General features: G+C 36.7%; 4 protein-coding genes across 5 annotated transcripts; 1 reads left to right on the top strand and 3 right to left on the bottom strand.

Moving 5' to 3' along the window:
• Positions 1 to 24,043: 24,043 nt before the first annotated feature.
• On the top strand, positions 24,044 to 73,495 carry LOC131070788 (transcription factor bHLH140). Of its 2 annotated transcripts, none has more exons than XM_058006445.2 (4): positions 24,044 to 24,326; positions 72,133 to 72,338; positions 72,513 to 72,683; positions 72,951 to 73,495. In XM_058006445.2, exons 2-4 carry the CDS (start codon positions 72,162 to 72,164, stop codon positions 73,269 to 73,271), a joined length of 669 nt encoding a protein of 222 aa, XP_057862428.2. In that variant the 5' UTR covers positions 24,044 to 24,326; positions 72,133 to 72,161; the 3' UTR covers positions 73,272 to 73,495. The 2 variants fall into 2 exon arrangements, with proteins under 2 accessions (XP_057862428.2, XP_057862427.2); XM_058006444.2 differs by lacking the exon at positions 24,044 to 24,326 and adding an exon at positions 28,334 to 28,788.
• A 3,499-nt stretch (positions 73,496 to 76,994) lies between these two features.
• On the bottom strand, positions 76,995 to 78,199 carry LOC131070789 (dirigent protein 23). Its single transcript, XM_058006446.2, has one exon. The coding sequence runs from the start codon at positions 77,803 to 77,805 to the stop codon at positions 77,245 to 77,247; it is 561 nt and encodes a 186-aa protein (XP_057862429.1). The 5' UTR covers positions 77,806 to 78,199; the 3' UTR covers positions 76,995 to 77,244.
• Positions 78,200 to 91,434: 13,235 nt separating this feature from the next.
• Positions 91,435 to 92,367, bottom strand: LOC131070790 (dirigent protein 23). Its single transcript, XM_058006447.2, has one exon. The coding sequence runs from the start codon at positions 92,139 to 92,141 to the stop codon at positions 91,590 to 91,592; it is 552 nt and encodes a 183-aa protein (XP_057862430.2). The 5' UTR covers positions 92,142 to 92,367; the 3' UTR covers positions 91,435 to 91,589.
• A 13,236-nt stretch (positions 92,368 to 105,603) lies between these two features.
• Positions 105,604 to 106,649, bottom strand: LOC131070791 (dirigent protein 23). The gene has a single exon (XM_058006448.1). It carries the CDS (start codon positions 106,530 to 106,532, stop codon positions 105,981 to 105,983), a length of 552 nt encoding a protein of 183 aa, XP_057862431.1. The 5' UTR covers positions 106,533 to 106,649; the 3' UTR covers positions 105,604 to 105,980.
• Between the last annotated feature and the right edge of the window lie 37,530 nt (positions 106,650 to 144,179).

The raw sequence follows: 144,179 nt of genomic DNA on the forward strand, positions 1-144,179 counted from the left end.
ATGAAGTGTTTAGCAAAATCATAGGGGCTAAGTCGGCTAAATAAATTTGGGACAAGTTGGAGAACGTATTTGAAGGAGATGAGAAGACACGACAAGCCAAGATTACAAATCTAAAGCACAAGTTCAAGATTGTGAGAATGTCTGATGATGAAAATATTGAAGGCTACATTCATCGAGTAAATAAAATAGTAAATGATCTTAGAAGTGTTAGTGGATTGGTAGAAGAAAGTGAGGTTGTAAGGAAGATAATGACAATATTACCCAAAATCTATAAATCAAAGAAGTATGCCATTGAGGAAAGGCGTGACATGAATAAATACACTGTGGATCAACTTCTCAGGTCACTTGCTGCCTTTGAGATTGTAGAACTAGATGACATCAAAAAGGAAAGGAAGGGGACAATATTCAAATCCACAAAGAAGCCTAAAGATTAACCAAAAAAAATGAAGATCTGGATGAGATTGAAGCATACTTTGTAAGAAGACTGGGTAGAGGAACTAGCAAGTACAGAGGTAAGGTACCCCTAAAATATTTCAATTGTGGAAGAATATGACATTATGCTTCTAGATGTATACATAAGGAAGATTGTGGTAGAATACCTAATGATGATTATAAATTAAAGGAAAACTATAGAGGGATTAATAAAGATATCAAAGATATGATAGAGACACGTAGAAGAGATTTTATGTTCAATAAAGGCCTAGTCATCTGAAGAAGACGACACAAATGAAGAATACTTGTTCCTAGATTTAGAAGAAGAGAATGATGGACAATCCAAAAATTTAGAAGACAAATATGATCTACATGCTAAAGTGGAACCAAAGGCATGGATCATGAATTGGATGTTCAAATCATATGATCAACAATAGAGACAAGTTTATTAACCTTGAAAAGTATGATGGTGGATCAGTCAAGTTTGCAGGAGAGGAAGCTACACCAATTTGTGGAAAATGAGCATCTCTATTGATGGTAAGCATAAAAATGATGGTGTTTACTATGTTAAAGGTATGAGACATAACCTATTAAGTGTAATTCAAAAGTGTAGCAAAGGGTATAAGGTCATATTTCATGGGACTGGATGTGAAATTAGAAAGGGAAGTTTTGAAAGATTGGTTGGAGAAGATGCAAGAACTAATGACAATGTTTACTATGTAAAGGACAATAATGGAGGTAATTGTTTACTTGCACAAGTTTGTAATCAAACTGAGGATGTAGCTATGATTGTGGATACTCCTACTACTATAATAAAGATGAATATCTCATAAGATAAAAGTTGGACAAAGATGGTAGAAGAAGAACTGAATCAAATATAGGAAAGTAGGACAACAAAACCAGTGCCTAATCCCGTTGACAAGAATCTAGTAGAAGACAACCAAAATGAATTTGGTAGAGAAAAGGTCATGAATGAAGCAAGGAATCCAAGTCAAAATGTTTTCCCTCAGATCCAGGACAAATATGTGTGTACGAGGTGTAATGTCCGCACAATTTTTTTTCAATTTATTTCCAGTTACAACACAACAAGAACCCGTTAAGGTTAGGAAATCAAAGTAGAATAATGCTGAAATTGTAACCCTTCCACTTTCTGACCACCAAGTGCCCAATATGGGAAGGTGATAGCATACAATGTTGAGGGGATCATTAGCTTCAAATAACTAGAAATATTACAATGCTTGGGCGGCAAGCCAACCCCTTCCGCTTATACAACGGGTGACAATAAAACTAAAGAAATCACCTGGTGGTAAACCAACCAAGAAACATAAATAACAATCACTCAACCGCTTATCCAGCGGGAGGACTGGAAATGAAATTAACAATCAACTCTACCGCTTATGTAGTGGGAGGACAATATTACAAATTTCAAATATAGGCAGCAAGCCAACCTCTTCCACTTATTCAGTGGGTCTCTCTTTTCCTTTTTACAATCTAGAAGTTGTTGTTAGTATTACTAAACAACTTACAAATAAAAGCATGAGGTTTTTAAGATAAAGAAGAACACTGCCCAACTCTGCAAACTGAAATTATGTACTCCCAAAGCCCATGGACAACCCTCACCAAAAAACACACACCACACTAATGATCTTTCAGATGTTAATATGCAACCCAATCATTGGAAAACACAGACCAACAATGATAAATCTCACCAAAATGCTCATATCTCTATGCACACCCAATGAAAGGACCCAAGAACAAATGCAAATGATGACTACAAGCTAGGCGATGCAGTCAAAACTAATAAAACACACCAAACATACTCTAAGAAATCATGCACACTAACCAAAGCACTTACAACAGGGTACGACTAGGCATAAAGTTAGACTTGCATTTAAAAATTCAATACTCAGTTAAGCACTAAAAACTTACAAATATATTTGCCCATATCCTAAAGGAAGAATAAACCAATACCCAGAATGAAAAGATACACAGGTAGAGACATATGAATGAAAACGTGCTACAACCATACCCAAACCAACAGCTAAAAAACACACCTACAACACCCCAAAATCACAAGCTAATACAAAACTATGCAACATTGTCTTCAATCCACTTTCCTAAATGAAAAGCAGTCTCTAGCTCAATTACTTATTGTATTGCAAGCAAGAAATTAAGCTATGGCTAGGAGGTAAGAGTTCCCTGAAGCTTCATTCAAAATTTTGGCAGCACTTCGTTACAGTTTTTTCATAGATGTCTAATGAGAATCCCAACACTCTTTTTTATAGATTTTGAAGGCTCAAATTCAAATCCAAATGGCACCCAAATTCACCTCATATCACTTTCATTTCATTTCATGACACTTTCTAGACTTGGAGTTGCATTTCATATTTTCTCCCTTAGCACATGGCGTCCAACATGACCCCCCTTAAGTCAAACTTTTGGAGAAAACTTAAGGTGTATAAATAATAATAATAATACATTTGAACTTTGGCGTCCAACAAGAGGGTGAAATAATTTGCCCAAATAGACTTAGGATAAAATTATTATTTCCTCCTTTCCTAAGTCGTCCATCCATAAAATAATCAAATATTAAAATCTTATGTCTAAGGTATTAATATATTAAAAATACCTTCTTCTCAAATATTGATTATTGCCAAATTGAGTCGGAGACTGAAGTGCTGAAAATCACCAAAACTAAATAAGTTGGAGCTTTGAACTAAACTGCCAAATATAGTACTTACTAAAAATAGTAAGTCCTAAAAACATCACCAAAAAGATTACTCTTCGAACCCTGTGAGTGAACGCAGAAAACCCAGAAAAACCCTGAAATCTTGACAGTTGCCACCAACTTACGAAAAATAGTAAGTTCAGGAAAATTTTCTGAACTAAATGCATATCGCACCTTGCGAAGCTCTCAAAAAACCCAGAAGGAATCCATAATCTAAATTGTATAATTCCAACTCGTCAATCATCAAACAACTCCTGCAAACCTCCACAAAAGTTGGAAACCCTAATTTCTGCTTCTAGTTAGCCTACGGATCTCTGGAATAGGCTAATGGCCAACTAACTTCTCATCATTAAGAAGGGGACATTACAGGAGGTTTCATACTCAAATAAAATACTCATCAACTTTCAATGGTAGTTGTTTCTCATGCAATATGATTGGACATAGAGCTAGTGAATGCAAAAATCAAATCAGAGCCCAAATGTTTAATGGTTAGTGTTACATTTGTAACAAAGTTGGTCATAAGAATAATGTGTAGAAGTGGAATAATGAGGAATTCAAATAGTAAAAATGCCCAAACTTTCAATGCACGTTGTTATACTTGTAATAATTTGGGTCATAAAGCTATTGAGTGAAAAAGGGTTAACAAAGCATCAGAAGAGATAGGAATGTCAGAACAAATAGAAGTGCTTATCAACAGAGTTCAATATGTTACAACTATAACAAACTTGGACACATTGCCAAATTTTGCAGAGAAAGAAGTGGGAAGAATATTGATATCAATATAGGAAAGGAGAAGATGCAAAAGATGTAGGTGAAGGAATTGGGAATGGAAGAAAAATGTGGGGAGGGATCCTCACCCTTTGGTGGTGCTAATTCTTCTTCCAGTAATTAGATAATAAGCATTGTGTAAGGGGGAGAGCAAAATGAAAAGCTTAGAAGCCCTCTTGCAGTTTATTGCTTGGAATGTTTTCAGCATGGCATAGATTCTTGTGTTTTCCTCTTCATTTGTGAGGTTTTAGATGTCTACAAAGAATTGTTTGTACAGATAGATGGAGAAGTTATTTGGACTCCTAGATGCTATTAGGTTGGAGCTAGTTCAGAAGTCAATGTATAGGCATGACAAAAGAAGAAATGACTTAAAGATAATGTTAAAAAATTCTAATGACAGAAAGGGAATGTGTATTTGTCCAGGGGGATCTATCTAGCTTTGCTTTTGTTTTCTGGATTGGTGTTGTATCTGATCTTAGGGGAGTAGATAAGGATGAGATTTTTCAGATATCCCTATTAGGGGGAGTAATGTCATCTCTTGCTACATTTCACGTGTGTTGTACTCATTGGTAGAAAGAGTTACAATCATATGAAGAACTATTCAGAGTTGTGCTTGTTGTCCTTGATGTTAAAGGGGAAGAAAATTCAATATGGTGTCCTTTGTCCTTGCTATCAATCGGGAGAGATATACAGGTTGAGTTCAATCATCTTTGCTATTAGTGGTACACATGTATTTCCATCAATGACAAAGGGAGAGAATGTTGGAAACTTGAGTTGTTGTTCCTTGTTGTCATTGATGTCAACCTATCTTGTGTTGTCATTGATGTCAACTTGTATTGATATGGAAGTAAGAATAGTACAACAAATGTTTCTATATGCAGGAAAGAGTATTTATGTACAATCTTGGATGTTCTAGTATTGATGAAGATGTTGTGGTGTTTCTGAATGATTGGTATAGTAAAAGTTTCAATATGCGAAAAATAATATTTAATGTCTTAGTGGAAGAATATCTTTCATTCCTATGGTTTGTGAAGATTATATGTTATGGTTCTACATATGATGACTATGCTCTTTGTACATTGCAGTATCTATCTTGCAAATGCTCTATGGCTCAGTTGGCTGAGTTGATTGCTATTATTTTTTATAGTAAGGTTGTCTGTTAGAACAAGTCCAAGAAAGGTTTAGTGTCTTTTGAATATGTGGATTTAGGTGCTACAATTTGGAGGATTTTTTCATGTGATCTATGCAGTGTTTTAGTCTAGTTGTCAAGTGGCAACTTGGTCAGCAAGTGAAGTTATGATGTTTAGAGTTCTAGGTGTCAGCTATTTTGGTCTCCAGCTAACTGTGATGTTGTATTCTACTTGGATTATATTTTTTTGGTTTGGGTGTTCTTCAGAAGATGTGTATGGCTAATATTTTGGGTCTCACCATGGTGTGTGTAGATCCACATTAATTTTCATGCATTGGAGAATGTTTTAGGATGGTTGGTTGGTGTGCTTCATTGTTCAACTACATTTTTATTTGATGTCAATCTTGAAGGATGTGCTAGTGTGTGCAGTTCGTTGGAATCGTTTGGATATGTTATATTGTAATGTTTTTGGGTCTTCTTTATCTCCTAGAGTGGATTAAATTTGATATTTTAAGTTTGGGTGGCCAAATTTATGTAATAATGTATATTCTTGTAAAGTGGATAATTGGACCCTAGTGACTCCCCACTTAGGAGAGAGAAAGGAAGTCACTAGGATGATTTTCACTTGGAGGAACTTTACATTCAAAAGAGGGGCTTGAATCCACTAGATCCAAATCCAAGGGAAACAAGGACATGAATTCCAAGTGGATTGCAAGGGTTGAAGTGTGATTTACCCTCTTCTGTAAATGAGAAAGTTGACTTGTTGACTATGTGGAACAAAGAGAGAGATTGAGTGAAATGAGGAGCTACCGGTTTGGGATTGCGATGTAACTTTGGATCCGAGCTAATTAGATTGATATGGATCTGCCCTACAAATTTGGAGAAAAGTCAACGAGACCGTGGCGGGAGTGATGGTCCTCCACAAAATCCGCAAAATGAAAAGGGTTCTTTCGTCTCTACAAATGGAGCCCAAACCTGTAATTACAGTTGCACACCTGCAACCTACACATAGAATAGAAGGGGAGAAGGGTTGTGGATAGAGTTTTGCCTCAATCAAACCCTGGTTGAGGAGTCAACCTTGAAAGAAAGTAATTGCAAATACTGAAATGTAAATGATGGAAGTGTATACCTTGTAGATCTGCAATTTTTTGATAATGATTGCTTTGCTTCTTGAATGTAACCACAAGTGTTGTATGAAATGGAATGTAACATGACAAAACCCTAACACACACACATGCTTGTAAATAAATGTTGTAATGTTGTTCCAATGGATGAATGAAGAAGACTTGAATGCTTGAATGCTTGATGACGACCTTGAAATCCCGTATCCTATCCTTATGCCTCTCATCCTCTCTTCAAATGAGGGAATTGAATCCCCTTTTATACATGCCTCAAGGATTAATTTTCAACCATCGAAGGTTGACAAAGAGGAATTACAAACCCTGAAGGCAAATTATGCATAGGAGACCGAGCAAACCTAACTTAGGGCCACCCTAAGGGGTGGAAACAGGGGCGCCATGACCCATGCCCTTGTCCTGCCCTATTTTGGGACTCGGACAGGGTCTAAAGAAGCCACAGGTCTTGAAGGGTGAAGGGGTGAGAATGTAGAAATAGATCTTGGTTGGGGAAGAAGATGTCCTCACCGAGGTGAGGACCTAAAATGTGGTTAAAATTGTAGTGGTCGCAATTTTATGACACTACATTTAGCTCCCACTTTAGCAAAAGTATGGCCTACGCCAATACTATTGGTAAAGTAGAAGAAAAGGAAAGATGAAGACGAGGGACGTGGAGCAATACCACAAGGAGTATAAGACATCAATAATATTGAGGAGCAAAAAGCCCCCGATCTTAGGGTCTCAACTCACGCCAACATACACAAGAGAACACAAAACAAAAAGGAACAAGACACACACAAAAAAGACAAAGCGCAAAAGACACATGACAAGAACAAGACGCAAGATGACAAACCAACTAGCCGAAGAGACCTCGATACTCAGATGTCTCAACAACTAATTAGGACACAAAGACCATTGCCATCACACAAGCAATCACATAAAAGAGCAAAGTTGAATTCATCCATGAACCGTCAATAGAAAAACTATGGGTTCATGAGAGGAAGAAGAGGGAGAACATGAATACACACTTTGGTGATCCATGAGAAGACAGGTGAAGAAGAGAGAAACCATGGACGTCTCACCCCTAAAACTAGGTGATCCATGGCGAGAAGGACATGGAAAATCTTGCCCCTAGAGCTTGTCTAGGTGATCCATGTAAAGGGAGAGAGTGAGAACATCGTTAGTTCCACCCAGCCTCATGCGCATGTGTTCAAGTGAGGTTCAAAGTGCCTCATAGGATTCTATGCCCGAGTATGCTACAACCTATATAGAATGTATAGTACAAGTGTCAAGAAAGGTATGACATCCTGCTCTAAGAGTCTATGCTCTGGTTCCGAGAATAATCACCCTGCATAAAAGAAAAGTGGCATCATCTCACTCTAAGAGTTTGTGCCCTGGTTCCAAGAATGACCTACTGTACAAGAAAAGAAGTGAAGACATCTCTCTCTAAGAGGTTACCCTCTGGTTCCAAGAATGTCCCACTGTACAATAAAAGTGATGACATTTTGTTCTAAGAGGTTACCCTCTGGTTCCAAGAATGTCCCACTGTAAAATGCATAAGAGAAGTATAGTAAAAAGGGTAGTGTGTGTGCCCCCGCTTAAGATGTCAACATAGGTTTATGTTGATATCTTTAAGGAGAGTAGAACAAGGATACCTCCCTTCATCACAAAGAAGATATCCACTATGCAACAATGAAGTAAATCCAAGCAAGACGGGGAATACTGTTCGAGCAAGGATAAGATGGTTGAAAAGAGATATCTTGCTATAAGTGTAAAGGAGATCCTTGGAGGAGAAGAGATCTTTGTTAAAAAAGACATATTCTTCCAAGAAAAGTTGTTTTAAACAAATATAACATCTTCTAGAACAAGAAAAAAGAGAGAACAAGAATGCAATCCTTCATCCAATTCCTAGGTGAAAAGGGGTTCTTGATGAAGGATGACACACTTTTAGCCCCAAGAGGGATCGGTGAATTTATCATAGATGTACATTACCAAGTGTAAAATAGGTTGTAGTCATGGACTTACACCTCCTGTATAAGAGAGAATCCTTGAACAAGACAACCAACAATTATGTACAAGGAATGACATCAAGTAACAAAACTCACACCATCCACAAAATAGGGAAAAGTGGACCCTTAGAGGAATAGAGATAGAGAGAAATAATTGCCCCCTGGGCGTAGAGACAATGAGAGAAGGTTACACAATCTTCTAGAGATAGATTAAACATAAGCAAATGCACAGTGTACTTTCATGAATGCATGCAAGAAAGCACCCTAGTATATGTAAAATACACATCTCAAGAAGTGGTAATCTTCGAAAGAAGGAAACAAAAAGAATCACATGTTCCCCAAGGGGGATTAAGCATATAGAAATGATAATCATATATGAAAAATGCAGTCCCTAAAGGAAATAGTGATACTCAAGATAGAGAGAAATGAATAGGAGTGAAAAACCTTGCCCCCCAAGTAAGAAGGACAAGGGGAAAAAGGGGGACATATCTTCCAATGGTGTTTATTTCCAAATGATACACCTTCCTAATGGAACAAATTCTTCAAAGGAAGGTATATGCACTTCTCCAGAGATTATTCCATGCAAGGGAGCATATCATGTTCGAGAATAATCACAACCATAGAAGAGATACCCTTTTCCACGAGAATGTGAGAAAGAGAAGAGGTGCATTACTTATTAAAGAAACTCCTCTCCAAGGAAAGTGGAAAATCAAAGAACATTTACATGCTCACATAAGATTAACCCAATGCAAGAAAGGAGATCTAATAATAAATAATGCTCAAAGATAAAGATAAATGTCTAGAAAGAAGAAGGAAAGTGGACTTCATGTTGCTGCCCCAAAGTATATGAAATTGAAAAATACAACCCCAAATGATAAAGATCCCCCAGTTAAGTTGGCTAGTTAAGTCATAGGGTGAAGAGAAACATGAAGGGAAAAGAAGTGCTAAGGCACTATGCTTTGACTAAAAAATACAGCTAGATCTTCTGCGAGACAAATTTGTGCAAGATCATATTGCATTTGAAAAAATTTCTTAGATGCATAACATTTTCCAATAGAATGTGAATATTAAACATAAAAAATGCAATATTCAATATCTTTCACTTGCTTAAGATTTTTGTTTTTATTTCGAGGAGGAAAGGAAATGTTCTTATCACATTTCAATCTCCAATAGATTCTTGTAGCTAATATTTCAAGATGGTAAATATCTTCTTGACATGAAGGGGAAGGATTGTTAGAAGAAGAAGATTCATTATCCATAATTCTAATTTTGCCACTATCTATGCTATCTTGAATAGATTTTTGAAAATCAGGGCAATCATTAGCATTATGGTCATGGGTTTGATGAAATGAACAAAAAGGACGTTTTGAAGAAGAAGCATTCTTACAGGCTCTTTTTATTTGTTGTTTTTGAAGATGGTCTTTAAATTTTTTGAGCCTAAGGAATTCATCCATAGAAAGAGGAGTACCATTTTCTAGGCCTCTTGTAGTAGTTTGTGTAGGAGGGTTTATAGGGACACGAATTCCATGCTCAAATTTCCCAATTCTATGTCCTTTAAAACCTTGTTTTGTCATTATATGAAAGCCACGACTATAAGAATGTCACAATTGACTAGATGGATGAACAACATCATGAATTTCTTTGAAATCTAATGTATAAGGAGGAAGATTTGTAGATGAAGAAGGAGTATCCTGTGAAGTGACAATCTCCTTTCCTTTATCAAGCATATCCTTTGTAGGAGATTGAGGAGGAACATCTTCATCATCTAAAAGCTCATTTTTAGTTATTTCTATATGAGGGGAAAGGTCATGAATAAAATGCATGACATCATCTTCCCTACATATACTTTGATATTGAAGATAGGTGTTAGGAGAATAAGGAGGATCTAAAGACGTAAGAATGTTGATGTTTTGATATTGCCCCCCTTGCTCAAGGGTATGTGTATGAGGAGAGGATGGGTCCATATTACTTTCCAATGCTTGCTCTCTTTTAGATTGATCATTGGGTAAAGCATTAGATCTCATTTCAACCACACAAGATACCCTAGGAGAGGTACAAAGGTTAGGATGTCGAGGTTTGGGATGTACAAAAGCTTTAAGGTAATTAACATAGGAAATGCATTTTGTTAACAACATCACCATAATGCAACATAAATGATACATGAAAGCTTTGAGATCAAATTGAAAAGAGAATAATTTTGATATCCTATCAACACAGTAGGACCAATTGCTATGAATAAAGAGAAGTAACATGAAAGAAAAGAAACTCTTATCCAACACATGATTGTAGTAAATATATGTGAAAGTCAATAACATCATATGTGAAAGAGCAAGAAAATCCAATTTATTAATTGCCATTGAAAGTCCCTTAATTAAAACCTTAATTTGCTGGAAAAGAAGATCTAAAATTAGGACCCTTTTATGAAAATTAATTTTAAAAATTTGCATTTGATGAAATTTGAATTTGTGTTTGACCTTAAAAGATGTAAAAATTGATAAAGTACACCAATTTTCTATATTTAAGCAGAAAAACACAGTCAATTCCATTTCTTGAAATTTCGGGAAAAAAGCCAAGGACCGTGGTGAAAGTGCACACGGTCCAACCAACTTTTTAAATTTTTTTTAGGGATGATAGGTATTATGATATTATTGTGGAATCCAAAAAAACACTTGATTTGGAAATGTCTAGATTGGTCAAATTTGCAGTCAAAGGTCGAAAATGAAAAGATCTTAAAAATTAGGGTTTTATGATTTAACCATTGAATTTTCAGAACAAAGCGACATATTTGAATTGCAATTTTCAAATAGAAATCAGATCTAAAACAAGCAATTACAATTTTGCACTTGACAAGCTTAATTTTCTCAAAAATGAAAAAATTAAGGTTTTTATGCAATTAACCTCTAAAATTTGCAAATAGATCAAACTTGGAAATGAAAATTTGAAATTCAAATTGTAATTAATCAGATCTAATAATAAGAAATTAGAATTAATGTGCATTCACGTTGGGTTCACCAAAATGTAAAGTGGAAATTTGGACCCTAGTGACTCCCCACCTAGGAGAGAGAAAGGAAGTCACTAGGATGATTTTCACTTGGAGAAACTTTACATTCAAAAGAGGGGCTTGAATCCACTAGATCCAAATCCAAGGGAAACAAGGACATGAATTCCAAGTGGATTGCAAGAGTTGAAGTGTGATTTACCCTCTTTTGTAAATGAGAAAGTTGACTTGTTGACTATGTGGAACAAAGAGAGAGATTGAGTGAAATGAGGAGCTATCGGTTCAGGATCGCACAATAACTTTGGATCTGAGCTAATTAGACTGATACGGATCTGCCCTGCAAATTTGGAGAAAAGTCGTTGGGACCATGGCGGGAATGTACATGGTCCTCCACAAAATCCACGAAACGAAAACGGTTCTTTCGTCTCTGCAAATGGAGCCCAAAACTGTAATTATAGTTGCGCACCTGCAACCTACACTTATAAAAGAAGGGGAGAAGGATTATGGATAGGGGGTTTGACTGAGTCAAACCCCGGTTGAGGAATCAACCTTGAAAGAAAGTAATTGCAAATGCTGAAATGTAAATGATGGAAGTGTATACCTTGCAGATCTGCAATTTATTGATAATGATTGCTTTGCTTCTTGAATATAACCATAAGTGTTGTATGAAATGACATGTAACATGACAAAACCCTAAAACACACACATGCTTGCAAATGAATGTTGTAATTGTTAGTCCCAACCGGTACTGAGAGGGGAGGGGTGAGTCAATACATTACCGGTTTTAACCAATTGAAACATTTACTTTAAGTTTGAATTAATTTACCATTCACCAATGTAAACATTTACTGCAAAAGATTAAGCATACATGAAAAGATACACAAAGACACACAGATTTATCTCATGGAAACCCAATAGGGAGAAAACCATTGTGTGAGTAGGAACTCACAAAATTTGTACTCTTCTGGAGTACACCCAGTTAAGAGCCATCCCTATTAGGAGATTACAAAGACATTGTTAGGTGCCACCTGGTTAAGGGATTTTGAACAAGGTCGGTTAGTGCCTTTACCCTGTTCAAGGTAGCTCAGTTAAAGGACTTAGAACATCAATCAAGATGTCACCCCATTAAGGGATTTTTACAATGGGACATGTTAAAGTCCACCTAGTTAAGGGATTTATGTTGCAGTTGTTAGAAAGCAACAAATGGATGATTTGCTAAGACTTCTACTCATTAGCTTGGTCAGATCACATTGAAGAATCACACTAGATCTACATTGATTGTGTCTATTCTACACAACTCTGATTTTCTGAATGCACTATCAACTCTACCTTCTGTCAATTTGTTGATCCTTGAATATCACACCTGTCGGTCCTTTGTCACTTGAGTCATCATTCTATGAAACTCCACTCTACCAGTCTTTTGTCATTCAGCTCTGCAGTCTCTTAAACTCCCCCTGTGTCCACTTTCATATTATCTTCATTCACCTTGACAACAACCATCTCAAGAATGATATATGTGTATTTATAGACCCTTTAGTCTATCGCCAACTTTCCCTCCAAAACATACCTTTCAAAATTCCGTTGTCAGGCCTTAAATTACGCCTCTAAAATCATCCAGGAATCTTTGTCAATATAGTCGAACATGCCAATAAGTCTGTCGGTTGACTAGAGAAGACTCCTGATTTAGCTGGATGTAACTAAACGTTACCAGTCTGTCGGTTACCGACTCTTCCGATGTACCGATCAAAACCTGTCTAGCTGATTTCCTCTTGTATACTGGTCTGATCTTTGCTTAGCTGATGAACTTCTTTTGTGCAGATCTACTCACCGCTACCCGATCTTCTTACAGTTTGTCGATCTACTCACTGCTTGTCGGTCTACTCACTGCTTGCCGGTCTACTCACTGCCAATAGACTATGAAGACTAAGGAGATAATGTTTCCAACAATGACAACCATACCATTTACCGGTCATACAAAATAGTATTAGAATGCCAACACTAATGTTGCTCCAATGGATGAATGAAGAAGACTTGAATGCTTGAATGCTTGATGACGACCTTGAAATATCGTATCCTATCCTTATGCCTCTCATCCTCTCTTCAAATGAGGGAATTGAATCTCCTTTTATACATGCCTCAAGAATTAATTTTCAACCATCGAAGACCGACAAAGAGGAATTACAAATCCCGAAGGCAAATTATGCATAGGAGACTGGGTAGACCTAACTTACCCTAAGGAGTGGGGACAGGGGCGACATGCCCCTATCCTGCCCTATTTTGGGGCCCGGACAGGGTCTAAAGCAACCACAAGTCTTGACGAAAGAAGGGTGAAGGGGTGAGAATGCATAAATAGGTCTTGGTAGGGGAATAAGATGTCGTCGCTGAGGTGAGGACGTAAAATGTGGTTAAAATTGTAGAGGTCACAATTTATGACACTACAATTATATTTGTGGCCAACCTAGTTGAGGGTTTTGGTGATTAACCTTGTATATAAAGGAGTGTAGATGTATTAGTGATTGTGTGGAATGGGTGTGAATTGATTTGTTGAAAGTGTGAAAGACCTACAAGAAGATTTAGTATTAAAGATGCATGAAAGACTGTGATGAAAAGCTATGATGATGATATTTTCAGCATGACAGAAATTAGAGATCGTGTTCTTGAATCATAAGAGTTTGCTATGATATTGATCACTTGGCACAATGGCTCAAGATCAATTTCATGATCAAGATATCTTGTTCATTCCAATTCAGTTATTTGTTTCTCTGCCAAAAGGCAGCGAGTCTTGGTAGCTTTTTGTATCTTTCCCTAAAATAGTGAGTTTCAGTCTTGCAAGTCACTTGTATCTTGCTCTAAGGTTGTGCACCTTAATTTTGCAAGTCCTCTTAGGAGTAGGGTGTTCTAGAGGTAACATTATAATAGATTATATTTAAATTGTGAGTTTGATTCTCATTGTTGTTTTTCTCTAGTTAGGTTTTCCATGTAAATCAGATGTTCATGTGTTTTTTGTGCTTCATACTTTTATAATTTGTCATTGTTGGGATTATATGCTCGTGATTTAAAGTTTTAAGATCAATATTTAAGAATTAGAAGGTCCAGAGTGATTCACCCCCCTTAACAATCTTGTGGTGTGTTCAACAATGTCATTATCTACTACTATGGTAGAATAAATTGTAGCAACATCTCACTATACTCAAGTCATGTGGATGAAGAAAACTCTTACAAATATTAAGTCTGATGAGACAATTCTCATTATGTGTGATAATACAAGTGCAATTAACATTTCAAATAATTTGGTGATACATTAAAGGACTAAACACATTTTAATCCAATATCATTTCTTAAGTGAGAAGATTGTAAAGAAGGAAGTCAGATAGGAGTAGGTGCCTACCAAGGAACATATTGCATATATCTTTACCAAGGCTTTGGCGAAGGACACTTTTGAGTATCTTTAGCAAAAGTTAGGGGTTATCTCTCCTCCTCCTTTAAACTATATGCATTTAAGTGATGCATTTGTCTAGAGGGGATTTAATGTTAATCTTTTGTCTCTTGGATTGATGTAGTTGATACTCTCAGGGGGAGTAGTGTAGTGTGTGTTTTTTCTTGGCTGTAGGAAATTGGTTGCAGATGGAGTGTTATAGTGTTTAGATTTATTCACAAAAGAGAGAAAGAGAGTCAAGACAAAATGGAGAGAGTTCAATAAAGTAGTTATTGTTTGCAGTAGTGTGCCCTTTGTCCTTGATGTCAAAGGGGGAGAGAGTTTAGTTGAGGGTTCAATTGATGAATGTGTTGTTTGTTGTTGGTGATAAAAGTGTTACCATCAATGACAAAGGGGGTGAATATTGGAAACTTGAGTTATGTTGATTTGTGTTTTCATTGATGTCATTGTGTGTTCTAGATGGTCCATAAATGAGTGTTAAATGTGGTCGTGTGGTCTGGTGGTAATGTCGAGTAATTATGAGGTGTTTCTGAAAGGCTGGTGTAGTGGAAGTTTCAATATGCAGGAAACAACATTTATATGTATGAAAGAGTATTTAATGTCCTAGTGGAAGAATGTTTTGCATTCCTTCGATTTGTGAAGATTATGGTTTGTGGTTTTGGATATAATGTTTATGGTGTATATTGCACTATTAATTTTCAAGTCCTCTGTTGCTCAGACAGTAGAGTTGGTTGTTGTTGTTTCTGACAGTGAGGTCGTTTGTTAGAACTGGTCCGAAGAATGCTTTGAGGTTCTCGTATATGTTGAATCAAGTGTTGTGGCTTGGAGGACATGTTCATTTGGTTTGTATAGTATTCCACTTCAGTTTTCTAGTGCTAGTTTAATTGGCAAATGAAGTTATGTTGTTTTGTGTTCAACATGTTCAGTTGTGTTGGCTTCTGGTTGACCTAGTTGGTTTAGCTTATTTGGATCATGCTCTTTTGTTCTAGATGCATTTGAGGTTGAGTTTGGATGTTAATATGGGTCTCATCGAGGTGTGTGTAGATTTGCATTATGTATTTTGCATTGGAGGATGTTTTTGGGCCAACTGGTTAGTGTGTTTTATTGATCACTTACATGTTTCGTTTGATGTCGACTTTGGAGGATGTGTTAGTGGGTGCGTTTCATTTGAATCGTTTTAGAAGGATGTGTTGTGATGTGTTTGGGTCCTCTTTATCTCTTGGAGTGGACCATATTATGTTTTATTGGTCTGGGTGGCCTAATTTATGTAAATTGTATAGTTTATTTGTGGATGACCTAATTGAGAGTTTTAATGAATGATCTTGTATTTATAGATGTAAGATTGTATGAGTTGAGGTTTGGAATGTCTATGAATTGACGAGGAGTGGATGCGAATGACTTGTGCAAGCAAATTTGGTATAGTAGAAGTATGAAAGTTAGTTTGTCAAGAGCTTTGATGATTATTGTTGGCATTATGGATAAATTGATTATGTGTTGCATTGATGTTTTGTCATTGATGTCAACACTAGCTGTTATGGATGATTACCGGCAGACAGGTTTTGGTTATCGGTAGAAGATCTAGTGTTACTGACATAAGAGATTATCTATTGGACACTTCCAACATGTTTGGATCTATGGAATGTGATTGGTTACGTATGATACATGCTTTTGGAGCATGTTCTGGTCAATTGGTATTGGCTTGGTATTGGATACTATCATACACTCTTGTAAACCCTTACCGACATTGGTTTAAGGCTTTACCGACAGAGATTTCACTGAGGAATCATGACAAGATGCATAAGTGGTGTTGGTGTGGCTTCTAGATGGATTTCAGGATGCTGAAGATGTTCTTTGATCATGCTTCAACTGCTTGAAGACATTACTTTGGCGTGGTGGACCTAGAATAGGTCCGGTACCTATCTAGGTTATGGACTGATATCATGTTACGTGTACTCTACACATTACCAGGATGTTTCGAGATGATTTATGGATTTGTTATTGTTGTTTTGATCTTAAGCTGACATGGCATATCATTATAATATGTATTTATGTAATGATCTTATTGTAATATCTTTTAGGTGGCCAACCTAATTGGTTTAGGTCTTAGGGTTGGTATAAATGAATGTAAGATCTCAATATAGATTGTGGAGTGGTGTAAAAAGTGTATCGTCGTCATGAATTGTAATATTATATGTGAAGGATCAGGTCGATCATAGGTGATTGAATTGGGATTAAGGAAGAGGTCAAAGGCCTTTAGTATTGAGCTTAACTGGGATTGTAATCAGGCATGGTAGATGCTATCTCTGGTAGTTCACTTTATTGGATTGTTGTCCATTTATCTTGAGGTGGTTATAATCTCTGTAGTCAGTGAGACTCTTTTGTAATGAGCAGTACGCTCTAGGTAGTGTGCCTTCCTGCATGTGCAGGGCCCTCATTGTATCACATACTTTTTGTAGAAGTATCATCTGATTGTGGGTAGGCTTCCCACCATGGTTTTTCCACGTACAAATCATGGTGTTATGTGGTATGGTTTCTTTGCATTGATTATCTGTTTAATTGTTGAGTTACATTGTTTACCGATATCTACCGGCATCTGTTTCTGCTTTACCGGTATTTGAATATTTATGTGCTCTGGTTTAAGGTTGTATTGTGGATTAAATGTTATAACTGTTAACAACTGATTCACCCCCCCCCCCCCCCCCCCCCTTCTCAGTTGTTCACCGGTTATCCTAACAATTGGTATTAGAGCTTTGGTCCTCTTTTGCAGAAGTTTAACTGCTTGAGGTAGATCCTATGGCAACTAACACTTATAATCCACCGACAACTATTTTCAAAAGATAAATCCCTAAGATTGATGGAACAAATTATGGGATATGGAAAATTCGAATGGAGACTCATCTTAGATATCTTGGCAAGGATATTTGGGAGATCATTGAGAAATGATACACACCTTATGATCCGACATCTGGCAATCCTGCTCTTGTAGACTTGGATAAGAATATTGAAAATGATTGCAGAGCTAGAGAAGCCCTCTTGTGTGCACTTACTGATCAACAGATCATGGGATTGACTGATAAATCATCAGCAAATGTTATGTGGGATAAATTGCAAACTCTCTGAATGAAGGTGACCCTACTGTCAAAATTGCTAAACTTGATGGTTATCGGGTAAGATATGAAAACTTGAAAATGGAAGATAATGAGAGAATTGTTGTATTTATGAAAAGAGTAAATGAGATTGTTATGGGAATTCAATGTTGTGGAGGATTTATGAGTGAAGATGAAATAGTTTCCAAAGTCTTGAGATCCCTTCCACTGACTTACAAGATGAAGGCAACTGCAATTAATGAGTTAAGAACAATGACAGACACTTTAGTTAATAGAGACATTTTGAATGGGAAATTATCTGCTTTTGAGCTTGAAGAATTTGGATCTTTTGGAGCTGTAAAGTTTGAACCTGCTTTTCATGCATCATCATCATCATCATCATCAACCGACAAAAATGATTGGAAAGCCCTATATGCAAAAGAATTGGAAGACATGAGGAAAGAAGATGAAGAACTTGAGCAACTTGAAGCCTTATTTGCTAGAAGAGTACCTAAATGACAAACTGGAAGTAAGTATGAAGGAAAAGAACCTTTTAAATGTTTTGCATGTAACAAGATTGGTCATTTTGCATCTAGATGTCGTGAAAGGAATGCAAGGTTTGAGGAAAGAGATAAGAAATATTTTAAGCCTAACCAGTGTTGGTATTATGGATGTGTTGCATTGGTTTTGTCATTGATGTCAACACTTATCAACACTTATCCTTCTGGAGATCTTTGATTATGTTGAACTGGCACATTATGTTCACCAACAAGTTCAGTGTCTTATGCACAATCACTGGTATTTGGTTCACCGACAGGTTATATTGTTCACCGGCACTGAGGATGACTTGTTATCATTTGGAGATCACTTATTTATGTCGTAGACATGGTTTTGGTATTTTGGTTATTGGTCTAATCGGGATGACATATTTGTTGTTATCGACAAATTGGTCTAGGTTATGGACCAACTTGCATTATCTATTCGAGATTAGCACGACACGTTATGGAGATGATTTAATCAATTGGTATTATTGTAATTGCATTGAGCCGACATGATGCATCACATCTTGACTTGTTGTAATTTATTTTAATTATAATATTCTTTGTGAGCCGACTTACACATTTGGTCTTAGGTCTTGGTATATATGTAAGATCTCATTTGTGAGATGATGTAAAAAAAGGTAGGAAAAGATATAGAACAGACATAAGGTATATGGTTATGGTATTGTAACATGGTATGTGCGAATATAGAAGATCATATGAGCAGACCATAGAGAAGGTTATTATCAGAGCTTAATCGGTACTGAATCCAGCATTGGAGATGCTACTTTGAGCAATACATTATCATTGGATTTAATCATCCAATTGTAGTCAATGTGACTCCTATTTTGTGATTGAGCAGTGAGCTCTAGGCGGTTGGCCTTTCTGCGTGTGCAGACCCCATTTGTACACACATACTATCTGCAGTAGTATCATTTGATTGTGGGTAAGGTTTCCCACCGTGGTTTTTCCCCTTACAGGGTTTCCACGTACAAATCTTTGTGTTATGTGTTGTGGATGTTGTTTCTCTTTCTGTTTCATGCTTTAAGTTTCATTGGTATTAATATTAACTGTTAATCTGTTAACCGACATTATCTTTGGTTTACCGATATTATGTATCAAGTTTGATTAAGTTATATTTGGGTTGGAATTGATAGACACCTGATTCACACCCCCCCCTCTCAGTTGCCTTCGGGTCCTAACAACCAGAACAGATGTAGATTCAAGAAAAGTAAACAATGCTACATAGAAGATGAGGAAGGATTAACTAATGACTCTTGAGATGAATCGACATAAGACTCTGCTAGTGGATCCGACAATGGAAAGGAATGGGTGTTCTATGATTTGAAGGAAGATGAACCAGAATTGGATATCAAGGATGAAGAAAAGGCCCTGGCAACAAAAGTTGAAGATAAGGATATCAAGGTAAATTGTAGTGAACTGGTAGTTATCTACTGTGATAACTTTGCAGCTATTGACATGTCTAAGAATCCAGTATTTCACTCTAAGACTAAGCATATATCAATAAAGTACAACTTACTGAAGGACAAGGTAGAAGCAAAGGAAGTCAAATTTGTTTATGGGAACACTAAAGAACAAATTGAACACATATTCACTAAACCACTGTCTAAGGAATCATTTGAGTATTTGATAGACAGGTTAGGGGTTTCTATCCCTCCGACAGAGACTTGATTGATGCAATTTTGTCATCAGTCCGACATGCATTATTAGAAATTTTATTCATTCTGACACTGATGAGTGGTGCTACTACTCAGGGGGAGTAGTCAGCCTTGAGGTTTACATTATTGCTTTGATATTTTTGTCAGATTTCTGGAATTGATGTCAAAGAGGGAGAGATATTGATGTGAAAATAAAGAAAAAGGAGTTGTATACATTAGGGGGAGAGATTTATTCAGAACTTTACAGAGATATTGAATTCACACAGATTATTGGTTGTCTTCCACAGGGGGAGACTTGTTTGGCACTTCTTGGTACTTAGATGTTTTTCACATCTAGTGTTGCCAACAATGCCAAAGGGGGAGATTGTTGGCATTATTGATGAATTGATTATGTGTTGCATTGTTGTTTTGTCATTGATGTCAACACTAGCTATTATGGATGGTTACCGACAGACAAGTTTTGGTTACCGGTAGAAGATCTAGTGTTACTGACAGAAGAGATTATCTGTTGGACACTTCCGGCATGTTTGGATCTATGGAATGTGATTGGTTACATATGATACGTGCTTCTAGAGCATGTTTTGGTCAGTTGGTATTAGCTTGGTATTGGATACTATCATATACTCTTGTAAACCCTTACTGACATTGGTTTAAGGCTTTACCGACAGAACTTTCACCAAGGAATTGTGACAAGGATGCATAAGTGGTGTTGGTGTGGCTTCTAGATGGATTTCAGGATGTTGAAGATGTTATTTGATCGTGCTTCAACTACTTGAAGACATTGCTTTGGCGTGGTGGACCTAGAATAGGTTCGGTACCTATCTTGGTTATGGACCGGTATCATGTTAACGTGTACTCTACACGTTACCAGGATGTTTTGAGATGATTTATGGATTTGTTATTGTTGTTTTGATCTTAAGCTGACATGAAATATCATTGTAATATGGAGTTATGTAATGATCTTATTGTAATATCTTTTAGGTGGCTGACCTAATTGGTTTAGGTCTTAGGGTTGGTATAAATGTATGTAAGATCTCATTATAGATCGTGTAGTGGTGTAAAAAGTGTATCATGGTCATGAATTGTAATATCATATGCGAAGGATCAGGTCGATCATAGGTGATTGAATTGGGATTAAGGAAGAGGTCAAAGGCCTCCGGTATTGAGCTTAACTGGGACCATAATCAGGCATGGTAGATGCTATCTCTGGCAGTTCACTTTATTGGATTGTTGTCCATTTATCTTGAGGTGGTTTTAACCTCTATAGTCAGTGAGACTCTTTTGTAATGAACAGTACGCTCTAGGCAGTGTGCCTTCCTGCATGTGCAGGCCCCTCATTGTATCACATACTTTTTGCAAAAGTATCATCTGACTGTGGGTAAGCTTCCCACTGTGGTTTTTCCCTTTCCGGGTTTTCCATGTACAAATCATGGTGCTATGTGGTATGGTTGCTTTGCATTGATTATCTGTTTAATTGTTGAGTTACTTTGTTTACCGGTATCTATCGACATCTGTTTTTGCTTTACCGGTAATTGAATATTTATGTGCTCTGGTTTAAGGTTGTATTATGGATTAAATGTTATAACTGTTAACAACTGATTCACCCCCCCTTCTCAGTTGTTCACCGGTTATCCTAACAATTATATCTTTAGTGTGACAGTGTTTTGAGACAATGGTTGATGTCAGATGTGTTTGCCATGATATTGGTCTCTTGACATAGTGGTTCAAGGACAATTTCATGATTAGGAGATCTTATTCATTTCAATTTATCTATTCCCTATACCTGTCGGAAGATAGTGTGTTCCTTTTGGCATCTTGTGCAGTCCCTTGTATATTGCCCTAAGGTTGTGTGCCTTAGTCTTGCAAGTCCATTCAGGTGTAGTGAGCTCCTTGGCTTAGAGCCTAAAACATTGTAAAAAATATTCATATTGTTAATGTGATTTTCACCATGGTTTTTCCCTAGCTGGGGTTTTCCATGTAAATCTGATGTTCATGTGTTTATTGTGCCTTGTGCTTTCATGTTTCATACTTGCAGTAATAAGCTAATTGTTGTTTGAAGTTTTTAAGATTAGAAGTAAATTGGTATAAGGTACAAACTAATTGTTTCCTTTGTGCTCCCCATTCATGGGTCTAAAGCATTCTTTATTTTTTTTATTTGTTCTATATTGAGAGTGGGCCCTAAAGCAACAACTTGCCAAAATAAAAATAAATATAAGTTATATTATCTAATTATTAAATTACATGAAATTTTGAAAGCAATCAAATTCATACATAATCTAGATCATAAATACCTAACATTACTCTTGTGTATATGTATGCATGTGATTAGCAAAAGTGGAAAAGGGGCCACACCCATATACACTATTTTTGCACACATCAACGTATAGCTCAATAGAGTAGCTGATTGAAAAAGATTGGGACAAAATAAGGGATTAGATCCAAAATGTCCCTAACAAAGCCTCAAAAAAACCATTAACTCAATTTTCAACTCACTATTTAAACTATATGCTCCTATACTCTATTGGCTACATATCTTCCATCTCATCTTCCCCTTCTTGCTTTGCATCTACATTCACTAGGGAAAAAGACCGGTCGATGTCAAAGTCGGGGGAGATGCCAGTTACCTCCTTAAGGAATTGAATGCCCCATGAAGCTTGGTGTTGTCTTGTCACTTCATCTGCTCTAGTTTTCTAGATTAAATACAGGTATCTATAGTCCATTGAAGTTCTGGCTTATTCAAAGTCAAATAGCCCTTGTGGCATGAGCCCTACTTCAATCATGACAATCTCCAAGAACCTTTTCATATCTAGTTGTCAATAGGGCTAGACTAGGGCCTTCACCATCTTCTTCACATTTGTTTTGTCTTCCCCTATTTCTAGGAGCCACACCATAAACATCGAGGCAATGTTAGTATTGACTTGGTATTTGTTTGCATAATTAATGAAATCCTCCCCCATAACCATTTTTATAGCTTGCATGACTATTGTTGCTTGGGTCCTAAAGACCTTATGGAGCCTTCATTCGAAGACCCGCTCGAAGAAGGCCATTTGTCTTTGCTTAGACTTAAGACATATTGTGATTTCCATTCTAGATTGTGAAATGGATGCCAACATCTTGTTCTTAAATATAGACACACTTTGTTTCTAGACACAAGTGGACAAGCCATCACCATATTTCACCATAATATCTCCTACTTCTGATTAAACCTTATTCGATTCATCATAAATGACATTATGATTGCTCAATCCTTCCACCTAGCGTATATGGGAGAAACTCATGCTAAACATCAATCAATTCCAAATATGTGTTATTACTTGCTATGTCAACTGCCTAATTGGCTAGGGGATCCGCCATGTAGTTGCATTGTCTATACACATGGGTGATATGAAAGTCATCAAACTAGTCCAACAATTCCTAAATAGACAATAAGAGTTTTTGTGGTTTTCAATTGGAGGTATCTCTTTGACAAATGACATTAATAATAATTAGAAAACCCCTTTAGATATGAACTCTTCTATATTTCGATTTCTTACATAATTTAATCCCTACCTAGACCATTTGAAATTTGATCTCATTGTTGGTTCCTTCTAGAAAATTTCATGCCTTCTTAACACACATCCGTCATAAAAAAACATAAGATTTCCTTGAGATGTGCTCTTGAAGTTGATTTTAACCCAATCTCAATCGAAGGTACCCAACAGATATCAACTTTGGGTTTAATATATTAAATTGTATATTTTAATAATATATCAGTCTGTTTTTTTTTTTAAACATAAATTTACATGCTTGTAGAACACCCGTCGAATAACTCTCGACATAACAACTAAATTTAGACTTCAATCAAGAGAAGAAAAAATTATTTTAATGAGGCTAAATATAGCCAATGGGATAGATCCCTTCACAAACCAACTTCTACATTTCAACCCTTTTCTTGTTCAGAATGATGATGAGAGCACCTAACTCCTCCACACATCCTTTGAATAGATTGCCCCACGAACTGACTGCCAATGTGCTTTCAAAACTGTGTCTACTAGCTTTGAATGTGTCACACTCAAGAATGAAGTGTTTTTCAATTTCAACTTTATCTGAAGTGCAGAAAATGCACTCTTTCCTCCCAAACTTCTTTTGGTATTTTCCAACGCCCAATTTCACAGCGAAGTTGATGAGAATTCAAGCACTTTTTCATATGCTGACCTTCAGGAAACACTACAGCAAACCGTCCTCTTGGATTTTTTGTCCTCGAACTCTTTCACTTCCTCATGAACACAAGCAGAAACGCAAACTGGCAGAGAATCATTTAAGGAGATTCTGCACCTTATTTTAATAGTTTGATATTTCACTTCATTTATTCTCTCATTTATTGGCTTTGGCTTTTGCAGAGTTGCCAGGGGAAACCTTAATAGAAAGGTTAGTTTAGGTGTATACAAACATTATTACTTTATTCAGGGCTTAAAGAAGATGCATTGCAATATTAAATTTGAATGAATGGTTCGTCATTCTCTGTTATAAATCATGCTACAAGTCTCATTGTTTTAAATCTGTTTCTGGGTAGGTTGAAAGGAATCTGTAATTCCCTGGCGACTTTATTATAAATTTTTATAATAGTAGGCGTTGTTCATTTTATCTGGATTCTTTACATTTATATCTTTTTGCAACAACAGGCTCGTTAATAATTAGCCCTGTTTTTTTGGGGTCACCAGTTTTATTGTCTGTTGAAGTCCTCTCGTAATTATATATAGGAAACCCTAAGCACTTTCGATGGTCTGGTCTTCCATTTTTTCTGGGGAATTAGGGTCCTTTCTCAGGCTTATAAGAAATGGCCCTCAACTAATAACCGGAGGTTAAATGAACTTCAGATAGATGTGTCTAAATGTATAAAAACACGAATGTCCAAATCAGTTCAACTCCTCTGTTGGCTCGGTGCGCATTACTTTTAGGTCTTTTTTTTCTCTACACTGCCCTATGTTTCGTTTTACTTGCAAATATAAATCCACATTACAAGGTTCTTGGGCGAAATACTTACATTCACCTATCTTGTTTCTTCTCTTTATATTTGCATAGACTCTAGAACATGCTACAACAGAGGACTTGAAATTGCCTATTGTTATTGGGAAAAGCTACTTACCTATATTACTTAAGGGAACAGAAAAGTTTCAACAATTTACTTTGATATACAATGCCTAGTCTATCCTGAATGTCTTCAACTCTCAAGAGGTCGAGCAGGGGGGAGTCTTATGGGGACGTCAACTCACAACTAAATTTACACCAAAAAATCCTGTAACATCTAACTGCGCTGTGTGCCATAACTGTGATCATTCAGTTGTCCTCAAGTAAGGACCCCTCCGAGAGATGGAGGTACTAAGAATTGGACTGAATTCTGCTAGAAGCCAATTTTCCAAAAGGGCTTGGCTCCTGAGCATCTCCTAAATAAATGAATAACTGTAAATATTATAGATGATGAGCAAGTCCATTGTTCACATGCAGACGGGATGCTGAAAGGACTTAAATAATTAAATTGGGATTTAGAGTGAAGGGTTCTGTTGGGATTAAGAAAGTGATGAGAGTCAACCACAACCAACAAGATCGCAAATTTTGGAAATTTCCTATTTTTGAGCAGTATCAGACTAACATTTTGTGCTCTTGTTTCCTATATGAATTGTGACGAAGTTTGGTGTCTAGGTACCATCTATGAAATAGAGAGGAGATGCCATATTTTTTTACGGATTTAACTGCAAAGACCTTAATTCTCATATGTTGATGATATTTATTGCTTGAACTCATTATAGCTTTAGTCTCTCCTCTGCTTGGTTCATATTGTTGATGAATTAATGCACGGAACTATATAGGAGAAACAAACATGTTTCAATTAAGCTCATGTCTTGTTAATGAGGTCACAGACAAGTTGGTTTCCCATTGTACAAAGTACAAGCAAACACTTGAAACACTGTTTGTTAGGAAGGCCATGCCTGACAATGGATAGCCTACAGCTCAAAGAGAACACTGTTAATGGTAGGCTACACTCCTTACCAAGACTATGTAGAACAAAATTCAAAACACTCAAATCTGCGAGTTGGCCTGCCTAGTACATGACATAGTGCTGCATGAAGCCTCAATCATAAAAGCTGGGTCCTTTTATGTGCTTTAGGAATGGCCAGAAGATTAGCCTCAAGCCATACCCTTGACTAGGTCTTTGAAAATAGACAAGATGTGAAGACACTTTGAGGGCCTTTTTGTTAGGCCACTCAGGAAATCATCATTAGCAACCTCATTCATGCGTTACTTCATATATACTATGAGGGTAGTGGGTTGTCAAGGTCCGATTCATTCCTGATTTTGGCTACGAGGTTGAAATCTAAGGGTACAAATTTAAACAATGAATAAGGTAAACAAGAACAAAACCTGAGCTTCCTTCCACAAGGGCTACTTTGCCAGATTAGCAGCTAAGTTGGCCTTGACCTAAAAGAAACAGTTACCTTTATAGAATTCACATAATGGATAAATCTGTGTATGATATTTGTAGATTATAATCTAGGTCAACATAATTTGAAGGCTAGCGTTGTGCCATTTCAACAGCAGTTCAATTAATATCTGAATGAATAGCTCTTTATATTGGCTGCTCAATGTTTTCATTCTAATGGAGTGATTGAGTGTTTTATTGGGGAAGGTTGTTTAATGCATAATAATATTTGGTGAAATTTGGCTAAATGGGCTATTATTAGTTTTTTTTTCTTAACTGAAACCTTTGCTCGTCCTCTTAGATTGTGAGCTTGTACATTCTTGCTGCTTACACTTAAATTTAGTACAGCTATGTCGTTTGAGTTCAAGATTATGACCAAACATTGAATGTGTTCAATTTTTTACGATGGTGGTTACTACACTAATACCTCCATGTGTTTGATTGTAATGGTTCTGTGTACATGCTTATATAGTATATGAATTGCATTTTTACTGAATACCTAGTTAAAGATTAATTGTTCAATCCTCCTTTTTTCATCTACTTAAGTCTTAGAAGTTGATCATGCCATTGAGGTACTTTAAGTCCATGCATTATGCCCCAAAAACTCAATCTATAGGGGTGACAGTGTATTATACATACAAATAATTCCTGATTGAAAAATTAGTTAAGCCAGCCTTGAAGTACATCTTGTAGTGAGTGTCAAGCTGTTTGCGATGACACATTGTGTGGTAACATTTACTATTTTACATAGACGTAATTGTAAGGAAATATAGGTGTTTAACAAAAGCATCTTGTTTATGAACATAGGAACCTATTGTAGTGCTGCTATAGGTGTGGACTCAATGCAAACCTATGGTTTAGTTGTTTTACGTTATGTTTTGTTTTCCTTCAAAACTGTTGTGAAGTTGAACTGATCTATTTATTAGCAAGAATTCCTTTAATTAGGTATGAGTGGCTAGATTTCCTTAAAGCTAGGGAGCATGCAATATGAATGTTTTTAGGACTGGAGATGGTGCAAGGGAAAGCCATGTTTGATATATGTGTATGAATTTCAAATAGCACCAGGTTTTTTTTTAATCAACAATGCTTGAGGTGGAAGATATATATCTTTTCTTATTAATTAAAAACCCTTGCCCAAAGCTGGGTGCTCCATACTGGGGGTCAGCCCTAGCAAAACACAAACTCAGTCGGCCCTTTTTATAGTCACAAGCAATTTATTTTATTATATATTTTTTATTAACAATTCGCTGTTATTAATATAGGTCGGCCTCAACTTATTTCTGCCCTAGTTGGCCCTTTACCATGCCATGCATCGCCTAGGTCTAGGTATTTAATCGTGTTGCGATTGGTTTGTTGATTGCTGCATATAGGGTTTTAGACGGGGGCATGAGAGTCTGCCCTTCCCAAAATTGCTTGTCCTCAAGCAATATTTAAATTAGGATGATTAAGTTGATTTCTTAATAGGAAGGTGGCTTGACCTTTGCAACTTCCCTTAAATGAAAATCACATAAATCACTTCCGCTGCACTATGATTATCACAAGTTGTTAATTTGAATAGCTTAACCAGGGTGTTGAGAATTTGTAATGTTTGTAATTTTTAAGACAAATTTCCTCTCATCTTCTTGTTAGTCTATTTTTTCCTGCAGCCAAAATAGCTTTTAACATTATGTTCTCAAGGTTCAATAAGTCTTGAGTTTGGTCAGTTTCAAAGAGTCTTGAGTTTGGTCCTAGCATTTGCAAAAGATTAAATGTTATCAAGTGTAAAGGTTAATAAGGTGTTTGGTTTATGTTCAAGGCCATAAATCATGTTATTCATTTTCTAAAAGGGATCCTCAACATATAAATAAAGCTCTAAAATGCTATAGTCTTGTCAAAAAGGGTCTTTTGAAGACAACTAAAAATATATAAAATGCAGAGAAAAAGAGCAAAGTGTCAATTTGACACGTGAGAATGTCCTTTATGGATATGAATGCTTTCAAGGAGCAGTTTGGAGCTATAATGACATAGTTTGAAGTAGTTTGGGGGTTCTTTAATGGCCTATGTCAGTTCAATTCAACCCCAATACTTTTTCAACTTCAAAACAAACAAAGTACATGCCCTATTACCATGGAAGGAGGTTGCAACAGTGAAGGAAAGAATCTAGGACAGTTTGAAGACTTTTTCAAGTGGTTGAGAGCATCTAGGAGGAGGTTGAAGACTTCTTGAAACAGTTGAGAAAATTTAGGGGGCAGTTTGATACTTTTTCCAAGGCATTTCCAAGCATCTAGGAGCTGATATAAGAGCCTAATAAATAGGATAACAGTTGGGAAGGACTTTTCTTCATAAAAGTCACTTTTTGGAGCTGATTTGAAGGCTAAAAAATAGCAACAAACAACTTGGACGCCCAAGGAGGATTGACCAAGCAAAATCAATGTAACACATGTCCTTCTTGTCATTATTTCTCAGCATATGTTCCTTTGTTGTAGCAAGTTGTTGCAGCTATAAAGCTCAACCTTAGGCTTCATTTTTAAGTTAGTTCTGGCTGCTCTAGGCTTGTATTGTAACCTAAAACAGGTTCTTTCTTGTCTATTGTGTATTGTAATTTGTAACTCATATTTAGATATGTACGGTTGTTGTAATCACCTTTTTGATTAATAAAGCAAGTGTTTACCTTCTCTAATCTGTATTTTGTGTGCAACATGGATGAATGATGTTTTTCTAGTGATTCATATGTCAATCCTTTAATATGTCTTTCTTCCTACAGTACCTTCATGTAGAAATAGCATGTTTTATACGGGTTATAGTTTGTGTTATGACTTTCATCATTTTTTGGTTGTGAAAAGTCCCTCTTTTCCTTCTATGAAGTCTGAAATATTAACCTTGCTATGAAATGATGATGTATAAACATGTGGAGCTTGAGTTGTGTGAGAGAAATCTTGTTTTTGAGATAGATTGTGTGTTGAAATAGCAAGTATAGAGTCTGAAAAACAATTTGGTACATCACCCACTAGAGTAGGTTTCATTTCCAAGCATTTCTTCCCTTTTCCTAGTCAGGAAGTAGTGTTAGATGGTAGTCCCAAAAAGAACCAGCTTTCTCTGGAGATTCACTCCAAGTTTTGGGCAACCCACAGGCCTAGGAGTGTTTCCATGTTTCAATAGATTGTTGAACTCTTAAATTTAGCAGGGTGCAAATCTTATTGACAACACTTCTAGAGTTCGGATTAAGGTCAGCTTGTATTTGCAAAAAAAAAAAGCTGATTAGGTTGGCCATATGTTTGCTCATTGGATATCTTTGTGAGTTTGAAGCGAGGGTGAGTTTTTAGATGAGGATTAGTAGCATGATGCACATCTATGAACTTGTTGATGTGTTTTTCATGCACATGCGAACACAGATTAAAATACCAAGGTATCTTATCCTCTCTTGAATAAAGTTTCCCCGAATGCTAAAGATTTTGTCGAAGGATCAATCGAGGCAACTCCAAGGTTCTTGTATGTAGGTTCTCTACTTGTGGATAAGCTCATTTTGCTGGAATCACAAGGGGACTTACATTTGATGACCTGAGCGTCTGATTTACTTTGGATATCACTGGAAAGTGGGTCTTTACTGATCCTTGATTTTTAAAAAGGGAAAAGGATAAGGGTTGGAGAAGGATCTAATTCTAACGCTAAGAATGTAGGAGCGATGGATGACCTTTGATGAAACTTTAACTAAGTCTTGCTTTGACATGCTAGGATCATCTCCACAAGGTTAGTGCGATCTTCTAAGGAAAGCTTTATGATGTTCAGATCACCGCGACAAGCATAGACACCGTCAGGTTGATGCATATCAATGAAGCAGCGATAATTGAAGTTAAGCTTAAGCATGAATGATTCTAGTTGACTACGCAAGGCAAGTTTCCAATCAACAAATCGCTAGTAGTATGGATATACAAATTTCACCATTGATCATACAAATTTCTTCCATTCATCTAATAACATGAAATTAAATTTGAGAAGTATAGAGACCATGCAAATTGTAGAATCAACACATAGAATTCACCATTCCTTCAATGAAGTTTACATGTCTTTTGCAACAATCTCTTGGCAACAATCTTTGCCTTCTCTTTCTACTCTACTCTAAAAAGCTATCTACTGATAAGCTACTAATTATTGACTCTCTCTCTTTTGCTAACTCTTAACTATTCTCTGACTATTAACCTTTACAAATGAAGAGCTAGGGCTTTATATAGAGAGCCCTTTACAAATCGATGGCTTTGATTGACTTAGAATCAATGGCTAGGATTACAAGATAGAAACCCTAATTAGGGTTTGCTATAACAAACTTCCTTAGCCAATGAGAAAATTACATTCAATGAGTGTGGACCAATAGGAAGTAGGGGTAGGTACACTGAAGTTTGTGCCGTCCCTGATAAATTAGGTACATTGAATCTGGACATGCTGAGGTGGAGCAATCCGACTGGAGGAAAAGTGACTGGGATGCCACCTTGTCTGACGTTTATATCTTGGTTGATCCTCCTTTGTCCTTGATGCGAAGAATGATGTACCTCCTTGACTTCATGTGCTTGATGAGGCTTCCTCACTATTAAGTGTTCTTTCTCTGGTAGCATACCTCGCCTTGAAGTGTTGGTAAGGTCCTTCTTCTGTGTCATCATGTGGTTCCTTTATGTGGTGAAATGAAGGTTTTGAGGCTAGATTGCAACTCCTCGAACACTTGAAGTCTTCCAACACTTCAAAGCACCTTGAGTCCTCCTTTATGCATCTAGAATGTCCTTGATAGTGATGGGCTTGGAATAGGTTGTCCTTGTCCTGGCCTGATTTTCTTCCACCTGCAAAACAAACCAAAAGATGATTAAGTACACATGATATATTTATCTCACATAGCATTTTCTACCTTAAATCATCAACAAAAAGGCATTAGAATGAAATTCTCTCAAGATCCTCCCCAGGGACAGGCCCTATAAGAATTTCGCTTTCGACCCTTTGGAAGGGTCAGGAGCGAAATTTGTCATTTTAGCTCAAATTTCATCATCTCCTTGCCTTGAACTTCTCTTGACCTTTGAATCGCTTTTTCTTGAAGACATCATTGATTTGACCTCCAAAAAGACCAAAAAAGAGGATTTTGCTTTGGACCTTGGCCAAGGACAGGACCTGCCAAAGGGTCCAGAGCGAAATTTGCATTTTAGGACAAAATCTTCACATTTTGTGACCACAAATTGCTCAAATGCATGTCTAAGGATGCCTTTAATCTCAATCAACACTAGGTTTGATGCAAAATTGGAGCAAAATAGAGGTTTTAAGAATTTCGCTCTGGACCCTTTGGAAGGAGCGAAATTCACATTCTAGGACAAATTCTATCATTTCTCTACTCCAAAATGCCTTCCAAGGCAAGCATACACTATTCTTCTCTCCACCAAGGCCTGAGAATCCATCTCTTAATCTCAATCATGGGCAAATTAGGTGATTTTGGGAATTTTGCTCTGGACCCTTTGGAAGGGGCAGGAGCGAAATTCATGATTTAGGACAAAATCCTTCACTCCTTCACTCCTTCACTTCTAATCACTTTCTAAGGCAAAAACATGTCAAACCACTTCCAAATATGTCCAAGGAGCTAAAGTATTGGCCTAAACAAGGGAGAAATGAGGTTTATGAAGAATTTCGCTCTGGACCCTTTGGAAGGGTCAGGAGCGAAATTCATAAATTAGGTTGATTTCACACTCCATTGCCTCAATTTACCTTAAAACTTGGTCAAATTCACCTCTCCTTATCACCATCAAGTCTATTTGCCACTTACTTAGCTCAAAACAAGGTCTTTCCAATGTCCTAGGCAAAATAGAGGGTCAAATGAGGATTTCGCTCTGGACCCTTTGGAAGGGTCAGGAGCGAAATTCTCATTCTAGGTTGATTTTCACCATTTCATTGCCTCAAACCTCCTTTCAAAGGCAAATATGCATCAAAGTCCTTCAAACCATGCCTTAGGAGTTACAAATTTGGTCATGTTAAAAAGCAAAATAGAGGAAAAGTGGATTTCGCTGTGGACCCTTTGGAAGGGTCAGGAGCGAAATTCTCATTTTGAGCTGATTTCCCATTTCCCTTGTCTTCTTGGCTTGGATATAACTTGTTAGGCCTCCTTTGATCTTTATCAAGCTCAACTTGGCATTCATTTGGAGACTTTGTGAAGAAAATAGGGTTTTATATGAATTTCGCTCTGGACCCTTTGGAAGGATCAAGAGCGAAATTTGCATTTTGGGTTGATTTCTGACTTTTTCATCACCTCAAACCTTCTTTTCAAAGGCTAGAACACCTCAAGGTCATTCCAACCATGCCTTAGAAGTCCAAAACTTGGCCATGACAAGGAAGAAAATGAAGGTTATGTGAATTTCGCTCTGGACCCTTTGGAAGGGTCAGGAGCGAAATTCTCATTCTAGACTCAATTCACCTTGGATTCGACTTGACTTTGCCTTAAACTCAACCCTTTGATGCATTTCCTTTCATAACTTTGCAAATTCGCTCAACCACTCACTAACTTAGGTCAATTTTTAGGTCCCTTGGTGAAATTTCGCTCTGGACCCTTTGGAAGGGTCAGGAGCAAAATTTGAGTTTTGCTCAAATTTCTTGACCATTTCATCAAATCATCATATCTAGACTTGTCCAAGGCGTCTCCAAAGGATGGATAGGTCAACTACTCATCAATCAACGCCCAAGACTTCATCACTCACCATTTTGACCTAACTCAAAACCTTCAAAAATGATATTCACTCACCAAGCCTCATTGACCTCTTCAAAAACAAGACACAATTAGCAACTAGAGCAAAACTTCGCCCTAAGGAAGACTTTCAAAGATGACCCTAACCCTGAGCATCCACTAAATCACCCTAGCTAAAACAAAGCCTGCTATCTTAGTGATCCCTTTGGCAACACTCAAAATGCAAAGGCTAAAAGACAGGACCCTAAAAGACCTAGAAAACAAACCCTAGAAAGCAAAAAGTAGGGGTCCCCATTTGCAATGGGGTGATGTGTGAATACGTCACAACAAAACTTAAATGCAATGTGCTTTTCTAAAGTGAATTTATATCTTTTTGGTCTAATTTTGTTATTCTCAGATTCTAGCCCAATCAAGGAGTCTCTCTTGATTGATGATAGACAATACACAAATAGCTATCTAGGGTGAAATGGTAATACAAATAGAGATCTTATATTGATCATTTTCATAATTATTAAGCATAAAGTAATTATAGACACATGTGGAGTAGTCATGCTGAAAACACATCAGGTATGAACCAAACATGGAGCATACACATAAAACCACGAAGCATACACATGGATATATGCAAACATGGAGCATACACACATATACACGTATGGTTAGATTCCTTCTCATTGACTAGAATGCATCCATTGATTTATTTTTACCTTGCAGGCTGGTAGGATCAATGCTCTGATACCACTTGTAATGTTCCCAAATTGAGATTAACTTGTTTGTGCCAAATACTAACTATTCCGACATAGCTAACTATCCTATAACCAATCATAGTTTGGTTCGGTAGGAAAACCTTGAAAGGGTGCTAGTAAACTGCCCAGCCCAACTAAGCCCGAGAACATGGAACATCCAACCATGACAACTCACCTCTTATCCCACAAGCGGTAGGAACGTCCACGTATGACCAGTTCCATCCCTTGGGGTGGTCTCCTTAGTTCGGGAGAGCTGGTAAACTGCGTCTCCCTGTCTTATTTCCTCCAACTTTAAATCTGGTCTGCTATAAATTATCTTCTAGAACTGTTCATATCTCTTCTCAGGATCTGCTTATAAACCTTCACAAGATCTGCTCATATATCTTCTTAAGATCTGCTTATACACTTACTTTAAATCTGCTCATAAAATCTGATTTCAATAATTTCTGATCTGCTTATAAGTCTGCTAATGAATGGAAAGATATTCCTTAAGAGGTTCTTTATCTGCTCCTCATCCTGCTTTTAGACTGCTCTAAATGGAAGAGATGTGCTGTTGAAAATCCACGATAAATGACCTCCAAAGTCCTTCCTTTCATACCCCAGACATGCCAAAAGTTGTGAGCCTTTTGAAACAGGTCGCCCAGCTTGAAGATATATATTTTTTATTAATTAAAAACCCTTGCCCAAACCTGGGTGCTCCATAATGGGGGTCAGCCCTAGCAAAACAACATAAACTCGGTCGGCCCTTTTTATAGTCACAAGCAATTTATTTTATTATATAATTTTTACTAGCAATTCACTGTTATTAATATAGGTCAGCCTTAACTTATTTCTGCCCTAGTTGGCCCTTTACCATGCCATGCTTTGCCCAGGTCTAGGTATTTAATCATGTTGCAATTTGTTTGTTAATTGCCGTGTCTAGGGTTTCAGACGAGGGCATGATAACAATGCTTATGTATTGTTGCAATTAATAAAATAGAGGAATCCTCTTTCCCATCGATGTAGCCATTTTGGGTGAACCACCTAAATTTTGTGTTTTACTTTTGAATCTTTCTTTATTTTTTGCTGGTGTTATATTTTCTTTTATCTGCCCTATTTTCTAACTGGGAAAACCGTTTGCAAACAAGGAGAAATGGAGGAGACAGACAAATGGAGAATCGAAAACTTCTTAGGATAGAATTTTGGGATGTGGAAGTTGCAGCTTGAAGCTCTTTTAATCCAAAAGGACCTTTTGATTATGTTGGAAGGAAAATTGAAAAAGTCAACTGTAATGTTGGATGAATATTGGGACAAACTGGATTGGAAGGTCGTGGCCATAATCATTCTCTCACTATCCAACAATGTCCTGTTATATGTATGAGATGGCCTCTCCTTTGAACAAAGTATTTCTGATGAAGAAATAGTGCAATTTAAAAATGTAGTGCCATCACAAATAATTTGGACGAGTCCAACACCTTGATCAGTCAATATTTAATTGGATGATGAGATCAAGGCTATCTTGTTGTTGTGTTCGTTACTTGATAGCTAGGAGGGAGTTGCCATGCTTATGTCTGTTAGTAACTTAGTATTGGTAAGAAGGGAAGTGTGCTAAAAATTTATGATCTTGTTGGGATACTTCTTACTGATGACATAAGGTAAAACCAAGGTTCCTCTTCAGGAGACAATTTGGTAATTGGATGATAAGGGAGAACACTGTAGTGAGGGAAGGATAATCATAGGAGAAGATCAAAATCCAGCAAAAATTAAAATTTAGAGGTAGAAAAATTAATAGTTGGTATTGTGGTAAGGAAGGCCGCACGAAGAGAAATTGTTGGTCATTTAAAAAGGCTAAAAACTAGTCAAAATAAATTGAGGCAATACAACTTATGAAGAAGATGTAGGTGCTCTTGTTTTGTCTATAGGATAAGCCATTGATGTTTTGGTGCTTGGCTTAGGAGCATCATTTCATGCAACATCATTCAAAGAATATTTCAAGATTATCAAGCCGATAATTTTGGTAAATTTTACCTTGGCCATCATGAGCCTTTTAGTATCATTGGCAAGGGAGATGTTTTATTAGATTGAAAAATGGCAACTTGTTGCTAAAGAATGTTAGACATGTTCCTCAACTCAAAAGAAATCTGATTTCAGCTAGGCAATTGGATTCTCAAGGATGTAGAATTATGTTTGAGTCTAGTATGTGGAAGGTGACAAAAGGAAGATTGGGATTACTAAAAGAAGCAAATCTGGTACATTGTATGTGCTAGAGGGTTAGACAAGTGGGATCCACAATGGCAGTTGCTAATAGCAGATTAGAACTTTGGCATCAAAGGCTTGATCACATAAGCAAGAAAGGTCTTCAGATCTTGCAAAAAAAGAATTAGCTTCTAATTTTGAAATCGGTAGATTTGGAGTTATGCAAACATTGCATATATGGAAAACAAAAGAGGACAAAATTCTCCACCAAGGAACATGAGTAAAGTCACGATTGTTGGAATTAGTGCATTTAAATGTCTTTGGGCTTTTAGATGTAGCAGTTATTGGTGGGTCAGATTATTTTGTTACTTTTTTAGACAATTGTGATAGGAAGGTTTGGGTTTATGTGGTGAAAAAGAAGTTTGAAGTGTTTTGTATGTTTAAAACTTTCAAGGCACTTGTAGAAAACCAAATCGACAATAAAATTAAGTGTCTAAAATTGACAACGGTGCTGAGTATTGTTCAAAAGAATTTGATGAATATTGTGCAGAAAATGGCATTCAGAGAATCAAGATTGTTCCCCTTACAATATTCTCTCAAATGTTGGATTAGGAAAATAGTTTTGTGCTGAGGCTGTAAATACAACAGTGTATGTGATTAATAAAGGACCATTCTCTTGTTTAGATTTTGGAGTTCCAAAAGAGAAGAGGCTGGGTAAGAAGATTTCTTATGGTCATCTGCTAGTGTTTGTGTGTGAAGCTTTTATTCTAAGTTACCGATTCAGGTATGGGTACAGATTCGCAGGTACAGCAATTTTTTGTTTCATTTGGTATGGGTATGGGTAGGCCATGTATATATATAAGTTAATTTTATAAATAAGTTATAAATCCATAAAAAATAAAATAATATTAATAAATTCAAAAACATTATAATTAAAATATGTTTAAATTTTTAATTTAAATATTATTTATGTATAAATAATAAATATACTATAATATATTAAAAATATTATAGTAAAAATATGTTTAAAATTTTAATTTAAATATTATTCATTTATAAATAATAATGTGGCAACTTTAGGATCTAATTTTAAAATCTATGTTTAGAATCTAATTTTAATATATTATAACTCTTTATAGTAAAAATATGTTTAAAATTTTAGTTTAAATATTATTCATTTATAAATAATAATGTGGCAACTTTAGGATCTAATTTTAAAATCTATGTTTAGAATCTAATTTTAATATATTATAACTCTTTATCGGTGTTTCGAATCTAATCTTATATATTTAAACATATCTAAAATCTAATGCCTGAGCTTCTATGATATAAACAAATCTAAACATCGATCGATGGCAACCCATTCATTCTACAATCCCATTAATATCTTCTTGCGGAAATACGTTGCTGAAATCCGGCGGTGAAATTTTGTCGGCGAATGAAGTCTCTGCTGTTTGTTTTGAGCTGTTGCAGACGTGGCACCCTGGCCGGACCTAGTACGAACCCGGGGATGAACCCAAGTCGTATCCTAATCCGTATCGGACCCAACTCCGATTCTGCCCGTAAGGGCCTGAACTCGATATCTTAGTTTTTATTCATATCCCACAAGGTTAAAGAACAAAGCTTGATGTGAAGTCTAAAAGGTGCATCTTCGTTGGATATGGATCCAATTACCAAGCAAGTCACACAAAGTAGAGGTGTGATCTTCAATGAAAAGATCATGGCAAATTTATAAGAACAAGGCATATTAGCCAAGGAGTATGTTCCATTAGAAGACATCACAAATGAGAGTGATACGTTCAAACAAAAGGAGATTGTAAATCGTCCACAAGTACAACCACAATTTTAGTCCCCAAACTTCCATGATAATGAAGAGCAAGATCATTCCATTGGGACTCATAATGATTCCTTAGGTTTGAAAAGGTCCACTAGGGAGTGTAGGCCTCCAACAAAATACAAGTGTGAAGATAAAGACAACAAACAAGGGATGGAGGCTATAAGAGATGAGATGGGATCTTTGATGGCAAATCACACATGGGATTTAGTGTCTTTTCCACCTAATAGGAAAGCATTGAAAAATAGATGGGTATATAGGTTGAAGGAAGAAGAAGGTGGGAAGAAGAGATATAGGGTCTGATTGGTGGTCAAAGGTTATGATCAACAAAAGGGCATTGATTTCACAAAAAAATTTCACTAGTTGTGAGGGTTTAGTAGTTGTTTATGATCTTGAATTGGAGCAGCTTGATGTCAAGACAACCTTTCTACATGGTAACTTGGAGGACTAGTTGTACATGAAACAACTAGAAGGCCTTGAGGGAAAAGATAAAAAGGATTTTGTTTGTAGAATGAATCGAAGTTTTTATGGGTTGAAACAAGGTCCAAGGCAATGGTATTTAAAATTTGGTTCATTTATGGTTGAGCAAAATTTTTCTAGATGTGAATCTGATCATGGTGTGTATTATAAGACTTTGGAGAATGTTGAATCTGTATTGTTGTTGTATTTTGATGATATGCTAGTGATAGGATCTAGCATGGCTGTAGTTAGCCAACTAAAACAATAATTGGCTAAGAAATTTAAATGAAGGATTTGGGTGTTGCAAAGAAAATCCTTGGAAGGAAAATTATTAGCGATAGGAAGAAGGAAATAAAATTGTCACAGTAGAAATATATTGAAAAGGTATTGAATAGGTTTAGTATGAAGAATGCTAAGGCAGTGAGCACGCCTGTGGCTGATCACTTCAAATTATGTTTTGAGATGTGTCCTAAGAGACAAGAAGAAAAAGGATACATGGAAAGAGTGCCTTACTACTTTTCTGTTGGGAGCCTTATGTAAGCAATGGTCTGCACAAGACCTAAAATTGCTCATGGAGTGGGAGTGGTTAGCAGGCATATGATTATTCTAGGAAAAATGCATTGGCAAGTTGTAAAATGAATTTAGAGATATCGAAAGGGCAGTCAAATCATGTATTGAGGTTTAGAGGATAAGATGCACAACTTAAGGATATGTTGACTTAGACATGGCTAGTGACTTGGATAAAGGACAATCTACCACAGGGTATGTGTTCACATTTGTAGGGGCAACAATCAGCTGGATTTCTAGGTTGTAGAAGGTGGTGGTGTTGATGGTGTTTTTATGCACGATTGAACACAAAATAAATTATTGAATACTCTATCCTATCTTGATCAAAGACTTCTCAAATGCTAAACTACGTGATCACTTGAGATGACTCCAAGGTTTATAATGTCAGGACTTGACGTGTTGGATAGCTCCAATGGCGTGATGTGCTTTCTGTACCTCCAAAGGGACTTACGTAATTGTTCTCTTCAAGCTCAAGGAATGTTGTTCTTTGAATGATGTTGCAATATCGCTCTTTCCTACTACTAATGATCTTTGATAAAAAAGTGAAAAAGAGATAAGGTTTAGGAATGCTACGCTAATGTTAGGAATACAAGACAATGGACAACTTCAAGTGAGCTCAACTAAGCTTTGCTTTGACATGCCATGAACATCTCCACAAGGCTAGTGCAATCTTCTAGGGATAGCTTTATGGTTTTCAAATCACTACCACAAACATAGATACCTTCAAGGCGAAGCATACCAATGATGGAATGGTAATTGAAGTTAAGTTCGGCTAAAAATAGACTACGCGGGATACTTCACCATCAATGGAGTACTAGTTGTATGAACAATGAGAGCTTCACTATCAATCATGCACATTACTTAAAGCAAATTCTATTTTATCTTTTTTTTTGTCTTTTCAAATATTAAGTTCTCTCATAAAAGGATGAAGAAACAAGCAAATGCTCCAAAACACAATAAGTCACCAACACTTCAATGGTTTTATTAATTCGGGTAGCATCGAGCAACAAATCTTCAAAACTCTTCCAATCGATCCTTTACAAATGAAATGATTGGGGCTTACATAGTGCTCCGAAATACAATGAATGGCCAAGATTGAATTAGAATCAAGGGCCAAGATCTTGCCACCTAAACCCTAATTAGAGTTTGTTACATCAAAACCTAATCATATTGCAAATGATTAAATATCAGCCAATGGGAGTGTGACATCCATTGGGCACAAACAACGAGGAAAAATCCTCCAATAAGAAAGATGATGCCACATAGGATCATAACAAACAAACTTCTAAAGAAGTTTGTTGCCCTTATCCTTTTCTCTTGTTGCAAATTCAATGAATCTGGACGTTATGAATTCAATTTCTGTTATTTGGGCAGTAGGTACGGTTTTCAATTGTTCTTCCAAGAAGCTCGCTTCATCTAAGGCAGAGGCAAAGGTTTTCTCCCATCTGGGCCAAAAATCTTTAGTCTTGCTAGCAAGTACCATGAATGAGTGTATGTCTTCTAGCTGCTTCTTTGAAGGTGATTCATTCCGAAGAATATGATCTTCACTCTCTCGATCAGCTGATTGGCATCTATGTGGATTCCTTCATTCATCTCCTTCTCAAGTATGATCTCAACTACCTCTACAATCTTATCATGTATCAAGTTTATTGCCTTGTCGACTTGAGTGTAACCATTGCTGATATCCTCGAAGATGACCTTCCTCATTCGGAGCAAGTTACACCATTGTTGGAAATTAGGCGATTGTCCATCTTTCAACACTCCTTCATTCACCAAAGTTTTCTTAGGTAGATTCTTCATTGCTTGCAATCTCGACATGGTATAATCTCTGGTGAAAATGAAAGTATCATAGGCTGCCATGAGGATTTGAGTTCTTTCAAGAATACTTATGGTTTTATCAAATATCCTCACTAATTCCTTCACAAATGCATTTGCCTTCTTAAAAGACTTGTTTATCCAATACTCCATTAGGCGGGCTGAAGTTCTCATCTTTTCTAAATTGTCAACTGAGTCTGGAGGAAGCAACAGTGGTGGCATAGCTAAAGGATCATGTTGCCTTAGCGGTTCCTTGAACTGCTGCAAGTAGCTTCTCAACGTACTCACTTCTCTTTCCAATTTCTTATTCTTTTCTACTTCTAGCCTCATCATATCATGGACTGTCTTCATTGTATCATTCAAGTCTTCCATTGCCTGGTCAATGGTGGGAGGACCTAAATCAGTAGTCTCCAAATCATACTCTTTTGCTGTGATCTTGCCTTTAGGCTTATCTACCCTTGGAGTGGCAATTTGTATCACTTGATATCCTATACTGTCTTTTGTCATCTTTGACATCTTAGTTGCTTTCTTCTTCTCATCTGTCTCTTGAGTTCTATTTAGGGAGTTGCTCAAATCATCAATAGGATCTTCCTCTACCACTATCACTTCTTTCGCCAATCTCTCCCTAGGCCATGCTGGGATTCCTTGATTTGTGGATATTCTCAGGGTGGAGAGGTTACTTCTTCATCTTCATTCTCAATATCCACATACACATCTTTACCTTCTTTGCTATTAGCTTGCTCATGTGGAACTGAATTATCTTGACCTTGTGGTTGCTTTCCTTTGTCTTTTCTTTCACCTCTATTATTTTGGACCGTAGATTCCATGGATTCATTCACCCCATGATCTATGCTTTCTCTAGGTGGTTGACTTTCCTTATTAGCTACTTGATTCATCTCTACATCATGTATGGAAGGAGTACTAGTAGAAGGGCGACCTGAATCTGACTTATGCTTGTGTGAAGGCCCTTCCTTGTGACTTTCTTTTCTCTTTGATCCTATAGAGTGAGCTGACTGGGTGGCACTTCCACTGATGCTTGTGCGTTGTGTATCTTCATCGAAGGATTCTGCTTCTCCCATCAATTCAAAATTTAGCTATGTATTCTGGCTCTCCAACTTTTGAATTTGGATATTTACCCATCGTCTTGTGTATGCTAAGACTGGCTTCATCAAATCTTTCAAATCGGTGATCTCCACATCAATCCAATCGACTTCCACCTTCATGTCTTTCTCTTGCTCATGTACTGGCTAAAGGCGTTTTCCACTATCTTGTGCTTGATCTGGAATGTCGAAAACTTTGCACATCTTGACGATGTCAATTGGTAGTCTTGAGCACATTGTTCTCCTTATTTCTAAATCATCTTGGGCATTCATCCAATACTCTTCTAACTATAGCTTGTGTTTGTGTCTCCTTCCATTAGCTCTTCTCATATTGTTGTAAGGATCAAATTTCTCTCTAGAGAAGTATGGAATAAGGAAGTGGGACCTCAACTCTTCTGATTTCTTTTTTGTCTGTAGGGATGGACACACTTCCAATGGCTGTCCGACTAAGATGGGGAAAGTAATTCTTGTCTCGTGTCTATTCTTTTGCACTTTATCATATGTAGTCAACTGTCTCACCAACTCAAGCAATACTATCTTGTCGGTAGGATAACACGATAGCATGTAGGGCGGACAAGAGCATCCTTGAATTCTTTTGTAGGTGAACCTTGGGAAATTGGATATACCAAGCACCAAATTTCTTCACTAATTCTTTTGCTTGCGGGGATAGCCCTTGATGAATTCCGCCTTGGAGTGTTCTTGTTATATTCACCCTCCTGTAATGGGCCTTGCCAGGATAATGCAACTGTGTGTATGACTCACATGCTCTCAACTCTCCAGCTCCCATTCCAACTGAACCTCTATACGTCAATCCTGTGTACTCACGAGCTCTAGCAAGTGAATATACGATATATGAACTCATGTAAAATGTCTTTGTACGTGCAAGCCTCTTCAATTGTAAATCAAGGTTATTGCTTATGATTCTTCCCCAATTGATCTTCTCTTTTCCAAATGATACTACTTCCATGAAATAGTACATCCATTTCTCGAACTGGGATGCGTGAGAGATCCCCATGACTCAGTTGAGCAAAGTGATCAAATCACTAAACTCTTCCTTAAAATCAATCTTGTGAAGCTTGGTGGGTACCTTGGATATGTCAGGCCTACTCTTCAATAACCAATACTTGTTGATTATGCCAAGGCATTGTTGGCATTGGATTGTCATTGATGTCAACGTTGAACAAATTGAGTATTGAGTGTCACGGAAAGGCATTTGGCAGACAACTGTAGGGAGAACTGAACATGTCGTGTTAGTCTCAATCGGGTTGCTGAACACGTTTTATCACATCGACAGTTTGGTGGCGAGATTTGCTTTATCATAGCTATTTGGGTTTAAACCTTACCCCTTAAACCAAAAACCCTAGTGTTGGCGCTTATCTTCTTTGAGCCTTTTGTTATATTTCTGAGTTGACCTATTGCAGCCCGTTTCTGGTCACCTTAGTTATGACTTGAGCCTTTTTAATTCATCCCTTGATTGGCCCCACATGTTAGCTTGCCTGTCGCTCGTGTGTCTTAGTCTTTTCTTTTTGGCGTGCAAGTCTCTCGTGATCAGTGAGCATGATTCTCGCGTAGTTGCATGATTAGGAAAAACTACTTGTTCGGGCTAACTCTGCAACCGCACTCAAGGGCCTCATTGAGGATGATACTGTACATGTGAATCAATCAAGTGGCATGGTTGGATGATGGGCCTCGCATGTCCACCGTGTTTCCAGGTGAGTACGAGTGCTTGAGGTAGTGCGAGAAGGTTACTGCAGCCTCACAAGTTGGAAACTACCCTCGGCCAATACATTTGCGGTACTGTGGTAAAAGGAACACTGTTTGAGTAAGTGTGAGAAGGGTATGTCGACAAGACATTTTATTGGTCTCACCGAGTGTCTGAGTGATGACATGGCATATGAAGTGCATTCACATCGAAGAGACATTGGTCATCGAAGAGAGTCTTGTTGTGACCTAATCACACATCACCCCATTCCAAATGGGGACTCCCCTACTTTTTAGGTCCTCTTGGTCTTTTGGTTTTGGTTCTTTGGGTCCTTTCACAACAGTTCCTTTCGGTCTCCCTGTTTGCAAGTGTTTCTGGTGGAATTTGATCAAGTTTGCAAGTCGTTTGAGCGAATTTGGCTAAGTCTAGAACCTATTTTGCCTATTCTAGGGTTTTGCCCTTTAGACTTAGATTTGAGGTCTTTCCCTTAGGGTTTTGGAAAATCTGAACATTGCAATGAAATCAGGGCTCCTCAAGGAAGCTACCAGTGAAATTTGAGCGAATTCTGAGCACTTACTATTTTTAGTAAGCTTCATTGTTCTGGATTGGCCTAATTTTGCGAAAAACTATGTTACCTGGCTTCAAGGCACCTGTTTTGGAAACTGTCCTGGTTTCAGGGACTTGGGGATGGCCGGAAACGTTTACCAGTCGTCCCCGATCCCCGAAAATTTCTGGAAACCATCCTGGAAACTTGGGGACGGTCAACATTTTCCCCGGGGACCGTTGACTGTCCCTGGGACGATAGGGGACGCCCAAGCTGTCCCCTAGTCGTCCCGGGGATAGCTAACCGTTTTCGGCTCATACAACAATACATTTTTTTTTTTGAGTAGATATAAGATTCTTGTTGTTGCTGTTCACATTATGAGTACCTATGCATAAATCTGAGTATTTCTTCATCCATTTGCTGCATTGGGTTATGTTGTTATCTACACTGGGTATGTTGTTATCTGCTCAATATTAAGGTCAGATTTCTCTGCAATTATTTCCATGTATGTCGGAAGAGATTTTAATACTGTAATTATCATATATGGATGCCATGAATTATTGTTATCAATCAATGAACAACTACCATTATTAAAGTCTGCGTTTCATTTGTAACATGTGCACTCTGTTCTTATATTTGAATGTTCATAGCTTAGTCTTAATCATTCAATCTGAGTGATAACAGTTAACTTATTTTGCTGATGAATGAAAATCTTTTTGAGAACATTGAAATTAAACATCATCTGCAAATAATTAGAGTTAGAATCAAGACTCTAATTTATAAATGTTATTATGTTACTACTTCCTATTATTAAATTTCATTATTCACATATATATATATATATATATATATAGATAGCCGTCCCTTGTCGTCCCCTCTTCCGGGCAAAAAAAAAAAGTCCGGAAAACCCGTTTCCCTGTCCCCCTATCCCCCTGTCCCGGAAACTCGGGGTAACATAGGCGAAAAATCAAACTTAATATTTTTAGTATTTTTTATTCTTAGTAAGTTTCTATTTTTAGTGTCACCCTGTCCTGGTTTGCCTAGATATGATGTTTTGAAGTACTTACTATTTTTAGTAAGTCTATTTTTGGCAGGCTCACCTCAGGCAGTGGTCACGACACTGAAGGCAGAGCATTCCTGAAAATCCAAGTCTAAATCCGAAAAGTTGAAAAAGCAGACAATTGATTAGTGAAAATGGGTAAGTATGAAATTCCTTCCCGAAGTGGAAAAAGCATGAAAAATCTTCTTAGGCATGAGAATCCACTTCAAATCCAAAAATGGCATCCAAATCTGGAAAAATTATTAATATGGACAAGTTAGGGAAGATTTCCAAGATTGATGTCAAAATTCCTCCATCATGGCAAAAACACACCCAAATCAGGAAAGGGGCGCCAAATAGAGGTCATGGAGGAATTCATCGAAAACTAAAAAATCCTCCATCACAAGGAAATAGTGCTCTAGCAAAGGACATGGGCGCTAAAACATGGTTGTGGGGGAATTTTCCTCCAAGGCAAATATTCCTGCACATGGTCAAGATAGTGCCCAAGTAAAGGAGAGCGCTAGATTGGGGTTATGGAGGAAAATTCCCTCGAGGCTAAAATTCCTACATAAGGTAGATCTAGCGCCCAGGCAGAGGTAGAGGGCGCCAAACAAGGGGTATGGAGGAATTTTTCTCCAAGTACATAAAATCTCCACATGTTGAAATTTCCGCCCAAGCATGAATGTGGGTGCCAAACAGAGGTAAGGGAGGGTTTTCCTTCCAAGCTAGCATTCTCACACACCATGAAAATCCCGCCCAAGTATGGATTAGGGCACCCGATGAGGGTAGAGAAGGAAAATTTTCTAAAGCAAAGAATTCCTGCATGAGGTAGAAAATGCACTCAAGGATAAGTATGGACGCCAAAATGGGGGTCAAGAGGAATTTCCTCCCAAACAAGAAATTCCTCCTCTATAGTGGAATAGCGCCCAAAGTCATGAAGGAGCGCCAAAAGCATGTTTTGGAGGATTTTTTTCCTCCAAGTTATAATTCTTCCTTCACAGTTAAATTGCACCCAATCCAGGAGGGGAGTGCTAGAAAGGGGTCATGAAGGACTTTCTCTCCATGACATAAATTCCTCCTCCAAGTGCAAAATTCTACCCAAGGTTGGAGATGGGTGTTGAAACAAGGTTCAGGAGGAAAATTCAAAGTTTAAGAAATTCAAGATTTTTTCAAAATTCCAACACAAGGAAGAAAATTTGCCCAATATGAAGAAATTCCAAGGCACAAGAAAAATCGATCAAGTGAGAGAATTTTCTCTCTCCTGAATTCCAGAGCTTAGAACAAAAAAAAAATCCAAAAAAATAGGAAAGGTGATGAATTGATAAAAAATCTCCTTCAGAACAAGATGAACTCAAAAAACAAGAAAATTTCTTTTAGGATGAAAAATTCTCTCCAAGAATTTTCTCTTCAAAAATTCAGACGAATAGAATTTCTTTCCAAGTGGATAAATTTGTCAAAATTCTTTCAAGGAAGGAAAATCTTTCAAAATATCCTTTTGAATCCAAAATGGAAAGATTTTCACAATCAATGAGTTGGCAACATGCAAAGGGAATATTGCGCATTTATGACACATAATTCTTAAGGAATAATGGAAATTTCCATTTTGAACTCAACTTTGATTGTAAGACTCGTTTGCATGGCAAGTTGTCAAGGGAAACATAACGCAATTTAAATACAACTGCTAAATTTAACTTCTTGCCAACTTGGCAACTTGGTAAGGAAATTTTATTTAAACGAAGGATTGGAATTCATTTCTCACGCAGGTTTTTGGAGAAATTTGAAGTTGGAGAGAGGTGAAGAAAAGTTACAAGCAAAGAATTTATTATCTTTTCAGAGGTTCTTGTTCGCGGAGGTTCTACTTTATTTCAAATTGGGAATTTACACGCTGAAATTCCTTCTTCATTAATTTATTAAATTCCTTATGATGATTTTAATGTTAATTTATTTTGTTTTGTAGGAATGGCGGAATCCAGCAAGGCTATGGCTACTTCCTGACATGCACAAATTAAGAATGAGCTCAAATGATTCCTTCCAGAGTCCAAGATTATTTCAAAGTGGAAGGAAATCAGCAACAACAACTTAGGTACTTTATAGCTAGGAGCATTTCTGAATAGAATTTTTGGAACTGTGGGATGCGCTCCGTCATCTCTTTCCATCAAGTTTGTCAAGAGCGAAATTGTTTCAGCTGCCAGCTTCCCTCCAACCATTCAATGCTCGGAGCTGATTTTGGAATGCACAAAGCATTATATTCCTGAAAGAAGAGCAATTTTGACATCAGATGGCAAGCTTCTGGCTAACTTGACAGCTGAAGCTATTGGAGAGACATTTGGGATTCAAGCATACCATTCCATGACTTACAAAACCAAGGATAGAGTTGCGATGATATATGATGTTGGCGTGGAAAGATGTGCTGAAATTATTAACAAAGTCTGGATGTAGAAGTCAAGGCCACATATTTATAAGATGCCCAAACAAATCACTAGTTTTGACTTAGAGTTGCGATGATATATGATGTTGGCGTGGAAAGATGTGCTGAAATTATTGACAAAGTCTGGATGCAGAAGTCAATGCCACATATTTCCAAGATGCCCAAATAAATCACCAGTTTTGACTTCAAGCAAGAGTATGCTGACCTCGTGATGATGTTGAGTAGAATTGTGGGATGTCCACATGCCTTCATGTTCGAAACATGGGTGTTTTTCTTCATCAGCGAAGTGATGAAGGTAATGGGATAGTAGATTGGGCAAGATTGATCAACCACTATGTGCATGAGTAGTTGAGGAATTTGAAGGAGAAGCGGACCCAATCTTTTTACATGAGTTCATACGTCATCTACTCACTGGCAAGAATGGGCAAATTTAATGGTTTGCCAGGAAAGGGGCCCATGGGATGTGGACCAGGTCAATTGAAGGTTCACAAATGCTATCCACAACTACATCTGTACAACACTACATTGTTCAAGTTAGTCAGTGACACCTTCACCATGCATTTAACTAGATTATTATAAGGTGAACCCCATACAAGGTTGTCGCAGGTAGCTAGAACGCTGATACAAAAATACGGAGCCTGGTTTATTCAATTTCCATAGATTTCTATATTCGGGTACAAGGATAATCTTTTCTGCCACATAAGCTACTGAGGTATCCAACGGACAAAATGGTGCTGATGGAGCTCACTAGATAGTTGACCGCCTTCGACAAAATTTGCAAGAAGTTGTCAATTGAATTTCCTATTGTCGTAGGTGATTATATAGAAATGTGTCCGACATTGGAGACGGTTGAGAATTCCGTAGGTGAATTGGCAATTTATCATTTGACATCCCATATGGCCAGATCCTAGTTTGATCCGTACAACAAGATAAGGATGGTTGCCGGAGTGAAGTTCAAGCACAAATTCCACTTGGAGGACTACTGGGCTAACGCCAGGGATGATCTTGAAATCAAAAGAGGATGTTCTCCAGGTTGTCCTTTGACTTGATCAGACTTTGTGAAATAATTCAAGTGTTGGATCAGATCAAAGAGGATGAGAATCTAGTTCAACTAGAATTTGAAAATTTGAAGGATAGACCCATTCAGGGGCCGGATTGGTTGGAACCAGAAATTAATGATTTGGATGTTTTGAAAAGTCCACACTTCCTCATAAAATCCACTGACATTTTGGACCACATTCTTCTCTTCACTACTTGCTCGTCGATCAGGTTGGCCCAATAATCTTCTATGTCAATTTTGTGAATGAACTTCTCTCCCCTAATCCTTCCTACTTTCTTGTCTGGATCAGATCTTTCTCTTTTCTTGTATGTAGCAAATCGACAGAATGCAAGCTCCTCACTCGCAGTGCTGGCGGCTATGGCGGACTGGCAAACCTTTGACGTCTTCCCAACTGAAATAGGGAATGTCATGCCTATCCTGTGCTCCTCTCTTTGAATAACATCAAACTCTAGAAGCTGTCTCACCACTTCCAACAATATCATTCTATCGGTCGGATACCTAGGAAGTCTGTAGGGTTCAGATTGAAACCCATAAATCCTAAGGTATGTGAAAGTGGGAAACTGAATATACCATGATTTTTTTTTTTCTATTAACTCTGTTGCCTGCTTGGACAATCTTCTATGGATTCCGCCTTGCAACATCCGTGTGATATACATAGTGAATGTATCATTCACTCTCTTATAGTCTTCAATTCTATGCATGCTTAGCTGGGGGTAGCATTCATGACTCCTGAATTGTCCTTGCCCATTCTTGACTTCACCTTTGCATATTAATCCTCTGTATGAAACAAACCGTGCAAGTAGGTATACCAGGTAAGGAGTCATGGTGAATGACTTGGACTGCTCTACATTTCTCAGCTGAAAGTCCAGGTTGTCACTTATAATCTTGGACCAATTTACTAATGTTCCTCTAAGACAATCCTGGATGAAATATAACATCCATCCATCGAATATTGCTCCCTGTGGCATCCCCATCACTTTGTTGAGTAGGAATATCAAATCACTATACTCCTCCTTGAAATCTATGCACATGAGTGTCTTGGGAGCCTTGGAATGATGAGACCTAGGCTCAATCATCCACTCTTTGTTAACTAAATTCTTGCATACACCCATCTTCTTTGTGTATCTTTCTTCATATTCATCCTTGGTCACATCCTTCATGTCTGTTCCGCATGGAATCCTGAACACCTCTACAATAGCATCCTCAGCGAGGTAGTGTTGATGTGTTTTTTATGCACATGCGGACACAAAATAAAATACCTAAAGGGTACCTTATCCTCTCTTGAATAAAGCCTCCGAATGCTGAAGATCTCGCCGAAGGATCAGTCGAAGCAACTCCAAGGTTCTTGTATGTAGGTTCTCTACTCGTGGATAAGCTCTTTGTGGTATGATGTGATTTTGCTGGAATCACAAGGGGACTTACACTTGATGACTAAACGTCTGATTTGCTGGAATCACGAGTCCTATTTACTAACTGGAAGACAAACAAATGGCAAAAGATGCAGGGTTCAGGAAGTCTACTCTACTACCTAGAATGCAAGATGGATGAATGACTAGGTGGAGTCCTACTGGGCTGGGTTTCACCATCAGGCTGAACAATTCAACACCAACTCAGTGCGATCTTCTAAGGGATGCTTCCAATATGTTCAAATCGTACACCATCTAACAATGATCACCATTCAAGATAATGCATGAACAATGGACGTGTAACGACTTAAGATTAAGCTCATTTTATGCCAGTTGACCACGCAAGGCGCACTTACCATCAGCAAGAGGCTAGTGGTTTGGATTAGACGGATTCCACACAGGTGCATTCAACAATTTTCTTCATTCAATCTAATCATCTACCATCTAGAATTGAAGATTCAACAAGAAACCATGCATATTGCAAGAAAGAAAGGACACACTTCACCATTACTTCAATGAAAATGGAGTTTATTTACAATCAATGGCAACAATTTCTTGCCTTGTCCTCCTATTCTACTCTAACTGCTATTCTATTTGCTATTAATCATTAGCTATTCTAACCTCTATGAACTAACTATTCACCTTCTAACTATTATTGACTCACTATTCACTAACTATTCGCTTTCTATTATCCTTTACAAATGAAGAGTCGGGGCTTATATAGTGTCCCCAATACCATTCAATGGCTTGGATCAATTTGAGATCAATGGCCAAGATTTTACAATGAAACCCTAATTAGGGTTTGTTACAACAAACTTAATTCTGACCAATGAAATAATTGCATTATTTGGACACATGTCTTCTCTGGAATATTCGACCAATGGATAGCCGGGGTAGGTACATCGAAGTTTGTGCCATCTCCCATGAGTCAGGTACATTGAATCTGGGCATGCTGAGGTGGACCAACCCGATTGGAGTGATGACTAGGATGCCACCTTGTCTAACACTTGGTTGATGCTCAATTTGGTGATGCTTTCTTTCAAATGCTGGACTGGAAGATAGATGGAGAAGGTCGTCCTTGTTGATGCTAGATTGGAGGAGGTCGTCCTTGTTGATGTTGGACTGGAGGAGGTCGTCCTTGTCCTGGCTTGATCTTCTTTGATGAGGGTCCGCCAAGTAATTGATCCTTCGACTCTGGGGCCGCCATTTGATGCCTACACAAAAGATTAAAGTTAGTCTTTGAGCATCAAACCTTAAAGCATAGAATTTAGGACCTTTCAAGAGAATGATTTAAGATATTAATTTGGAAATGACATGATAAATCCAGAATTCTAATTTTTCAAATTAATGGCAATGAAATCAAAATAAATCTTGAATAAGAACTTCAAAATGATTTTTAATACCTTCTCCTTTGAAAGCCTAACTATAAAACCTTGGAAAATGAAGAAAGAAGACCGGATTTTGCTGGACAAGGGTTGAATTGTGGTCTTCCTTTGGATGAATTACGCCTCAATTAGCCTTCAAAAGCTTCACCTTCTTTAGCCTCCAACATTTAGCAAATTCTGGGATTTAGCCTCCAACTTAGGAAGAAATTCGCCTCCAATCTGCTAGATTTCGCTCCTCTAATGTGCTCCTCAAATTCGCATAAGAAGGAATGAATGAATGATTTGAATTTTGAAACAATACTCCTTTCTTATATAGGGCGCTCACCCTAATCCTTTCAAGGCTGACTTGGCAAATAAGGGGTAAAAATAAATAAAAATTCCTTGAAAAGGTGGCCGACTTGCCTATAAAGGCATAATAATGATTTTGAGCGCTCATCTTGCATTTTTAATTTTAAAAATTAATTTTAATGCTTTAAGGGTGGTTTTTTACATTTATTTTAAGGCTTGAAAATTAATCAATTCAATTACAAAGGCCTCAAATTATGCGAACTTAATTTAACCTCCCCAAATGTCTTAATTTTAGCAAGTTTGGTGAAAATTTGGGAATATGGAGGTTTGATTGAGGCTTAATGGAGCTTCCTTTCTCCTTAGGCTTTGAAATATTCAATAGTGATGAAGGTCTAGGTTCACTTCAAGACTTGTTTGAACCCATCCAGGCTTGTTCACTTGATCAAATTGAAATTTTCTCAACCTACATTTTTGCAAATTTCCACGACTTTGTCTTCACAATTTTGCAATTTGCCTTGGACTTAATCAATCAAGGTTGAATGATAGATTTTTTGATGATTTCGCCCTGGACCCTCTGGAAGGGTCAGGAGCGATTTTTTCATTTTAAGCTTACTCCTTCATCATTTTGTCTTGAATCCCTCACTCAAAGTTAGGCAATGGTTTTCCTCATTTACTCCATCCAAACTCGGTCTTGGAAATTTCGCCTTGGACCCTCTAGAAGGGTCAGGAGCGAAATTCTTTCTTGGCTTCAAAATTTTCATTTTTAACAATTCAATTTCACTTCAAGGCAGTTCCAAAAGTCTCCTCAAACCCATGCTTAAGTTTAGCTTTGCCCAAACTTTGGAAGAAAAGATAGGTTTTAGAATTTTCGCCCTAGACCCTTTGGAAGTGTCAGGAGCGAATTTCACCATTTGGCTCAATTCCTTCACTTTTCAATGATTTCTAAACATGCCTAAGGGTTTGAATATGCTCATTCTTCCTTTCATGATGCCTTAGACTTCTCAATTTGACCAAACAAGGCAATAAATACCCCTCATAGAGATTTTAGCTCTGGACCCTCTGGAAGGGTCAGGAGCGAAAATTAGGTTTTAAGCAAAATCCTTCATTCTTCAAAGTTGAAACTTCTTCAAGAGGCAAAAACAAGCTATTCTTCTTCCTTTCATGCCTATGCTTTGACCTTTTTCATTGCAACATGAGAGCTATTGGGAATTTCGCTCTGGACCCCTTAGAAGGGTCAGGAGCGAAATTCACCATTTTGTCCAAAAATCTTCATTTCGCATGCTTCCAAATCTTTAAATGATGTCCAATCTTCACTCCAAGAGACCCTGCACATCACAATTTAGCCAAAATTAGTGAAAAATAAGCTCAAATAAGATTTTCGCTCTGGACCCTTTGGAAGGGTCAGGAGCGAAATCTTCATTCTAGGCCAAATTGCTCAGTGTTCAAGTTTCAAACCACTTCACAAGGCAAAATTAGATCATTTTCCAAGTTAGGAACAAGGTTTCAAGCTCAAACAAGGTGGCAAATGAAGTTTATGATGAATTTCGCTCTGGACCCTTTGGAAGGGTCAGGAGCGAAATTCCTCTTCCAGGCTAGAATCCATCATTTTTCAAGGTTTTCAAACATTTCCAAAGTCCAAACATGTCCACTTTTCCCTTCAAAATGCCTTGCAAGTCAAAATTTGGTCAAATAAGGCAAGAAATGAATCCTCGGTTGATTTTCGCTCTGGACCCTCTGGAAGGGTCAGGAGCGAAAATCACTTTTTAAGCAAAAATCTTGATCTTTGAAATCATCCAACTCCCTCTCAAGGCAAGAACATTCAAAAACACCTCCACACGTGCCTTGGAAACTAAGAACTTGGTCTTGATAAGTGATAAATTGAGGTGTATAAGGATTTTCGCTCTGGACCCTTTGGAAGGGTCAGGAGCGAAATTTCTAATCTTGGCCAAAATCCTGACTTCATTTTCACATTTTTCCATCCAAACAAGTGTTTTGCCCTCAAAGATGCCTGGGAATGAGTTGGTTCTAAGTTTGGGTCAAACTAGAATGTCTTATGGAGATTTTTGCTCTGGACCCTTTGGAAGGGTCAGGAGCGAAATTCGCTTTGGACCCTCTGGAAGGGTCAGGAGCGAAATTTGACATTTTTAGACTCTCCGTCAGGATAATTTTATGGAATATAACATTTAAGTATAAGTTATATTCCATATACTTTAAGTTATATTCCATATATACTTTCAGGATGTTTGAGAGTGGTTTCAGACCTCTAGGAGTTATATTGCAAAATCTAGTTTTTGGAGGATTCTTCAATTTTCCAGACATCCAAATTTCAGGATCAGGACATTCCAGACTTAGCCAAATTTCAGGATCAGGACATTCCAGACTTCATCACTCACCAACTTGACCTAACTCAAGCAGAACCTGCTATCCAGGTGATCCCCCTGGCGACACTCGAAAGCTAAAGGCTAACAGACAAAACCCTAAAAGACCTAGAAAACAAACCCTAGAAAGCAAAAAGCAGGGGTCCCCATTTGCAATGGGGCGATGTGTGAATACGTCACAACAGGTAGGTGATGACAACACCCTTAGGAGTCTTGATCATTCGCATGAGCGGATCGTAGCATCGTGTACACTCCAAGATAAGCTCACTGCATTGTATGGATTGTGGAAATCCAGTGGCATGAAAAATGCCACTCTTCATAATGTTCGCATATGCTGGGGAAGGAACTTGATCTCCGACTCTGAACATCCGCCGTTGCATCTGGTTGTAGTCTACGAAATGCATATTTGTATCTGTGATTTCCTTCCATCTAGATGAAATCTTAAGTTCTGGATAAAATCCAGTCTCCAACATCTTCAATAGTTCTTTTCTTTCCTTATATCCAGACTTTGACATCGCACCTGTACGAAGCTCGAAGTTAGACCTAGGAAAATAAATAATGCTCTTAATAAAATTCCTGACTTTCTAAAGATTTTAGCTAAATTAGAGCATGGAGTCAGGAAAATAATCCATACACTTGGTAAATTTTGACAATTAAGTTCAAATCGTGACAACGCTAGAGCATGGAAACCCTTCATAAAATTCATTGATACCTCCTTATGCTTAGAAAATATGCAAGCTAAAATGCAAAGGAGTATACTGGATTAATGATGACTAAGGAAAGGTGTGAAAGGTTGTGTTTTCACACAAAGTATGTTTGAGGACACCTTCCGCAGTCAACAATGGAGGTCAACAATTTTGAAGACAACCTGAAAATCAGACTTTTAAAACATGTTGTAATCTAAAAAAATGTGCATAAACTCGATAAAAATCAGTTTTAATGATGAAAACAATCATATTCAGGAATGTAAGTGTGGCTGGTAAAAAATAAATTTTTGAGGACAAGTTTGAAAATTGATTACTTCAGATTTACCAGCACCTTGCAAAGTAGTTAAAAATACTTGAAAATGGTAGAAAATGGCTAAGGAATCAACTCCAAGCAAAATCGCCAAAGTGGTTAGGTGGCTGGAAATGAAAATTTTTGAGGACAACCGCCTAACAATGGAGTTTTCAGACCTGCAACAGTGATAAGATGGTCTAAAAATGCACAGAAAACTCCATAAAACACCTCCAAATGCAAATCGCCTAAGTTGGAATTGGTTGGGCAATAAAATTGAAGTCTGAAAATTAATGGGCAGCCATTAATGGAGGTCAAATCTGAAGCAAACCTCAGATCTGAAGCAAATCAGCAAACTGGGAATGATGGCAGCCACCAAGCATGCATGGAAATCCACCAAAATGTGGCACAAATCACTCTTCAAACAAAATCGAAATTTTCCCAACTATGGTGCCATGCTAAATTTTTGAAAATATCATCAATGGCAGCCCGGATTTGCAACAATGGATGTTTGGAACAACAAGCAAAAATGGAGGAAAATATCGCCCAAGTCTCCAAACACAAAATCGCCACCTTTCACCAAAAATCGCCAAATTTGGAAAAAATCGCCAAACTTGGAAAATCAAAAATTTGGAAATGGTCTTTAATGGCAGCAAGGGGAATGGATCAGCAAGCTGGAAAAAACGGGGGAGGAAAGAATCTTCAACTCAACACTTGACTTCAATCACTTGCTAAAATTCGCCCAACTTGGAGAAAAATTGCCTTTCATGGAGACACCTGGTAGATTTAATAATAAAATAATGCTAAGGCTCCTCTCTTATACTTGCTTTTACCTCTCACTTTCACCACACAAGCAATGTGGGATAAAACACTTGCTTAAATACTTGTTTGGTAAAAACTAACTAGCTTCTAGAAGGTTTAATATTTAAATGTTTATTGCAAGTTATTAAATTTTGCTTTTAAAATTTTAAATAATCATTAGTAATTATTTAAAAGCAATTAAAAATGGGGCTTACTTATTAAAATATTGCAATTTAAATCCAAATTAAGCCTCCAGGGGAAAATCAACTTGGGTTGGGATTGAAAAATCCCTTTAAAAATCATTAAAGTGTCAAAAATTTCCACACAAGGGAAAATCGACCTTAGCTTGGATGAAAATCCATGCTCAAATTTCATCAAAATGCACATAAAACACTCTAGGGGAAAATCGATGGCAGTTTGGACTGAAAATCCACACTCCAAACTCACTTTACTTGCAAAAAATACTCCCTGGTGGAAATTCGACCTCTGTCTGGATGAAAATCCGGACTCAACTCATTAAAATGCGCTCAGTGGAAAATTGACTTGGGTCTGGACTGAGAGTCTGCACAAAAATCCGCACTAACTTGTCACAAAACATCTTGGTGGAAAATCGACCCAGGCATGGAATCATCCTCAACGTTGTCCGCACTATAGTGCACACTCTAGTCCGCACTCCTGGTGGAAAATCGATGGTAGTCTGGAAAAATCCTGACACTTAGCCAAATTTTAGCACTTCCAGGGGAAAATCAATCCAGGCATGGATAAACAGTGGTGGAAAATAATAGCCAGTATGGATTTCAGGGGAAACCCATGTGTAGTGTGGATTTTGAGTGGGGGAAAAGGGTGGGTAGTCTGGAATATGAGGGGAAAAGCACCTCTAGCATGGAATTTGACCCTCGAACCCTTGAAATATGGATTTCCCTTAAAAATTTGACAATTTAACCACTCAAAATCACTTAGAAACTTCAAATTTAGACTGGACTTAGGCAAATTTTCCAAAAATATGAGCGAAACGCTAGGAAAATATTGGGATAAAGTGCGAAATCAACTTAAATAATAATACCTTAGGAGCAAGAAAACAACTCCAAAAGGTCGGGGAATATCTTGGCACTTTAAAATCACTGATGTGCGTGTTTAAAAACACGTTAACGCTCAAATGGTCAACATTTAGACAAAACTTAGGATCATTAAAATATCAACGTTTGCAACTTGAACCTAACACCTTCAAAAACCCTAGATGGCACTAGGCATGATCAAAACTCCAAGACTCGGGCACAGGAAACACAAAATTGCCCACTAAGCAGCCAAAACCCTAACCTAACAACGCAGAAAGCCGGAAAAGAGGGGGTCCTCGTTAGCAATGGGGCGATGTGTGAAAAGGTCACAATAGGATGTCAATCCCAAAGATGCTATTCTGGTTGAGGAGGAGACATCTATGGGATTGGTTGGGGTTCCATTGGTTGAAGCAGTCCCTCATAGTGACAATGATTTAGACAGAGACTCGAGCTTTGATCTTGATTTACACTTTTAGTCTTTAGACCTACCATTTGCTGATTATGGACAGCCATATATTTTCTTAGTTCTATCTTGACATTTTTATGGACAACTGATTATGGACTTCTATGTTATTGTTTTTTGTTTATAGTTTATGTCTTTTCATAGTTATGGAATATGGATGTTTAATATTTATGTCTATTAGGGATGTTTATGATATGTTTATTGACAATGATGAATGAAAGCATTTGAATTTTGGTAAAATGTTTGTTGATTTTCATGTGAAATCTCAATTCAAGTCTAATGCTATGTATTAATGTCTGATGAATGCTTTATCATTGTTATGATACACATATTTGGAATTTCTCTATATTTTTAAAAATCCCCCTATTTTTTTAATAGCCATCCCTTGCTGTCCCCTCGAAGATGGCCCAAAAGTACCCCCTTACCGGAACACATCCCAACGTCCCTTGCCGTCCCCACCCCCATCCTCGAAATTCCATGCAACACAGGTTTTAAACCTTACGTACTTTGGTGAGGAAGGTTGTGTGGTCGAGAACAATTTTGTCAGTGGTGTCCCAATTTGAGTTGTATGCTGATGGTGGAACTTATGGTTAGAATCATGCTTTTGATTTAGTTTCTTTAATAATGATGCATGTGGCATCCTTTGGTACTTGCCAATAATTATTTGGGGGCCTCTAGTTTGTGTAAGGATCCATGTTCTCTTGTCATGGGTGTGCCCAAGAGGATTGTACTGTCATTATAAATTGCTCCTTTTATGATTTTATGAGTACTGTCCTCTTGCTATTGTTTGTCATAAATATATTGTGAATAGCTATTATTGTCTTTTTTTTGACAACATTCTCAACATATTTCCTTTAACATATAATGACGATTAGTAGGCAACTTACTGTACTCATCAAGAGATCTTATACTAAGCATTTTCATAAAAGTAATGATAAAAGACACATGGAGTCAACACACTGAAAACATCAAACATGAAGCGAACACATAAATACACGTAAGACATTGTTGTGACCTTTTCACACATTGCCCCATTGCAAATGGGGACCCCCTCTTTCTTGCTTTCTGGTTTTTGTTAGTTTAGGGTTTTGGTAGTCGAGTGACAATTTTGAGCTTTAACACCCGAGTCTCGCCCTTGGATATGGTCATGTTTTCAGATATTCACGATGCGAATAATGATAAATCTTTGAGTTTGATGTCAATAGGATCAAAATTTTAAAAAGGTGTTAAAATGATAAAATGATCCTAAACGGCAATTTATTTTCTAAGTGTTGAAGCTGCAACTTGCCTTAAATGTGAGTGAAAAATGATGAAAATGTTGCAAATTGATGTGAATTTTGTGCGAAAGTGTTAAAGTCCCTATAGGAGTCATTTTTCCACTCCTAGGAGGTAAACTAAGTCTAAAATGCACAAAGTCCCAATGGACTTCTATTTTCCACCCTTCAAATCTTTGGAAAATGCAATGTCCCCGTTTTGGCTTGGGATTGTTTGTGTTTGATTTTTGGAGAAATAAGGTAAAATTATTTAATTTAATATTATATAAGTTATCTTATTATATTTATTTAAAAAAAACAAAAGTGAGATGACTTTATATTTTATTAAATTAATAAAGTGACTAAGTACAAAATAAAAGTAATTAATAAGTCACTTAAGAAATAATATTAAATATTATTTTATTAAAAAGAGAAGCTTCTAGAAGCTGACCGATCCATGTGAAGAAAAGGATAAATGGGGGATGTGGCTCATTGTTTGGCATGGGTTGTTTGATCTCTTCTTCATGACTAACTTGTGGAGCCGAAGGTTTCTGCGGTTGATCAATTTGTCTTTGGGAACGATACCTCCCATAGATAGCATAATTGAGGTGGTGAAAGACCCATTGAAGGGTTGCAGGTTGGGAAGGACAAATCAGTCCTTTCATCTATAAGCTTCATTAGTGGCCAAGGGCCAATTTCACTTGGGTTCATATTGGAGACATTTTGGCATTGGTGTCTACAACGAATTTGCTATATTGAATGCTGATTGGGATCACTTTCTTCTGAGTGACTATCGCAGTAATTTTCAGATTTCATATCAGATTGGAGGAGAGCCACGATTTGGTTCATTTTGGCTTAGTCTTGCATCGGCACACTTAGAAGGGTTTGGCGTTCCCTTAGGAGCACATCGGAGGTGAAATTGAAGGAGATTTCATACTCATATCAGGTCTGATACAAGGTTCGACCAGACCAGCCATACCACACGATTTTGCTCATATCATCATTTTGATGCATCAATTTTATGGTTAGAAAGGATCGCTCACTTTTGGGGAATCCCACAATGCTAATGGATGCTTAGAAGGTGACATATATGCTGGGATTTATTTGTTATTAGTCTGCAGCCATTTGAACATGGGTGATTTTAGAAGGGGTCGATTTGTCAAGAGGAGATCTCGAAGTGGAGTGATATTGCTTGCTTCTTCATTCACATACCTAGGCGCTTCATTCCAGGTTTTCTTGGTATTGTTTTCATTAAGTTTTCAGTTATGTATGCATGGGTTATTGGCTCCATTAGTACTCAGAAATTCTGAGTCATACTTCATTTGTAAGCCAAGAGTCTTGGCCATTGTTTTGATATTTTGTAATCAGTCTATTGTCTTGAATAATAAGGAGGACTAAGGTTGCATATAGTTCTTATGTTGTTGCTTCAATCTTCTAGTTGCATGCCAACTGTTTGTAAAAATATCAGTCTGCTGTAGGTGTGCCTTTCTCGCATTAAATTCATGTATTTGCATAAGAAAGAACACAAAAACAATTGCATATTCATCCTAAGGAGGTTGTCTTGAAGATTTAGTAGCTTTGCAAGCCATAATATCATTGCCAATTGAAGTTAATACTCTTAAAGTAAAGTCTGAAGTTTAATATCAGTCAAAACTGCATAACACGCAAGATTATACAGCTGTCCAAAACCGCATAACACACAGGTTATACAGTCTGAAACTAGAACAGCAGGTTATCAGACAATTGTTTGTTAATATTCCTTGCACATTTCAGTCGTACAAAGGCAGGGGATATTACACTGGTATAAGAGCTATCATCCTGCCATCCTGTGTTGATGAGTGCAAGAGATATCAGGCATTATAACAGGGAACTAAGAGGACAGCAGTAAAAAAATCCACAAGTGCCAGACATAAATACTTTTTTAGAAGCTTTAAGAGAAAGGGATAATGGCAAAACAGTTCAGACTATGGCTGAAGAAGACAAGGATGCAAGAATTGAAAGGAAATTCAACATTATTGGGGAAGATGGAACAACAAACCAATAATAATCTCCATCAACATCACACAACTGAACATAGTGGGAACAATGAAAATAATAGAAACAATAATGGGGAAAGGTCTGTACATCGTGCTGCTAACACTAGAGGATCAGCCTCTAGGCCTCTCTTTCCTACCTTCACACCAAGAGAAGAACAACCACATGCTGCTACAATTGTTTCTTTTGGAGATAAAGCTAGACAAGCTTACTTGGAGTATACTACTCTACCTCCTGATATGAGAGAACTATGGACCTTTGATCAATTCACGAATCAAAGGAATAGGAGGAATGGTGGAAGGAATGATCATTACGCTTCACCAAGGACAAATTATCAGCAAGCTCTTGGTTAGATCACAATGCCATATTTTGATGGGAGCAACAAGTGTACAGCTAGGGCATGGGTGCAAAAGCTTGATAACTACTTGTCATTGAGACCAATGCCTGAAGAGGACGCCATCAGGTTTGCTACACTACATTTGGAGGGTGCTGCTCATGAGTGGTGGTACCACGGATTGGTCACTCTTGGCCATAATCTTATCACCACCTATGATGAATTTACTAATAGGCTGATTGAAAGATTTGATGTTAAAGATCTTGAAGTCAGTTTTCGTGAGTTGGCACAATTGAAGCAACATGGAACTCTTGAAGCTTATGTTGCTGACTTTCAGAGGTTATCAGTCATGGTACCCAACATTAGTGAAAGAAGATTGGTTGTCTTGTTCATGGAAGGTTTGATGGAGCCACTAAGAGGCTGGTTGAAAGCTTTGACCCACCTACATTGCAAGAGGCGATGAAGAAGGCTAGGAGTATGGGGTTTGCAGCCACAAAAAGCAAGAGTTCGCAAAATGAAGTTCCTTCTACCAGCAATGAGAGTCCTCAACAACTTGCTGATAAGAAAAAGAAATCAGCAACCATGATGAATGAGGAGACACGAGAAGAGTTAAGAGCTTTTGGTGCAAAGAGCCTTACAATAGAGAGCATGATTGCCCTTTGAGATCTAAGGGCAAGGCAAATCGAGCAATGTGGGTGTATTATGAGGATCCTAATTCTGAAACGTTGGATCAGCTAGCTGCTTCAGGGGACAATCAGGGTGGAAAGGCTTCAACAGTGTTTGAGCCAGATGGGAATCTATCTCCTATGGCTTTATTTGTTGACGAGCAGGATGAGGTTACTTTTCGATTCAGAGGAACAGTCAATGGACAACGATGCATTGCTTTACTTGACACTGGAGCAACGCGTAATTTTATTGATGAAGGATTTGTGGCCAGGTGCTGATTACAAATAGAGAATTTCAATGGATTTAGAGTCAGAGTTGCAGATGGATTTACCCTCATGTGCACTAGACGGATAGGTAATCTCACATTACAGCTGAATGATTATGAGCTACAAGCTGATTTCTATGTGGTCAACATGGGTGCAGTGGACGTAGTTTTGGGCATGAAATGGCTCTAAGACATTGGAGTATTACCCTCAACGTAACTAAGTTGGAAATGAAATTTGAAATGAATGACAAGGCTTATGTGTTGAGGGGAATTGCAGATGGGAGCCTACATTCTATTTCTCTTTGTAGGAAGAAGAGCAGGAAAAGAGAACATGTGGTTATTCAGGAGGAGCATGAGATGATGGACAATCTATTATTCGAGCTTGATGCTACATGGTTGTATGATAATCCACTCTATGATTTGGATGTTGATCACTCTCTTGATTTCAGTCCTGATAGTGATGTTTGGGATCTTTCTAGTGCATCAGGATTTCAAATAGGACTCATGGAGGGAATTTTAGAGGTGTACATAGTGAGGAGCGCATACAGTTTCACATTTGATCCTCATGTACATGACTTATTTCAGATGCACAATTCAAGGGGGCTTGTGATGGATAGTTTATTGATAGCTCACTTTGTGTAGAGATCGGGAGCAAGAATGGTCAAACTCTTGCCTTGCTTCCTCTTGAGACTTACACTCTTGTGACACTTGATGAGGAGATTGGGCTGGTTCAGTGGTTTCAGTTGGAGCTAATTGATGATGACAGGGACATTACACAGAATTTCCCTTGGGATCCAGGTGGGGAGAGAGTTTCTTGTAGTCATGATTGCTTGGGGACAAGCAATTTCAGGAGGGGCGGATTGTAATGTTCCCGTTTTGGCCTGGGATTGTTTGTGTTTGAGTTTTGGAGAAATAAGGGAAACTTATTTAATTTAATATTTTGTTTTTGGTCGATAAGAGGCAGAGCCACAAAATTATATTGATTTTTATGAAAAATTTACAGAAAACCAAAATTTCTACAATTTTGCTGCAGTAAACCTCAGAGAGCTAGGGCATAGAGACCCTGAAAGACTATATCTGTTCTTGAGCATGTACAAATGATTAAAGTCTTAGAAAATAAAAGACTAACAACATTCAAAGCCCTGAGTCTAACTTGACTCAAAACATGCTTAATCTGCTAAAAATAAATCAATTGTCCTTTGCTGGTAAAACTATAATTTTTTTAACCAAACATTTAGATTCTGTGACATCGTTTAAAGTTTCACTTTAAATATTTAGAGACAAAAAAGAAAACCAAGAGCCAACTAAGTGCTCTGAAAAGGGCGACCAAAAAGAAGCCAACTAATACCATATCTGGTTATTCCTCTCCTCGAAGAGTGAGAGGAGGCATTGGAGGAGCAGATTGGCTTCTTGCACGTCCACATCCATGACCCCTTCTTGGAGAATATTTTCACTAAAAATTAAAGCCACGAGGATTGTTGTTATCCTCCCGCCAATGTAGAGAAATACCTTCTGTTGCAGATTTTGAGAGCTCGTCTGCTTCTATATTAGCCTCTCTATAGACATGTTTTCAAACAAAATTCTTTAACTTGGTCAAATTCTCTAAAATGCTATCAAGTTTTGCGTGTAGTCTCCAGTTTGGAATTCTCCTTGTTTTGATTGCATTAATTGCTATCGCTGAATCTCCCTCAACTATAAGATTTCTGATCCCATGTTTGTGACAGTCTATTAAGCCTAGGTGCAAGGCTTTGAATTCTGCTATATTGTTAGTAGCTGGTGGCATTGGCATGGCCATCTTGCCCACTACTGTCCCTTTGTGATCCCTTATCACATATCCTATGCCAGAGGTACCTGGATTTCCTTTCGAGGCTCCATCAAAGTTTAACTTGAGCCAACCCTGTTTTGGAGGAGACCATTTAGCATCCGCTCTTGCACTAGTTTTTTTCCCCAAGGTAGGACGAATCTTGATTCTGTTCCAATTGCATTTGATACTGTCATCCCAGGATGAGAACAGTTTGTTGGTATCTGTTGAGAAGGCTAATTTGCAGTTTATTGTCTCAACAATAGATGCTTCAATTGAGGATAAGACTGGTTCAAATCTTCTTGCTTTGTCATAAAAAAGAATCTTCTTGCTTTGTCATCAAAAAGTCTTCTATTCCTCTCTTTCCAAATTTCCCACACAAGGCTGGAAGGAGAGATTTCTAAAATCTGGCTTAAGGTGCTTTCCTTGGATGGTAGAGGCTAACATTGAAAAAGTGAGACTATGTCATTAGGGAGAGCTGTTATCCAGCCGAGTTTTGCATATAGCCATCACCAACATTTTGAGGCGAATGGGCAATTTAGGAGGTGATCCACTGTTTCTGCTTGAGCTTTACACAAGATGCATCTAGAGGGTCCTTCATAGCCCATCTTGGTGAATCTTCCTACGGCGAGGATCTTCTTTTTGAATGCCAGCGATGCAAAAATACTTGCCTTTGGGATGGTCTTATTGTTCCAAAAGAGTTTTTGAGGGATTACTTGATCCTCCTGTTCTCCATAGTTTGCTAAAACCTTGTAACCATCTTTAGCATTATATTGGCCTGCTTTGGAAGAGGCCCATACTAGAGAATCCTTTCCTATTGTGGAATTTAGACTTCTAGCTCTGATAAGGTCGGATAACTGATTTATTTCATTGATAGAAATAGGTAAACCCTCCATTTGCTTCCATCTCTAGCCCTGTATGCTGTTATCCCTGTAAATTGCCATATAATCACTAACCCGGGTTCCCTAGTGCTGTTGCAGCCATTGTTTAGTTGTTGGTATGTTTAAAAAACTGTCAATGCTTGGGTATCCTCCCCATGAGTCTTCCCAAAAGAGGCTAGAGGATCCATTGTGGACATCCCAAGATATGGAGTTTGCAATTAAGTTTTTGCATTTGACAATGTAATTCCATATCCTGGATCCCTTTGGGTGGGAAATAGATCTTAGGAGGTTCTGAGATTCTCCATCTGCAATGTATTTTGTAGCCATCATCCTAACCCATCTTGCTTTGGGATCTTTAAGGATCTTCCATACTAGTTTTGCTCCCAAGGCCTTGTTCTGTAATTGTAGATTTCTGATTCCTAAACCTCCTAGGGACTTAGGTTTGATGATTTTGTCCCATGCAATTAGAGCTATTTTCTGCTTTTCTTCAGTGTTCTGTCAGAAGAAGTTTCTCATCTTTTTAATGATAAAGGAATTTACACCAGTGGAAAGAGAAAGATAAGATAAAAGGTAGATGGGAAAAACAAAGATGACTGCTTGGAGCATAACTAGTCTACCTGCCCATGAAAGCCACTTACCTTTCTAGGAGTTGATATTCTGATCCATCTTTATTTTAAGGGGGTCCCATAGCTTTGAACTTCTCAATCCTTTGTCAGTTGGAATGCCCAGGTAAATACAAGGAAGATTGCCTATTTTGTAGTTAAAGATTCTTTGGATCTTTTTCTCTAAGGGGCTGGGGTGGAGAAAAAGAAAATTTCTGACTTTTCTTTGTTGACTGTCTGACCTGAGGCTTTCCCATAAGCATCCAGAAGCATTTGCAGCTGAGTTGCTTCCTTGATCTTAGTTGAGCCAAGAAGAAGGTTGTCATCTGCAAATTGTTGATGTGTGGCTACAAAATTGTTAGTGATTTTCACTCCATCCAAAAGATTGCTAGATTGTTTTGACTTGATGGCCCTCCCTAAAGCTTCAACCATAATAATGTAAAGAAAAGGAGAGATTGGATCTCCTTGCCTAATACCCTTCGAAGAAGAGAAAAAACCTTTTGGCTTCCCATTAATTAAGATTGAAAACTTAGGTGTGGAGATGCATTCGAAGATCCAATTAATCCATTTTTTATTGAATCCAAAAGCATGTAGAATTTTACATAAAAACTGCCAGTCCACATTATCATAAGATTTTGAGATATCCAGTTTAACAATCATACCTGGTCGCTTCGTGTTTTGGAGAGTGTGGATAGCTTCTTGAGCAACAATGACACCATCTAGAATTGAGCGGCCGGGGACAAATCCCATCTGTTCTTCAGATATAATGCAAGCCATGAGGGGTTTCATTCTGTTTGTCATAACCTTAGACAAAATTTTATAAGCTGTGTTGCAGAGCAAAATAGGCCTGAAGTCCCCTAATTTGGAAGCTTTCTCCTTTTTGGGGATTAGGTCTACAAAAGTATTGTTGATTTCTTTAAGCAGATTACTTAATCTTCTTGCCAATTCCAAAGCATCTACTAAATCTTGTCCAAAAATTTGCTAGCATTTCTTGAAGAAGTCTATTGGGAATCCATCTGGACCAGGGGCCTTGCCGGAAGGGAGTTGATTCAGTGCTAGAGTTACTTCCTCCAATGAGAAGCTTCTTATTTTGTTCATCCGAGATGATCTTTGGGATCAAGGGCAAAAGATTTTCCTGCTCATTTAGTTGTGAGCCATCTTCATTGTTTTTGAGAAGAATGCGACTATTTCTCTTTTAATCTCTTTTGGGTCTACTATAGATTGGTTTTGATTCAGATCCAATTTAGTGATCTTGTTAATGCTTCTACGAATCCTTGTCACATTATAAAAGAACTTGGTATTTTTGTCACCCATTTGAAGCCAATTTTCTCTGGATTTCTGCTTTCAAAATATTTCTTCTTTTGAAAGGATATCCTCATATTCCATTAGCAACCTCTTTTCTAAATCAAAGGTGTCCTGATTCATACCTTCAGAGATGATTTTTGCATTTAATTCAGCAAGTTTGTCCTCTTAAGGATTTTTTGCTATAGAATATGTTCTTAAAGTGTCGTGGGTTCCACTGCAACAATTTCTGCTTGACATACTTTAGCTTGGAAATGAAGCAATAAAGTCTTGAGCCTTCAAATGTACCTTCATTCCACCAGGCTTCAATCAAAGTTAGCAAGTTTGGATCTTTCATCCATATATTCTCAAATCTGAAAGGAGATTTTGAATTATATGAGTCCCCCTGAAGGGATAGTAGGATGGGAAAATGGTCAGAACCTGGGCAGGCTAGGACTGAGCATTCTGAAGAAAAGGGGAAGGAGTAGAGATCCCCCAGCCAAAAGAATCTATCAATTTTCTCTGAGATATTGCTAAATCCTTTTCTCCTATTTGTCCAAGTAAAGGAGTTGTCTCTTGATTCAATGTCTAAAAGCCCATTCCTATCAATCCAATCATTAAAGTCCTGCTGAGAACGACCAAGTCTGACAATGCCTCCCCTTTTATCTCTAGAATCCTTGATAGCATTGAAGTCTCCTCCTATGATGAGGTGATGATCCAAGAGTTGAGAAATAACTCCATTAAGAGTCAGCCAAAGGTGTCGCCTATCAAGAGGAGATGTTGGTCCATATATATCGATGATTAGAAAGGATATATTAGTTTGCAGGTGTGTGATTTTTGCTAACAAGCAATTTCTGTTAGAAGTGACTCCTTCAACTTGGACTTGAGAAGGCTTCTCGATTATCATTAGACCCCCCGAGGCACCTTCTGAAGCCACTGATGTTTGTAGAGAAGCTTGAAAGAGTGAACTAATTCCCAAACCAAAAGATACTGCTTGCTGACAATCTAGTTTTGTTTCCTAGAGTAGGGTGACATCTGCACTGACCAAGAGAATCCTTCTCCTAATCACCCTCTGCTTGTTAGGTGCATTGAGGCCCCTAACATTCCAAGAAAGGACTTTCATTGCTGTTCAGGAAGGGGGATTCCCTTCCCTACTTTCCAAAGGTCTGTGATTTTGGATTGACTCTAGCTTCACCTTCTAAGGTCCTTTTTTCATTCAAAGTTCTCCGACCCTTCTTGGGGGGAGTAAGGCCAAAATCAGGTTTTTCCTTGCCTTCTATCATCTGATTTAATCCCAGTTTCCTCTTTTCCTTTATCTTAGAATACATAACAGCCAGAGGGGTTTTCAGAACAAGTTTCGCTTCTTCATCATCAACCATGTAGTCTTGAAGAAGTTTCCGAGTTTTTGAATCCAAATTCCTTTCTAACCAGGAAGCAGTAGAGTAGGAGAATTCAAAAGAGGATTAGGTAATTCTGAGGAGAGATTTAACCATTGTTTGGGTGACAGAGAATCAGGCAACAAGGATGCAGAAAGAGTAGAGAGCTTCTTCAGAAGATCACTTTTAGGGGGGGGCAAAGGGCTTAATGGAAGATTCACTTGTTGACTATCTAATGACTCCTTATCTGAAGATGAGAGACCATCCAGATCCTCCATTTATTCTAAAATATCATTAGCTATAGTCTTCTCCTCCAACAATAAGTTTGTGAGGGACAAGAGTTTTTCCTTACTTGAAGCTATCTGTGAGGAAGCATCCCCATCTTGTAGTCTTCTCACTCTATTCCTTTTTTTTGAAACCTTTCTGGATTTCTGAGAAAAGACATTGAATGCCCCCCCCCTGGTGCAGGATTGGGATTTTCTTTTGACCAAAAAGACTCCTCACGGTTTTGTTGTCGTGCACCTTGACAATCAGAGAAAGAATGAGAAGAGGGATGGATGGGGAAATCTGAGAAGCAGTGGGAGAGGCAAGCCTCGGCTGAAGCAGGGGGATAGTATTCTCTCTCAAAGCACTAGGAGATAGAGGAGATCTTAAAGCTTGCTTATTACAGATGGCATCCATCGCAGGTGTATTTGTTTGAAGAACCTACTCGCTCTGTTCAGGCTCAAGGACCTTGTCTCCACTATTGGATTCTATTTCTTTGGACTGTTGGGGTTTTTCCTCCTTGTCATGAGTGAGGTTCTGTTTTTGATGAATAGAAAGAGAACCTCTGACACCTTTCATTGAGCTGCTAAGAACTATTTGGTTTCTGAGGATGCATCTGCCAGGAATTTCCTCAACCAGTCTCTTTACTTTCTGCTTCCATCTGCCAACCTCTGAGACTATTTCTAGCTCACTATAGAAGCCTAGCTTTAAATCCATTTCCACATAGATATTAGCCACATCTCCTTTAAGACCATTCAGAAAGTCTTCCTCAATGCCAACTAGGGAACTTAGGGCATCTCCTATCTTCAAGAGTGCTTCTGGGCACCAGAACTCAGAAGGTAGGCCTACTAAAGAGAGCCACACCAGGGTTTTATGGAATCTGTGACTAGCAGGATCGAAGCCCGGTTTCCAATCCAGGAAGTGAAAGGTTGAACCATGGAAGAAAAGGGGGCTTCCATGGATAATAGAGTCTTTCAGGGTCGAGTCAACACACTCTATGAAGAAAAACTCATTCTGCAAGGGCCGGATAGAGATCATTCCTGGAAACGAGGATGTCCACAAGGACATTATTTCCTTGCTATCACCACGACAGCCACACCATTGAGCGAAGAGAGCATTTTCCTAGTAGCGACCAATCGTTGGGTTTATGAAAGCTGAGGGAAGGACAAAAAGCTTACTCCCCATCCCTTTCCTTTCCCTTTTTTGCAGCTTTGGATCAAACTGTGGTGTTTGCCAAGGAGGGAAGATCTTCTTTTCACCAAAATCCCCACCCTTTATATGGTTAGACAGCTCTCTCTGAGTGTTGACATAAGAGCGGGGTCGCCAAGATAGTGCTTGCTCATATGGGAGTGGGGTCTCTTTGGTCCTAACAAGCTTGTTGTTTCTGGTCTGAAGAGGAATGCTATTTGGACCAATGGCCACTTTACTTGCCCAAGAATCCAAGTTAGAGAAATTGGTGCGTCCAAGATTCTGGAAAACTAGTGGCCTAGAAGGCATGGAGTTCCCAACATTCCAAGGCACCTCATTGGTCTGTCGTTTTAAGCTAAACCTCCCTTGTTTGTTGAAGCCTCTGACTTTTCTATTAGACCAATGAAGATGCCCGTTGGCCTACCATGAGCTCTGAACGCTTTGCCTTCGGGGGAAGCCCTCCCGCTCTAGTAGTTGCTGAAATCCCTTGAATCGCCGTGGACGTTGAACAAAGCTCCCCATTTTCTAAGGGCTTATGAATTTTATTACCCTGCTGGTAATTTTTATTAATATACTTAATATCATATTTTTTTTTCCTTTTTGGTGTTCTTTCAGACTTGACATAAGATGCAGAAGGGGTTTCAGTTTTGATTGAGATGTTTGTTGATAACAGCATAGAAGAATTGATTTACAAAGATATAATTTCTGAAACCGCAGGAAAAATGAATGAAATACATAGCAGAAAATTCCATATTTGAATACTGATCATAATAACCCTTTTTCCTTCGAACTATCAACTACCCATATCATTAAAAATCCCATAATATCTAAAACCAAGGTACCCAAAAAAAGTTATTGATCTATACCAACTGCTGTAGCATAAAATGGCTCTGAAAACCTCCGCTCTATCTTTCATGGCTCCGCGAAATCTTTGATGGTAAACAATTTGTTCTGATAAAAACAAACATGTTGATACCCACTATTTAATTTAATATTATATAAGTTGTCTCATTATATTTATTTAAAAAAACAAAAGTGAGATGACTTTATATTTTATTAAATTAATAAAGTGACTAAGTACAAAATAAAAGTAATTAATAACTCACTTAAGAAATAATATTAAAATATTATTTTATTAAAAAGAGAAGCTTCTAGAAGCTGACCGATCCATGCGAAGAAAAGGATAAATGGGGGATGTGGCTTTGTAATATCCCCAACAATTTTTTTTGATTTTTTTTAATAGTTATACAAGCACACCAACACTCGTTAGGGTTAGAATAATGAAATCTAAACCAGCTGAAAGGAACCTTACACCTTTTGATCATCGAGAGCCCAAGCTAGGAGGGTGAGAGCATACGGTGGCAGGGGATCGTTAGATGCATACTTCTGAAAATGCTTATTACAATAATGGGCGGCATCCAACCCCTTCCACTTTTCAGTGGGGAATGGAGAATATTAAAATCACTTGGCGGTAAACCAGCCAAGGATAATGCAAGAAACTGAAGAACAATCACTCTACTGCTTATGCAGTGGGAGGACTAGAAATGAAATTCACTATCAACTTCATCGCTTATTCAGCGAGAGGACAACAAAAAAATTACAAAATCAACTCGACCACTTATGTAGTGGGAGGACAGTACTACAGAGCCAAATGCAGGCGGCAAGCTGGCCTCTTCCACTTTTTAGCGGGAGTTTGCTTTACAATCGAGAAATGGTTGTTAGTACTACTATCTAGCCTTACAATAAAGAGATACAGTGCATAGAATAGAGAGATTATACTGCCCAATACTGATGAATATTTCCAAGCTTAACACACCTAGCAAACTCAAACACACCCATAGAGAAATAACACACCAATGATCACTAAACTGAAAAAGCAATCTGCTGTACGAATAACACGGAGTAAACAACCATTACCAAAATCACTGTTATGCTCATAACTCGCCTAAAACTCCACTGAATGACACAAGAACAGAAGAAAATGAAAGCCAAGGCTGAGACGATGCAACAAGAACCTCAAGCCTGCACTGCGAACACCACCAATGTGGTGAAAACACATCATAGAATATAATCTAAAACATTGTGTTAAATTATCCAAAATTCTCTACAATACATGATTTAATCTGATTAGAGAGATGGCCACCTCTTTTAACCATGTAAATTATATTGAGAGTATATACGTTCCCTTTTTATTTCCTTCAAAATTTTGCTGTTATATTTACTGCTGTTGCCATTATATTTTCTTTTGTCTCCATATTCTTGGTTTAGGATTTCATACACACAATAGAATACATAGGTTTCCATTCATGTGTAAGGAGAGACTTGTCCACGTCTTGATTTAGTGGCAGGGGATCAAAAAGAGTCTTGATATCATCACATCGTGCCCTAAGTGGTCAATAGTAGGGGCTGGCATATTGTATTAAAATAACTGCTATCGAGTAAAATTCCCCTTTCCTTTTATTTGTAGTTTTTGGTAAAGGAATAATTATCCTTTGTAACAAAACAGGGGCATGCTATTATGGTTGTGTACTATTGATATTCTTGCGACATGAGAACTCTTAGCTTAGGTACCTTCTAATTAGCTGCCATTGGTTGGATTGGATATCACACCAATAACAATCTTGCACATTCAAGCTTGACATCAGTATTACCATTAGGTCAAAAGTTAAAACCTAATTGTTGTGTTGTTTATATTGTTCAGTTACACTTTATCCAAATAAATAAAAAAGCAGTGTCATGTTAAAAACTTCCAATGCAGTCAAAGGAATGAAGCTGCTCAAAATATAAAATAAGGTAGAGTTAGCCAAGGGATAATTTGATAACCATTAGGAAAGGAAGAGCCTCGCAAGTATGTATCATTTGAATTTCTTAAATTGTCTATTTGGCAGTTCAGTTGTCCACTGGTAAGTTGAAAATAATGCAAGTTGATAATACAAAAGGGAGAGAGGAGGGCAGACACCAAGCAGGGAATTTTAAGAAATGGCCACGTTGGGCTGAAGCTTTACGAGATGTTGCTTTTAGTCCAGAAAAGTACAAGGATAAAGTACTTAAGGTTACAAATGAAGCTGTGGTGTACCCAGACTTGTATCCTAAGGTGTGTGTTATGTTGATTTTGATACCTGGTAAAGTTTATAGTAGAATTCCAGTTATTTGTTGTCTAAAAAATTAAGTTGTAAACATTCAAACTCTGCAAACATTATCTGTTTATCAATTATTATCTGAAATTAAAAGTTAACTAGTCAATAAAGTTGTCTGATTTATGTGGCAGGGTAAGAAACATGTATTGGTAATATCGAGAATGAATGGTCTCAATAGCTTGGAAGATGCTGGTAAAGAACATTTGCAACATTTACAGAATATACACAATCTTGGACAAGAATGGGTTGCAAAGTTTTTAAATGAAGACCAGTCAATGATTTTTCGGCTTGGTTATCACTCGGTAATTCTCTTTTGTATTTGCACCCACGTGTATGTCTTGCAACATGTTTAACCTTAAGGTTTAAAACAAATAAATTTAGTTGGAAGTGACATAAATATGTTTGGTGGTAAATCTGATGTTTGAAAACTGAAATAGTTATACTAACTTGTTATGAGCAACGTCAACTCTTGTTGTCTAAATCTTATATTTTCTCAAAGCGTTCATCTTACAGTTCAATAAAACTCTATAAATGACTCATAATAATTATATTTCTGCTCTGCGATTCAGGTTCCCTCATTGAGGCAATTACACATGCACGTCATTAGTCAAGATTTCGATTCTCCCTTCTTAAAGAATGCAAAGCACTGGAAGTCTTTCGCATCATCGTTTTTTCTAGATTCAAAAAATGTATTAGCTGAGCTTGAGTCAAACGGTAAGATTAATCCTTGCAGTGAAGAAGGCAGGATGCTGGAATCTCCATTGAGGTGTCATCGATGCAAGACTTTGCATAAAGATATTGCACATCTAAAATACCATATCTGTAAATGCAAAATACCTTTTGCTCCAGATCTGATCCCTTATTTGTATGCATCTAATTTGTCTGCATAGTTTATCTATTGTCTTTGATGTACGCGTTTGTTGGCAATCAGCAGCAATTATGGTGTGCTAAAGTGACATCTTTAGTATAAATTATCTGTAAAATAAAAAAATGTCTTGAAATAGTTTTAAATCTAGTCCTTGTGGTGTTCGTTTGATTCTAAACAATCCTGTACAAAGCCCATGAGAAGTTTTATTATATATAGAAATGTAAGCTTCCAGGTATTTAAGGTTTATTGGTTCAACACCACAAATGTTTTTGTTAGAAACCATGATCACAGTAATGTTTCGAAGTGGGAGATTCTGATTGGTTGACCAATTGTAGTGTGAGTCTAGAAATACTCTTAAACAAGGTAGAAAAGACACTTAAGGTTTAGAAATATAAACACAACTAATGTCTGGGATATTAGATAGTATGATGCTCTATAAATCTTAGAAAATTGAATAAATTTGGACTATGCCCCGATTATAAATGAGATGCTTTGGATTGGAAATATGCAGCGTAATATGTGTTATAAGATATGAATTGGAGATGGGGAAAAGAATGGGAGTTGAGATGTAGAATCGTCCAATCTATTAGTGGTGTGTAACCAGATGGAGGAAAGAGTGGGAAACAGCTGGTAGAATCTTTTTATCTGGTAATGACATAACCAAACAGTCAACCTGGCTGTGTAAACAAAAGATCATTGGATAACAAATGTGTGGAAAGAACATCATGATGGCTGTTGTACTAGTAATATAACTTTGTAAAAGCCAGACAGACCTGAGTACTACAAAATTAATATTTATGTTCCACTAAGTTTTGGGACCCGGGTAACAGGAAATAAGTGGCGAGGCATTTTTGGGACAGTAGTAGATGGGAGCTACTTTTTGCAGAGATGATAGAGGATGACAATTTATAAAATAGAAAATTTAAAATATAGGGAATTTCAAAGGTCCATGATAAGACATTCAGAACATTCATTATATAGCAATATAACTTTCTAAAACTTTCTAAAAGCTGGAATGACACGAGCACTATCAAAATTATTTATGTTCCACTAAGTTTTTGAGATGGGCAATAGGAAATAGTTGGGGAATCATTTCTGGGACATTTGTAGATGGGAAGTCTCTTTCAAGAGATGAGAGGGATGTAAATTTTAAAACAGGGAAATTTTAAAATATAGAAAATTTCAAATATTCATATAATAAGACATTCACCATGTTTCTTATATAGTCTCATTAAACTATTGAATTGAATTGAGAATTCATATCAGTTGACATGCAGATTAACAAAAAATTAATAATCAATTGTTTGAGTTTTCATTACAAATGTGTACATATAACAAGATGAAAAGACTGAAAGATCACAACTACAAAATGACACAATTTAGACAACAAAATCCATTTTTGCTGTCTCTATACATTTTCGTTGAAATTAAAATCAAACTCCAAATTTGGGTCATTGCCAATATGTGGGATTGCCTCATCTAATAGAAAACCCAAACCAATCTCTCCCATCATGTGTATCAATTTGTGTAGCATCTTTGGAATCAACATTTTATTGTGCAATTGAAGTATGCTGATGCATGACCACACCCTTTGCTTGTAGTTGACTCCTCTACAACAAATAAATGAACATGTGAAAAGAGGTGATTGGCAAACATCCTCAACTTTGTCACATCTTTGCCATGCCATGCCTACCATCTGATAAGGTTAGTTTGAGTTAATGCAGCTCTATTTGTCTTCGTCTTTGGTTTACTAAATGTTGGCTACACAATGGACTATCATTGTGTTCAAAATAGAGTTGTCTTGACACATCTTTTGAAGGACCTTCATGAGTTCTTTCACCTCTTCATAATTAGAACTAGGCGCTCTCCTATGTCACAATAGGCTTGATATGTTCCTTGTATAATCCCAAGTCAAGATTCTTGTTATGAATTGTTTATTTATTTCCTTTACCCAAGTATATTGTCAAATACATAGCAACGAGACTCCTTGAAAACTCATTAGAATGACCAAGTCAAAACTTATTAGAATCAACGAGTCTTGAGACGAGCAAAGCTAAACAACCACGAAGGACTAAGACACAAGTTTGCTTGGAATTTTGGAATTTATTAGACTTAATTGAATTTCATGCCTTAAGCTTAGTCAATAATTGGAAACAAAAAAATAAAAAAATAAAAAATATAAGATAAAAAGCTAGCAATTTTTTTTAATTAAACAAAAAATTCTGAAATCAATTGAAGGATCTTTAGAAGGATTGATAATTCAAACATAAAAATTATTTATTTTGAACTAATTCAATTCTAAATAAAAAAAATGATGTCCAAATATATATATATATATATATATATTGAACTAATTCAATTCTAAATCAAAAAAATAATGTCCAAATATGTATATATATATAAATATAAATATAAATATAATGATAAAATTAGACAAAATCACAATTAAAAATATTAAATATTTTAATTTTTTTTATAATTTATATTAATATTAAAATCTTAAAAGATATTTGAAATTAAACATAAAAATTGAATTTTTAATGATTACAAATTTATTATAAAACCTTATCAAAATTACATCTATTATAAAACTTAATAAAACATTATAACCTATTAAAAATGTTACTAATAGAAATATTAAATCTAACTTTATATTAAAAACTTTATATTTTAATTAATACAAAATTAACTTTAAATTAAAAACTTTATTAAATCAGTCCTTGGCTCTTAGCCGAAGAGGTTCAGCCTATTGGCTCATGCCTCCCTATCTGGTGGCAAAAAAATATTTTGTGAAGGCCCTCGCTGGGCTGGCAGCTTGCCGACTTCATGCCCCTTGCTGGGCTGTTGTGCTAGCAGGTCTGGACCTCCATAAAAAAAAATTAAAAATAAAAATAAAAATAAATAAATAAAAATTTGATGCACATAAATGAGTTTCTGGCTTAGAATTTCGGCAGCTACAGTGGAGTCTTGACTGCTGGATACTCTGATCTGAACAGCACAAATGGCTGTGGCGAAGTAATTATTCATTGCAGTTGTATAAATTTACGGCTGTATTTCGAGGTAGACTTGAACGATTTTTGAAGTTTGTGTTTTTGTTTTCCGTGTCTCAAATTTAATGGATGAGAAACGAAAACCCTGTCAATTAGATCCAAATCTATCATTTGCATTTTACATTGCCTCATCCTGATAGATCTAAATCAATGCTAATAGCTTCATCACAAATGTTGATTACATTACGTTTTTAATAATAAGAACTGCTTTTGTTGTCAAATTATCTGTTTTGGTTAAATTAATCATGTCTTTTTTTATTATGGATATACATACATCTAAAATCTTATTGGACATTCTTTGGTGTCTTCAAATTTTATCAAAATACTATTTTCTACCAGTATCTCATCTTGATGATGGATCATGTAATGATCTAAATGTCAATACTAGTAACTTCACCAAAAATCTTGATTACATAGCATTTCAATAATAGTAGATAATTTTATATTACAATTATTAGTATCTGCTAAATTCATCATGCTAGTAAATATCCTTTTGTGGTAATAAACATCTGAAATCTTTCTGGACATTTCTGGTGTACCATCAAGTTTCATCAAAATACTCTTCTCTTTTATGCTATCTCATCAGGATGATAGATAATAAATAAAATATCATCTGAATCATTGATATAAAATAAATTTAAATAATTTAATTTAAAATAATTCATATTTCCAAGATAAAATTTCGGAGCAAGATATTAGAAAAGCAAAACATTATATTGCTATTGAAGTATATGCCAAATGAACTCTTAAACACTCTTTAAGATAACAAGGATAATGGAAGACCTAAAACTGTCATGGAATAAAACCTATGTTCCCAGAATACATACAGGGGGCTTTAAAGATTAAAGCTTGAACCTATATGCTTAACCCTCAACCACCATTTTTTAAAACTATAAAACCCCTCATATTTCAAACATAGTAAAAAGCAGGAATGGTTTAGAGCATCTAAGGTCCATAGTGGAAGATAGTAACATTGTATCCAATAACAGCATTTGGGCCTTGAATGGAGTGGGTATGGGCAAAGGCATACCCTCTGGCCATACGAAAGTGCCCACTTCCTCCCACAACAGGAAGCTCCCTCTGATCTCTCAATACCATGTTCTTACCCACAATACTCAATGAGCTACCTTTGAACTTTCCAGTGTCTATAGAGTAAGTGAGAGCCATTAGCAGACTGAATTCTCCCAGAGATGACATGCAATACATCCCCTGTGCCCTGCCCAAAATCCTTGACCTGGGGTCAGGAGTCTCAGTTAGTGGGTCATCAATAACATACAGGGGACCAAAAAAGGAAGCACCTGAAGAGTAATTCATAGGTGCCTGTGGTGCCACTTGCACTGCTGTGGCATTCTCCCCATACACCACATCATGCATATAAAACTGCAAACTGGTTACCTTCTCCTTCAACATCATTTTATGATTCTCAGCACTGACATTCACAATGTTGAAACAGAACCAAATGACTACTAATGTCATCAAAATACCCATTAGACTAATCTTCCCCATTATACTTTTGTTTAAGGCAGACTTATCCCACAGACACAATGACCTAAAACAACATCAAAGGCCAATAACAAGACTCTGAAGAGTTACACAATTTGCCCCTCTTTATAGGAGGAAGGGCTTCACAGCTCAGGCTTAATTGTGTTGTACCAGTCAAGAATACATCGGAAAATGTGCATATACTTTTCTTGTACAATGGTGTGGAAAATGGCAGACTGGATTGGCACTTTCGGATTGTCTTCCTCCTTCTGGGAACTGATGTGATCTCATAGACTTTATAGCTCTATCATCTGCTTGCAGGAAGTTTCATCGCTCACATAGTAAATATGCCACGTGGAAAATCATCAACCGACTCAGATCTTGACAAAGCTGGAGAACAAAATTAGGTTGGAAAATCAACAAATTTTTTAGGATTGACAAGCTTGCGTACTATAAAGATTGGGAAAAGATTCCCACCTTGAGATTCTCAACTTGACTACTTTTTTTCCCGTGACCCGAGTTGAGAGGGTCCACAGCCTTTTGCTCTGCCATACCATTTCCCTCCATCATTACAGTTCTTTGAAGGGTCCGCATGACCAATGCAAACGTCACTCTGTTAAAAAATGATTCGTTAATGTGGGTTTACCCTTTCTTTTTGGGAATGGGGAGTTTTTTCAAATACAAATAATTTGAAGTTCTAGAAGTTTCTCGTTTCCCCTCCCGGACTATGGTTTAAATGGCATTTAGGGCTAATTTTTTTAATAAGGGTTAGGGGTCGTTCAATCTTGGTATAGGACTTGTGGCTATAAGTTTTAATATTGTAATATATTTCTATTTTATATTGTCAACTGGTCAAGATAGACTGTACTTTGACACATGAAAATCTAGAGTGTTATATTAAAAAAATAAATACATTACTTGTAGTTTTTTGTAGTTTTTTGGATTGAGCTGTTTAAAGATTTCTCTCATCAACATTTCAGATCATAATATTGCATGATCCATCATCGGGATGAAATGCACGAGAGCGGAATTCATCCTCTCTATGCATTTAATTCCGCTGTCTATGCATTTTATCCTGATGATGAATCATGCAATATGATCCGAAACGTTGATGAGAAAAATCTTCACAGCTCAATCCAAAAAATTACAAGCAATCTTTATGAATTGTGGAAACTACATTTGTTTAACATAAATACATTCATCAACATGTGAAATAAATACTTTGTTGTTTCATATAAAATATCATTACTATCCACTACAAGTGTATCATATATAAAATAAGATGCTTATTTAAACAAGTATTGTTGCCATAGTGAAAAAATACTATTCTTATATGTACAACTATACATTGGAGTGCTACATATTAAGAGGTTGTCTTATCACAAATATAAAAGGTGATCATATCATATCTTTCCACTCTAAGGGTGCCATTTATAAAATAAAGGTGCTCATTTAAACAAGTATTGTTATCATTGTAAAAAAATACTAATTTTATGTGTACAATTAGTGGGATAGCAATGTATATGCATTAGAGTACTTTATATAAAGAGTTTGTCCTATAACAAATGTAAAAAAAAATTACAATAAACACCTTGTATTTTCTCATCAAAGATAAAGGATTGTCAAAAAGTTTTATGATCATTTGAAGTTGAATATAAGTTGTATTTTGAATAATAATGTGTTGTTCTTATAATAACAATTTTTTTTTTGTCTTCAACTATTGATCCATTTATGTTGGATATAAAGGTTAGAGAGAACAAAAATTATGGTTACCAAAAGGTATTGAGATAATTTAGGTTGAATACAAGTTATATTTTAAATAAGAATATGATATTGTTGTAACAACAAATGATATTTATTACAAGTAATTTTCAGATCAAATTGTGTAGACTTGTTTTGCAAATATTTTATTGTAATAAATGTCGTGGATTGTGAAAATCTAATGAGTTTGACAAATGATTTTTGTTTGTTCAACTACTAGATGTGCTAATGTGGCAAGTTGCATGATGAGTCACACCTCCAAACCTTAGTTGTAGATAGGTAAGAGGTCAATTTACATTTCTAAAAATTAAGAGGTCCTTTGATATTCCAGGCAATCACTACATGTTTGCAAAGTTAGTTTGCACAACTACTAGCCCTCTCCCTTAGAATTAATAGAAAATTTGATATTTTGTCTAAAATTTTCCCTTTCACGTGATGCAATTTTTTTTTTAAAATTGATTGTATTTTACAACATAAAAGCTAAATACAGGTATGTGACCATCAAGATTAGGCCCTAGTCACTTAGACTCATTTAAAATGTAAAAATGTTACAGGAACTCCTACTCTATTGTATTGTGCTTACTTGAAAAGAATATGCTTATTAGTATATAATTGCTATTCTTTGTATTTATTATTTTGTGAGGATATCTTTAATGGCTATTCTTTGTATTTAATTTATTTATTTGGTGTAGTTACAAACAATAAACTTGTATTCCTTATTGTGTTATGCTATATCACTTAATTCAAAGTATTCATGTTTCAATTCCTAGCTTATTGTCCATTATTGATAGGGCCACATTTCCAATTTATCCCTTGCATTGGATTGTAGTTGCAATCTCATTGTTTAATTTTTAAATTCAAATGTAACAATTTCCCATATTCTTCTCTTCTAGAATATGATAGTTACTCGTTGCCCAATATATCAAAAATTTTGAATTTTCTATTTCAGGCTTGTTATTAAGGGCATAATCTTGGTTCATTTTTATTGTAGGTCACTATCATATAAATTGTAGATTCAACTATAAAATTTTAGTTGTACAAATTAACATGTAACACCTCTATTAATTTTCTTTTGATGTTGTTGAATCAATACATGCCTTTACTATGAACAAGGAAGGCTTAAACACTCTTCCCTTTGTCACAAGTAATATCTTTTATAGGTATTGAAGGTCTACCTTTGCCCAAGAAAAAACCACATCATATAGACTAGACCAAGGGCACATTCTTGTCTCAGAATTTCTAATTCTTAGATCTTAGTTGCATCAAGTCTTTGCCAATAGATGTAGTTCCAACTTTTATTTTATGTCCATTTGTCACAAATTTATATCATTCAAACTACACATTGAGTTAGTTTCAAGGTAAATCCTAATTTCTTCTAATTTCATATCATCACATGCCTATTTTGTATTTGCTCCATTCTCAACTCTTAATTTAGCTCGGGCCAAAATTTTAGTGGTTTATCACGAATTACCCTTTATTTATATATTTGTGGGTGTGTTTTATTTCTTATAATTAAAAGGTTATATACATTGTTGTGATCTAAAGATGCACATGCACTTTATATTGAGTATTTCTTATGTATTAAGATACACACTTTGTCAATGTGGATCTATTATAGATATTTGTATAGACTACTCAAATTTAATTTCATTTAAAAAAGATTATATATATGATCAGATAACAATTTAGGAGAACTCTGGCAGTGTTGACATAACTAATAATGGAAAATATAAAAAATCTAATTTTTTGATATTCTCTAGGTTCAAGTAAATCACGTTTGCAAAGACCTTTGGAGTGGAATTTGGGGTCGAAAGTGTCATCGGTTCCTTAACTTGATAATTCGAAGGACATGGTGTTAAGAAATCAAAATTTGTTCTCTTGGAGACCTTTCCAACAGTGTAAGCGGTTCCAGATTTCGAGCACTGAGTGAAAAGTTATGGCCTTCTGAAGTTGGACTAGTAAAAATATGTAGTTTTTCTAAAATTATTTAGTTTTATTGTAATAAATATTATCTAGACTATTCCTTTCAAAATTTAGTTTACAAATGATCCCAAGAGTCACAAGACTCTCTTGGAATTCAAAATGAATAGTCTAGATAATATTTATTACAATAAAACTAAACATTCTTAGTAAAACTACATATTTTTACTAGTCCAACTTCGCAAGGCCATAACTTTTTAGTTACACTATTGGAAAGGTCTCCAAGAGAACTAATTTTAGTCCCTTAACACCATGGCTTTCGACTTATCGAGTTAAAGGACTGGTGACACTTTCAACCCCAAATTCCACTTCAAAGGCGTCCAAAAACGCGATTTACTCAAACCTAGAAAATATCAAAAGATTAGATTTTTGATATTTTCTATTACTACTTGTGTCAACACTATTAGAGTGTTGGCAATTTGGAGGAATTGATTGTGTTGCAATGATGTTTGTCATTGATGTCAACACTAGCTGCTTTGGTTGTTTACCGGTATCCAGTTGGTCCCGGTAGGATGATTGGTTTCTGGTTGATAAGATCATGTTGATTCGGTATGCTCCGGTATGCTTTGGTCTGTGGAATTGGTTATTCATGTGTTCCTGATGTGTATCACATTCAGTTGGTTCGGGATTTGATGATCCTAAAGCTATCACTTGTTCTAGTAAGCCTTTTGGTTATCGGTAAGGGTTTTACCGATAGAGCTTTGTTGAAGATCTTTTGACGAATCTGATAAGTGGTGTTGGTATGGCTTCTAGAAGGTTATCCAGATGCTGATGGTTATCATGTTTGTGTTCTAGTTGTTTGTGGTGTTTCATTTGGCTTATGGCGACCTATTATAGGTCTGGTGGTTATTCTGCTAGGTTATGGACCAGTTTATGTAACGTGTGGGTTGATGCTCCCGATGCGTTACCGGTTGGATTCATTGATTTGGATTATGTTGTTTCGGTCTTAGGCCGACTTGGTTGATCATTAGATTGTGGGTTTAAGTTATGAATTTATTGTATTATCTTTTAGGTGGTCGACCTAATTGTTTAGGTCCTGGGTTAGTATAAATATGATGTAAAATCTTTTTGTAGATCGATGAGATCATGTATGGTATGGGTTATGGGATTATCTATATGCGAACAATGTTATAATCATATGCAGAGGTTTTGGTCGATCATAGGTGATCAAAGTGGGTTTGTGGAAGAGGTTTAAGGCCTCTGGTATTGAGCTTAACCAGAACTGTACTCAGGCATGGGAGATGCTATACTTGCAGTTCAATCTTCATTCCAGATTGTTGTCTGATGTTTTTTTGTAGTCAGTGAGACTCATTTTGTGATGAGCAGTGTGCTCTAGGCTGTAGGCCTTCCTGCATGTGTAGGCCTCTTATTGTAATATTTATTCATCTGATCAATGGATAGATATTGTGGGTCTCCAATCCCACCGTGGTTTTTCCTCTTTGAGGTTTTCCAGGTATAAATATGTGCTGTTATGGCATTCATCTTTGTGGTTGCATTGTTTCTTATTGTTATATGCTTTTATGTTTACCAGTTATTGAGTTGTTGTATTAATAAGGTTAAATCTCTCCATTCTGACAGAACACTGATTCACCCCCCCTCTCAGTGTTCTTGGATCCCAACATAGAGTTCTCCTAAATTGTTATTTGATCAATATATATATTCTTGATTCCTCAATTCATTGTTTATAGTTTTACCTTCTACAAATTCCTAAGATTATGCTAGTGTTGACCTAGTTTTGAGACATGACTTGATTCCCAAGTAATTAATTATAGTGGTGGAAAGTGCATCACTTTACACTTTCTCTATTGTCTTACAACACCGTGTGTGGGTGTTCTAAGTGCATAGTCCTAACACATGATTTTGTCCAACTTGGCACACTCATTAGACCAACATGCAATATCCCACTTAGAAACACTATTTTATCTCTACTTAGAAAAGTCATAGCTTTAATATTAGTGTTTTCTCTTGCTACTTTTGGGCTATAAGTGTAGTCTTCATCCTTAGTTTTCAATTTCAAATTTAATTGTTAGATTTTGAAAGAAATTGTGTGTGCAAAACTCCTCTCAAAAAATTCTTGTTTTTTTATTTGGAGGGAAAATGTAGGTCAAATTTTGTGATTTTTGAAGTAATTGATTAGGAATTAGGAAGTGATTGTGCTTGTGAGTGGATTCACTTGTTTGTTGTGTGTGTGAAATGTTCTACGTTTAAAAAATTTGCAAAAATAAAGGCAAGTCTTCAAACCCTTCTCATTTAATCATTGTTTTCCATTTTGAATGTTTGGAATAGATTTCTTAAGAGTGGAAAATGCTCACAATGCTTTTTAGATTTTTTTTTTAAGATTATGTTATGTTTGTAAATTTTTTTTAATTTTTCTAAAAGACATTATTATTATGCCCAATTTTTAGAGAAATGTTGAAAATTGATTTTGAGAGTTTAGAATGGGCATTGGACACTTTTGGCATCAATTAGTATTTTTAGTTTTATAAATTTTACAATTTTTTATTTTGATGAATTTTCAAGGTATTTTAATGGTGATTTTGGAAATTTGCTAGTAAGGCATCCTTCATGAATTTTGAATTAAATCCATTGGAATCATGTTATAAATTTTGTTGCAAAATGTGAATTGTGCATTATTTTTCATGCCACATTCATTGGAGGATGTGATGAGCTTATGGTGTAGGTATTAGAGAGGGTTTTGGAATTGGTTTCCAACATTTTATAGGGGACAAAAAGGCCATCAGGGTATCTCATTGAGAATTTATAGTAATGAATGAAAACTAATGATACATGGTGTAATGGAGGAAAATTAGGAATTAGGGTTTCGCCAAGTAAATCCACTAAATAACCCAATTAACACCACTACATTGAAAGAGGATTGAAACCAATAGATATAGTCTCAATCCAAGTGAGGAAAGAGACTGAGATTCTGATTAGATTCAATTGGTTGGAGATTGATTATCCTCTTTCTAAGTTGAATTTGGAATGTAATTGTGAAATCAGGGCAAAGTGAGGGAAAATTGAGGTAAATTGATAGAAATAGTAAGCTACAGATATCCCATAGAGCCACCAACTGTGATCTAGGCAAAATAAAATGTTTAGAACTTGTTCTCAAAAGTTTGACTTGATTTTTCGGGATCTGGTAGCATAGATCCACCTTGGTCTTTCGAATTTTCTACCATCAAAAGTTGAACCTGCTCGTCACTGTCAACACTACCAAAATTACCAAGTACAACTCCAACACCTATTTCCTACACATAAAGAAAGCGAAATATGTTGGGGATAGGGGTTTGCCTAAGTCAAACCCCAGTTTTGAAATTAACCATGAATGAAATAATGCAGATATTGAAATAAATGTTAGGGATATAAACCTCAAATTTGCAATTGTTGATGATGATGCAATGCTCTTTGAATGTAATCACAAATGTTGAATGTAATGGAATGACAAACACATGGACATGAAAACCCCCAATCACACACATGCTTTCATGAAGATTGATGTAACTTTTCTCCATAATTTTTGAATGATGAGTATGCAGCCTTGAATCTTTGAAGATGCTTGATGATGAATGCTTCACAGATGCATGAATAATAGGGTATATGATTGATGTCAAAATGAATTGATAGGATGTCTTTATATAGGGTTCCCTACGTAAATTACCGATTAGATTGACCTCCAATGGTCATGTGTAGCCCCAAGAATCAAATGCTATTGGGGAGATATATAACTTCCCCCATTTCAAATTAAGGCCCATTTGAGAGGGACCAAGGCATCCCATGTCTTGGTCCTTCTACAAACATAACCAAAATAAATAACAAGGGGGAAGGGTATCTCATGATAGGACCCACCAAAGGGTGTTCATGACATCAAAGTTGGAGAATAGGGTCAAATCAGATCTAGAGAGGGGATGCAGATAGGACACGCTAAAGTAGAACAAACATGAGGTGTAAATTGCACCATTTATAATTTATTGCGCTACACATGGGTAATTAATTAGCCAAGATAATGGATGCCCCTTTATGCCTAGAGTGCTTGTAAAGGCTTAAGATGTTTGTGGAAGACATGGCCACTCATGGAGCATGGATCTTGTATGAGAAGACTACTCGATTTATTGTAAGCCATATCGATGAGCTTTTCTATTACACTCCCTCTCTTACTCTCGAATATCTAACCGTCATATTATGAGTAGCACCTGCATGATAATCTATTCATTTCCATGTGGGTGTTGATTTTGTGTTGTATATTGGTATGCCATGTATTCTTCATTCTTGTATGTATGTATGTTCTTATCCACATGTGTCTTGTATGTGTGTGTGTGTGTGTGTTTGGTCCTTGTGACTTTCTCCTAGAATGATGGAGTGAACCTATTGGTATCACATAGTTGGGTGGCATGGAAACCACCATTGGGGATTAAAAGATCGAGGATCTAAATCAATCATGAGATCATTCTCTACATGTATTTAGTTTATGTTCCTTAGTTTCATTTAGTCGAATGTTTTATAACAAAAGGATATTTTACTCCTAATATGATGTAGTTGTAATATTCTTTCATAGACCTCTCTTTGAGATCGAATGTAATGCAAATGACATTGACAGTAATTATGGCATGTAACTTAGTGTTAGAGTCAATAATGATTGCATTGTGGTTCACTTCCATGACAAAATTCTGTTAAAGGTAAAATGAACATAGGATATTTACTTTGGGCTCAAAATGAGCCTAATATGTCGTAGAGTCATCTTGGACAATGTTGTGAACTCATTATGCACTAAATTTTTTTCTAAAGCATGTTACTAGGGTGTTGGGTCATTTCTAGCCATTTTAGGGCCTCTTGGGAGGTCTTGTCAAGTCTTGTAAAAGTCAAAGACCATCACGACTTCTTTTTCTTATGTTATTTTACTTAGGGTAGCATGTAGGAGCATTGGGGAGGGCCTAACACTTCTCCCTACCTTCTTGACATGCCAATGGTGTTGTATGCCCAAGAGATAGAATTCTCCATTTGACCCTACATCATTTTCAATGTTTTTGGGTTCAAATCTTGTCTTGTGCCATCTTGAGCAGTTCTAAGGTGTTTGGCATGTTTTGGGACCCAACTTTGACTTGAGTTTGTTCACTAGTTAGGACTCCAATGCTTTTCCAAGACTACAACACGATGCTTGGACTACAATGCCCATATTAGACTCCAACTCTAGAGTTGGAATCTAGTGCTATAGTTGGAATATAATGCTTAGGCATTAGTTTCCTCTCTAGGTGCTAGTATCCTTAGTTGCTCATTGTTACCATTTTGTCATTCAAGTGTGATTTTTTATCATTTCTTGGGAAAACCCTAGATTCAAGATTTGTCCCCTTTGACCTAAAGAGCCTTCCCAAGTCATAATTTTTTTGGTAAGTGTAATACATCACGTTTTATGAAACCTTATTCCATTGGGAAGCATGTTATTCCTAAAAGTGATCCATCATCATTCTAGTTGGTGGAGGGTTTGTACCTTTTAATTAGAAAACCTCTTGTGTACATTGGCCCTAGTGTTATTTATCACCTAAGGTCTTGTTTAGTGGGATGGAGGTGAACGTGCCCCCATCAAAATCCTTGTCTCAAAAATTAATAGTGTCATCATCTAGTCAAGCACGATTGACTCCTAAACATATATAATTGGTGTTGGTTTTTAGATATATATTGTTAGTGTTGTAGAGTATGATTTGGTATGGATTGGAGGTTGATGATTCCCTCATCTTATCCTTGTGTGGTGTTGTGAGAGAATGCGGTTGTGGGTTAGTACCTGATTGTATTTTAAGCATTGTCCCCTCTCTTCTATGTTTATAATGGTGGATTTGTCCCACAAATGTTAAATCTTTTGGTAATGCCACCTTGCATATGCAATTGTGAGGTTGTTCTTGTCACCATTACCTTCATGTCGTTGTGTTCAATATGAACTTGTGTGTATGTTGTAGTGCAAGTGAGGCATATTTTTGTGACATCTTCGATGTTGTTTTTGTTTAAAAAAGGTTGCCCCATTGGGTTTTGCCTTGGTCCTTCAGATGATGCATTATAGTCATGCTTGTAAACCAAAGGATGATGCATGTTACATCATAACATAATAAATATTTGAATGGATATAATGAAGCCAAAATTGAATGCCCAAGTTGGTGAATGGACCATTATGCATTTATGAAAAGTGGAAGGAATATACTATTTTAAACTTGTGAACTCATCTTGGGATGTGAGTGGTTTTCTAACTAGGTATTTGGACACCATATTTTTGTGTGATCTAGTTCATAGTTTTGTAATTACCATTTAATGGTTTCATGTATTACTTCTCCTATTTATAGGGTGCTTGAGACGGAGGTATTAATAGTAAATTTGTAGGCATTTTTATGCTACTAAAATTACTCTAAATCTTTGTTTAGTGATACTCTTGTAAAGGCTTCCTCTATAAGTGTATTGTAACTATGTTTAGATTATTGAATAATATATTGAGATGCTTTGGAGCATGGGATTTTTTTACTATAAGGGTTTTCCCTATACACACCTATGTTATGGTCTAATTTTAATTATGATTTATCTATATTTCTCCTTTCTATAATTGTAAATATCCATAAATTTGACATTTCACTTCTTTAAGATTAGTTTGGGAAGCATTTCCGCATTCTTTTTCCTTTCAAAGATCAAATAAATAGTTCAAAGATATTTAGCTAAAAATTTGATGTGTGTGTGTATGTATATATGTGTGTATATTTATGTATATAATTGTGTTTATGTGTGTGTATATGTGTATATGTATGTGTGTTTCTGTGAATATATTTAGAAAAGTCAAGAACAATTAGATAAATGTCCTGGGATTGGAAAACTCATTTCTTTTCTATCCAAGTCACTTTTGTGATGAGTGAGTATGAGTTCATGGCAAGCCAAACAATGAAAATGGATTAAAAAAATTGCTTGAACAAGTATTAACATCTTGACATATTTAGATTTGGATGGAAATATTTTCATATTTCTAGCTCAAATATTCAATCCCTCCAAAAATGCCTAGTGATTACCTTAGATTTAGAAAAGTGAGACTCCTTAAACTTGTCAAAGAAACTTACAAAACCATTGGTTTAGTGTTATCTTGAAATGTTCGATAACTTCAACCTTGAACACAATAGAATTGTTTGTAAGAAAATTTAATAAAAATTAATGGACTTGTAGAGAAAAGTATCAAGATTATAAAAATGTAATATGTGATTTGTTATAAATTTAATGAGTAATTTTATAAATTTTTTACTTACGTTTGATTTCCTTACACACACACACACACACACACACACACACACACACACACACACACACACACACACACGTACACACACACACACACACACACACATATTCACAACTTCCAAACTATTTATCAAAATTTTATCGAAATGATGACATGTCAAGCTTTATTGTGTGTAGTCATTTTTTTTTTAATATATATTGTAGCGTCATAAATTGTACACCCCTAATTAGGGTTGTCCAATTCCACGCTTAGGTTAGCACCCGCCTTAGTGTGTCCTATTGCATCTTGCATTTATAGGGATTCTTTAGGTATTTAATTATTAATTTAATTAAATCTTAAGTCCCCTCTCATCAATTCCCACATTATAAAATTGAGCCCTTAATCCTAAGTGCGCCCCTTTTTATTTTATCTCAATTTAATCCTAATAATGTCCAAATTTCAATCTTCAAGGCACAATTTTTGCATATCTACACATCTTGGATTGACCTATTGTGCTGGATTTGACTTTAGAATCACAATATCTCACATCCCTAGAAAAAAAAAAAAAAATTGGTTGGACTAGGTAGTATACTACCTGGTCCCGAACTTTTTTCCCCGAATTCTGAGAGCTTAATTTGGCGGTATTATAATGTTCAAATCTCGCTTGTGTCAATTTTATCAATTTTAAGTCGGCCTATTATCAAATTTAAAATTAGGGTGTCATATATAAAGCCTTTCTTTCCCTCATTTGAGGATCCACATCTAACAATTTGAAAGGAGATCATTGTGAAGTGAAAGAGCAACTTTTGTGTGAAGTGTAAATCAACAAATTCATTCATCAATCAAGTCTTCATTAAAAAATTTATCATTCATGGAAGCTTAGGAGATATTGAAGAATAATAAGGAGATCATCGAGTGTTGATTGATTTGTACCTCTTCCTTAGGATTTGGCATGGTTTCACATTATTTTTTATATCTTTATTTGAGTTTCAGATCCACGCATCACTAATTTTCAGATTTGCATTATTACTTTAGATCCATATTGCATTTGTGATTTGAAGCATTTACATTACACTCACTTTAGGGTTTTTAGTCATAACATAAGGTAGAAGTCTACTTTGCATTCATCTCATAGTAATCTTACAAACACATGAGATTCAAGGGCACACACACTTTTCAATACAATATCGACTATTTGTGGAGATAAAAGTCACCAAAACAAGGGATTTGACTATGGCAAAACACTATATAGCCACAAACACACCATTTTCTAGCTTGTAGATGCAGTTACAGGTTTTTGTTGGAGTGGGTGATTTTTAGGAGATCTCAACGAACAAGCATAGACCCCTTATCAAAAACTGGACCTGGTTTTCAGGGACCAGGGCGCCCCAAACCTTAGTCCTCCAGGGCCAAGGCGCTTCACACCCTAGTCCTCCTCATTTTGCTCCAGATTTTCAGAACAACTCCCAAACAATCTCAAAATTTTGATTTCCAATTTGTAGCTTTTCACAGTCATTGAGACTAGGGCGTACAACACCCCGTTCCTGCCAATTCAAGCTCAGTTTTTGGTCACAGGTTCACATCAGAATTTCATTCCTAGATCTGTACTTCTTGTCTTAGTTTTGTTGGTTATTAGTTTGTTGTTTTACTATTTTAGTCACTTGTATTCATCTTCCTTACATAGTTTCACATCCTCTTTCATAGCAGTGAAGGAATAGAAACCCTAGAAGTATCCCTTGACTCTCTTTCACAAGAGTTAGTCAAAGAGGATCACTCCTTTAGGTGCTTTCATATTCCAATATTTTGATGAAAGTGGGATTAGGTCCTAAAACTATCCGATTCCATTTTTATCCAAAACATTTTGGTGAACCCTACAATCTTATGCTTGCATTAATTCTATTTTTCATCTTTAGATCTGATTTGTATGCACTTAAACATTCATTTGCAATCATTTCTTAATCATATAGCTTATGCACTTTCATTAATTGTATTGGTTAGTTCATATGTTTGCACTTAGTTAATCACATTGCTTAGACATTCAGTTACTTTCTTTACTTGCTTTGTATCAACAAAAAAAGAGAGGACATTTTCAAATCTTTTCATGTTGCCAAAACTTTTTTTCGGGGCAGCGGCCTTCGCCTGACTTGTCTTTGCATCTTGATAGTTTCTTAGACCATCTTTGCAAACCATGCAATTGACCTATGTAAGGTTAGCACTGGTCCTTGAGAGGGAGTGCAAATGGAATTTAGTAAGGTGCACATTATGTGCCAACTATTCATAGAAATGATGCCACTTATATAAATTGTCAGACATAAGTGATAATGGAGTTAAGGTGAACCCACGACAAAAGAGAAAAACACATGGTAGCACTCATGGCTCCCCTCAACAAAGAGGAGACATAAGTGATAATGGAGTTAAGGTGAACCCACGACAGAAGAGAAAAACACATGATAACACTCATGGCTCCCCTCAACAAAGAGGACATAAACGATCTTAGCAAACACATGTACCTTTAATATGCAATTTTCACAATTGCAACATTCTTACAGTTATTTGCTAAACCACCTTATTACAACTATTTAATGAAATCTCAAATAAACATGATGTTAAACCTTTACAAAAATGAAATATTTAGAAATAAGAATATCGATTTCCATGAATCAAAACCAATACAAATATCATACTAATTGAAACTCATCTTATTCACAACACAAAAACTTTTACACGATATCCAAACAAAACTTGATAAATCAAATAAATAGACTCTGAAAATCTAATGCTCCCAATCCAATATAACAATGTTCAAAACTTGCAAAAACATGTCCCAATAGACCTAATGCCCATAATGGAAAACTGTGACATTATACCCAATAACTGCATTGGGACCATCAATGGAATAGGTGTGAGCAAATGCATAGCCCCTTGCCATACGAAAGTGCCCACTTCCTCCCACAATTGGAAACTCCCTCTGCCCATTCAAGATCATATTCTTCCCCACAACACTAATAGAGCTGCCTTTGTACTTCCCAGTCTCCATGGAATAAGTGAGAGCCATAAACAGACTGAATTCTCCCTGTGAAGCTAGGGAATACAGACCCTGTGCTCTGCCCACCACCCTGGACTCCCTCTCTGCCGTTTCAGTTAGTGGGTCATCCATCACAAACACTGACCCAAAAGCAGGGACCCCTGAAGAAAAATTCACAGGCTTCTCTGGTACCACCTGAACTGCTGTGACATTCTTTCCTATGACAATGTCATGCATATAGAACTCCAAATGGGTCACCTTCTCCTTCAACTTTATATGCCCTCCATTCACATTCACAACGGTGAAGCAAAAGCAAACTGCTAATGCTGTCAAAAGATTCCTCCCACAGTTCTTCTCCATGGCCAAATGCTTACAGAGAAACAAGAAATGGGAGGCTTGGGAAATTGCTAATAGAAAATTATACACATTTCTTAAAGACCAATAACAAGACTCTGCAAAGCCTTACACAATTTGCCCCTTTTTATAGGAGAAAGGGCATCATTGCTCAGGCTCAACTGTGTTGTATCAGTCAAGAATACATTGGAAAATGTGCATATACTTTTCTTGTTCTATGGTGTGGAAAATGGCAGACTGGACTGGCACTTTCGTATTGTCTTCCTCTTTTAGTGAACTGATGCGATCACCTAGACTTTTTAACATATGCCGCGTGGAAAATCATCAACCGACTCAGATCTTCAAAAGCTCGAGAATGAAATTAGGTCGGAAAATTCACAAGTTTTTTAGCATTGACAAGCTTGCGTACTAAAAAGATTGTGAAAAGATTCTCACCTTGACCTGCTTTTTTCCAATGACCCAAGTTCAGAGGATCCACAACGTTTTCCCCTCCATTGTTACAGTTCTTTGAAGGTGGGTCCGCCATGACCAATGCCAACATCACTCTGTTAAAATAATGATTTGTTAATGTGTGTTCACCCTTTCTTTTCGGTTATGGAGAGTTTTTTCAAATACAAATAATTTGAAGTTCTAGAAGTTTCTAGTTTCTGCTCCTAGATTATGGTTTGAATGACCCAAGTTCAGAGGATCCACAACGTTTTCCCCTCCATTGCTACAGTTCTTTGAAGGTGGGTCCATCATGACCAATGCCAACGTCACTCTGTTAAAATAATGATTCGTTAATGTGTTCACCCTTTCTTTTCGGTTATGGAGAGTTTTCTCAAATACAAATAATTTGAAGTTCTAGAAGTTTCTCGTTTATGCTCCTAGATTATGGTTTGAATGACCCAAATTCAGAGGATCCACAACGTTTTCCCCTCCATTGTTACAGTTCTTTGAAGGTGGGTCTGCCATGACCAATGCCAACGTCACTCTGTTATAATAATGATTCGTTAATGTGTGTTCACCCTTTCTTTTCGGTTATGGAGAGTTTTCTCAAATACAAATAATTTGAAGTTCTAGAAGTTTCTAGTTTCTGCTCCTAGATTATGGTTTGAATGACCCAAGTTCAGAGGATCCACAACGTTTTCCCCTCCATTGTTACAGTTCTTTGAAGGTGGGTCTGCCACGACCAATGCCAACGTCACTCTGTTAAAATAATGATTCGTTAATGTGTGTTCACCCTTTCTTTTTGGTTATGGAGAGTTTTCTCAAATACAAATAATTTGAAGTTCTAGAAGTTTCTAGTTTCTGCTCCTAGATTATGGTTTGAATGACCCAAGTTCAGAGGATCCACAACGTTTTCCCCTCCATTGTTACAGTTCTTTGAAGGTGGGTCCGCCATGACCAATGCCAACGTCACTCTGTTAAAATAATGATTCGTTAATGTGTGTTCACCCTTTCTTTTCGGTTATGGAGAGTTTTCTCAAATACAAATAATTTGAAGTTCTAGAAGTTTCTAGTTTCTGCTCCTAGATTATGGTTTGAAGTTTCTAGTTTCTGCTCCTAGATTATGGTTTGAATAGCATTTAGGGTATTTTTTTAAAATCAGGGTTAGAGGCAAACAATTGGGCCAAGTTCAATTGTTGGTATAGTATTTGTGGTTATAAGTTTTAATCTTGTAATATATTTTCATTATATTTTTTCAATAATTAGTTCACATGTAAATAAAAAAAATAATTGGTCAAGACGAACCCATATCTCACCACATGAGAAATCTAAGAGTGTTATATTAAAAACATAAACACATTCATTGACATGTAGAATTAATACGTTTTTGTTTCATATAAGATATCACAACTATCCATTAGATGCATTGCATAAGTTTGTGCCAATAGTTATTCTTAGATAGAGTCCACAGCTAAGTCAGATCCTCTTCTCATAAATTTGGTTTACAACAAACACTACAAATAAAAGATTACTTCATATTATTTAAAAATAATTATTGGGTTGTTCAAAAAGCTACGTAAGAGGATTTTCTAGATTTTGTTTAAGACAAGATTGTATATATCTTCTCAATGAAATGGATATTGATTGAATTTGAACAAATTTTTAGTTCTATGTGCTTTTAAAATGACAATACATACAACAGTAGTCAATGCCAATCAAGACAATAATACAATTAAAATTCAGCCAAAAAAATTAATGTATTTAAATCTAGTGAAAATATTTATACATGAATTTATAAAGGTTGATGAAATAAAATCGACAAAATAATGATAAATATTTCATTGTAAATGGAACTACATTTCAAATTGATTAATTTTGCTACCTCAAAATATTATCATATCTATAATAAAATCTTATGTCATTCAAAACATTAATAGGGTTTGACAAGTTAACTAAAAAATCTAATGCATGACAAAAAATTCAAAAATTGAATGACAATTGATTTTTGCAATGGCTCCTTCTAAAACCAACTAATCAAATTATACATAATAAGTCCAAAATATATGACATATGCAATAGTTTCATGTCATTCAAGTAATTAATAAAGTTGACATTTGATTGAATGAATTAAATGAATGAAGTGAGTAATTTACAAAACTAAAAACAAAAGAGATTAATTTTTGCATGTCTGTTTCCAATATCAACTAATAGAAAGACAAATAAATAACATTTTAACAATTATCTAAATATAAACTATAATATTCATCGAGCAAAGTTTTTAGTTCTATATGCTCATTAAATAAATTAATAAAAGAAATAGAATGCATCCGATGCATAGTATTCTTGTTAATGTGGCAAGTTGCATGATGAGTCACACCTCCAAACTTTATTTTTCAATTTAAAAATATGATATTGTTGTATCAACAAATAATATTTTTTACACATAATTTATAGATTCAATTGTGTGGAATTGTTTTGCAAATAATTTATTGTAATAAATGTTATGGATTGTGGAAATCTAATGAATTTAATAAATGATATTATTTTTTCAACTATTAGATGTGCTAATGTGGCAAGTTGCATGATGAATCACACCTCCAAAGCTTATTTGTAGATAGATAAGAGGTCAATTTACATTTCTTAAAAAAAAAGATCCTATGATATTCCATGCAATCACTATATGCTTGCAAAGTTAGCTTGCACAATTACTAGTCTTCTCTTTTAGAATTTAATAATAAATTTGATATCTTGTCTAAAATTTTCCCCCTTTCATGTGATATATATATATATATATATATATATATATATATATATATATATATATATATATATATATATATATATATATATATATATATATAATTGATTGTATTTTACAACATAAAAGCTAAATATAATTATATCACCATCAATATTAGGCCCTAGTCACTTGGATTCATATTTAAGATGTAAAAAATGTTATGGGAATTCCTACTCTATTGTGGTATGTTTACTTGAAAAGAATATGCTTATTAGTATATAATTGTGAAGGAGAAGATATCATATCTTTATGTTTTGTTTTTTTGTTATTTGTGAGGACATCTTTAATGGCTAGTCTTTGTATTTAATTCATTTTTTGTGTACTTACAAACATCTAGCTTGTATTCCTTATTATGTTATGCTATATCACTTAATTCAAAGTATTCTTAATTCAATTTGTAGCTCATTGTCCATCCTTGAGAGGGGCACATTTCCAATTTTATCTCTTGGATTGGATTGTAGTTGCAACCTCATTGTTTAAATTCGAATGTAACCATTTCTCATGTGTTCTCTTTTCGAATATGGTAGTTACTTGTTGGCCAATATATCAAAAGTTTTGAATTATGTGTTTTAGGCTTGTTATAAAAGGCATAATCTTGGTTCAATTTGATTGTAGGGCAATTAGAACAATGCATTCCATCAAATCATATAAATTATTATCAATACCCACATTAAATAATATTAGTCACTGTCATATAAATTGTAGATTCAACTATTAGATTTTAGTTGTACAAATTAACATTTAACACCTTTGTTAATTTTGTTTTGATGGTGTTGAATCAATACATGCCTTTACTATGAGCAAGAAAGGCTTAGACACTCTTCCCTTTGTTACAAGTAATATCTTTTATAGGTATTGAAGGTCTACCTATGCCCAAGACAAAACCACCTCATTTAAACTAGATTTTCTAATTCTTATATCTTAGTTGTATCAAGTCTTTGATTATAGATGCAATTCCAACTCCTATTTTATGCTCTTTTGTCACAAATTTATATCATTCAAAGTACACATTGAGTCAATTTCAAGCTAAGTCCTAATTTCTTCCGATTTCATATCATCACATGCCTATTTTGTATCTCAACTAATCTCTATATCTCTCACTCCATTCTCAACTCTTAATTAGTTGAGGCTAAAATTTTAGTGTTTTATCATGAACTATTCTTAGTTATATATTTTTAGGGTGTGTTTTATTTCCTACACTAAAAAGCTTATATATATTGTTTTGATCTAAAAGGGCTTGTGTGTACTTTATATTGAGTATTTCTTATCTATTAAGACACACACTTTGATAATGTGGATCTATTTTAGATATTTGTAAAGACTGCTATAATTTAGTTTTATTTTAAAAGGATAAAATAAAACATAATATATTTTTGATTCCTCACTTCATTGTCTGGAATTTTAGCTTGTTGCAAAATCCTAGGATTATGCTAATGCTAGCCTAGATTTGAGACACGAGTTGATTCCCAAGTACTTAATTATAGCAGTGAAAAGTGCATCACTTTACACTTTTCTCAATTGTCTTACACCACTTTGTGTGAGTGTTCTAAATGTATAGTCCTAGCACATGATTTTGTCCAATTTGGCACACTTATTAGCCCAACACACAATATGCCCCTTAGAAACACTATTTTATCTCTACTTAGAAAAGTCATATTTTTAAGCTTAGTGTTTTCTCTTTGCTATTTTAGGGATAGAAGTGTAGTCTTGATCTGTATTTTTCAAATTCAAATTTAATTGTGGCTCTTGGTTGACTTAGCTCAATGCTATTGTTACTTGTGGAATCATGCTAAAATGTTCAAATTATGCACCCAGGGGTTGGGTAGAAGGACATCATCCCTAGGTCATTTTAATCATTTGTTATGATAACACTACCCATATATATTTTATCACACCTTATTTTACATTAGCTACATTAGCTCTTATGTCAACCTATGTCACACCCTAATTCTTGCCCTCTATTTATCATTTAGTATCTTGCACTTCATTGCATCATCTCAAACACTTAACATAATTGCACAACATTTTTATCTACTTACATATCTATTACATTTTTTACTTGGTATTATCCAACTAATTATAGTTTAATATATTATTAGGTCTAGGTGAAAATAGTGTTAGTTGAAATTAAAGTAAATGAAAAATAAATTTATATTATTTTATTTGAAATTGAAAATAGATAAATAGGCAAAAAGGACTTTCTTTTTTATAATTGTTAGTTTTTGGAAAAAAATGTGTGTGCAAAACTCTCTCCTCTCCAAAATTTCTTGTTATTTTGATTGGGAGGGAAACTGTTCATAAAATTTAGTGAGATTTGAAGTAATTGATTAGAAATTGGGAAGGGATCATGCTTGTGAGTGGATTTGCTTATTTGTTGTGTGTGTGTGTGTGTGAAGTGTTCTGCGTTTGAAAAATTGACAAAAAATAAGGCAAGTCTTCAAATCCTTCTCATTTAATCAATTCTTTCCATTTTGAATGTTTGGAATAGATTTAGGGGAGTGGAAACTGCTCGCAATGCTTTTTACATTTCAATTTTTGAATGATTATGTTATGTTTTGGAAGAAAATTATATTTTTCAAAAGATGTTATTATGCCCAAATTTTTAAGAAGTGTTTGAAAATTTATTTTGAGAGTGTAGAATGGGTGTTGGGAACTTTTGGCATCAATTAGTATTTTTGGTTTTACAAATTTTTACTTTGATGAATTTTTAAGGTATTTTAATGGTGATTTTGAAAATTGTTAGTTTTTTGTAAATCGAAAATATGAAAAAATTGAATGTTTGGAATGAATTATGATGTTTTGGAATGTGGGGATGAAGGAATCCTTCATTAAATTTTGAATTAAATCCATTAGAACCATTTTGTAAATTTTGTTGCAAAATGTGAATTGTGCATTATTTTTCGTGTCACATTCTTTGGAGGATGTGATGAGCTTAGGGTGTAGGTATTAGAGAGGCTTATAGAAGTGGCTCCCAACATTTTCTAGGGGCACAAAGTGGCCATTAGGATATCTCATTGGGAAGTCATTGTAAAAAGTGAAAACTATTTATACATGGGTAATTAATTAACCAAGATAATGGATGCACATTTCATGCCTAGAGTGCTCATAAAGGTTTAGGATGCTTGAGGAAAACATGGCCACTCATGGAGGATGTATCTTGTATTATTGAGTCTCCTTGTCTCTTGTGAGAGGACTACTTGATTTCAAGTAAGCCATACTAGTGAGTTTCGCTATGACATTCCCTCTCTTACTCTCTAAAATCTAACCCTTGTGTGATATGATCAACACCCACATGATGATGTATTCATTTTTTTATGGTTGTTGATTTCGTGTTGTATATTGGGATGTTGTGTATTCTTCATGTCTTACATGTATGCATGTCCTTCTCCCCATGCTGATGCAGAGCATCCAATGAACTCAACTAAATATGAAGATCTTCCTCCCAACTCACCTACTCAAATAGGTGATTACTCTTCACAAAGCGACAAGAGCCTCACAAGGTTAATAGCCTCTCTAATGGCTTCAATGCCCCAAAGTTACTTCCTTGCTCATCTACCTACTTCCAACTACTGACACACATCATCCTAGGAACATTCATCTTGCCAAATTCATCTTGAGATCTTTCAACCCTTGAATCACACCAACTCACAAAATCCCATCCACACAAGAACAACTCCTAATAGGTCTTCAAATTGTTCATAGACATCATTCCCATTGACAAACAAACCCTCACCAACCCAATGGTTCACATCACATCAAGGTAGAGAATTATTATCATGGACAAACTGGTGTATTTCACCCTCCCATCCGCCCTAAAGGCCATAAAAAAAGACCTACCACTACAACACTGTCTCACTGGTTCTCTGTGACAGTCATAAACTTTATCTAAGACAGTCATACTTCCACGTATCAATCCTTCTTCAAGACCTTTCAAACATTAGCACTAATGATGGGGAACCTTCCTAACCCTCCTTCCAACACCAAACTCAACAACACACCCACTCCTAAGGCTTGCAATGAGCAGTGTTCCTATTCACTGTCAAACTGTGACAACCAAGCATAAGATTTTACGACAGTCAAGGGTATTTAGTTTCTTTAGCTTGTTCATGGTTACCAATGCTGGGAACATGTCCTTAGACTCTCCACACACTATCATATGCTTTCAACTCCCTTCCAAGGCTCTCACTTTGCATTCACTCCCTTCCCACAACTTCAACTTGCTGTCAATCACAAACTTAGACACAAAACCAGACTTTGTGTCATTCTCAACACAAGCCAAAACCTTCATGGAGTCTTGCAACCATTAATATAGGAAAGAACATGGTATTTTATAAGTTTTCACCCTTTGGTAAGATTATTCATGTTGGAAACAAAACCAAAATCATATTAGCACAGTCTCGGGTTACCCCGATCTAGGGTTTAGACCGTTTTTACAAAAAATGTGATAACTTTGCCAAAACAGTATGAAACTTGATGAAACAAAAAGAGAACTAAAGTAGATTCATCCCCTCAAAATATCCAATACGGAAAATTAATAAGTTTTAATAGTGAAAAATTCCCTTAAACTGACTTCTACGTCTGAAATTTCATAAAAAATGCAAAATACTCTAAAGTTTTTATTGCCTTTCTTTCACATTACACACCAACCAACCACATTCAACCTCTCTAATGTAAATTTATACATTTAATCAGTGTTTACAACTACTTCAACCAATCAAAACTGAATTTCAAACCTCTTATGACCATTGGAGGCATAATTACAATTTTCCTTGTGTGTTATTGACATTTTGACAACTTTTAATGACAACTTTTGCATTTTGATACATAAGGACTCCAAACTTTGCATAGATTCCTAAAATGACTTTAAAATTATTAAAACATGAATACCATCCTACTTACATCAACAACAATGCCATGGAAGACTTATTACATCTTGGAGTCCTCGTGACAACATAAATAGGACTTTTGACAATTTTTGGACTAATGACACCAAATGACTTTCAAACACACAAACCTAACTCAAATCCATTAGAAATGGTTTATTACACCTTATTCATGACCTTAATACCTATCCAGACCATGAAAGACTCAACTTGGCCTCACTGAGGCATATAACCAATTAGGTGCTCCTGCACCACACGCGTCTTATGTGTATGTGTTTGGGCCTTGTGACTATCTCCTAGTATGCTTGGGTAAACCTATGGGTATCATAGGGTTGGTTGGCATGGAAACCATTAATGGGGATCAATGAATCGAGGATTGAAATCAATCATTAGACTATTCTCTACATGTATTTAGTTTATGTACCTTAGTTTCATTTAAGAGCAATTTATATAATGAAAGGACATTTGAGTCCTATATGATGGAACTGTAATATTCTTTCATGGACCTCCCATCAAGATGGAATGTAATGAAAAAGACATTGAAAGTGATTATGACTTACGTGACCCGATGTTGGAGTTGAGAATGATTGCATTGTGGTTCAATTCCATGATCAAATTTTGTTAAAGGTTAAATGAATGTAGGAATATTTACTTTGGGTTCAAAATGAACCTAATATGTCTTGGCGTCATCTTCGATAGTGTTGTGAACCCATTTATTTGTCTTGTTTCTAGAAGCACGTTCCTAGGGTGTTGGGTCATTTCCTGGCATTTTGGGGCCTCTTGTGAGTCTTGTCAAGTCTTGTAAAAATCAAAGAATGTCATAAATTCTTTTATTATGTATTGTTACTTAGGGAAGCATGTAGGAGTGTCAGGGAGGCCTTAACATTCCTTCCTACCTTCTTCACATGTCAATGGTGTTTTATGCCCAATAGATATAATTCTCTGTTTGACCCTACATCATTTTTAATGTTTTTGGGTTCATATATTATCTTGTGCTATCTTGGGTAAATCTTCTCGGTGTTTGGCATGTGATGCAGACAAGGTAGGGAGATCCAATGAAGGACATCCCCACCTTGCAGCCTATGTCACAAACACCATGAAATAACAAAGAAAAACAAGATCATTCATCACAAGATATACCTTGGGAAAACCCTCAAAGGGAAAAACCCAACCTCAAAGCTCAATCCTCATTGTATTTGATGAATTGCATATGCCCGCAAGCTTTACACATGCTAGACCGCAACCCAAGATTATAAAACAATTCTTAGAACTCAAATCTATGATCCACAAATCATTTGCTCAACAATTCGGCCTCTGGTAACAGTCTGCAATGATTCAGACCATAGTCCCTTAGGACTTCAGTCCCCCCGAACCAAAATCTCTTCGAAAACTACATCTGTTCTAAATATTTTCTTCTTCAGACCTGCGTCGTCTCAAATCAATCTCCTATCTTCCTATTTGTACAATCCGCAAGCAACAACAACTCGATCAAGTCGACCAAAGATCCACCAGTTCATAATGAAACATGCAAACAATAATATGTCAACCCAAATCACTAAGAACATCTCCAACAATGCTTAGAACTTCTCGCGGACCTCCAAGAACATCGGTCAGGTCCAAAACAACATCTCCCAATGAGCCACAAGTTACAAAAACCATCTGTAACCCAATTATCCTTCGCTCCACATACTACAAGACCAACTGGTAAGAACCCACCAACACTGGACCAATACCAGAATCAAATCCAAATTCCATGAATCTTGAATATGTTTAAGACAATGATATCCAGATGCTAAACCCAAATCCACAACTCTAAATTCACAAACATGAATAAACACAACAATCTCCAAGCAACTCCATTGCCAATTGCTCCAACCGGATGAACTACTCATATGCTCCGACATCAGACTCTCAGGGTTGATTGAAAAGTGAGTCCCATCACTTGATAACCAATTCTACATCAAATCTATTTCGGAGATTTGTTCATAGATACTTGCAACTGCCTCAAGTTCGGTGGTCTGAATACAAGTTCCAGTTGCCTCTCCTCGACGATCTATCAGACAACCTTGTAGCCTGCCTTAATTTGGCGATCTGTTCAAGTCCATCTGTCAATTGCCTCAAGTTCATGCTCCTAGGTTTGGTGGTTTGCTTTCAAGCCTTGTATTGCCTCAATGCTCGACGATCTGAACAAGTCTTTAAGCTGCCTCAAGTTCTTTTCATCCAACCAGTTCACAACTAGCTCTTCCTCCATCAACAGGTTCATAACCAACTCTGATTTCACTTGATTGATGTCGGAGCATCGCGAGGATAGTGAATCAGTCAGAAGTTGAACATCCAGAAGTAGAACGACCAAGAAGATGAGAAACGTCGAAACTAAGGATATAACAAGGCGAGCATATTCATTCGAGAGGGGGGATTTTTGGTCTACAAGTTAGTGTGTGAATGCGACAGAAGGAGGGAGGCCATGAGGCCACTCCACAAAAGCCGAATATGTGTTTAAACAATTGGTATTTGTAAACATCTAATTCTGAATGTAACCCCCATCATATGTTGTGTATTAATAGAGTTAATCCTTTGGTGTTCACATGTTTTCGTGTTAGTTATTATCAATGAATCATGGACTCATGTAGGGGATGTTTAATACAATCTGTTATCAATTCCTGTTGTTCTTCTGTTATGTTCTTATCGTAAATCTGTCAGGAAGTCTGTAGATGTTGTTTATTTTCCTTGAACTTCCTATCATTATTGTCTGAAAATGGAGCATGTGGTTGGGTGTAGATGAAGTCTACTACAACAAGTGGTTAGTTCGATAAAGTGCCATTGTTGTAAACAATCGACAAAGTTGTCGTCGGGATAAGTTATACCAATAAGATATCATTGCTACAAAAAGTCATCAATATTGTCATCGGGATAATTATCCCGATAAAGCATCATTGTGGTAAATTTGTGATCGGAATAGATAAACTGATGACATGTCATTGGGATAATTTATTCCATTAGAATTGGAAAATATCATTCAGTCGATCTTGCATGGCTATTTCGATAGACTGTCAAATGTCTTGTTCGGTATAAGTTATTATGATGAGAGTATCGTCGAGATAGATTACACTATCGGGATTGGAAAATCCTGCTCAGTTGATTTTGTTAGGCTACTCGATAGGCCTCCAATTGTCTCGATCGGTATAGCTATATTGATATCAAACAATGTCATTGATATCAATCTGCAATGTCTACAATTGATCCGGACCTCAATCCCTCCAGATTTCTGTCCCCTCAGACCAAAATCTCTTCGGAAACTACATCTGTTCTGAATCTTTTCTTCTTCGGACCTCCATCGTCTCAAATCAATCTCCTATCTTCCTCTTTATACCATCCGCACGCAACAACAACTCGATCAAGTCGGCCAAAGATCCACCGGTTCATAATGAAACGTGCAAACAATAATATGTTGGCCCAAATCACCAAGAACATCTCCAACAATGCTTAGAACTTCCCGTGGACCTCCGAGAACATCGATCAAGTCCAAAAGAACATCTCCCAATGAGCCACAAGTTACAGAAACCATCTGCAACACAATTCTCCTTCGCTCCATACACTGCAAGACCAATCGGTAAGAACCCACCAACACCAAACCAATACCAGAATCGATCTCATCGGAATCAAATCCAAATGCCATGAATCTCGAATATGTTTAAGATAACGATCTCCAGTTGCTAAATCCAAATCCGCAACTCTAAATTCACAAACACGAAGAAACACAACAATCTCCAAGTAACTCCACTGCCAACTGCTCCAACCGGATGAACTACTTAGATGCTCTTGCATCAACATGTCGCAGGGACCCAATTTTGGCTCGGGTTTGCTCATTGGTCATGAATTTGTAATGGGGACAAATTGAAACATGATACTAGTTAAAACTCAGTACCACATACAAAACATAAAAAAATGCTACACAATATCAAAACATACCTTAATAATCCACTCAAATAGACTATAAAAATTCAATGCTCCCAATCTAATAAAACATGTTTAAAAATTTCTAATGGTTCATAAGAAAGTTTAGATTGATCCCACCTGAATTTAAACCTTTAAAATTTTGAGGCCATATTTGTAAACCATGCAACCAACCTAGGTAAGGTCATCATTGGTCCTTGAGAGTAGTGCAAATGGAATTTGGTAAGGTGCACATTATGTGTCAACTATTCATAGAAATGATGTCACTTATATACTTGTCATTACATGAGTAATAATGGAGTTAAGGTGAATCCAAAACAAAAGAGAAACACATGATTCTCATAGCACACATGGCTCTCATCAACAAAGAGGACATAAATGATCTTAGAATATATGTGTGCTATTAATATGTAATTTTCACAATTATAACATTCTTATAATTATTTGCTAAAATTTGTTATTACAATTGTTTAATGAAACCTCAATTAAAAAATGGAGTTAAACTTGTGCAAAATGAAAGCACTAATATTTTTTTTTTAAATTAATTTTTATGAATCAAAACCAGTAGAAACATGATACTAATTAAAATTTTGAGGCCATCTTTAACAACCATGTGACAACCTAGGTAAGGCTAGGATTGATCATTGAGAGCAAGTGCAAATGGAATTAGGTAAAGTGCACATTGTTTGTCAACTATTCATAGAAATGATGCCACTTATATATTTGCCATTACATAAGTAATAATGGAGTTAAGGTGAACCCAAAACAAAAGAGAAATACATGATTCTCATAGCACACACGACTCTTCTCAACAAAGAGGATATAAATGATCTTAGCAAATACGTGTGCCTTTAATATGCAATTTTCACAGTTACAACATTCTTACAAGTATTTGCTACATTTTTTTATTACAATTATTTAATGAAAACTCAATTAAAAAAATGGTGTTAAAACTTGCAAAATGAAAGCACTCATATTTAGAAAAAAATAGATTTCTAAGAATCAAAACCAATAGAAACATGATACTAGTTAAAATTTTTAGGCCATCCTTACAAACCATACGACCAACCTAGTTTAGGTTAGGGTTGACCCTTGAGAGCGAATGCAAATGGAATTAGGTAAGGTGCACATTATGTGAGAATTGTTCATAGAAATGATGGCACTTATATACTTGTCATTCCATAAGTGATAATGGAGTTAAGGTGAACCAAAAACAAAAGAGAAAAACACATGATTCTCATAGCACCCATGACTCCCCTCAACAAAGAGGGCATAAATGATCTTAGCAAACACATGTACCTTTAATATGAATTTTCACAATTGCAACATTCTTACAATTATTTGCTAAACCTTCTTATTACAATAATGAAACCTCAAATAAATGTGATGTTGATCCTTTACAAAGATGAAAGAGCTCATATCAATTCCTATGAATCAAAACCAATAGAAACATCATAGTAATTAAAACTCACCTCATTCGCAACACATAAACTTCTACATAATATCAAAATGGACACAGCTATTCTGGCTCCAAAAACATTCGTGTTATGCGCACCCTCGATTAGTCACAGCCATCGTTTTCGTGATCAACGGTTTGCAATGCATCCGTAACTGTGTGTTATGCGACTTTCTGTAGTACGCTAGTGCGTTTTTTAAGCCAGAATAGCCACTGCCTATCAGAACAACACTTGATAAATCCAAATAAATAGACTGTGAAAATCTAACGCACACAATCCAATAAAACATCTTAAAACCTTGTAAAAATATGTCCCAATAGACCTAATGTCCATAATGGAAAACTGTGACATTATACCCAATAACTGCATTGGGACCATCAATGGAATAGGTGTGAGCAAATGCATAGCCCCTTGCCATACGAAAGTGCCCACTTCCTCCCACAATAGGAAACTCCCTCTGCCCATTCAAGATCATATTCTTCCCCACAATACTGAGAGAACTGCCTTTGTACTTGCCTGTCTCCATGGAATAAGTGAGAGCCATAAACAGACTGAATTCTCCCTGTGAAGCCAGGGCATACAAACCCTGTGCTCTGCCCAACACCCTGGATTCTCTCTCTGCTGTTTCAGTTAGTGGGTCATCCATCACAAACACTGACCCAAAAGCAGGGGCCCCTGAAGAAAAATTCACAGGCTTCTCTGGTACCACTTGAACTGCTGTGACATTCTTACCTATGACAATGTCATGCATATAGAACTCCAAATGGGTCACCTTCTCCTTCAGCTTTATATGCCCACCATTCACATTCACAATGGTGAAGCAAAAGCAAACTGCTAATGCTGTCAAAAGACTCCTCCCACAGTTCTTCTCCATGGCCAAATGCTTACAGAGAAGCAAGAAATGGGAGTCTTGAGGAATTGCTAATAGAAAATTATACCCATTTTCTTATTGATTTTATAGAATGGGACATGGGCTTTGATTCAAACTCCTAATCCAGTCAAGACGGTATAGAGACACGGGTTTCCTTGGCGTGTTAAATTGCAGTTCAATGGGAGTAGGTCGAGAGAAACTCCAAAAAAACAGATTGTCAAGGACGCGGATTGAAGAAAAAATTGTCTCCACATGTTTTTCTGTTGCAGGCTGCTTAAATTTTCTTTCCAGAAGGTCTGTTTTTTTTGCATCTTGTCAAGGTCATCAACGAGGTTTAAAATGACGATTTCATAGTCGTTTGGAGTTTCTTAGTCGACGATGTCGTTTTCATTTACCAAAGTTCTTTTCATTTGTCATATACGTTTAGGCAAGTTCTTTAGGCTTTGTTATCTAAATTGTTAAGGAGAAAAATAACCTCTCATTGGATTTTTGATCTATCGGTGAAAAATGGTTCTAAAGGAGTCTATTAGGGATCAATAATTAAGTATAAGGTCCCAACAACATAAGGGAGGAGGCTGTGATTGTGCCTTGGAATAAACACTTTTAAGTCCTTTATTTTGAGTCAAAGATGTTTTAACTTAAGGCTTGAGCTCCCATATCAGACAACTAAATGGTGAAGTTAAATGGTTCTAAACAAGTCTACTAGGGATCGAGTCCTACTAAGTATAGGACCCCAACACCATAAGGGATGAGGTTGAGATTGTGCCTGGGGTGACTTGTGGAAGGGACACTCCTTAGTTCTTGGCTCTCAATCAGTAAGATCCCGAAACCATAAGGGATGAGGTTAAGATTGTGCCTGGGGTGACTTGTGGAAGGGACACTCCTTAATCCTTGACTTTCAATCGAAGATGTTTTAGCTTAAGACTTCTACTCCCATATGAGATAACTAAACTATTCTATAGATTTCATAAAAAACCTTTCAACAAAAAAAAGAGACTAATATAACAAATTTGTAAAATGAAACAAAATTAAAAGTGCATAATTCCTTTATCATCTCTTTTAACCTCTTCTATTATTAGTTTTGTTATTGTAATCATTTGCTATTAACCTTCATCTTTCATCATTGCTTTCTCTTTACCACATCTTAATTAATGTTTTTGTTTTGTTAATATATTAAATTTTGAATATTTTTTGAGCTGTTGATTGTGGAAATCTCGTAGTGGTTTGTTATTGATAGTATACATTTTGTCTATTATGTGTAAGAAATTTTAGGTATTCAATGTTCAAAGCTAGATTTTAAAATGTAGAAATTTATGGATATAATAAATTTTGATGCTCTGCAAAAAGGATTAGAAAATTTGTTTGATAGCAACACACACAAGAGCACAAGAAACAAACGTTAGTGTTAGCAACAAAAGATTATCCTAAACAGGCATACCAAAAGAGAGACTACAAGCATGCAAGCATATTTAACTATCAAAGCAAACATGATGAGGCATCTCCAAATACCTCCTAACATACTCTTAGTTCCTTCTCCCTTGTTCCTCTCCTCTCCAAGTTCCAGAATAGTGTAGCTCTCAGCAGCTTTTTGCACTATGGATGCTTATGGAGGATTGAGATTTAATATTAAGCTTCAAATATGAAATGAAAAGCTAAATACTATGCTATTGATGCTAAAATGATATATTTTAACCAAAAATGATAAGATGTTAGATTGCTTATGCTAAATGCTCTCTAAAAATGTCTATAGCCTAAATGCATACAAGTTTTTAGGATCTGGATTATGAAGGAATGGGCTCTATTTATAGGAAAAATGGAGCAATGGATGGCCAGGATTGAAAGGTTTAATCAAGGGTCAAGCTTGAAAGTTGGGGATCCATGTGCACAATTTGCACCAATGAAATGGTGACAAGTGTCAACATAAGATTGGGTTGAGAGAAGAGGTTGGAGGCATTAAATGCCTGAGGAGACCTCATGGTTATCTAGAAGGTAAGGGTCAAGCCTAAATTAGGATTACCCACTGGATTAGGAGTTAATGCAAGGATAAACCTTTGTGCAAATGATTAAGAGATAATCATGGTCAAAGCATTAAAGGCTTGATGAGACCCTTGGGTTGGGTAGAGGTTGAGTCAAAACAAATGTTTTAACCATGTAGGAGGGTTTGAGGTAACCATTAATGGTTATTGGAGACTTTGGGGATTAAGTGGTTGAAGGTTGAAAGCCTTCAATGGTTATCAAAGACTTTGAGCCATTTAGTGGTTGAAGGTTGAAAGCTTTCAAAGGTTATCCAAGACTTTGAGACATTTAGTGGTTGAAGGTTGAAAGCCTTTAATGGTTATCAAAGACTTTTAGGCTTTGAGAAGTGACTCCATTTTGCTTAGGAATGTGACAATAATTAGGGGATGGATTAGGCTAATTAGGAAGGGGTTAGAAGAATCTAGAAGGGGATTAGATTTTGCAAGTGGATTTGGTGGGTGAGGGAAAATAAGATTTTATTAAAATAAAAATTCATTTATTTCAATAAATGTGTGCAAGTTGTATTTGGATAAATATTCAAATAAATATTAATTTATTTAAATGAGAAAAAGGAAGATAAAACATTAAAATGCTTGAAGACTTTGAGGGGAACCATTAAAGGCTTGAAGACTTTAAGGAAAACCATTAAAGTCTTAAGAAGACTATAGAAGGAAGCCATCAAGTTTGAAGACTTTAAAGCCATCAAGTTTGAATACTTTAAGGAAACCATTAAAGGTTTCAAGTGGGTGAGGATAAATAGGATTTTAAATAAATAATTTATTTAAAATAGTTGTGCAACTTGCTTTTGTAGGAAAATACAAGTGGGTGGAGGATAAAGGTGATTTAAATAAATTATTTATTTAAAATAATTGTGCAACTTGCTTTTGTAGGAAAATACAAGTGGGTGGAGGATAAAGGTGATTTAAATAAATGATTTATTTATTTAAATGTGAGAGGTGGGATTTTGGGGGATTTAAATAAATATTAATTTATTTAAATGTGAGAGGTGGGATTTTGGGGGATTTAAATAAATATTAATTTATTTAAATGTGAGAGAAGATTTAATTAAACAAATATGATTTATTTATTTAATTAATGGTATGAATTTGGTTAAGTGAATTAAATCAAATAAATTGAATAATTTATTTAATTAATAGGAGAAGAGGGTTAAGATGAATTAATTAAATATTAATTTAATTAATTATTAATTGATGGTTAAATAATCAAATAAATACTAAGTATTCATTTAATTAAGTGGACAGATTTATGTGACTACAAATTTCATAATCAATAAAATATTAAAAATATTGAATCCATATGACAATGGATTTTAATGAAGATTATTAATAATGATGCAAAATAAAACAATAGCATAGAAATATAACTCAATTTTTTTTTCTTTTTAGGAAAGCCCTTTTGATAAAAATCTTAGCCTCAGATTTGTGTCACCCAATATATAAACTCAACAAATAGATTATAAATACAATGAGGTTTTTATATGCATGTCTAATTCTTTATGCCCATATTTTGAAGGAGTTCTAGCAACATTTTGGCAACATCTCCACACACAAAATATTCTCACTTGTTTTCGAACACTAAGAGACAATATATTGAATAAGGAGCTAAATTTTTGTCAAAGGAGCTTCATAATAAAAAATTACATTTGCTAAAACTCAAAGTGGGGGTTTAGAGGATGATTCTTAAACTCATAAGAATCATTCCTATATTTATCTTTTTGTCTAAGAGGATATGGGACACTAGATTGGATAAAAAATGTTGTGTTTTTTGATAATATTTGTGGTTTTTATAGTAGGCTCCATGTGATGCTCAATACCCACATTCCAAACTACATGTCCTAACTTGGCTTAAGTGATACCACAAGGCCTGAATAGTTTTCAATGGTTGTGACAGTTGAAGTGGCATATGAACCATCTTGTCCCAACTGATGATTGATTTCCCTTCCTCCTTATATACTAATGTACACAACTATTCTTTCTAGTCAGATATTATTGAGAGACATTATGATGGATTGTATAGAGACCTTATCATGAAATCTATTCTCATTAATATGATACCAAGCTTAGCATAATACTACTTTTATATTTAATCCTACAAATATTTTCAAGTGTTTTCTTTGCTTTCTAGGTTCTCCACCCCACACAATTGAAACACCTATCATAAACATAAATCATTTCTAAATATCCTAATTGAATATATTTTATTAGGTTGTTAACTAAATTTTGATCTAGGCTTCAAAGTAGTGGTCTTATAGTGCCATTTGAACTTTGTCTCTATTTGTATGCCCACTCATGAATGAGTTTTGAATGTAAAAAAAATTGAGCATGGGAGAGTTTTGAATGAGTGTATGAAGGCAAGATAGACGTGGATGCCCTAGATAATTGCATTAATCTAATGTGTTCATACTTCATGTTTAATCTTTTGTTTGACCATGAAAAGATCATATTCACTCTTCTAAAAAATTCTCTAAGCGAAGAAGTGGTGGAATAATTACTACACAACACAAGGATTTGCTTATAAATATATGGACTAGTTTCATAGTAGACCTTGAAGATATTAGGTGATTGTAAGGTCATGATGGACCAAAAAATACGCTTAAGTGGAAATGAAAAGGTAAAAAATAGACAAAGTAATTTCATGTGAAAATTGAATGAATGATCTTCACAATCTAAAAAAGGGTGGTAATAAAAGTTGTAAAAAATTGAATGTAATTTATAGACCTATATTTAAAAAAAATATGAAAATAATTTGGTGAAAAGAAGATATTTTTGATGAGGTGTGCCTAAAATTTTGATTTTTTTTTGTGTCAATCTTGCCTGTCTAAGTATGAAAAAAGGTATCTTTTACATTGTGGATATAAGTAAAATGCACACAAGTAGATGGCATCTTTTAGTGTCATAAATTATATCCCTCTACAATCTCACACTCATTTTGGGCTCACTTTGGTGGTTGTGTCTCAAGTCCTTGATTCACCCTTGATTATGCTCAACCCATGCCCATTTCTAGAAGCTCAACACAATCCTATGCTCATTGAACCTGATTTTAGCCCAAAAATCCAAGACTATAGTACCTAGAACCATACACCTCCTACACTATGTCATTGGCACCATGGTCCAGTCAATTTGGGCCCAAATTTGAAATCATAATGATCAAGAATTTAAGGAGTGGGAAATTTCTCCCTAATATCGGCCTTCTTTGGAATTTCAAATTGAAAAGGAGTAAGTTGTGTATAAATAAAACTCCCTCACTCATTTGACCTCTAAGCAATCACTTTCCTATTGAGTTCCAATTGAGCATTCAATTAAGCATTTTCGAGGCATTCAAGAAAAAAGTTGAAGTCAAGGATTCAAGCATTCAAGTTGAGCAATCATGATCAAGTTATGAGTTCCTCCAAGAATGAAGGCATGAATTAATATCTATCAAGCAACATCAATATTTGTGTGAGGCTTCAAGCCAAGAAGTTTCATATCAATGTATCAATTGTCAATTTAATCATTTCCTTAAAATATTTTCAACCTTCGCCCTACTAGGGGTAAGCTCTCTTTCATCCAACATTGTTGTTGTAGAGGTGGAAACACATACCCATAGTTTGAACTAGGAAAGCCCCTATAAAACCCAAAATTTCCTCTCTCTCTCTTTCTCTCTCTCTCTCTCTACGTGCAGGTTACAAATCCGACTATTGAAATTGATACATAGTTCTAGATTTTGAACAGACAAAAACCCTAGGACTAATCTAGTTAGCTGCATAATTTGATTCTTTTTGGCTCAATTTTGGAGAGTGATTTATGAGACTTCCTAATTGAAGATCCGAAGCCTTAGTTGACAGGGACACCTATAGGACTAAGGCACCTAGCTTCATAGTCTAACATTTTCAAGCTCAAATTTCAGCTACAATTTCCTCTTTGCATCTCATTCCCAAATTTGTTCTTTTGAGTTGATTTCCAATTTTGTATCTTTCATTTTATGCTAATTATTATCTATTTTACATAATTTCTTATCATAATCATATCAAATAAAAAAGTGGAACAGTTGATCATATTTCTCATCTCTCCTAGAGTATTGAAGATGAACCTAATTGGTTGTTCCATATTTAAATGATACCATATATTGAAAATGGTTCCTAGTTTGCATTTCGAGGGTAAAGACCCCATTTCCCACAATTTCATTTTGGTGAACCCAATATAGCTTGCATAATTTTTGATTTGGATGTTGATATCTAAGTTTAATTTGATAAAAAAATTAGATTTAGAGATTAATTTTTTAAATACATCTTATGAGAAAAATACTTCCCATGTGGGCCTGCCATAGACACATGGCACAATTGCACAAACTTGCAACATCAAGACACAGAGCAAACATGTCTTCATCTCGTATCCTTACAACCTAAAGTGATGGGTCCCATGAGAATTTTGTGAATGCATGGAAGTAATTCAATCTTCAAGATTGAATCTCGATTGTTGATCTTATCTGGGCAAGATATTGATCCTCCAAATTAGCAAATAATAAAATCTTTATCTTTTGGTTAAGCCAATAACTACTAGGAAGGAGGGGCAGGTAAATAAACAACCATGAGGACTTAAGTGGCTGGCGATGGGCGATAGAAGGTCAACATATAATTGTAATAAAAGTGCATGCATCCATAACTGAGAAATAGGGTTTTAGAGAAATGGTAATATGGAAACCCTAATTAGACTAGAATGCTTGAGAAATTTATTCCATTGCCAAAACTATAAGAACAAATTGATTTGAGCTCATCATAATTTCTATAACACCATACCGAACATCTGCATATCATTATTGAAGGAAATTAAGTAGCGGAACAACTTCCTACACTAACCTTGATAGAAGGGTAATGGAAAAACTTTTACAAATCGTTATAACAATTACAAAAACTTAACAAAAATAAACATAATACCACAACACAGTGATTTACGTGGGGAAAACCCTTTCGGGAGAAAAACTCTACACTCGAAAACCAACTCAATATATTATTCAACAATCAATAACAAATTATAATATACTTGCATAGCTAGCTCTTCACAAGATTTCAAATAATCAGAGATTCAAAGGTAACTCGATAGCCATAATACTCTTACACACAACTTCTATTTCACGCACCACATATATAGGAGATACAATACAAGAAACCGTCAAACGGTATTACAAAACCATGGAATAAAACCACCCAATAAAGAAGAGACGACCTTTTCTCCATTCTAGATTCCCTATGACGTGTCAAAACACACATCAACATGTGTTGCTCCCTTTTACAACTCATTTATGTGTCTGATGCAATTTATATTTCCTATTTCAGGAGTCCAAACTTTCAGAGGCCATAACTTGTGAATTGGGTGTTTGATTGATGAACTGTTTGATGCACGATATATCTCGTGAAGTGCTTTATCACCTCGTAACTGGCTATGCTGGTTACACCCAATTTTCAAGGAATTTAGAAGGGTCTAAATTCCTCAAAATTAAATTTAAACCTTTCATCACACACTCAAAAAATAGAAACTTTAATATCTTCAAAACTAGCTATGATCTTGTGATGAAAATTTGTCGGCATGCTTATCTAGCCAATCTGAAGTTTTGGGGAGAATTTTGCACCATTTCATGCTCAAACAAAAACTTACTATAAATAGTAACCTCATGTAAATGCAAGGTTGAGACACCATTTTCCCAACAGTCTCCCACTTGTCGAACACCTTGCAAGAGCAAAGAGAGTATCAACACAATAAATTAATTGCTAGGGGCCATGAGGCCCATAGACTCCATACATTATTTGAACTTCTCTATGCTCACAACCTTGGTTAAATAATTTGCATCATTCATAAAAGTCTCTACCTTAACCAGCTTCACCTTGCCATCTTCAACCATATCTCTGACAAAATGATATTGAACATCAATGTGTTTGGTTCGGGCATGAAACGCTAGGTTCTTAGCTAGGTAGATCACACTTTGACTGTCATAATAAAATGTCACTGCATCTTGTTTTATTCCAATATCTGAACACAATCTCTTAAGCCAAATGACTTCTTTACAAGCATGAGTAGCTTCCATATACTATGATTTTGTAGTGGACAAAGCAACCACATCATGTTGGTTACTCATCCAACTAATTGCACCACCAAATAAAGTAAACACATAAGCACTGGTGGATCTTCTGCTATCAAATATCACCTGCCCAGTCTGAATCTACATAACCATGAATATTAAGGGTGTAGTCACACAAATCTGTCCAGCTTAATTAAATAAATAAACGCTATTTATTTGATTAAAAATCCACTAGCCATCAGTTAATTAAATTAATATTTAATTAATTCATCTTCAAACATTCTCCTATTAATTAAATAAATTATTCAATTTATTTTAATTAATTCATTAAATCAAATACAAATCAATTAAATAAATAAAATCTATTTATTTAATTAAATCCCCCTATTTCCTCTTTTAAATAAATTAAATTAAATATTTATTTAAATCATTATCCCCCCCCCACTTGCATTTTCCTACAAATGCAACTTGCACACATTTATTGAAATAAATGAATTTTTATTTTAATAAAATCCTATTTTCCCTCACCCACCAAATCCACTTGCAAAATCTAATCCCCTTCTAGATTCTTCTAACCCCCTTCCTAATTAGCGTAATCCATCCCCTAATTATTGTCACATTCCTAAGCAAAATGGAGTCACTTCTCAAAGACTCCAAAGTCTTTGAAAAGCATTTAATGCTTTGTGTGTTCAACAAATTAACCCTCAAAGTCTTCAAAGACCACTAAAGGCTCTTACATGACCATTTATGGCTCTTACATAACCATTTATGGTTATTTCAAACTTGTCCCCCCAAACATTTATTGTTTTGACCATATTCATCCATTTCACATTTGCACAAGAGTTTATCCATTGGATAAAAGCTTTATTCTTTGAATAAAGAGTTTATTCATTCAACCAACTTTGACTCTAAATCCCAAGGTCATATCAGGCATTTAATGCTTATTCCCTCTCCTCTCAACCTATCTCATATTGACACTTGTCATCTTGGGATTGGGTTGAAAGCCCTCACATGGATTTGAAATCATTCAATCCTGACCCTTGTTGAGATTGCTCAATCTCAACCATCCATTGCTCCATTTTTCCTATAAATAGAGCCCATTTCTTCATAATCCAGATCTTGAAAACTTGTATGCATTTAAGCTATAGACATTTTTAGAGAGCATTTTAGCATATTTATCTAATATCTTGTCTTTTTGATAAAATAAATCATTTTAGCATCAATAGTATAGTATTAGCTTTTCATTTCACATTTGGAGCACAATACTACCATCTCAATCCTCCATAAGCATCCATAGTGCAAAAAGCTGCTGAGAGCTACACTATTTTGGAACTTGGAGAGGAGAGGAACAAGGGAGAAAGGAACCAAAACCATGTTAAGAGGCATTTGGAGATGCCTCATTATCTTTGCTTCTTTAGTTAGATATATTAGCATGTTTTTAGTATCTCTCTTCGTATGCCTTTTTAGATTAGTTTTTGATTGACTAACACTAACAATCTAACGGTTTTGTGTCTTTTTGTGTTGTTGATCACTTACTAACCTTGTGCCATTTAGGAGGGCGTCATTTGGTGAACCCGACGTGAATCGAACACCCAAAAATACCATTTTTTTTGCAAACTAACATGTCTGATTGTTGAATTTGTCACACAGGTTGCGCTTCGGCGCTATTGAACACGTTATAGCGCTATTGAACACGTTCTAGTGCTACCGACAGTTTCCATTTTTAGCACTATTGTCACTACAATAGCGCTATTGTTAAACTTTCAGCGCTGTTGTATTTGTTTTGGCGCTTTTGATGTTCTTTTGGCACTATTAAAACTCTTTCAGCGCTTTTGCCTCACGGGCTTTATCCTTATTTAAGCGCTTCTGTGTGAAATAGCGCTTCTGTTTAAACGCAGACTAGCGCTATTGCAACAAAATGTTGTAAAACTCACCTTGTAACTGGAAAATTGAAAATCTTAGGCTTGTGGAAGCCCCCCCTTGGACGTAGATTTTACTAACTATTCATTGTTTTTGCAGGTTTAAAAACTCATCACTAAAATCACAAATTTTCCTTTGGTGCTCTTAAAACACTTTAAAACAAACATTTACTTCCATTGCTAGTTAGGATTCATCTTTATTTTGGTGCTTAAAATCAACACACAAAGTTTCTTTTCTTGCATCAAACTAAAGAATTTACAAGCCACACTTCAAATTTTGGTGCAATTAAAAACTTACAATCCACTTGTTCCAATTCTTGCAAGCAATTTACTTCAAGCAAAACGTGCTTTTTGTTAAGTTGACCAGGATTTTCAAATTCTAGATTACAAAACACATTGCCTTTTGAAGTTAAAACAAACACCATGACTGTTGGAGCAACATCTCCAAATAGTTAGATCACATTTACAAATGCTGGATTAAAAAGAACAAGTGTTTTACATGTTTGGCACGCTTGTGCAAAAAGTCAGTCGAGTGGTCCTACCTCTAACACACACTATCCTCTCCCTTGGCTTTCGTGGTCCTAGGTGCAAGAGAAAAGTGTTAGTAACACTCAAAATTTATCTTTTTAAGAGAGGCCTGCCAAGGGATCGATACTCTTGGGAACGACCTCGAGTAGTAAATCTTTCGAGCCGCTATAGAAATCAGGTGAGAGCGAAAGCTGTAGCCTTGGGTATAGCTGTTCCTACAGTGTAACTGGCCGAAAGGACAAATGGGCCCCACCACCAGTTCCAAGGCTCTTAAGTGAGTCACTGCAGAATGAACTTATGTCCAAAAACATCGAACATGACTAAACACCTTTAAGTAGTAGCCCACCCGTTCTATTGATTGAGAATATTTGCGATATAATTTAGTGCAAGAGCATAGATGGTTTTGCTCCCAAGATACTCACCATACATATTTCCTTGAGTAGAAACATAGCTTTTTGAAAAGTCGCTTGTGGCTTGATAAAAGTGGTGACTCCCCCATCATAGGGATCATCTATTTGTTATGCTCGTGCAAGACTTAGTATATCACATCCATACCTGCCACGACAGGATTCATAAGGTATGTAGTACCAAAGTCGAAGAAATATCAAGATGTGGGCTAAATTTATCACAACTGGCCATTTGACCTTAGGGATAAAAAGTGTTTGAAGTGTGTTCGTTTTAAAGACCAAGTGCAAATTGAGCCGAGTTCAGGCTTTGGAAATACACCTTAAAATACATCTAAAGGAAGGGTCATATAAAAGTCCAAGGATTGGGTTGATCTAGACCCATACTCATTTGTGCCTTTTAGGCAACATTCTTGTGTTTGTGTGCTTGCTTTGTTTTCTTGTCAAAGAAAAATCAGAAAGTCAATCCCAAAAACAAAGTATTCATCCAACCAAACATCTATCAAAACAACCCCAAAAACATCAAAAACAAGGTACAAACAACAAAGAGTCAAAATTTTATGACCATTCTTCACATCTTGCGAAAGAAGAAGTGTCATCAGAATATCAACTTGAAAAGAAGACCATTGAGCTCAAAGGCTTTGATCAAAAAGAGGAAATTCTTCTATATCAATCGACAAATCTTTGTCTCCCATAGAGTCTTTCTACATCGCATGCGTCTATACCTTCAAGGCAAAACAAACGAATTTGATTCCGAATCATTGAACCGCAGAGCTTTTATGCAATATAGAGCTCTGAGTTATCACAAAAATCAAGGAGGAAAGATTAATCCCAATTTCTTCCCAAACGTCTGCATCACCTATAACACAACTCGAGAAATACCTCCAACACCTGAAAGGGAAGAGATAGAGTTTGTCCCATTTGTAACATAAAGTTTTTATTGAAGTTGAAAACATTTTTCATCCATCATCTCACTCATACATCATCACTTCATCATCAATCCGTCCCAACTCTCAAAACATTAAGAGGTTATTGTTCCAAGTTCTCTTTTACATATTGCTTGAAATCAAACACTTCACATCACTTTTTAGATTGTTTCTACATCTAGGATAAGCTCATCCTAAGAGACACATCTACGCAGGTTAAAACTAGTTCATGAGTGAATCCTCTCATTACTAAGTATTTAAATCTGTAGCACATCTCAGATTCTCTACACCTTATCACATCAAATCTTCTCAAACAAACAAGCAATTCAAAAAAAAGGAATTTCGGTAACATCTACCTTAAAAGTGCTAGAGATCCACGTGCAACACAATTCACCAACCATCAATCTCTCATTTCAAACAAAAACTCATCATCATTTTCACACAACTTCAACAAAGACTCATAAAGCAAAAATGGCTCAAACCCGATCACAGTCGAGGCAATGAGAAATAGAAAGAGAAGAAGAAGAAGAGGAAAATCTCAATGAATTTCAAGAAGCACTTGGAGGAAATGCAGATGATGAAAACCCAAGTACTCCCACTCCCGCAACAATAGAAAGGGCTCAGCATAACCCTCTCTTTAACAGATTGTTTGACGAAATACTCAGGAGCAATGCGGATGCTCACTTCTTAAGACTCGCTCAAGAAGGAGCAAAACTCCCCTCTGACTTTGATCTTGCCCAATTAAGACAAGCATCAGAAAGACAAAGTCACCATGAAGAGGAAAGAGGTAGAGATCCCATCAGATATAACATTCCTCGAGGTAACCCACCACCTCCTCCTCCAAATGAAATGGAGATGTTGCGGCAACAAGTCGAGAATCTCGCCCAACAGCTTCATAGTGGTGTCAAGACTAACCAATTCTCCCTCAATGACATCTGTCCCTATCCTTTTGATAGGAATCTTTACATGCCACCATTTCCACGCGGATTCGAAACACCCAAATTTGAAAAATATAGAGGAAAGGGAGATCCTCGTGATCATGTCAGAGAATTTCATTCCGCTTGTCTTGAAGTGGCATATGAAGACACCTACCTAATGCGCCTTTTTCCCCAAAGCTTGGGAGGAACAACCACGTCATGGTTTTACCGACTACCAGGAGGCATTAGAACATTTGAGGAACTCATCCAGAAGTTCCTAGCTCATTACTCTCATAACATTGAACGCGACATCACCATGGCCGATCTGTGCAACACCAAACAAAAACCAGGTGAACAATTCTCAGTATTCCTACAACGATGGCATCAAATGTCTAGCAGACGTTCTCTTCAGTTACCTGAACGAGAACTAGTGGAAATATTCATTTCCAACTTAAACGAAGAAATGGAGTTTCACCTGGATGTCAAAGACACAGACTCTTTTAATGATATGATCACCAAGGGTTTAAAATGTGAACGGGCACTCATCAAGAAAGGACTCATCAAAATCTTTAATGAACCAAAAGATGGTCCTCGTCCACGCTTCAATAGCGATAAACCAAACTTCTGGAATAAAAACAAGAATATTGTCAATGATGGGGTTGTGGATGCCCGGACTATCCAAAACGCACAACCTGTGGTTCAGTTTGCAGGACAAAATCCTCCACCTCAGAATAACACAAATGTTCCTTCCAATCAAGGTCGCATCACATCTCATGATGAACCTAGACCTCGTCAGCAAAAACAGAAACGAACATACACTCCCTTAGGGGAACCCATTGAAACAGTGTTGCGACAACTCATTTCTCAAAATTTGGTCACTCTACCTAAACTATCAAACTATGAGCCTCAGGTCAAACCGGCATGGTGGAGAGATACTGAACACTGTGAATTCCATCAAGGAAGAGGGCACAAGACAAGTAATTGTCACCGATTGAAAGATCTCATTCAGGATCTTATTGATCGAGGAGAAATTGAAATTGAAGGACATAACCCAAAAACAACCAATAATGATCATTTGATGTTCAAAAATCCACTTCCATCACAAGATCAAAGGGATCCTTCCACTTCCAGGCGAGGCACTGATACCACTGATTATACGCAGGCTGCGTATAATTACACCGTAAATCATCTGTATGATGCCAATGAACAAGTTGCAACCATAACCTTCAAAAATCACAACTCAAAATGCAATGTTGTTACGCGTCGCGACAAAGTTACCATCAAGGCAGCTCCACAAGGTCCCACCTCCCTCCCAAACCAGTACAATCTTGTGGAACAATTAGACAAAACCCCTGCGCTTATATCCATTTTAGAGCTTTTGCGCCTATCACCCTCTCATAAAACTATCTTGGATCAAGCACTCCAAGAGGCGTCAGTCCCTGCAAATCTGAATACAGACCAATTCCAAGCCATGGTTGGAAGTCTCAAGTCATCACCTTGTCTCACTTTTTCCGAAAGTGACAACTCTTCCTTCCAACAACCACATAACGCCTCACTCCACATTGAAGGATTTATTAACCAGCATAGGATCAAGCGAGTCTTGATCGATAATGGAGCAGGCCTAAATATTTGTACACTGCAGTTGGTCACAACATTGGGATATGCGGTAGAATCAGTGGATCCTTGTTAGAAGATCACAATCAAAGCCTATGACGATGCGGAACGTTCATCCAAAGGAGTTGTGGTACTACCAATCTGAGTGGGCCCCGTGCTAAAGCACAACATTTGTCAGGTTCTGGACCTTCCTCTGCCATACAATCTATTGTTAGGAAGACCTTGGATACATGCCATGCAAGCCGTTCCATCTACCTACCATCAATGTATCAAGTTCCCACATAATGGTGTAGAGATCACAATTCTGGGTGATGCAAATCCCTTTGCATATTGCCATAATATCAGCCATCAACCAGAGATTACCGTTCCTAATAATAGAGAAGCCATTTCTTCCACATCATATATCAGTCCCGCCTCTCTTGCCCGTTCAAACACCACTATGCCCAAGCAAGAAAAGCTTAAGATGAAGATCGCAGAGGAAGGTCCTAGGGAATACAACTTGAGTCAACTCTTTTGTGTGGGACAAATGCCCACTTCTCCTAGAACTCATGGTAAACCACAGCAGGTACTCCAGCAACCACTAAACATACCAGCATGTGCTTTGACGCCTTTCGTTCTTGGAAAGAGTCAAGAGGAACAAACACAAGATGAGGACCTAGCGGAATGGATCTATAAGGATCCCATCACCACTAACATACCGCGAGTTATACTTCCTACGGATCAGTATGGCAAAGGCCTCCTCATTATGCAAAGAATGGGGTATGATGGTCAGAGTGCTTTGGGATATTGCAAACAAGGACGACATGAACCTCTACTATAAGAATTCAAGCCCAAAGGAAATACAGGCCTAGGCTTTGCAAAAGAGATCTTTCCTAAACTCAAGTTCAAAGGAAAACCCAACAAACCCTTTTGTCAACCTACTGCCAAAAGGCCACCTTTCATTATCAAAGTGGCATCAAGCACTATCTCAACTGCCCCACTGAGGCTCACAACCCCAACACAACTATCTCCAATGCCACTCATCCCATCAAACGAACTTGTCATCCCATCAGCCGCACCATTTGTAGCAACAACTGTATCAGAACCCGCAACACCATCTATGGCACCAGCAGTTCCAGCAGAAACCACTGAATCAATACTACCAATACAACTTGAGTCAACTCTTTTGTGTGGGACAAATGCCCACTTCTCCTAGAACTCATGGTAAACCACAGCAGGTACTCCAGCAACCACTAAACATACCAGCATGTGCTTTGACGCCTTTCATTCTTGGAAAGAGTCAAGAAGAAGAAACACAAGATGAGGACCTGGTGGAATGGATCTATAAGGATCCCATCACCACTGACATACCGCGAGTTACACTTCCTATGGAACAGTATGGAAAAGGTCTCCTCATTATGCAACGAATGGGGTATGATGGTCAGAGTGCCTTGGGATATTTCAAACAAGGACGACATGAACCTCTACTACCAGAATTCAAGCCCAAAGGTAATACAGGCCTAGGCTTTGAAAAAGAGATCTTTCCTAAACTCAAGTTCAAAGGAAAACCCAACAAACCATTTTGTCCACCTACTGCAAAGCGGACGCCTTTCATAATCAAAGCACCCTCAAGCACCATCCCAACTGCCCCACTGAGGCTCAAAACCCCAACACAACCATCACCAATGCCACTCATCCCATCAAACGAACTCGTAATCCCATCAGCAGCACCATCAACAACAGCAACTGTATCAAAACCCGCAGCAGCATCTATGGCACTAGCAGTTCCAGCAGAAACCACTGAGTCAATACTACCAATACTTCCCGTATCAGATTCTTTAATCTCATCAACCGCCCTGCAACACCGATCATTACAAAGGTACATCAACCAATCACACCTGCAGTATTTAACTCAAAAGACATCCCGGTATGGTATAGAAATCGGATGCTGGAAAGTGATTCAGAGATCGACTCACATGAATGAGAATTTGATTCGGTACAGCTTAATACTTCAGATGAGGAAGACACATCACCACCTCCACCACGCAAAGACATCCTTGTTTACGGAGAAGCACAGATAAAGACCACTTGGGTTCCTGAACTAGAAACGTCTTCCACAGACCCTACGTCTCATCCTACGCCTGATTCTGATAGGGAGAGTACCATCAACGACCTTCACCATAACGTCTTAACCCTCACTGATACCTCTAACAAACTTAACCTAGTCGATGAAGTAATGCCCATTGTCCACCCTGAACTCATCGAATGGAACCAACCAAATCCCCCATGTCTTGACTTCTTCCAAAATGATGAGGCTATCATTGACTTTTTGGAATTAAGGGATAACCTACCAAGCGGGGATCACAAAGATAGATTCGCCATTGAACTTAATAGCGCAGCATACTTCGGGGCGGATGCCAAACCTTTCAGCTGCAAAAATATAACAATAAAACATGGATCTTCTAGTGAAAACCACACTGTGGCACTGTTTAATCCAACAAAAGTAAAAAGAAAGAGCGTATCCAACGGTGAAAACCTCTCTGAGGCGCCTGAGGATGAAGGGTTTGACATTCTCCCTAATAGTACACAACATGAACGATCAACAATTCTCATTGAGGAAACCAAAGAGTACAATGTGGGGACTCCTGAAAATCCTCACATCATACATCTGGCATCTCTTCTCACTCCAGAGGAAAAGCCTAAATTTATAGAGTTCTTCCAGAAGCGTCAGATCAACTTCGCATGGTCATATGCAGACATGCCTGGGCTTGATCCTGATTTAGTCATGCATCACCTCACCGTAGCAGAAGGAGCCAAACCTGTCAAGCAGAAGCTTCGTAAGATGCATCCTCAGATTGCCGTGCTAGTCAAAACAGAACTCAAGAAACTCCTAGACGTTGGTTTCATTAGACCAATTGATTACGCGGAGTGGATCTCCAATATTGTGCCTGTTGGCAAACCAAAAGGGGGCATCCGCATTTGTACTGACTTCAGAGATCTGAATAAGGCATGTCCTAAGGATGACTTCCCCCTTCCAAATATCGACATCATAGTGGATCTGACAGCAGGACATGCCATGCTTTCACTCATGGATAGCTTTTCAGGATACAATCAGATAAAGATCGCACCAGAAGATCAGCATAAGACAGCCTTCACCTGTCCATGGGGCACATATTGCTGGAATGTAATGCCTTTCGGTCTCAGGAATGTAGGAGCAATCTATCAGAGAGAAATGACCACCATCTTCCATGACATGATGCATACCATGATGGAAGATTATGTGGATGACTTACTAGCAAAATCACTCACCAGAGAAGGACATCTCCACATCTTAGATAAAATCTTTGATAGACTGGAACAATACCATGTTCGACTCAACCCAAAGAAATGTGTCTTTGGAGTAACCTCTGGGAAACTTCTAGGATACATTGTCTCAAGCAAAGGTATTGAGGTCGATCCAGCAAAAGTTAAGGCAATCATGGACATGCCACCACCAAAGAATATCAGTCAGCTAAGGACATTACAAGGGCGACTTCAATCCATCCAAAGATTCATTGCACAACTGGCTGATAAGTGTCACCCATTTACACATCTGCTACACAAGAACATCCGCTTTCAGTGGGATGCCCGATGCCAACAAGCATTTCAGACGCTTAAAGACTATCTCATGAATGCACCATTGCTAATGCCACCAGATCCAAGTAGACCGTTGTTACTTTATATCTCAGCAACAAGTACAACATTGGGTGTACTATTGGCACAACATAATGCAAAAGGCAAAGAGTGTGCTGTATACTACATCTCTCGCACACTAGTGGGCTATGAACTCAATTACACACCTATTGAGCGAGCTTGCCTAGCAGTAATCCTGGCAGCCACTAGATTGAGGCACTATCTGTTGACACACAAGGTACAACTCATTGCAAAGATTGATCCACTCAAGTATTTACTCAGCAAAGTAGCATTGACAGGTTGCTTGGCCAAATGGGTGATGATTCTAAGTGAATTTGACATTGAGTATGTGGACCGAAAGGCTATCAAAGGTCAAGTTATTGCAGATCAGTTGGCCGATGCACCCCTCATAGGCGATCATCCTCTTATTTCCAATTTTCCAGATGAAGAGATATTCATGATCACAATAGCACATCCATGGAAACTATATTTTGATGGGTCATACACTAGGCATGGCTCGGGGGCAGGCATTCTGTTTATCACACCCCAAGGTGATAGCATCCCGAAGTCTTATAGGCTCACATTCCCATGCACAAACAACATAGCAAAATATGAGGCCTTGATCACAGGACTCAGGCTAGCCATACAATGGAAATTACAAGAACTGCAAGTATATGGCGACTCACAACTAGTCATTCGACAAGAAACCGATGAATATCAGACTAAAGATGATAAACTCATGCCATATAAGCAAATGGTGGACAGTCTAAAGACATCATTTACTACTATCACTTTTGAGCAGATACCAAGAGATCAGAATCGCGCTGCTGACGTTATGGCTACCATCGCATCTCTCCTAGATCTTCCATAGAATTCAACACGCTATGAGTTCTTGGTAGAACAACTTTGGATTCCCGCTTATGATATCCCTGAATCCGAGATTATATGTCACCTTGTCGGTTCTGAATCACCATGGTATGGTGAGTTCTACACCTATCTCCACGATCACACCCTTCCTCCCAACCAATCGAATAACCAACGTAAAACCTTCATTCGCCAAACTGCTCGATATACCATTATTGCTGAAACCATATACCGCCGCGGTCTTGATGGTACTCTCCTTCGATGTCTGGAACAAGATGAGATAACAAAAGGCTTTGGAAGAGGTACATGAAGGAATTTGCGGGACTCATTCAAGTGGTCCATCACTAGCCAAGAAACTCCTGCGCAATGGATACTATTGGCCATCTATGGAAAAGGATTCCTACTACTTTGTCAGGAAGTGCAAGAAATGCCAAGTTCATGGCGACCTGATACATGCACCCGCCTAGGAACTGCAACCAATCACAACACCATGGCCTTTCTGTCAATGGGGCCTTGACCTTGTGGGTAAAATCCATCCATCTTCATCCAATGGCCATAAATTCATTATTACCGCCACCGAATATTTCACAAAGTGGATCAAAGCTGTTCCACTTACCCAAGTCACCGGCAAGCAGATCGCCTCATTCATCCTCAACTACATCATCTGCCGGTATGGTGTACCCATGTCCATCGTCACAGATAACAGTCTTTCAAAAATCAGGATGTCTGTGAACTTTGTGAGAAGTTTCATATCCAACAGCACTTTTCCACCCCCTATTACCCACAAGGCAATGGTCAGGCCGAAGCATCAAATAAGAACATATTAAGAATCCTCAAGAAGACAGTCAACGATGCCGGCCGTGATTGGCATGTTCAACTAAATCCAGCGCTATGGGCATATCGAACTAGCATTCGAACCCCTACAGGTGCAACTCCTTATTCATTGGTCTATGGTGCAAAAGATATCTTGCCTATTGAGGTCGAGATACCATCATTACGGGTTTCCTTGCATAATCTGATAGATGACGAAGCATATAGAGTGTCCCATCTTCAGGACTTAGAGTTACTTGATGAAAAGCGAGAAGCTGCATACAACCATCTCAAAGCCTATCAGCAGCGTATAAGCAGAAGCTACAATCACTGAGTTAGATCTCGTACATTTGAGGTAGGTGATCTTGTTCTACGAGAGAATCCTCACAATCAACCAAACAGAGAACATCAGGGCAAGTTTGAATCAAATTGGCTGGGTCCATATGTTGTCACTGCTGTATTCGGGTCCGGGGCATATCAGTTGGCTACATCAGAAGGAGAACCGCTTGTAGATCCAATCAACAGCATGCACCTCAAACGGTTTTATACCTAAGGTGTACAGAGCATCAGGCTCCCCTGCATACCAGAAAATACCAAAAACATTTAGAAAAATGTCCTGCAGAAAATACCAAAAACATTCAGAAAAATGTCCTGAAGAAATACAAAAACATTCAAAAAAGTAAAGAAAAATCATGCATCCAAACGGTGAACAACCACTCCGGTGGCACCTTGGGTAAGTACGATGGTGAAAACTTGGCAAACAGGCGCCACTCATAAAGGTTATGGCTCCATTGTCTTTCAGGCTCATTGCGATCACATTCATACACACATCCATCCATCCACAACCATGGCTTGTTATTTATCTACAATTGTGAAAGTACTGCATGCATCTTGCGTCCCGCTTGTTTATAGTCATGTCTAAAACTGGGGGCAATGCCCTTAACCTATTGATGGAAGTGGATTCTACAATGTATTATGATTCATTAAGTTCTTCATTCAAGCAATCATCAAAATACCAAAAACATTAAAAAATATCTCGCAAAAATACCAAAAACATTCAAAACAATTCAAAATCCAAAAACATCAGAAAACATCGAAAAACACACAAAAACATGGCAAACACCTTGTACATACTCATCCGCAGATACCAAGACAAACATTGACAAAATACTCACACAAATGACCATTTATCAATCGACCACACAATCAACATCAACACTCAAAATTGTCTTCAACAAGGATGCATCCTTCCTTACCCAAACAAAGACAAGATGACGTTTTCTTTGACAAGAAAATTATGTTAAGCTATCAAATACTTGGTTGATTTGTGAGTACAATCATTTGTTTATCTGTATCGGGATCTTTTCAGCATTGTTTTGTTTTGTTTGTGCATTATTTCCGATGAAGTTCTGGGGCATGTACTAATGGCGTCTATGTGGGAAGTTCACTAAGCTTCGTGATCTTATGCCAAATGCAGTCATAGGTCACTACGACTTGCTGACTACAGCGTATACCTCGACCATATGGGCATGAACCATTACCAAGGATCGTTATTCCTTATTCTTTATTCTTTATGTATATACTGTTTGTTTGCAGGTACAATGCTCTTCCTTTGGTTCCTCCTACCTCATCCAAACTGGATAAAGGTTTTATCTCTTAGTACGGTATGAACTTGTCTCAGGATATGATCAGCCTAAGATCAAGGAGGATGATCCAAGTCATGCATGAAAGGAGATAATCCTTGTCTGTTCTGCAAGCAATACTCTGGTCGACTTGATCCATTATATCAAGTTGCTTATATTAACTTGCTATATTAAAATCCATGTAAGGAATACTCAGGTCATCTTGAATCATTATGTCAAGATGCTTGTATTCTCTTCCAACATTTTAAAGCTCAATGATGAAAATAGAGCACTATGGATCGTCATTTCATCTCATCCGTTTATATCTTGCATTCCGTTACATATCACCCATTCATTCATTCATATGTAGGTTTTATATGCAAAACTGTGAAAGTTAAGCTGGTCTTGGATAACAATCACAATCGAGTACTCTGATACATCATCAATGCATCATGCACAGTCTTACGAACCTTGCATTCTTCATGATCATATCATCCTCACATTTAGTTGCATCTTGCATTAAACATTTAGTTGCATTTTGCATTAAAAATTCATGTCATTTTTTTTAACTTAACATATAGTTCATTTTCTTGACATTTAGTTTTCATTAAATCATTTGCATCATTACATCAATCATCAATAATTCGATTCATTCATGGGATCAAATTGTCTTTGATTGTTTTAAATCATTTTATTAGGCATTCATTTAGTGTCAATTATCCATTATCATCTTATCAACTTTTATCATTTATTATTGCACACATTCATTTATAGTTAAAAAAGTGCATTCATTCCTTCATTAATAAGTATCTTATTATGCTCATTTTAGGATTCATTCGCATTGCATTCATTATCCTCTTTTTAATTGCATTAAGGTGCAGATATTAAAACATTAGTTATCGTATCATCACATTATCATTTGTACTTAAATCATATTTAAGCATTTAGAATCATAAATCCATTTGTTTATTAAACATTGGTTCATACCATATATATATATATATATATATATATATATATATATATATATATATATATATATATATATATATATATATATATATATATATATATATATATATATATATATATATTCACTTTACATACGCATTCATTTAGACATTATCATATAAACATTTTTACTTTACATTTTGTTTATCCATATTGCATTCCTATAAACATTAGTACCATACCATTTTATATATTCACTTTCCAAATGCATTCATTTAACACATTATCATATAAACATTTGTACTTTGCATTTTGTTTATCCATATTACATTCATCTAAAGACATCTAGATGCATATTCATACATAACATCATTCATTCGACCATTGCATTAACACCATCACATAAATCATCTCATCATTATATTGCAATAGGAGACACCAAAAAGAAATCTTGTTCATAAATCATCATAAGCATACGTCATCATCATGACATTACATACATAAAAACATTACATTAAAAATCAAACAAATCATACATATATAAACCTGCATTCATATGTCAGTATAATCATCAAAACATGCATATAAGGAACATCTCATCAATGCATACATATACACATATCCATCTAAGCAATAAACTCATCATCCTGCATAAACATCCATACATAATCAAATGCATATCATCAAAATATGGGCTCTCTCATATATCAGAGTACAATGAAGTCTACAACAATCGGCTACCAAGAGCCATCCAAGATACAGTCCGCAAAATAATGATACAAATACATATATGCATGAATGCTCTCTCAAATGCCGCTCTGGCCTGATGCTGTCCTAACACCTCCCCCTGCTCCACCACTGGTGCCTGCACCACCTGATCCATCTCTCCGTGGAGGCCTCATCGAACCACCACTCCCTCCTGCATCCCCTGATCTCTCCCTTCGCAGCGGACCCATCACTCCCCCACTGCTCTGCACCCTCTGTGATCGCTCTGATCTCGCCTGCCGCATCTGCGAATAGCTGAGAGCTCACTGACTCACTGGCACCACCTGCTCATATAACCCCCACCAGTACTCTATCTCAGCCTGAGCTCGCCGCATCTCCCTCATCACCTCCCCTGAAGGCCCCTGTGCTCCAATCCGCACTCTCTCCTGCAGCTCTGCCAATCTCTCCACTACAGTATCTCTCTCCCACAGCACCACCGTCAGCTCTGACTCCCGTGCAAATAGCTGCACATCCCTAGCTGCCACCTCTGCCTCCAAATCCTCTATCCGCGTCTGCAAGCGTACTATAATGTGGTCCCGCAGATCTCTAATGGCTCCCTCCCCTGTGTCCATAGCTGCCTCCCCTACACCTCCCTCTCTAGAAGTCCCCTCCCCTCTGTCCATCGGGATCTCCCTCTCCATCCCCCTCCCACTCAGCTGCACTCCTCTCGGAATCAATGGTCCCTGTGAGATCTGTAGAGGCAGTCCACCTCTCCCTCTCCGCTGACTCCGCATCCCGAATCCTCCTCCACCTCCTCCACCTCCTCCATCTCCTCCTCCTCCACCTCCACCACCTCCTCCACCACCTCCTCCCTCTCCTCGACCTCCTGCCCTCCTCCATCTCCGTCCCCTCTCATCCTCAAACGCTGGGATCGACTCTGCAGGATTCGATATCCGTAGGATTGGGTGCGTTGCTCGGTACTGCGTATAATCCTCTGTAACCCCTGCATCAACGACCTTCGATCGTAGGTCCCATGGCCTCGCCTGCAGTGTCTGAAACTCTGCCAGTGCCTGATCATAAGGTAGCACTGGACCCCATGCATACCTCTCCCAAATCACCCGTGCATACTCTCCGGATCCACTAGGCAGTCCCTGCTGCCGTCCAAACTGCCTCATCACTCTCCCAGGCACCTATCTCTCCACATGATATGCAGTCCTCCCAATGAGGAATCGAGTCATGAACATATAAGGTAGTGCCTCTGCGTCATCCTCCGATGGCTCACACTCCAAGTATGGCCGCCATATCACTGCATCCAGATCATCCAGCGCCCTCCGCCACCACTCTAACTTCCCCAAGTGGGGCTGACTCATCATACCACTGTACATAAACATGTACGGCTGATCCACCGCACGGAATCTCAAACTCACCGATCGAGTCACTGGTAGGTGCTCCCAAGCCCAAATGTGTAGCAGTGTCATGCCCACTGCTAAGGAACCTCTCCCTCGGTACACTACCTCATGGAGCTCCTAATACATGTGCGCCAGCACGCACGACCCCCATGCAAATCGTGTCCCCTCGGTCATCATCATCTCGATAACCTGTCCCCATCCCACCGCCAACCCATGTGATCGCCTGTCTGGACACAACAGGCCTCCCACAATCCCTGACAAAACTGCTGGAAGAGGCTCATATAGTGCCGCTATATCCTCCCAAGCAATAGAGCCATCATCAATAAATACATCCTCATCAAATATCCTCTGCACTGCCACAGTCCCCCAGGATCTATCGTACGTGACCAGCTCTCCTCGAATCGGAATCCGTAGGATGCGCCACACATCCTCCAACGTCACGGTCATCTCCCCTTGTGCCAAATGGAAGGTGCACGTCTCGCTGTGCCACCGCTCCGCCAGTGCTGTGATCAATCCATGATTCATACGAATCACGGGTATGTGCATCACCTCATAAAGACCCGTCGCTGCAATACAATCAATCTCTGCCTGGGTCAATCGATCCCGCAACCCCTGTGTCGCAGGATGGCACTCGCGTAACTGCAACACGCGCAGATCCTCCTGCACATGAACATTCATCAATCACCATCAGTTGTTTTATTTTCAAATTTTCTTAAGTTTAAACCTAGACTATCATCAGATACTTTGATCAAGTATCTTCGGGTCTCAATAGGTAAGCAATCATGGCCACCTAGACTTCAACAAGCATTTATCCTAACAAATGACCTAAGTCTCATCAGGCTGCTATGGTTCAAAACAACTTCCACTTCACTTCGCCATCCATCAATCATTGACATCAGGAGATTTTTCTTCATTCAAATTGGGGCATCTTTTTATCCTAAGACAAAAGCGCTAGTATAAAAACAAAAGCGCTAGTTTTTCAACAATAACGCTACAACCCTAACAACAATGCTCAATAAGCTATACAAAAGCGCTACAACTACAAACGCGCTAAAACAACTGCACAATAGCGCTCTTAAAAACAATAGCGCTCAATTAAGCCCTCAATAGCGCTAGCAGTGCAAAAGCGCTCAAATTTGCATACAATAGCGCTATATCAAGCCAAAAGCGCTCAAACAATGGCTCAATAGTGCCATTGCGGCACAATAGCGCTAGTTTATGGAGCAAAAGTGCCAAAACCAAAGTTCCAGCGCTCTTGCTCCGACTTGACTTAGACTCAGCTAAAAACCTAACAAACATGCACAAAAATTGAGTTTTCAAATTTGCGTACCACTGGTCCGTAGTCATCTGGGCGCTGGAATCGTCGGACCCGCTCGAATCTGTGCTCGGTGATCGGAATCGGCATCCTAGCTGCTACTCGCTCCTCCAAATGTCACTGTCAGAGCTCTCGTTTTCAACTGATCGCGGTCACAAATGATCCTGTTTTCACCCCTTTCACCCCATTTATACCCTTCATGGTCACCGTAACTTCCCCCCTGCTCATCGTCGTGGTCCCCGTGAACTTCCCGAGCCCCCCATTTCTTCATGTTTCCCCCGTTTTCTTCTATTTTTCACCCGTATGGCTAACTTCTTCTCTTCTACCACCTTGCAAATTTTCGTTCTTTTTCGAGAGATCGCCCGATTTTTCAAAATTTTTCGGCCCATCTCTCGAGGGGGCATAGCACCCATTAAATTCACATTTTATGGGGCATTTCTTCACACCTATTTTTCTTTCTTTGAAACGATGCGATAAACCGCATCGTCTCAAAGAGGGGCAAATGTAGTCACACAAATCTGTCCAGCTTAATTAAATAAATAAACGCTATTTATTTGATTAAAAATCCACTAGCCATCAATTAATTAAATTAATATTTAATTAATTCATCTTCAAACATTCTTCTATTAATTAAATAAATTATTCAATTTATTTTAATTAATTCATTAAATCAAATACAAATCAATTAAATAAATAAAATCTATTTATTTAATTAAATCCCCCTATTTCCTCTTTTAAATAAATTAAATAAAACATTTATTTAAATCATTATCCCCCCCCACTTGCATTTTCCTACAAATGCAACTTGCACACATTTATTGAAATAAATGAATTTTTATTTTAATAAAATCCTATTTTCCCTCACCCACCAAATCCACTTGCAAAATCTAATCCCCTTCTAGATTCTTCTAACCCCCTTCCTAATTAGCCTAATCCATCCCCTAATTATTGTCACATTCCTAAGCAAAATGGAATCACTTATCAAAGACTCCAAAGTCTTTGAAAAGCATTTAATGCTTTGTGTGTTCAACAAATTAACCCTCAAAGTCTTCAAAGACCACTAAAGGCTCTTACATGACCATTTATGGCTCTTACATAACCATTTATGGTTATTTCAAACTTGTCCCCCCAAACATTTATTGTTTTGACCATATTCATCCATTTCACATTTGCACAAGAGTTTATCCATTGGATAAAAACTTTATTCTTTGAATAAAGAGTTTATTCATTCAACCAACTTTGACTCTAAATCCCAAGGTCATATCAGACATTTAATGCTTATTCCCTCTCCTCTCAACCTATCTCACATTGACACTTGTCATCCTGGGATTGGGTTGAAAGCCCTCACATGGATTTGAAATCATTCAATCCTGACCCTTGTTGAGATTGCTCAATCTCAACCATCCATTGCTCCATTTTTCCTATAAATAGAGCCCATTTCTTCATAATCCAGATCCTGAAAACTTGTATGCATTTAAGCTATAGACATTTTTAGAGAGCATTTTAGCATATTTATCTAATATCTTGTCTTTTTGATAAAATAAATCATTTTAGCATCAATAGTATAGTATTAGCTTTTCATTTCACATTTGGAGCACAATACTACCATCTCAATCCTCCATAAGGATCCATAGTGCAAAAAACTGCTGAGAGCTACACTATTTTGGAACTTGGAGAGGAGAGGAACAAGGGAGAAAGGAACCAAAACCATGTTAAGAGGCATTTGGAGATGCCTCATTATCTTTGCTTCTTTAGTTAGATATATTAGCATGTTTTTAGTATCTCTCTTGGTATGCCTTTTTAGATTAGTTTTTGATTGACTAACACTAACAATCTAACGGTTTTGTGTCTTTTTGTGTTGTTGATCATTTACTAACCTTGTGCCATTTAGGAGGGCGTCAAAGGGAAATCACGTCTCCAACCAAATTACCATGATAACATACAAAATACTCTGAGGTACCCTTCAAATATTTGAAGACTCCTTTGACTTCATCCTAATGAACTCTACTAGGATTAGACATATATCTGGAAAGAACTCCCACTGCTTGGGCAATTTCTATTCTAGTACAAACCATAACATACATTAAACTTCCAACTGCACTCTAGTAAGGCACTCTGCTCATGTCTTCCATCTCTAATGGAGATGTAGGATAATCTGAAATAGATAATTTCATTCTAACTGTGAAGAGAACACATAATGGTCTACAATCCTGCATGTTGAACCTCCATAAAATTGAATTCACATTCTTTCTCTAGCCTAGCCTTAACTTTCCGTTCTCTCTATCTCTTCTAATTTTCATCCCCAGAATGTGCTTCGGTGCACCAAGATATTTCATTTCAAATTTAGTAGCAATCTAGGTCTTTAGTTCTGAAATCATACCTTTCCCTTTACCAATGAATAAAATATCATCAACATATAATGCAATGTACAAGAAATGATCACCATTAGATTTATAATAAACACAGTGTTCTGATTTAGAATGTTCAAATCCCAAACTCAACACATATGTATCAAATTTTTGGTACCACATCTTAGGACTCTGTTTGAGGACATACAAAAATTTCTTCAATTTACACACCAAATTACTTTTACCTTTCACCACATAGTGCTCTGGTTGTGTCATATAAATATCATCCTCCAAATCACCATGAAGGAAAGTAGTTTTCACATCCATTTGCTCAACCTATAAATCATAAAAAACAGCAATAGAAAGGAAAATCTAATGGATGTCATTTTTGCAATAGGAGAAAATATCTCACCATAATCAACACCCTCAACCTGAGAGTAGTCTTTTGCAACTAGCCTTGCTTTATACTTCTCAATGCTTCCATTTGAACCAATAATTTTCCTGAACACCTATTTACAACCAATAGGTTTTTGTCCTTCAAGCAATGGTACAAGATCCCATGTATCATTCTTTTTCAAAGATGCCATTTCTTCTTCCATAGAAATCTTCCAAGATTCTAAATTATTCATACCTAATGCCTCTTCTATAGATCTAGATTCATCCATATTAGTATTCAAAGCAAAAATACATCTCCAATCATCAAGTGAATACCTTTCAGGTGGTTGTCTATGTCTTGTAGACCTTTGAACAAGCTAAGTTGGAGGTTCTACCTCCTCTTCTAAAGATTCAGAGCTAGATGAGCTCTCCTCAACTTCTTGCCTATCAAGTGGTCTTGATTCAACTCTTTCAGGCATAGAGGGGAATTGAATCATATCATCTTATTTAGTCTTTTTTGGCTGTAATGTAACAAAAGGAGACTTAATTTCTCTAAAATAACACTTCTACTATGAATTACCCTTTGTGCAACGGGGTTATAAAGCTTGTATCCTTTCACACCATAACTGTAACCGATGAAGATACATTTCATAGCCTTGTTCTCCAAATTTGTTCACTTCTCCTTTGGCACATGTGCATATGCCTCGCAACCAAAAAGTCTAAGATGTCTCAATGAAGGCTTGTGACCTTACAATGCTTGCATAGGCATTTTATCAACAAGAGTTGATGTAGGAGACTTGTTAATCAGGTATCAAGTAGTGGCAATAGCTTCAACCCAAAATTTTTGTTCTAGACCAACACCACTCAACATACTCCTAGCCTTCTCCATTAGTATCTTGTTCAATCTTTCTACAACTCCATTCTGTTTTGGAGAATACAAAGTTGTCTTCTATCTGTTAATGTCATAGTCTTTACAAAATCTACCAAAATCATTAGAGCAAAATTCACCGCCATTATCAGTCCTCAAACATTTAATTTTCTTTCTAGTCTACAAATCAACCATTGCTTTAAATTCTTTAAAATGATTGAAAACTTCAGATTTACTCTTTAGAAAGTATACACATGTTCTTCAACTAAAACCATCAATAAATGAAACATAATATGTGGATTTTCCAATGGAAGGAACATCTACAAGACCAAACACATCAGAATGAATAAGATCCAAAACACCACAAGATTTATGAGAATTTGAGTAAAACTGAATGCAGGTTTGTTTTCCATAAATGCAATGCTCACATAAATTAAAGTCAAGATTACAATCATTCAATCCTTCAACAAGGTTTTTATTTTTTAAAGTCCTTAGACCCGTTTCTCCAATGTGGCCAAGCCTCTAGTGCCATAACATAGTCTTCTTTGCAGATAAATTTTCTTCAAAAGAAAGAGTACCCTTAGGTACCCAAAAGCCACGTCCATCCGTTAAAGGTGAAACCCTCAAATATTCAAATGAAGTATCCACATATTTACTTTTTACAGAAGTGCTATTACACTCAACTTTGTATGCCTCTAGCTTATAAAAAGTGTCAAACTTGATACCTATAGCAATCGCCATAGCATGCTTACTCATCTTACATCCCGCATCAGAAAATACTACCTACACACCCCCATCTATCAATTTGCTCATAGATAATAAATTTCATTTTAATCTAGGGATATGCAACATGCCACTAATTCTTTTTATTTTACCATCAGGAAACATGATCCTAATATTACCACGACTAACAATATCTAAATGTGAATCATCACCCAAGTACACCTTACCTCCATTAAATTATTTACATTCAAAAAACCAATCTCTATTGGAAGTCATATGAAAATATGAACTTGAGTCAATTAACCATGCATCAGTACCTGCATGAGTAGCCAAAGTTGCAATGAATGCTTCATTATCTTCCTTCTTAGACTCAAAACTAGAATCAAACTTCTTCTTTTTCTTCTTCTTATCTTCTTTGCAGTCCTTACGAATGTGACCTGAATTACCGCAATTCCAACAAATGACTTTGGACTTTCCAGGAGATTTTGATCTCCCTATGGATTTGGACTTACTCTGCTTCTCATTTTTCTTGCCTTTTTCCCTAGATCTTCCACAAATAAGGCATCCTTAGAATTGATGGATATCTTCCTCCACATCTTTTTACCAAGTAGGGCACCCACCACATCTTCAAACTTTAAAACAACTAAAGTACTACTGATAGCCATAACAAGACAATCCCACAAATTAGGCAAAGAACAAAGAAAGATATGACATTTCTCCTTTTTGTCCATCTTAACACCAATAGATACCAATTGAGACACCCGCATATTAAATGCTTCCAGGTGGTCTATAAGTCTTCCATTCTCTTCCATTCTCAGGAAATACAATTTCTTCCTTAATAAAATTTGATTCAATAAAGATTTCGCTTGATACATTTTACCAAGCTTAGTCCATAGCTTCTTTGTAGAGTGCTCTTTGTGGACATTGATTAGAAAAGAGTTTACCAATAACAGTCTGATTAGACTCTTGGCTTTTGAATCCATAATATCATACCGAGCAGCCTCAATAGGATTTGCATGTCTTGAGACATTTGCATCAACAACATCCCACAAATCTCGATCAATTAGAAAATCCTCCATCTTCAACTTCCACATCTCAAAATTGCTTCTATTAAATATATCCACCTCTATTCTCCTTGATGAACTTGCCATCTGAAAATTCCTGCAACAAGATCAAAAAGTGTCTTCTGCACACACTCCCACTCAAATCTGGATTAGTTCAAAAAATACAACCCACAACTGAAACCAAAGGTGATCAGTCTTTGATACCACTTGCAAGGAAGCTAAGTAGCGGAACAACTTCCTGCACTAACCTTGAGAGGAGGGTAATGAAAAGACTTTTGCAAATAGTTACAAAAATCATAGAAACTTAACAAAAATAAACATAATATCATGCATTCCACAACATAGTGATTTACATGGGGAAAACCGTTTCGGGAGAAAAACCCCACACTCCAAAAGCAGCTCAATATATTATTTAGCAATCAATAATAGATTATAATATACTTGCAGAGAAAGATCTTCATAGGAGTACCACTAATCATAGTTTGAGGTAACTCAATATCCATAAGACTCTTACACACAACCTCTATTTCACACACCTTATATATAGGAGATACAACATAAGAAACTGTCAAACGGTATTACAAAACCATGGGCTAAAACCACCCAATAAAGTAGAGTTGACCTTATCTCCATTCTAGATGCCCTATGATGTGTCAAAAAACACATTAACACATGTTCCTCCCTTTTACATCTCATTTAGTGTCTGGTGCAATTTAAATTTCCTATTTCAGGAGTCCAAACTTTTAGAGGCCATAACTTGTGAACTGGGTGTCCGATTGACAAACCGTTTGATGTGACAGAACACTCGTAAAGTGCTCTATCACCTTGTAATCGGATACACTGGTTATGCCCACTTTTCAGGGTATTTTTTGGGGTCTAAATTTCTCAAAATTAAATTTAAACCTTTCATCATACCCTCCAAAAACAAAAACTTTAATATGTTCAAAACTAGCTATGATCTTTGTGATGAAAATTTGTTAGCATGCTTATCTAGCCAATCCAAAGCTTTGGGGAGAATTTCACACCATTTCATGCTCAAATGAAAACTTACTATAACTAGTAACCTCATGTAAATGCAAGGTTGAGCCACCATTTTCCCAACAATTATTGTACAACTATGATACATAGTCAACCTTCTATAAAGAATAAAAAAAAACATGTTATCTTTTGCAATCTTTGCATGAAAATATCTGCAATGACTCTACAAATAATCTCCCCCTTTGATGAATGATGAATACCATCCTCATATCTACAACACTGATTGTTACAAATATCCCTACAACTTTATAGACTTGACATCAACGACAACAAAAAATGCCAACATATGGTTATGCAGGAAGGCGAGCTGGATTTTTTGTTTAAATAATGAAGTCTTCAAAATTTACATGCCAAAGGGGAATATGGTAAAAAATATGTTGAAGGTTTGATATGCATGAAAGTATGATAAGCTCTAAAATCTTGAAATTTGCAAAGTAGAATTTTGGGTAGTAAAAAGTTGATAGTTGAGGAAAGGATGCATGGATGACTAAAATAAGAATCTTTAAAGTTAAAGGGGAAAATAAAACATGGAGGGAAAGGAATGTCATGAATGACTTTTTTGATAGGCATGATGGTATGAGAAACTCTAAAATCCTAATTTTTTCATGGTGGAATTTTTGGGAGAAAAGTTAGGAAATTTAAGTTAAGGATGCATGGATGACCAAACTTAGAATCCTCAAATTCAATGAAAATGATTTTAGAGGAAAAATTGGACTTGGAGGTTTAGTGTCATAAATTGTATCACCTTACAATTTTACACTCCTTTTTGTGCTCTTTCCTTTGTGTTTTCCCTCCTAGCTCTTTTCTAAGCCTATTTATGATCTTTGCACTATAAAACTAGCGTCATATGATCGTATGGTGATCTAGGTCTCTATCCCGAGCCTGAGCAACCTTTGATTCATCATTTTTTGGGTGGACAAGGGTGCCTAGCACCCTTTTCCTAGTAGTCTAGGTCTCTAGGCATCCTTGTCCCCCCAGATTGGGCCCATTTTTAAATATGTTAGTGCCCCAACTCTCGCTAATTGACCTCCAACTTGAAATTTCAATATGAACATTGGAGGTTGGCCCAATTTATGAAATACCTTGGGAACCATATAGAAGATAATCTTTCTAATTTATTTGACCTTCACACTCATAATATTTCATCCCACCATATCCTAAATCATTCAAGAGCAAAATTCCTTCAAATTTGAGTGTTATGGAGCAACAATCTTCATGCAAGCAAGTTTTTATGATTGATCTTTTTTTAAGTGTTGTCATCTCATGTCATCAACACTTGTAATCATATTCAGAGAGCATTGCATCATCACCATTATCAACATCAATAAGATTAAGGTACAATATTGTAGATCCAACATTTTTCTTCAGATCTTTCCTTTCAATTATTTCATTAAGAGTTAATTCCAAACTTGGGGTTTGACCTAAGCAAACCCCTATCAACCCAAAACCTTTCCCCCCTCTTGTGTTTGTAGGTGAGAGGATTTAGAGACAATAAATATAGATACGAGAAGAGTAAACTGAGATGCACAAGACTTGATTTTAAAGAGACAAAAATACTAGGTCAAGGCTACCTAGCATCAATGTTTGATAAAATTTCAAGGTGATACTCAGAGCAAAATCCTAATTCCAAAACTATTTCCATTGTTTGCATTTGAAAATTTTGGGATAGAGACACCTAGCATCTTTGTCCCAAATTTTCGAGCTCAAATTATAGCCACATGTTCCTCTTTTCTTCCCATTTCTAGATCTATGCTTCATGTTTGCTTATCTATTTTGAAATTGTCTATGTGTGCTGATTATTTCTTTTTTTTCCTTCATTAGCCCTAATTCACAGTATCGAATTCAACTTCAACTAAAATGAGGAGAATAAAGAAGTCCATTTTGTTGGAAACTTGTGTTGTGTTGCCATTGATGCCAACCTAACTAGTGTTATCATTAATGTTGTTCAGTTGTGTGGATATTGTAGATGGTCTAGAAATGAGTGTTTAGATGTTGTCTTTTGGTGATATTGAGTTAGTATGAGGCATTTCCGGAAGTCTATGGTAGTGGAAGATTCAATATGCAGGAAACAATATTTAAATGTCTACTTGGAAGAATGATCTTTGATAGATCTTTGAGGGGTAATATGGGAATTTTGGGAGCTATTTATATTATAAGAGATCATACAATAAGGTTAGTTAGAGTTGTGACAAAAAAAAATCACTCTTGGAACCAATAATGTGGCAAAAGCTGTTGGTGTTATGGATGTGTTGCATTGGCTTTGTCATTGATGTCAACACTTATCAACACTTATCCTTTTGGAGATCTTTGGTTATGCTCACTGGAAAGTTCAGTGACTTATGCATAGTCACCGATATATTGTTCACCGACAGAATTAACAGAGAAACCTTTTTTTTCGACTTTGATGGAGGTGAGCTACTTCTCAGGGGGAGTAGTTGGTTATAACAATTGGTTGTATCTGGTATTTATATTACTTTGGCATTTGATGTCAAGAGGGATGAGATATCTATGGAAAAACAAACATTATCCTTTGGGGAGAGATTATTCATTGGGGGAGAGATATATATTCTCTGCATTTATATTTTGATTTCTGGTATTGATCTATTCAGGAGATTGTTGGTTTTTGGTTTTGGCATTCTGTTTTGGCACTTAGATGTTTTTCCATCTTGTGTTGCCACCAATGCCAAAGGGGGAGATTGTTGGTATGTATTATGAATGTGTTACATTGGTTTTGTCATTGATGTCAACACTTATCAACACTTATCCTTCTGGAGATCTTTGGTTATGTTCACCGACAAGTTCAGTGACTTATGCACAGTCACTGGTATATTGTTCATTGACAGGTTATATTATTCATCGACATTGAGGATGACTTGTTATCATCTGGAGATCACTTGGTTATGTCAAAGACATGGTTTGGACACTTGGTTTTGGTATTTTGGTTATTGGTCTAATCGGGTTGACATATTTGCTGTTAACGACAAATTGGTCTAGGTTATGGACCAACATGCATTATCTATTCCAGATCAACACACCACATTATGGAGATGATTTAACCATTTGGATATTGTTGTAATTGTATTAAGCCGACATGATGCATCACATCTTGACTTGTTGTAATTGATTTAATTGTAATATTCTTAATTAGCCGACCTACACATTTGGTCTTAGGTTTTCGTATATATGTAAGATCTCATTTATGAGATGACATGTGTGGTATGTAAGGTTATGACATTGTAACATGGTATGTGCGAATATTGAAGATCATATGAGAAAACCATAGAAAAGGTTCAAGGAAGGTTTTAAGGTGATTATCAGAACTTAACCGATATTGAATCCAACATTGGAGATGCTACTTTGAGCAGTACATTATCATTGGATTTAATCATCCAATTGTAGTCAGTGTGACTCCTATTTTGTGATTGAGCAATGAAATCTAGGCGGTTGGCCTTTCTGCATGTACAGACCCCATTTGTATACACATACTATCTGCAGTAGTATCATCTGATTGTGGGTAAGGTTTTCCACCGTGGGTTTTCCCCTTACAGGGTTTTCACGTACAAATCTCTGTGTTATGTTTTGTGGATATTGTTTCTCTTTCTGTTATATGCACTAAGTTTCACCGGTATTGATATTAACTGCTAATCTGTCAACCGACATTAAGTTTGGTTTATCGGTATTAAGTATCAAGTTTGATTAAGTTATATTTGGGTTGAAATTAATAGACAACTGATTCACCCCCCCCCCCTCCTCTCAGTTGCCTCCGAGTCCTAACAAAAGCATAGGCTCTCCTCCTAGGCCTCTAAACATGTGAACATTATGGTGTAAAACAAGTGAATATAGAGGGGTTTTAATGGTTATTTTAAAATATACTAGGAGACGAATTTTTCCAAATTGAAATCTAAATAATTTATTAAAAGTCTACTAGCTCCTCATCAATTCTATGTTATCCTTTACATTTAAACATGTGTATAATGAGTCTAATGAAGAAGTGGATAAATTAGTCAACGTGGATACTAAATTTTAGGTGGAACATATAAGAGATAATTCCCTACTCATGTGGTACTAGTAGTTGACGCCAAACTTTGTTAACATTGCCCCCAACACAAGCAGTGACAATTGATCACTAGAAGTCAAAGAGGCTATGAAAGGATCAATCGAGACCAAAGAGGAGTACCACTAGTAGTGAATGCTCATATGAAAACACTATGAAAAAGAGTGAAAAAATCTCAAGAATAAGAGTCTCAAGTATATGATTGTCCTCCTATGAATGAGGACAAATATAAATAAATATAAATTCCATAACTTGCATCTTGTTACATAAAAATAACATGTAGCTCTTATTGAAAATATTTTATTGAGTTACCCTTAGGAATATTTTCGAGGAAAATGTTGTCATGATGTTGCATGCTATTAAAGTTACTTTGGGAGAAATTTTGCCCACGACTCATTATTATAGGGTTAACAATGATATTTTATCAATGTTTGTTGTGAAATTTCTTGAAGTCGAGGAAATGGAGTGGTAATGACTATTATAGAGTTTTTAATCAAGCCAAGGTGTTGGAGAAGGATTATGTTTATTCTAGATGATGCAATCATAGAATATAGATTTCATCTTGATGCCCGTATATGACCAATCATCTATACAATAAGGGTTCCATGGACCCCATCCATGGCATCTAGTGTTGGATATAATGATAGACTTTAGAAACAAGGCATATAGGGCATATGGGGTTATAATTTTTAAAATTAGTGTTAGGAGTGACACCTTCGAAAGGAGTTGAATAGTCTTGCTTCGCACACACTACATTATCTTGTGTTTGTCTTGTGTTGTGGCAATTTATTGCATGTTCTTTGTTGGGTTAGGTAGCTTTTAGTGTCTTGCATGTTTGTTTTTTTCCCATTGGTGCATCTCCAAAGACTTTGAACTTTCTTGAGTGTAAGTTCTTTTGTTGAATACTAGTAGGTTGATCTTTCACACAAGTTGTTTTGCACATGTATTTTGTAGTGATCAACTAATATCATATGTTAGAGAGTTGGTCCTTCCATCAAAATGATTATGCTATATGACACCATTAGATCTTTTAATACTATGTTAGTTCTAGAGTTAAAAGAATGTCAGTTTGAATTTATTTAGGAATAGCTAGATTTATGTATTAGATAATACTCTATTAGTTGAGCTACCTTTCTAACTACCCATTTCTAGGTTCCAGGTAAGATTAGTTCTTGATTACAATTGTAGTGAGTCTTTTCACATATATCTCTATGATTGACAACATAGAGTGATTGGGTTTCACATTGTGATGAAATTTTTTATTTTTATTATTTCCATTAATTTATGCAAATTTGATTTGGTTACCATTGTTGTCCCATTGTTTCTTCCTTATTTGGTCCTCATTTGTGTACTTTATACACTTGTTAAACAATTTTTTATTTGACTATATCTACACTCTAATAAATAATATACATATTTATAAAATAAAGAAGATGTAAACACACACACTCCAAATT

Source organism: Cryptomeria japonica, chromosome 3 (genome assembly GCF_030272615.1).
Source record: "Cryptomeria japonica chromosome 3, Sugi_1.0, whole genome shotgun sequence".
NCBI lineage: Eukaryota > Viridiplantae > Streptophyta > Pinopsida > Cupressales > Cupressaceae > Cryptomeria > Cryptomeria japonica.

Coding starts and splice junctions, on each gene's coding strand:
- LOC131070788 (XM_058006445.2), top strand. CDS start 72,162: ATGCAAGTTGATAATACAAAAGGGAGAGAGGAGGGCAGACACCAAGCA. Junction 72,339..72,512: donor ACCCAGACTTGTATCCTAAG/GTGTGTGTTATG, acceptor TTTATGTGGCAG/GGTAAGAAACATGTATTGGT. Junction 72,684..72,950: donor TTCGGCTTGGTTATCACTCG/GTAATTCTCTTT, acceptor TCTGCGATTCAG/GTTCCCTCATTGAGGCAATT.
- LOC131070789 (XM_058006446.2), bottom strand. CDS start 77,805: ATGGGGAAGATTAGTCTAATGGGTATTTTGATGACATTAGTAGTCATT.
- LOC131070790 (XM_058006447.2), bottom strand. CDS start 92,141: ATGGAGAAGAACTGTGGGAGGAATCTTTTGACAGCATTAGCAGTTTGC.
- LOC131070791 (XM_058006448.1), bottom strand. CDS start 106,532: ATGGAGAAGAACTGTGGGAGGAGTCTTTTGACAGCATTAGCAGTTTGC.